The 144,179-nt window shown below is 36.8% G+C and overlaps 1 pseudogene; it reads right to left on the bottom strand.

Annotated features, from left to right (window-relative positions):
* Positions 1-67,287: 67,287 nt before the first annotated feature.
* LOC108989673 lies at positions 67,288-142,004 on the bottom strand (annotated as a pseudogene).
* Between the last annotated feature and the right edge of the window lie 2,175 nt (positions 142,005-144,179).

The raw sequence follows: 144,179 nt of genomic DNA, 5'->3' as shown, positions 1-144,179 counted from the left end.
ATAACATAAAAATAACACTTATCAAGGGAACTTGAGAAAAATCATGCATGGGAAGTGATGGGTCTACCAAGAGGAAAGACAACAGTGGGTTGCAAATGGGTGTTCGTAGTCAAGTATAATTCAGATGGATCTCGAGAGAGATATAAAACACGGTTGGTGGCCAAAGGTTTTACTCAAACCTATGGTACTGATTATCTCAAGACCTTTGCTTCAGTGGCAAAGTTGAATACTATGAGGTACTTCTTTCAATTGTAGCATATCTTGATTGGCCTTTTCAACAGTTAGACGTGAACAATGCGTTTCTAAATAGAAATTTGGAGGAGGAAGTTTATATGGACCCACCGCCTGGATTTGATGAACACTTTGGATCTGCAGTGTGTAAGCTGAAGAAGTCGTTATACGGGCTCAAGCAATCTCCAAGAGCCTGGTTTGAATTATTCACTCAATCCGTAAAAAATCAAGGATATGTCCAAGCTCAAAGTAGTATGTTCATGAAGCACTCCGATGATGGTAAGATTGCAATTTTGATGGTATATGTGGATGATATTATTCTTACTAGGGATAATGTTACTAAAATGGATCGATTGAAGAAAAGCCTAGCTTCAGAATTTGAAATTAAAGATTTAGGGTCTCTAAGATACTTCCTTGGAATGGAAGTTGCTTGTTCAGAAAGCGGTATTGCTGTCACACATAGAAAATATATTCTTGATCTCCTTAAAGAAACGAGAATGAGTGGATGTAGACCTGACGATACTCCAATCGATCCTAATTAGAAGCTAGGAGATACCAAGGATGGAAATCCTGTTTATACAACTTGGTACCAAAAGTTGGTAGGAAAACTTATTTATTTATCTCACACCCAACTAAATATTGCATTTGTAGTCAGCGTAGCAAGTCCGTTTATGCACTCACCCTATGAAGAACATCTTGAGGCAGTGTACTGTATCCTAAGATGTTTGAAAAGTAATCCAAGAAAGGGACTTTTCTTCAAGAAGAGTGAGCAGAAGACTTTTGAAGCATACATAGATGCGGATTGGGCATGTTCAGTTACAGATAGAAGATCGACATTAGGTTACTACACTTATGTTTGGGGAAATTTAGTCACTTGGAGAAGCAAGAAACAAAGTGTAGTAGCATGAAGTAGTGCAGAAACTGAGTATCGGGCTATGGCTCATGGAGTATGTGAGATATTGTGGTTAAAAAAGATTCTTGAAGAATTAAAAAGACCAATAGAGATGCCTATGAAGCTATATTGTGACAACAAAGCTGCGATTAGCATTGCTCATAACCCGGTGTAACACGATAGAACCAAACATGTTGAGATTGACAGACACTTCATAAAAGAGAAATTGGAGGCAAGTACTATTTGTATGCCGTTTGTTCCAACAACACAACAAATAGCAAACATTCTTACAAAAGGATTATTCAAATCAAGCTTTGAGTTTCTCATCAGCAAGTTGGGCATGATAGATATCTATGTACCAACTTGAGGGGGAGTGTCGAAGATTAGGATAATTAGTTTTGTTTCTTATAAATTCAAATTAAGATTTGAATAAGTTTGTTAGGGGAGTCTGTTAGTTGTTCCTAATTTTCTGCTTTTCCAATTTCTGTGTAATCTGGTAGATTAGGATAGGTTTTTGTGGGAACTACTTTGGATATAAATACTTCCTGTAACTCCTATTAATTATTAAGAAAGTACCAGTTTTTTTCTTCTCAAAAACTTTCATAATCTATAATTAAGTTAGAAATAAGTTAGACAATACAATAATAACATACAATACTAATTTATAATAAAATATAATTAGACACTAGAAATAAATCTAGTTATAAATAAGTTACACACTAGTATAAATTTAATAATATGTAATACTATAGCATAATAACTTGTAATACTATAATATAATAACATGTTTTTTTTTTTTTTTAAAGAAAGAGTGAGAAATCACCTGTATAATATAATAATATGTAATTGGACACAAAAAATAATATGTAATATTATAATATGATAACATATAATTAAACACTATAGTGTAAGTTTAGTATAAAAAAAAGTTAGATATTAATATAGAAGTAAATTAGCAGTGAATGATTTAGTTTTACCTTTTAATTTTTTTGGAAAATTTGAAAACCCACAAAAAATTCTTTTTAAAATGGGCTATATATGAAACTAAAAAAAAAATACCAAAAGAAAGCCCAAATCTGACTCCTCTCCGACTTCACTCTGATAAGTCGGAGTCGGAGTTGGATTGGAGTCTACACAAGTTGGAGTCAGAGTCGGATTTAGGGAAATCCAACTCTGACCAAGTCGGTGCTCACCCTTACATATAACTTGAATTTTAAACCGTGATAAGAATATATTTATAAGTTAAAGAATTTATAAGGGTTATGTGGAAGAATAGTCTCGGGGATCCTAACAAATCTCTTATATGGCACCCCACTGTGTGAACATGTAGCATGTCGTGTTGCTATAAAATAATGAAAATATATGGAAATAATTTTAAAAAGTAAATATCATTATAAGAAGCCTAAGATAATTTAGAAAGCAAAATTGTAGAAAACAAACCTAAATATCCAAGAAAATGAGCATAACAAAAATTTTGAATGCCGTTTTAGAAGTCGACATTTAAAATAACGAGAAAATAAAAAATATCAGAAGCAAACAACAATGTTTCTTCAATAACTAACCACAATTTGTAGAAAGATAGGAGAATTACTTTAACAATCCTAAATAAGGTGAAAGTGTTTACTTGGAGAGCTTGTAAAGAGGGGCCACCAACTAAACACATTCTGAAGAAGAGGAAGGTGTTGTCCGAGGATAAACTACCAGCTATGTAAAGGTGCGATGGAAGATACTGCTCATGCCTTGTATTATTTTCCTACGTTGCAAGACAGCTGGAGAAATATTTTCCTGCATTTCAATTAACTGACTCTCATAAAGAGTTTGTAGGGATTGCCAGCTAGGTAAGTGGAAAATGTAGCAGAGAGGAAATGGAGCTTTTCTTTCTAATTGCATGGAGTTGCTGGTATAGAAGACATAAGATGGTTTATGAGGATAAGAACTTGTTAGCTGATCAAGTATTTGGTCATGCCCTTGCTGTGCAGAAGAATTATAAAGAAGTCAAAGGTAAGCCACTGAAGATGAAGAAGATATTGTCGATGGGAGCCTCCACCTGTCTACAACAAATAAGGTCTTTTGGAACGAACATTTTCATTCCAAAAGACTGGCATTTTAAATTTTGGGACGAAAAAAAACTGTCCCAAGTTCGTCCCTATAAAACCGTCCCAAAAGGTATTTTGGGATGGAAATCACAAATTCGTCCCAAAAAATATTTTTTGGGATGAAATTAAGCTGGATCGTTTGATTGCGTTCGAACAGATTTTTTTTGGGATGAATTAAATTCGTCTCGGAAATACGTTCGAACGTCTAAAAATAATGTTTGAACAATGAGGAACGGTTCGAATGGGTATTTCATGACCGGTCGATCGATACCAGTTCGTTCGACCAAATACACATGAAGAAACGTTCGAACAAAAAAGTTGATGATCGAACGCAAATAGTGAATTGCCTGATCGAAAGCGTTCGAACGGCACAAAATTTTTTACCGTTCGAACTCTAAATTGCGATGTTCGAACGGTTGTGTCCTATTTATCTATGTTCGAACGTTTGATAAGAGTTCGAACGGTTATTATTTTCTTGGACAATACTAATTTAAAACTAAATAGATATTTATATTTCAAAAATGCATTACAAATTGTTCAAAATAAATAATACTAATCTAATAAGTCAAAACTAAATAAATAAAATACTAATAATACTAATAAAACTATCAGTACGTGATATATAATTGTTCAATATGCAAAAACACTTATAATGAAATTCAATTGTTTAAGAGCATTGGTAGTGGTTTATGCATCTTCATATGCAAAATTGTCATTTTTGAAGAATGATTTTGCATATGAAGAACTTGTCCCACATTGGATTATGCATCTTAAAATCAAATAATAATAAAGTATCCATTATTTTATAATTTTTTTTTATAATTTTTTTTCCTATAAATCTGGTTTGTGCATTTAGATGGTATGGTCTAATAAATTCAAGTCAAATTACACTACGTGAAGGCAAAAAAGCTCAATATACCATCCAGCTCAAATAAATCCAACTCCAAGTCCAATAAATTTCATACAAATTCAGAACCTGGACATAATGTAATTCCATACAAATTCAACTGTCTAAATAAATTACATACTTCAAGTCAACTGCCCCAAAATAAATTCCATACACATTCAACTTCCAACCAAAAGAAATTTCATACACATTTATCCTTAAACCTCATGTATCAAAATCAACTTAATAGAAAATCCACAAAGTTGATTTTAATACAATTTGAACTACTTCAAGTTGGACTTGGTAGCTCCATATGTCAACCAGCAGCTCCACAGTAGCATCTCCACAGCAGCCCAGCTCCTTCCCACAGCAGCTCCACAAAAGAATGATGCAATTTGGTGCAACCACAATACAAAAATTACCCAAAATATGTCACCACAATCAAAACAATTACAAAATATCATCGTCAAAACATACTACTATGTAAGAGATATGGCCTTATTCCTTTGTTCCTCAATGATCTCCATTTGAAGATTATGGAAATATTCTTGTTGCAAACCTTTCATGGAATCAATATCCAAGTTCATAATTTCCATATCAGTTTTTCTCTTTTTAAGAGCTACCAAGTCAGATCTCTCTCTTTTAGTCTTAATTTCCAACTCAAGTTTTCTCTTCTTAAGAAGTAGTAACTCAGATATTTCATTCTCATACTTCAATTGCGATTCTCTTCTCTCCATCATAGAAGTCCTCCTATCATCTTTCATTTGGTTTAAGGCCTCATTAATTACTATATTTTGTCTTTCGTTACACTTTCTTTCTTTTTCTCTTGCTTTTTCAACCTTCTTGCCCATAGGTCTCTCACAATCGACGGACACATTTTCCATGTCTTCCCCTAAAGGTATTGAGTTTGGAGTAATACCTGAACATGTCCCATTTTTTTTTCTTTTTATGAGGTCCATGTGTGTTTGCCATTTCGGTTGGTGCCTCAATAAATTCCAACAATGATCCATGTTAAAGTTAAGTTTTTGGTTCTCTTTGTACAAGATTTTTGCCTTATCAATCTACAAAATAGTGGAACAAGATACAACTAAAAACATTGCAAATACGTAATAATTATAACCACAAAACATAAGAAAAAACATTATACCTTGTCTTGCTCGGTTGCACCGCTTGGATGCATTCCTTCAACTTGGGCTAAGCTACCACAAAATTTATTGACGCATTTTTGAATGATTGACCACCGATTGGTCAAGGAGGGTATAGACCAGTCTTGACAATTAGGTTTTTTAAATGTGTGGTAGTAGTCATAAATTCTACTCCACATTTGTGTAGATGATTGATCAGTCCCCCGTATGGAGTCCATGCTAATGTTAAGCTAAGTTGAAACGAGGAGAATATCTTCCTTTATAGTAAATGACACACCCCGCTAGGATTTTTGTTTCCTTTTTTCCCGTTGAGGTTGTGTTGCTTGGACATCAACACTTGCACTGCCCATAGGGGGGTTGTTAATATGATCTTCACCACTTTCCAAAAGCGTGGTGAAGAAGGGATCCTCATCAATTAAACAGTTCATCCTTCAACAAAATATTGAAGGATAAAATATTACTAAAACTACCTCAATAGACGAAGTATGTATGCAACATGGAAAAAACAAAATACATGGAAAAAACTATATATGTATGCAGTGCACATGGGAAAAAAAAATCTGTCTAAAGGCATACATACCTGCTGACTTAATGGTTTGATAAATATACAATCCAAATCAAGAAAAAGGGCAGAGACATAAGCACTGTTTTAAGCAAAATCAATCTTTTAAGCTTTCACCACAAGTCTACAAGTGAATATGTATTTCAAACCCACAAGTCTACAAGCAAAACCACATGTCTACAACCAAAATAATGCATTTCAATTTTTGAGATTTTGAAAATAAACCCAGTATAATGCATTTCAATTTTTGAGATTTTGAAAATAAACCCAGTATAATGCATTTCTATTGAAAATGAGACAGATTACCAACCACATGTCTACAACCAAAATAATGCATTTCTATTGAAAATGAGACAGATTTTCATGAGCTAACTTAATCTTTGGGGAGATACAAGATAAAAAAGAGACCTAACTATTCACGAGCTTGAGATTACCAAACTAAGATTAAAAAAGAGACCTAAGATAAAAAAGACAGATTACCAAACTGTCATGTTGAATCTGTCAATAATTAGAGAATGGCACGAGTGCCGTGTTGAATCTGTCATGTTTGAACTCAACCTTGTATTAGACAGAGTAGTTTTCTTCATTTTGGCAATAAAATGGTAGAGAACATAAGCAAATCATACCAGTGTAGGGGAAATCACAGCATGTATAACACTTGCTGTAACGACCCGACCCTATATTTTTTTTTAGGGATAAAATTTGAATAATTTTATCAAGGCTCTATTAGTATTATTATTATTATGATTATTATTATTATTATTATTATTATTATTATTATTTTTACTATTATTATTTTTGTCCAACCCTTGAATCCTCTTGATAATACAACTCCTCTTGCCGGATTTTTTTCTTCTATTTTGAATTTCAAACAATCTACTCACATGCACATTCACATGCACGTCTATTCCTTTATTTTTTATCTAGCGTTTTCTTTAGGTTCTCAAACAATTATACATATACACGTTTCACTCACCAAAGAATGCAAGCCGCAATGCCCCATCGTGAGTCTTCCCATCGCGTATCAATTCAACGCATGCACGGCTTCATCCGTTTCCTCCGCATTCACGTTTCTCATCCTAGGGTTTTTCTCTTGGCTCTCATTTGGCTAGGTTTATAAATAGTTAAACTCTCCTCTGCATGAAGGGAATAGCCACTGCCGCCCACGTCTAGAGACACTCACGCACACAGAGCACTTGCCACAAACCTCCTCCCCTCAAACCGCAGCTCACGTCCGAGAAGACAAGCTCCACCACCTCCCTCAAGCTCGTCCAGCAGACCACCTCTCCCTCCACCGTAAATCCCACTGCCGTGTTGGTTCACTTTTCCTCCACACACACAACCACTGCACGCCACCGGGAAACCGCAGCACCACCTTGCCGAAGCCAAGCAAACCACGTCGCAGCCCCTCCCTTTGGCCACCTCGTTGCCCAGATAGCTGAACCACCGCACAGCCCGCCCTCGAAAAAGCCATAAACCCGCTGCCATCCTCCCCTGTTTTAGCCCTAAAAAACAGAGCACTGAGCTCTTCGACCGTAAGCCACAGCCCGGCCACCCTCAGCCATAGAACTCGCCGACGCCACCACTGACCACCATAGAATACATCGGATCACCCTCAGCCGCCAAGGCACGCCGTAGCAGCCACGGACGCACCACTGTTTTTGCACGTCCGAAACAGAGCATGCAGTCACCTTCTCCACAGTAGCCACCTCAAGAGGCGCCGAACCCCCTCTCCGACGACACAGAAACCGCCGACCAGCACAACCCAGTGGCACCCACTCCGTCCTGGTAAGCCACGACCGTCGTCGTCCCCCTCTTTCTCTCGGTTTGTTTGCGGCTTGTTTGAACTCCCGCTCTCCTCCTCTCAGCGTCAACTCCCACTCTCCTCCTCTCGGCGTCATACCACCACTGCCCAGGGAACCCAGTCGCGTCTCCGGTCCTTCCCCAGCCACCCAGAGCCGCCGCGCATCAGCTTCCTCTCTCGGTGAGCATCGCACCCCCAACCCGATTGCATGCATTTCCTTTCACGCGTAAACCGGATCATGCAACCCGTAAATCATTCTTTTTCTTTAGGTTAGTTATATTACAAAAATGCCCCTCTATTTTATTTTTCCAAAATGCCCATGTACAGTATGTTATTTTTTCCAAAAATATACTTGCTTATTTAAGACTAACGGGTAAGGTTATTTTAGTGTCGGGAAGTGTTTAGGTTTAGAAAATATAGACTATTTTAGTAGTTAGGTTTTTAAATAGAATCACTTGTTTAATTAGAAATTTATGCAAAATACGTGTTTATTTTTATAAGCGACCGATTTCGTGCCAAAAATAGTGGATTAGCATTGCAAGGTAAGTAGCATGATCATATCCTTACGCGTATGTACAGTGAGCTGTTTGTCTTTTTATAAAAGATATTATGCATGTATGCCCTTTATTGAAAATCCCTTTTTACGTATCCAAAACATGATAAAATTATGAAAAAGTCATGATTTTATGTGAAAGATTATTCATGAAATTATTTATGAAATGCATGATTTTATGTGAAGATTATTCATAAAATTATTTGTAAAATGCATGATTTTATGTGAAAGATTATTCATAAAATTATTTATGAAATGCATGATTTTATGTGAAGACTATTCATAAAATTATTTATAAAAAAATCATGATTTTATGCGATGAAACACGTATCACGATATTTATGAAAGAATGCGATTTCGTTTGAAATCTATGATTCGATATGACAAGTATGTATGTGATTTCTTTTGAAATCTATGAAATGACAAGTATGCAAGTATGATTTGATAAAATATGTAACGGCCTATGTTATGATATGAAAACGGTACCTATGTTATGGGCATATTGCATTGCCAGGTCGTGCATGCTGGTAGTGCACCCAGTATTGTCTTCCTTATGTATGGATTCCACAACCCGCGGCCACGGGCGGAATCGGAATCTTTTTAGATTCGCTAACCCTAACTCATGGGGGTCAACAGTGGGTAACGGCCTATGATAAGTGAAAGATAAGTTAATGTTCATGCTCATGATTTTTATGCATGTATTTATGAATATGCACGCTTTTCAAGACACCTTATGTTTATTATGTTTACTGTATGATGTGTTGCTTATTGAGTATTCGACTCATTTTAGTTTGTTTTCATGTTTTTAAACCCCCCAGGTGATGACATTTTTGAAGATGAGACTGCAGGACAGGACTTGACTCCGGGAGGCAAGGCTGAGGCCTAGACAGATTTTGCTATGATTATTTCTATGGTTTAAATAAATTATTTTGATAAGCACATAAGACTTCTGTATTTTTTTAATAAATGCTTCCGCAGACTTTATTTTGAATTTTCAGTATTTATTGAAGTTTGTTATTTTATGGAATTCTTTCGTATCTGGCGCGTTGTTAAAAAGGAAAAGCTTTTTATATTTAAGTTTAGTAGTAGCACACTGGCTCCTCGAAAATTCTAAAATGTCTTTTCGGGAACGGGGTGTTACACTTGCAAACATAAGCAAATCATACCAATCATACCAATCTCGGTTGAATATAAGGAAAAATCACACAAAAAACCCTAAAAAAAATTCTAATCAGGGGAAATCACACATTCCATGAGGGGAAATCACACAAAACAATTTGTGAAATCAAAACAAGTGGCTTGCACAAAATTACCTTTTCTAGGGTTTCCAAACAGCCGAATGAAATCGGGTATTGGGCGAGATAAGAGGTCGTCGTTGATGAAGGAATAGTCCTGTGGTGCACTTGAGCTGAGCTTTGGGCAATGGAGTAGCAGAGCAGAGAGAAGAGAGAGGAAGGGGGAAGACAGTGCAGCAGAAATGGGTTTGTCGAAGAGAAGAGAGCAAGAGAGCGCAAGAGAGAGACTATTCTTTGGTAAATCTGGCTTGTCTAAGAGAAGAGAGCAGAGAGAGCAAGAGAGAAGAAGGAATCATACCAATCGAAGAGGGGAATGGGTATGTTGAAGAGAAGAGAGCGAGAGAGCGAGAGAGAGGATGGAGGGTGACTTTTTGCGTGAGAGAGATGAGCCGTTCAGATAGAGAGAGAAAAAACATTATTTTTAATGTTTGAAGACTAAAACAGTGCTTCTTCAAATTTGAAGAAGCATTGTTTATAGTTATGGATAAAAATGAAGATGGATACACCAATGTGGACGATTTTATAGATATATTCTTCAAATTTAACAATGAAGATGAAGATAAAGAAGCCACTACCAGTGCTCTAAAGGCTTGAATTTTTGCATAAGCATCTGCATTTGAAGCTGTATCTGTCTTTATTGTTCTTGCATTTGGAGTTGCAGCTCTCTTTGATGATATTCTTGTTGTTTTATGCGCATCTCCATGTCTGCTTGTTTCATCAATTGAGCCTCTAATTCCTATTATTTTGCCATCAATTCTTCGATCCTAGAATTTGCATTCTCTAACGCAATGGCAGTAGTGCTTGATGTTGATGAAGAGCCTGAAGGCTTTACACAGCGACCCAAACCCCTCAAGTAGCCCGAATGTTGACCCAGAACTTGTGTAAAAATTTCAACATCACTTTTTTTTTTTTTAAAAGAAGAGTTAGGGTCACTTGTCCAATAGTGACCCCTCCTCAATTTTATTAATAACCCTCACTTGTGGCGGAGGAAAATCGTGGTTACAAAACAAGCATCTGGGGTACAAACTAAACCCAGCATGCAAAAAGAAACCAAACCAAATAAAATAAACAACGAAATCGACAAAACCACAAGCAAAAGACAAATGAGACTAAATAATATGAAGCGAAAGCATCCTAGAGTAGTCCATGCGAATAAGGCCACGCAAAACTCGGGGAGTCTTCATCAAGTGGGAGAAAACTGAATCACTACCAGAAGCCCCATGCTTGGCTAACCAATCTGCAACTTGATTTCCCTCTCAAAAAACATGGTGAATTGAACAAGTCATGGAACTCATAATATCAAGAACTTCTTCCCAGAAATCCTCCAAATACCTAACCCCACATCTTTTACTTCTCCACCAAGAAATAACAGTCATAGAATCAAGTTCAATTTTTACATAATTGAGGGATAAAGACCTACAAACCTGGAGTCCATGAAGGAGAGCTAAAAGCTCTGCCTGATTATTAGAACCTGTACCAGTGAACGTAAAAAAAGCATGAATTAACTTACCATGATCATTTCTAATAATCCCACCTACGCCAGAGGTTTCCGGATTACCCAAACTACTACCATTTGTATTCAATTTAACCCAACCTGCCGGAGGCCTTTGCCATTTAATAGCTTTGCAATGCCGAACGGGAGAGAAACTAGGCTAGACTTGCAAACTCTCAAGTACTTGCAAATCAAAACCAGAGATGTAAGAACTAGCATGCATATCACAACAAATAAGACTAATCCACCGACGAACATAATGAATGATGTTAGAGGCAGTTTCAAAGTGTCCCTCCATACGCACCAGACAACGCCTCTGCCAGAGTCGCCAAGTAATAACCACCGGAAGAAAACCCACAATAATGCCAATTTGAGATGATAATTTCCCATGGCAAAACCAAGTCTGCACTGTATCTTTCCAATTACGGCCGTTCAGAATGCCAAGATTAGCCCCAAAATGATGCCAAACACAATTTCACCTGCAAACAAAACATGATTTTGGTCTACATAATGACCATTAGCACAATAGTCACAACGAGAAGTAATAGGAATGCCAATGCGGCAAAGATGATGATCCACGCTCAGGGCCATATACCAAGCTTTCCACATATTGATGGACATCTTTAGGGGAAGAATTTTATGCCACATCCAAGAATGCCCTTCAAGAGTGCCACCTCTAATACGAACACAATCCCAAGCCGACTTGGTAGAAAATAGTCCATTATCATTTTTTGTCCATATCAACACGTCCAACCCTGGTTTAGATTTACAAATGTCATCTAAAATACCGTCCAGATTATCCGTGCCAACTAATTGGAGAATAAAATCCATGTCCCAATTATTAGATAATTTGCAGTCCTTAACTTTAAGGAGAGAATTACCCACAATAGGCATCTCATTAGCTAAAGGACCTCTCTCCCGCCATTTATCATACTAGAAGAAAATATTTCCTTCTTTTAGACACCATTTAATGTTATCCAAAACCAAAGGAAGAGTTTTAGCAATCATTTTATTGTTATCCCAAACCAAAGGCATCTCATCATCACTTGTTGATGAATTATGATCTGAAGCAGCTTCAGCACAGAGGACAACCATTTTATCCTACACACAACATATAAAATTAATATTGACACAATAACTTAAATATGGTTAATTAAAAGAAATTATAATACTTACATAATTCTCACGAGCATCGGGATGAATTCGCTCTCCATTACTATTAGTATGTGATGCAGCATATAATTTTTTAAATCAAAATTGGTGTTTGACTCTTTCTACAAGAGACATTGTTAAGATATAAAGTCTATATTAAAAAAAAAACTACATAGAATAAAAAAAATTAAAAAAAAATTACATTGCCAATTTTTGAGAGAATCGATGGAAAGATCTTGAGCCTGCATGATGATGAATCTTTAACTTTGATCTATTTGTTTTGTTTATAGAACTTCGCTCCTACATAGAAGTTGTAAAAGTTAGTAAGTGAAAAAATACAAATATGACACATAAGGAATTCATTTAATTTACCTTATATGATGGATCCTTAAACATGTCGCAAAGTTTTCCCCATTCTTCAGGTCGGACATCCTGAAAAGGATGCAGGCGTGCATCTTCCTTATTCTCGTACTTCTTGTAATGCTCGTGACATCTCGCCTTATACTTGTGGAATGCATATATTAAATAATATAAATAAAAATTTATTATTTAAATATTACGTACCAAACAACGCTTCTTTATAAGCTCTTTCACATTTTGTGGGACTTTATGCCATGAACTCGTAGCCAAAGGTGCATAAGCCGTGTAAGAGTACCCACATGTGAAGCAAGCCAAGCTGCTTGTTGTCCCTCGCCTCCGGTATGTTTATCAGGAATGTTAACCTTAATCTTACCTAGTTTACGATATTTCTCCAACATCACACCTCTAGTAGTGCCTCGTCCGTGATGAGATTGTACTGTTATCTCTATAAAATAATATTAGTTATTTACCTTGTATAAATTATCATATATCTTAATTAAAAAAATGAGTATTAGCTATTTACTTTGTTTCGTAGAGTTAGTCTCTAATGGTGAGTCAGACGGAGAGCTAGGAACAGGTGGAGATGAGATGCGAACTTCCTTCCTCTTTGGTGGCATAATTGCGAGATACAATGTGAACACAAAACCGATCAATCATTTATATCAATTTCATCTATAGATTCGCTCTCATAATCTGTAGATATTTCAGATGAGTCAACACTTTGATCAACTGTTGCATCAACTATTTTAGCCTCAATATCTTCCATATGTAATGGGATCATCTCATATTGGCTCAAATATACAAATAAAGTAAAGGCAGGTTGACTCTATTGGTATGCTTCTTGAGTAGAGGGATCATCTTCTTCTTCATCTTGTCCCTCTACCTCAGGGATAATGTCATAAATATTTCTAGGAGAAAACTTTTGTACTACTTGGCATTGATTTCCTAACTAAGGATCGTCTAAATAGAATACTTGAGATGCTTGGGAAGCCAAAATAAAAGAATCATCTTCATACCATTTTTTTGATGTATTAATACTCAGAAAATATTCATCTTGGCATTTTCCCCTTTGAGGATTGCTTAAATCCCACCAATCTCACTTAAATATATAAACCACAAGCTCCCCCACATATCTCATTCCAATTATATCTATGATAACTCCATAGAAATCAACATTGTCTCCATCATGACTCCCTTCGACAAGGACAACACTATTTTGTGTTTTCTTATAAAGTTCTCGATCAATTATGTGATATGTACTTCCTCGAGAAATACATGCAGAATATCGAGCAGCGCGTCTCGAGGGGCCACGCGCCAGTGCATATAGTTCGTCTGATATATCGTTGGGATTACTCGCATGCATTTGTACAACTTACATATTAAATAAAGTATAAACATTCAACCGTTAACAATCATCTCTATTTAAAATATGTTAGTGCAAACTCGCATCTATATTAATGTCATTATCCGTTGTTCAAACCATTTCGGGAACTCGTGTTCATGTCTCTGGTCTATATTATTTATTTCCAGTTCTTTAAGCACGCTAATATGATCACTGAAATTAAAAATTATCAACAATAAGTATATTCGTATAATTGTTTAATAAGTAAATTCAATGATTAATTAACAATTAATTTGAACTTACTTCAAGTGGCTCTCTATCTCTAGGCAATTATTTAGCACGTACCACTGAGCTTTCTCAAACTCTCTTTCATAGAAATCATAACCACGCTAAGCACCAAGTGGACGTACTTGTTGAGAAAATACAGAAAATCCATTCCATTGTCTTGCTTGGTCAACATCAAAGTTTCTTTTCGGCCGATCAAACCTTGTGTCAATGCCGTGGAAGTATTCAGAACAGAACGTATGCCACTCATCATCAATATATGTTTCTACAATTGATCCTTCTGGACGGGCCTTATTACCCACTGTGCGTTTTAACTTTCCGAGAAACTGTTCAATGGGATACATCCATCTATACTGGACTGGTCCTGTAAATCGAGCCTCACGTGGCAAATGAACGGCTAAGTGAACCATGATGTCGAATAATGACGGTGGATAAATACTTTCCAACTTACACAATATAACTGCAATTTCCCATTCCATACGATCCAAAGCTTCTATATTCAAGGTTCTAGCACATAAATCTTTAAAAAATGCACCCAGCTCAATTAACGCAACCCACACATCTCTGGTCAAGAACCCACGGATACCAACAGGCAAGATACGTTGTAAAAATACATGACAATCATGACTTTTTAGTCCAGTAATTTTCCAATCATTTGTTTGCACACACTTTGTTAAATTCGAGGCATACCCATCTGATAATTTAATTTTCTGCAACCACTCACAAAATGTAGTCTTTTCGTTCCTTGACAATGTATACCACCCAATTGGCATGTAAACAGACGAACCATTTTGTTGCAAGTGCATTTCAGGTCTAATTTCCAACCACTTTAGATCTTTCCGTGTGTTTATATTATCCTTCGTTTTACCTTCAATTGACATCAATGTTCCTAACACGGACTCACATATATTTTTTTCAATATGCATAACATCGAGACTATGCCTTAATTTTAATGTTGACCAGTAGGGGAGTTCAAAAAATATACTTTTTTTTGTCCAATTCAACTCATTTGCACTTCATTTTCTCTTCCGTTGTTTTTTAACAAAATCATTACTTCCGACATTCACAAACTGTGCAATAACATCTTCGCAAGACAATAATGGTGGAGGGTGCCCCCATTAAACAGTGCAATCAAACATCCTACCATTTCCATGCCATTTATGGTCACCAGGTAAAAATCGACAATGACCCATGAAATATAGTTTCCTCCCATACGTAAGCCATTCAAATTGGGTATGTTTGTTACAAGTCGGACATGCCAATTTCCCCATAGTGCTCCAACCTAACAAGTTTCTATAAGCTGAAAAATCATTTATTGTCCATAACACCGCAGCATGCATCTTGAATGACTTGCCTCTTGATGAATCAAATGTTAAGACCCAATTCTCCCACAAATCTTTCAATTCTGCTATTAGTGGCTGCAAGTGTATGTCTATATCATTTCCTGGTTATCTCAGACCTGGAATGAGCAAACTCATCATGAAATATAGATATTTCATACACTTCCACAGAGGTAGATTGTATGGCATAAGTACAACTGGCCAAGTACTATGACTAGTACTCATATTCAGAAATGGATTAAATCCATCTGTTGCTAACCCAAGTCGAACATTACGAGGTTCTTCAGCAAACCATGGGTGTTCTAAGTCAAATTCCTTCCAAACTTGAGAGTCTGCAGGATGTGACATAACATTATCATTCTTGATTCTAGATTATGAGTGCCATGTCATATCTACAGTCATTAAACGTGACATAAATAACTGTTGTAATCTAGGTATCAATGGAAAGTGACGTACAACCTTCCGTGACACATTCTGCTTCTCAGTTGTCCATCTTGATTCATGGCAAATGGGGCACTCGTTCAATTGCTCATTCTCTCGCCAAAATAACACAATCATTCTTACACAATCATTCTTACATGAAAGTGCCTCTTTAAACAGCTCGAACAACATATTGACAGCGAATGCACATAGATTTTATATGAAGCAGTCTAACTGTATATGACAACTTAATGTGCCTTCTACACTCTGGATATAACTCACGCTGTGAATCATTCCACAAGCGGGTAAAAGTGTCATGGAATGAATCATTTGAATTTGATGGATCTATTCCACTTTCATCCATAAACATTCCCGCACCAATGTCGCCCATCATTTGCTCCATATCCTCTTTGGGATCATCACCAACAACCTCAGGATGTACATGTTCATCGATGTCTTCTTCTTCATCTCGAAGTTCAAATGACGTTGGATACGGTTCTCCATGTAAGACCTAATCGGTATAACTTTGGTCAATACCTTTGACAAACAGATGCTCTCTCACCAATTCTGTCTTATGAGAACGTAAATTCTTGCAAAGTCGGCATTGGCATCTAATACGACCATCACTGCCAATTGTACATGATGCAAACTCCAAAAATTTCTTAACTCCTTCAGCGTATACATTGTAATCCTCACCCAATCGATCTCTAACTCGCATCCAGCTCTATCTTATGAGTTTAAGTATTATTAATTCTTACATATATATACTATATATAATCTACTATAATATTACATATTCATATATTAGTTTAATAAAGTTTTACAACCGTTCGAACAATGTAATATATTGTTCGAACATGTTTATTCTTTTGAACGGTATATAACACCGTTCCAACTGTCTCAACCCAGATTCCAAACACCAGCCAGTTCAAACGAGTACTCTCACACAAAACATCACAAACTCATATTTAGAAAACACTACAAACATACAACATATATACTTCGAATAGCAACCCTCTAACAAATATACAACATATATACTTCGAATAGTAACCCTCTATTAAACATATTTTGTGTTTAATCTAACAAACTACACAATATATATATATATATATATATATATAAACTACAAAATCAATAAAGAAAATGATAGATTTAGAAGTAAAATGATAAACAAAAGTCATACCTTTAAATAAAATATACTAAGCAATCCTCTTTGTAAGATGATAGAATGAAGGATTGTGTGAAGAAAATGTAAGATTGTGGAGAGAAAATGGAGAAGAGTGAAAGAGAGGAGAGAAAAATGAGGGACTGATGGCATGTGGGAAAATATAAGTTATGACTAGTTGTTCGAACGCAAATAAAGTGCGGTCGAAAGCGAAAAATTTCAGCGCGGCAATTTTCCCTCCCGCACAAATTTCTGGATTATTGTTTGATCGGCTAAAAATTGCGTTCGAATGGTAATCCAGGAGTCTTTATTTGGCGGGTATTTTCCCACCACTGCAATAATCCATTTGAACTATAAAAAATAACATTCGAACGGTTATTCAGAGTTATTAATTGGCGGTATGTTTTCCCACCATTACAATTATCCGTTCGAATGTTTTTTTCATAAGTTCAAACGTAAATAATGTGTTCGAACGGTTAACAGGTACCGTTCGAACACATCATCTTAATGTTTAAATATATTTTTTTTCATCATTAAATGAAAAGTACAATTAGGTCATATTTATTAGTTATATATACTATCACATATATACTAATATATACTATCATATATTTAGCAATCTATACTAAATATCATAGATATAGTATAGTATACTATAAAAATATAAGATGATAGCTGTTAGTAATATATACTATATCATATATGGTATCATATATATTATACTATTCTAAATTAGTATAAAGGAAAATATATTAGTAATATATACTATATGATATATAGTAATCTATACTATACATCATATACATCGTATCATATATATTATCCTATAGTATTAAAGTATAGAGGAAAATATAAGATCATATACATTAGTAATATATACTCACATATATAGCCTCAAAAATACTAAGATCACGTGGTAAAATATAGAGAAATATATAAAATGATATTATATTAGTAATCTATACTCTATATATATGCTGTATAGTATCATATATGCCTTATATAGTGAAGTATAATTGAATATATAGTATGATATATATTAGTTAAGTATAAACTCATAGCATATAGTACTATATGCTATCATATATATTACAATCTCATATATAACACTTTGATAGTAAAGTATTATGATATATTACTATTATACTATAATAAAATATATATAAGTTATTATGTTTTCATTTAAAGTATTATACTATCATAATATATATTATAATATATTATAATATTACATATATATTATAGTATATATAATCTACTATAATAGTATATATATTATATTAATTTATAGGATTTTAAATATAATATACATTTAATATAAATTTTTGCTAAACTTAAAATAAATACCATTCAAACAGTAGTTGTTCGAATGATCAAATATGACGTTCGAACGGTTATGCACATATAAGTTATCGCCGGCAGAACTTTCTCTCACGCCGTCGTCCCCACCGTTCGAAACCGAGAGAAAACATTTGAACGCCCTTCAATCGCCACCGTAATCAGCACCTACGTCAAACACACTTCCTCCCAAGTGAAGGTATGCATTTTAAAAGTTATTTTGCCGTTTATTTTATGATTTTATGGTTTTATTAATTTTTTCTAAAAAAATTATATTTTTTTTATCAATAGTCACCATAGAACACCATAAATCCATCGTAGGATGTTTAGAAATGAAGAGTAGTATGTGTTTTGTCGAAGAAACCACGAAATCGATGCATTTTTGGATGTTTTCATGGCCGCTGAGTTGACTCAGCCATGGCCGAGCTAGATCTTGTTTCTGTTAGAACGCATTCGAAAGATTTAACCCGTACGTTCGAACAGTTTTAAAACATTTGAACGGTTTTCAGTGTCCGTTTTACCATATATTGAATCGTTTGAACTCTTTATATTAAATTTGAACCATTTACTTTATATTAGCTTATTAAATTGTTTTCATCATTTCATTGAATTGTTCTATGAATTAATTTATTAAATTGCTATTAGTATATAATTTTGTAAATCTTTTTGTCGTAATTAGATTTTATCACTAATGTTGAATGTATATTTTATTTTTAAAATTTCAGGTTCATAATAATGTCTTATAGGGGCCGTAAACGTGGTAGGTCAGGGGAACCTTCAATCCAAGCAGTTCGAGAGCAGACTATTTTACTTAGCGATAGGTAAAACTGTCTGATTTTGTGGCTCTTATATGGGAGGGTCATTCTCTCCCATCAGTATTCAATGATCGTGGTTGGACACTAATCTTAGATTAGCGAGAAGAAGGAATGTAGCTCATTTCCTACACTGAAATTGTTACTGAGTTCTATCAAGAGCTCGGTGGTGCCAGCCCAAATGATGGAGGGGCATATAGGATCTGTGTCCGAGGAGCTCCTGTTATATTTTCAGTGGACATACTCGCTGCATATCTGAGTATTTCTAGGCTTCTTGATGCCTATCCGAACCTGTCGCCTAGAGAGTCCGATCCTTCAGGTGATGCAGAGTTGTCTCAGGACGAGGGACCAGTTTACACAGATGAGATCGATACACTTGCTGATCATGAGGTCAGAGACTTAGTTGTTGGTCCTAATACTCTAGTGTATGATGGGACGAAGAGTATTAGGCAGGTAGATTTATCTTATTTCTTCAAGATAACGAATTTGATCATCGCCAACAATATTTATCCTCGGCAGCACAAGACCGAGGTCGGCATGGATTGAGCGAGATTTATGATACGGGTTGCTCGTGGCATCTCGATCGACCTCGTGGGTTATATATTTGAAAGGATCCGATCATAGGCACGGTTCATTACGACAGATATACTGCCGTTTGTGATCCTTATCACTCAATTTTTGCTACATGCCGGGGTCGTGCCCGAACCTGCCGAGCGTTCCTGGGAGCCGATGGGACCAATCAACAGCACCACCCTGTCACGGAGCACAGGACACTCGATATATTGTTTTCGTGGAGTTGTTCTTGAAAGGGCTGAGATTCAGAGAGATGCACAGCCGGGAGATACTGGAGTATCGACTGCTGAGACATCTGCACAGGCCGAGGCATCACACACATCTACTCGTGAAGAGATGGCCGACATATTGCATGCTGAGATCGGCATACACACATCAGTAATGATTGATGCAATGCATACTACCATATTTGAGTTGCGCACAGAGATTATGGCTACCGTCTTTGGGTTACGTACAGAGGTTAATGAGTTACGTATAGAGATTAATGTCAATAATGCAACTCAGGTCATGCTTAGTACTCGACTGGCACATGTAGAGAGACAATTAGCTACAGTCGAGGATGTGTGTACAGACCTCGCATCACAGTAGTTTTTATTTTTTATTTATATTTTTTTTGTAATAATTATGGATAGTATATATGGTGTTTTGATAATTTGCTTTATTTGTAAATTAAATATTTTGTCTTTTCTGGAGTAATTATTGATTTATATTCTGTGTTGTATGGTTGATAATATTTATTTAACTAAAAATTTTATTTAACATAAAAGAAATCATTAAAATATTTTTAAATTAATTACATAAAATTAATTAATGAATTTGTATATATGATATACATATTTTTTATATTTTGAGTTTCGTACCGAAATTAATATTATACCTTCGAATGTATAAATGCGGTGCTTGAATATGTTCTAACTAAATATATTCCGTTCAAACGGTTTAGAAACCTTCCCTCCAGGTTTTTCCAACAAAAATTTTCCGTTCGAACACAATAAATTTTCATTCGAACGATTGTGAACTTTCCCCTCCATAATAAATTACTTCATCGTCAAGATTTTATTGTTCGAATGGGAAAAACTTTTTCAGAAGATTTAATTCGTCACAGAAAAACTATTCGAACGGTTATTTGACTGTTCAAACAATTTCATAAAGTCATCAATTTTTTGGGACGAAATTTAAATTTCATCCCAAAAAATGACTTTTAGGGACGTTCTCCCTAAATAATTTCGTCCCAAAAGCTCAAATTTGTTGTAGTGATATATATACGTACAAGGGTTATGAAACTAAATGTGGATGGTCCTATGTTTGCTGATCAACATAGTGCAGGTGTAGGGATTATTCTTCGAGATGATAAAGGGGCAGTGATTATGGTAGCAAGCAGGAAGGAGCATGAGGTGAATGATCTAATAGAGATTGAATTGCTAGCAATGCTAAGTGTTCACTTGGGAATTAAGGATCTTATTTTAGAAAGTGATTCATGGTTTGGGGAGTGAGATGATAATTTTTAGTTTTCGATTAAAGTTTAAAATATTTTATTGTTTTGGGATTTGAAAAAATTGAATTGAGATTTGAAAAAATTGTATTGTTAATTATATTTTGTGTGTGAGTTTGGTAAAATTGTAATGATGAGATGAGATGAGATAAGATGAGAATTTTGTGTCTCATCCCATGCCCCAAACATTAATGGTGCAAGAGCTTCAACGCACAAAAGATTCTATGTTTTGGCTGGGTAATATAATTAAAGATGCTCGAGAATTAATGTAGAGGTTTAGCAGCTACAAAGTTCAGCATGTTGGGAGATTGGGAAATGATGCCGCACATATGCTTACAAAATTTGCTTGGAATGTTACTAATATTATAAGTATATGGTGTGGGATCATTCCCTAATGTTATTTCTCAGGTCCTTTGTACTAATAAAATTTCGAAGGTTGATTTTCAATAAAGCTGAAGTTGGTTATAAAGAAAGAAAAGAAAAGAAGGAAAGGGTGTGGCTAACCCCTTGTAATATATTATAACCCAAGGGTGACCATCGCCAAGGTTGCGCAACCCATGGGAAACATGCATGGCCTAAGGCTATGCCACATTGGGCAGCCCAAACAATGTTTGGGTAAGTTGGCAATCACCCTTATTTGTTTTTCTTTTAATTATAACATGTTTTTAGTCACACAACACCCATGGTATAAATATATATTTTTGTTGGAAGAGGAAGGTACCCCAATTTTATTAAAAAACTATTACTTGTGGTGGAGAAACAAGACGACACCGGGGGGATACAAAAAAACAAAAAAAACCAAACTCAGGCATCCAAAAAATCTCACCTTCACTATAAAAGAAAGACACTGCATCAGACTAAAAGGATAAGAAAAGAATAACAAATAAGACGCAAGCAGACTAAAATAAATCAAAGCAACAAGAACAAACTTTATTTAAAACGCAAAGATGGCATACCCAACTTATCCATATGACATAAACCCATCATCACCCCGGCACTTCTTCACATCGATTCCAATTTATATTAAGACCAGCCGCACCACTCTTAGCCAGCCAATCAGCCACCTTATTTTCCTCTCTAAAAATATGCTGCACCAAAAACACCATAGTATCTAGGATAGAAATAACTTCCTCCCAAAAATACTCCAAGTACCACACCCCACATCGCCTACGCTTCCACCATTATACCACCACCATAGTGTCCAATTCAATCTCCACAAGATTAATCCCTAGCCTTTGACAAGCCTTAAGACCCTACAAAAGAGCTAGCAGTTCCGCTTTGTTATTTGATATTTCCATGAGCATCTCTAAGAATACCACCAACACCGGCAGAACCTGGATTGTCGAGACTGCTACCATCTGTATTTAGTTTACTCCAGCCGTGCGGTGGTTTTTTCCATGCCACAAATTTGTAGCGACGAGATGTAGGGACCACAGCACTGAGGTGCAGCAACTAAAGAACCTGCATATCAAAGTTAACTTTTGAAACCTTATGAATATCATTGCTCAATCTCCCCATCCAATGCCGAATAGAGAGCCAAAAATTCTCAAATGATTCAACACAACCCTCCATATACGGGCAGCACATCCTTCTACTCCAAAGTTTCCATGTAACTAATATAGGTAAAATCCTGTAACAACCCGATCCTAAGTTTAGGCCATAAATATTATTATTTTTATTATTTTTATCAGATTAGTAGAGTTTTGGATTTGAATTTAAATCTTGTTTCTTTCTATCCCTACGACTTTCACGGCAACAATTTGCATGGGAGTTGTACGTTCTCGAACTCATGCACTTTCACGTCTCTTTTTCTCTAGGGTTTTCCTTTTTGGTTCTCAACCAGCTAGGCCTATAAATATCGATAGCCACTGCCGCCCAAGCTGTTTCCTCTCCGTAAATTACCATGGAAACCAAACCCGTACGTCACTCAGTTGATGAGTAGTTTCTCCACTCTGCACGTCTCAGCCTTGCTTCACAGTAAAACTCCACCGCGGCAACTCCACTGTCCAGACCATGAACAACCGTGCACGCCACGGTGAAGAGACTTCGCACCACCGTCGCACGGAATGACAGAAAAGAATGACTCTGTTTTCCTCTCACGAAACAGAGCACCCAATATGTCGTGCCGCGAACCACCATCAACCACGGCGACTCCAAGCTGCCCAGAACACGCCGACGCCACCACCGGCCACCTTAGAAGACACTGGACCATCCCCAGCCGCGAAGACACGCCGCAGCAGCCACGGACGTGAAGGCCGAAGCCTCTGTTTTGCTTCAATGGTAGCCACCCAGAGGGACATCGAACCACCGACCAGGCACCATAGAAACTGCCGGCCGTCCTAGTCCCGTCGCACCTACTCCCTTCCGGGAAGCCTACTGCCGTCGCCACCCTCCTCTCTCTCTTGGCGGCGTTTCAGCATGACAGAGCACCCTCTCTCCGACTCACGTTCTCTCTCTCTCTCTCGGCGTCTCACCACCATGCTCAGAGGAGCCTCCAGTCCGCCACCGTGATCCCATTTGCCGCCCAAGGCCGCCGATCCGCACCACTTTCCTCGGTGAGTCCCCTACCATCGCACGGTTTTCCTTCAAACCGTGTTGCCGTGTGTTGCCTGAAGGGTAGTCACCCTTCATTTCATGATGGGCCGTGGGCCTTAAAGCCCATCTATCCGAAAGCCCTGGTTCCTAGTGGACTTCTTCACGCGGGCCTCGGGTTTTCCTATTTTATGAAAAGGGGCTAATTTTATAAACTAGTATATGGTTTTAATTGGGCTTGACTCTTGTGGGATTGATTATTTGCTGTTGGGTTATGCTTAAGAAAATGTTTTAAGGAATTTAAAACGTGTTTAAAGGTATATTATGGAGCTTATAGTTTATTTAATATTCTTTTATCTATTTAGTCAGATTTTAATAAAATTATTATGTTATACTTTAAAAATAAATTAAGGAATAAATTATGAGTGTTGAATAATATTATGATTGAGTCTACTTTTATTAAATCGAATGTTTCCACCAATTATTTTAGATTTATATATATATATATACATACAGTTAAATTATATTTGAAAGATTAGATATCATTTTTTAGCAGTAAGAGTTTTTAAATTATTTTGAACGATTTATTAAATGAGATTCTACTGTCTACTTTAATAGATGTTGTTATAATTATGCTATTAAAGTTGTAGGTTGAAAATAGAGAAATATGTTAAGAATATTTAAATGATATTAATATTTATTAGATTTCTTATAAGAGTTAATAATTATGTTAAGAAAGGAAACTTATTTTAAGAATTGAAGTTTTATGACTTATTTTAAAATAGCTAAAGTATTCTACTAAATTATAATATGTTATTAGTATTTTAAGTAATTTAAATTCTTTTATTGATTATGGTGTTACACAAAGATTTATTTGACTACCTATTAGATTGTGAATTTGATTTAGTAGGATATTAGTAAATATTGTTTCCAAACAGATTTAGTGGTAGTTTTATTGCGTATAGGTGTCGAGTTACGAAGTGATATTCAGGAAGAAGCACAGCGAGGTAAGTAAATTTGATCATAAATTAGGTCATCACAGTTAGCTTATATGTATGTATTATTCAATCCAGTTCTTTGATAGCCATTATTTATGAACCGCTCATGTCATATGCAAGCATGTCATCCAGCATAGCATACGATCATGTCATTCCGCATCACGTTTAAATTCAGAAATTATGATTTATGTATGTAATATGTCATGCATCTCATGTGTATAAGACACGTAAGCCATCTTAATTTCAAGTGTAAGATAAGTTTAGATTAGTTAATAAGATGGCCATTCAGATGCATGGTACCAATGCAGTTCAGTTTCAGGGTGGTGTGCAAGCCACGAACTCAGTCGTGGTCCACCATAGTATGCTAGAATACTATCAGCAGTTCCCCTTGTTGCAGCGGGATGTGGGGCTGGTGCACAACTGCACACAGGGTTAAGTGTGTTGGCCAATCAGATAAGTCAGATAAATCAGTCATACATAGCATAAGCATCAGCATGAATAATCATGAATTTTAAGCTCAGCATGAAAGTTCTTATGAAAATCTTATGTTTATTACGTTTTCGTTGTGATAGATTTCTTATTGAGTCATCGACTCATTTTAGTTTATTTTCATGTTTTTAACCACGCAGGTGAAGATGATGATTACGAGCAGGCAGGCCAGGAGTAGAAGGAGCATTTTAGTTTTTATTCAGACTTTCTAAAATAAAATGTGTCTTTTATGACATGAATTTATTCAATTTATTCCTTTAATGTTTTTGAGAAGACATTTTTATTAGACCTTTTATTTCATAATAAATTACTTCAGTTTATTTTTCAATTATGAAATTAGAGAATCGCTTGCTGGGTTTATTTTCATGAAAAATACGTGACACACCTAGCCTACGGGAAGGGGGTGTTACAAATCCCCACAAGTCTTCCCACTTGAAAGCAATTAGATGCTCGGCGAAACCATATAGTAACCGTCTCTTTCTAGTTATGACCAAGGGGCAAGCCAAATAATGCACCACAAAATTTCCATACCTTACCAGCAAAAAACCCTGTGAAGAGAATATGGTTTTGATCCTCATAACTACCCTTACCACAACAGTCACACCAAGAGACAATGGGGACCCAAATTTTGTGAAGACAATCATCAACACTCAAAGCCATATAAAGCTAAAACTCTACTTTGCAAAAAAAAAAAAAAAAAGTACTAAACTTAAAAAAAGAAAAATTATAAATTCCCCTAAAAAATGAGAAAAAAATAAAAAGACTACAACAAAACTTATGTTTTAGGACGAAATGTGTGTGGAACGAACAAAATTCCATCCTAAAAGATGGTTATTTGGGACGATGTGTTTCGTCCCAAAAGTAGCACAAACATAGTATATCGTTGAACTCATGCCGTTTGGATTGTGAGCTGAGATGAAAGTTGAAAGTTGAAAAAAATATTATTAGAATATTATTTTTTAATATTATTATTGTTTTAGAAATTGAAAAAATTAAATTGTTTATTATAATTTTTTTAGGAATTTGATAAAGTTGTACTGATGAGTTGAGATAAGATAAGATGAGATGAAACACTTTCACTATCTAAACAGAGCCTAACAAATTTGGCTGCCATTTTTTTTTCCCATTCAAATGAATATGTTACAAGCTCGAACTGTGGACTCACCTAATTTAATTTTTTAAATGTTGAAAAATAATTATGTATTGAGATAAACCATACATTAAAATAAATTCACAAGAAAAGCGAAATTATTTCTTTAAAATTATATTCAATTATAAAAAACATATTTAATATATCTAAAAATAACGAAAAACGGAAGACATGAATTATTTTTTGTTTTTATCATTTTGATTTTTTTTACTATTAAGGTTTACTTTTGTTTATTTTATTTGATTTATATTGGCTACATATGTTTGTTTAGTACAAAGTTTCAACAGTTGTATATATTTTTTTCATAAAAGGGTTCGTTATTTTGTTTACAATAAGGAAGTAGTTTCTGTCAAGAAATATCTTTAAAAAATGAAACTTAGAAGTGGATAGAATCTCATAGATTGTCACATTGTCTGTAGTAGTAGTAAAAAATATAAGCAACAACAACGGTATGTTAACTATTAACTAAAATAGTTGACATGTACGGTTGCAAATGAATAGAAAAACTCGTGAACAGTTCAAACTCAGTTCATTTAATAAATGAAATGTTTGTATATACTAATATTGGTTCGAATATTAAACAAGCAAAACTTGTATAAATCCGGCTTTACTCGATTTAGGCTTGTGAAGAAGGCTAGTGTAAACTCAACTTAGTTCGCTTGAACTCATTTTGAGGCTCGTAATACGTGTTACATATGTAAGTATTATATTTATTACATGTTAGCTTAACCTGACTTAATGCCTTAGTCTTATGTATTACTTTTTTAATTTATAACTATAAGTTAATTTATTTTACAAAAAGTTATATCATAAAAATCTTGTAATAAAAACTATTTGGTTGAAAACCTAATGTGGGGACTGCACCTTTCAAAGATGCACTTTTGGTGCAATGGAATGAAACGAGAGGTGATGACTTATGTATCATAATGTTTGACTTGTCAACAAGTTAAGGTAGAACATTAGAGACCCTCAGGTACACTTTAGCCAATTCCTTATACCAATTTGGACATGAGATGAGATAGAGATGGATTTTGTGTTAAGGTTCCCTAAGGCACCAGGAGGTCAAGATCCAGCATGGGTGATTGTTGATCGACAATCAAAATCAGCCCACTTTACTCCCATTCAGATGACATAATCCATTGATAGATTGGCTAAGTTGTATGTTAAAGAGATTGTCAGATTACATGGAGTACTTATGATATGAACCCGTGGGAATGAATTCCCTTGAACCCACAATCAATTTGAAAACTCCCCAAGAAAGCCAAAAATCAAGTCAAGGATGGAGAATCTAGACCCGATGAGAACTCGTTTCAAGAACCTAGATTATATTAAAATCTAGACCCGTTGAAGAACCCGTCTCAAAAATCAAGATTATAAAGGAGGAACGCCACAAATGTTGTGATTTACCTTTGATAAGTTCAAGAGTTCAATCAAGAACAAGAGGAGAAAACTCAACTCACAAATAAAATTCAATATTGTCTCGTTGATCTTCTTGGCCCATCTGGAAGTTGCAAATGATCTTTAAGATTAGCCCATCTTGGTTCCCATCATTCCCCCTTTACTCAAAAGGATTCGACCTCGAATCTCCATCTGGATCAAAGGGAAAGTGGTTAGTAACATTGAAAATAGTAGAAACAGGATACTTACCTGGAAGGTCCATTGGATATGCATTTTTATTAATTTGTTCAAAAATTTGGAATAGTCCATCCAAGCTACCCCTATCATCAACTGGTGAAGACTTTAAATCTAAAGGAGGAAATTGATTAAGTTTATAAACAATTTCAATTGGTGAAAATTTAGTAGTGGCATGAACACTCCAATTGTATGCAAACTCAATGAAACGCAAATGATACTCCCGCAATTGTTCATGCAACACGTCAATGTATGGCAAATAATACTCCCACAAATGTTCATGCAATACATCAATGAATGACAAATGATACTTCCACAAACGTTCGTGCAACAAGTCTTTGAATGGCAAATGATATTCCCACAAACATTTATGCAACACAACAAAAGTTTTCCTTACACCAAGGTTACCCAACAAACCACTATGTCCATCACACACAAGCAACTTACGTATAAAACTAGTAGGCACACAAAATCTATTCTTTCTAAACAAGTACCAATCTAGTTTATAAAACTTACCAAAATATGCTTTCTCACATGTTCCATACACACTAGCAAAGTCATCATCATTAGCATGCAATTCCTTATCATATTCAAGTCTCAACAATTTTGCATCTAAAATGAAGACAAGGACATACCTTCTTGCTAAAGCATCAACCACAAAATTTTTCATACCTTGTGTGTATTTGAATATATGAAGAAAAGTCACAACACAATCCTCCCGCTTAGCATGCATTCTACTCAACAACTTACATTGTCCCTTTAAGTGTGTCGATGACTCATGTTCTTCAAATAAAGGTCGGTTAGGAATTGTCGCACCTGACACAAGATCAATGTAGTGCTCTATCTCCCTAATAGGTGACAATCCACTAAACAAACCGCTAGGAATCACGACCTCATATCCCTGCAAGAAAGAAACAACAACACTAGCAAAAAGTCGTTAAATTCGTTAGCATAAAAGCTTACCTTAGCATAAAAACTCACTTTTGTCTTTTTATTTCTCTCTACAATCTCTCTTTCTTTTTCCTCTTGTGGCTCCACTCTTTTTTCTTGACTGTCAACAACCTCTCTATTTTCTTTTTCTCTCTCTCTTTCTTTTGATGTTTCGGCCTCATCCTCTTTTTTCCTCTCACTCTCTTTGTTCTTTTCACTCTCTGTTTTTCTTTCAGTCTCCTCTTTTTTTGAACTCTCGGCCTCACAATTATTTTTCAACTCATTCTCTCTTTTTTCTTGAAATTTCAGCCTCACCCAAATCTTTTCCCTTTGGTGGTTCGGTCTTCCCCTTTGCTACAACTTGATCATTTTTGTCCCACTTAGATTTCCAAGGACTACTAGAAACCGAAGTATACCTTGATGTACCCTTTCCTTTTAGCCGTCTCTCCACCTTCATAGCCATGTGTACCATGTCATCTACCTCCTCATAATGTTGCAACTCAACTACATTGGCTATCTCCCTATTCAACCCCCTCAAAAATCTTGTCATCGTGGCCTCCCGATCCTCCACTACATTAGCCCGAATCATAGCCACCTCCATCTCCTTATGGTAGTCCTCTACACTCCTAGACCCCTGTATAAGATTTTGTAGTTTTTGGTAGAGGTCTCTATAGTAGTGGCTAGGTACAAATCTCCGCCTCATGATAGCTTTCAACTCTCTCCATGTTTCTACAGGCCTCTCAAAATTCCTCCTCCTATTGGATACTAATTGATCCCACCAATAATCGCATAATCAGTGAACTCAATTACAGCCAACTTCACATTCTTCTCTTCAGAGTAATTATGACAATCAAACACCAACTCTATTCTTTTCTCCCACTCTAAATAAACTTCAGGGTCAGTTCTACCTTGGAATGATGGTATTTTCATTTTGATGCTTCCAAGGTTCTTATCTACTCTATCTCGACCCCCTGAGTTTTCCCTAAGGCCTCTTCCATGCCTAACTCCTCTATGTCCACCCAATCCAACTTCAAATGTTTAGCATTCCTCATCCTCACCAAACTCTCCATTCTTATACCCATTATCAATTCTAGGCTCACGTCGCCTCCTATCTCTCTCATCTTGCAGATTTCTAATCATTGCTTCTTGATTATCCATACTATCCCTCACTTCACCCAACACCAAGTTCAACTGCTCAAACTGTTGTTGCATGGCTTGCAACACAAAGGATGAGTTATCTGCCACACCTTTTGGTGATAAGTCACTTCTATGAGACATCATAATATGCTGCACAAAAAGAATGTTAGTGAAAAACCTCACACACTCCCTTACGTGTTTATACTCGAATAATGGCACTCTACTCGTGTTTTACTCTTAGTGGCTTTTTCCCAATAATAGTCTCACACTCTATTGCCTTTTACCTCAAGAGTTTTCCCACTCAAGTTCTTTAAGAACTAATTGAACACAATCAATAGAAAGCAACCTTGTTTTACCCCAACTAGTAATTAGATCCAGGAAACAAGAACAAGAGAAACATGGAAGGAATAAAAATGACACGAGAATCAAGGAAGTTATACGGAAGAAAGAGTATCAATAAGACAAGATACTAACTTTAGTGATGTATGCAGCAACCCCTTTGATGATAAGGTTCAATCAACAAATTTCATTCTTTCTCATTTTTGTAACTATGTAGCAACCTTTGAATATGCTACCTTTTATTTTCTTCTTCTTCTTCTCTCTCTTTTTTTTTTTTTCAATTTTTTTTTTCTTTTTTTTTCTTTTCCTTTCTTTTCTTTTCTTTTCTTTAATTAAATCACAAACAGCATTACTCAATTGTAAAAATCAAGCAATTGAATTCAAGCACAAAAGAATTGACAATGAAATAGAAGATAATTAATGAAACGACACTCCAAGCAGTGGAAAAACTTAGAGATGTAGAAATCCTAGAATTTTCAAACCCTAGGAGATGCAAATTTCAGCCAAACCCAAAACCCTAAGAATTTCGGCAGCCTACTTTTTGTTTCTATTTTTTTTTTGGCAACCCTAGAACAATGAAGCCCTAGAATTAAATTTAAGGATGCTAGAATTAAAAGATAGAATCAGACCTGATTGGAAACTTTGCTCTAAATACCAAATGATATGAACCCGTGGGAATGAATTCCCTTGAACCCACAATCAATTTGAAAACTCCCCAAGAAAGCCAAAAATGAAGTCAAGGATGGAGAATCTAGACCCGATGAGAACTCGTTTCAAGAACCTAGATTATATTAAAATCTAGACCCGTTGAGGAACCCGTCTCAAGAACCCAGATTATAAAGGAGGAACGCCACAAAGGTTGTGATTTACCTTTGATAAGTTCAAGAGTTCAATCAAGAACAAGAGGAGAAAACTTAACTCACAAATAAAATTCAATATTGTTTCGTTGATCTTCTTGGCCCATCTGGAAGTTGCAAATGATCTTTATGACTAGCCCATCTTGGTTCCCATCAACTTATCTAGGATAGTCTTTGACAAATACACTCAAATTACCTCAGCTTTCTAGAGAAATGTATAGAAGGAGTTGGGAACTCAACTAACTTATAGTACAACATTCCATCTTCAGACAGATGGTCAGTCTGAGAGGACAATTCAAGTCATGGAGGATATACTCAGAGCATGTGTTATGGAGTTTAAGGGCAGCTGGATACGATATTTGCCCCTTATTGAGTTTGCATATAATAATAGTTACTAATCAGGAAGCATCGTACAAAGTTCTCTATGGGCGTAAGTGTAGATCACCCCTTTATTGGGATGAAGTTGAAGAGCTCAAAATAAAACAAGAAATTATTAGGGGTGAAAAAAAATTGATGAACCGATAAACCGGACCGGACCAAACCGGTGGGCTTGGAGCGTTTAAGTATTGAAATTATTTCAGATATTCTATGAATAGTAGTGAAAAAAGTAATGAAAAAGTAATGATAGAATATTAAATAGTAGTGAATAGTAATGAAAAGTAGGTAAAAAATAATAATAAAATAATGAATAGTAATGGAGTATTCTCATACTACTCTATTATCCAAACTAGCCTCTGTTTCGTTATTTCCTTGTTTCTAGAATACTCCATGCTTGTCATTTTATTAAAAGAAAAGTTATTTGTAATCATGTATTGTGCAACCTCCGCGTAATCGCTTTGAAAAAAGTGAATAAAACATGTAACCCATATGAAAAAAATTCAATTTTTTTAATAGTGAACTCCATTTTTTTTTAAAACGATTATGCGACGTTTACCTATTTTATAGTTGTATATACAATAACTTTTTTATTAAACTCATCTTTTGGTCAAACTTGTGTAGAATTCTTTATAATTACAAGAATTTTCATTTAAAAGCTCTTTTTTTTTTTTTGATGGAAACAGACTTCATTTCATTCAATAAATTGAAGTTACAACTGTGACTTATCAATACAGGAAAATCCAGACTATAAACCAACTAACGCATATGCTATGGGGCATCCCCGCACACTTTATGGCGGACATTGTCTTAACTTCTCAATAACTCTCTTAAAAGATAAAGCGCTTTATAAAACAAAGCTGGAAACTCCCTTCCATCCTCCCAAGGAGGAGTATGGGACACTGCTGCTACAGATACTAAGTCCAATAGCCTATTTCATTTTTATTAATAACTAAACAACACAAAAACTACAAGACAGCACGAGCATCGGCTTCATGAGCCCAGACAGCACGAGCACCTATGTAACAGCCCGCTAGAAATTCACTAGTGAAATTTCTATTGACTTTAGGAATCTCGTGAAAACCCCATACGTTTTATGAATCGACTAACGCGCAGGTTTTAGTCTGTTAACATAGTCAGTGTTATCACTCACTGTGGTGCTAGAAATATGAGTTTAATTATTTGAGCTGGTTAGAAGTGTTAGAATGTGTTTTGGTCTACGCCATTAGACTCAGTTGATTATTTAGGATTTTATGGCGCAATAGCTCATTTTCATAATTTCGGATGAAACGCCTGTTCGAAATTGTGAAATTATTTTTAGGGACACATCGAGGTTGAATTTCGGTAAACGATTTTCACTATAGGTTAATATGAATATTTAGGATTTTTCAGTACTAAGTTTATTATGCATTATTCGGAGTGAATAGTAACCTCAATAAGTGCACCCAGTGCATTGTTTTCAAAATCACAGTGTGGAATGTCCAAATTAGGTTAGAGAAGTTTTATTTGGACACTTGGCAAGAACTTAGCCACACTTAGTGAATAGTACTAGACACTTGGCACCATGAGAAACCATTAAATGGATTTGTGAAGGAAGTCAAGGTGTGAGATCATGCCACCTAAGCAAAGCTTTGTTTCTTCTGATCAACCAAATTGTGCCAGACTAAAGAAGGTTTCAATTCTAGTGAAACCTTAAATGGTGGGAATCCAATTGAAACCCCAAAAGCTTGATTGAAACCGAAACCCTAAACAGTTTTCCCAAACCCTAAAGTTGGCCTCCAAACCCTTTCTAACCCGATTTCTAGCATTGTGTTTAATCACTTGATTAAATCACTTCCACATACTATTAATTAATCAAATCCTTGTTATGACATCATTATTCAACCTTTTAAATCTTGAAAATTTGATTGGGCCAATAAAAAATGGTTTTGGGCTTGATAGCATCTCAAACCCTAACCAAACCCCCTTTAAACCCCAAATTGAAGCCCACTTGGTTGGGGCCCACCAAGGCCCACGAAATTGGCCACCTTGGCATAGCTTCTTGGAGAAGTTTCCTCCCCCACATGGCAGACCATTCACTGCCATTGGCTGCACCCAATAGTGCCTTGATGTGAGGAGAAATCCATTCCATCAACCTCCATCTCTCACAGCTACTGCAGGCAGTCCATTCCTCCCACTATTCTCCACTTTACGTCATATAGGCAACTCCAATCAAGGGTCATTCAAGCCCACAACTTCCCCCTCCAGGAGTCTAAAGTCGTGCAAGGCATATTTTATTCCATTTTATCACTTCTTCACCCGGTTCTTAGAGAGAAAACCCAAAAGAGCTCTCTCGGACAAATTTCTGGGTCTTTTTACATGGCCATTTTTGACCATTTGTAAGTATTTTCGCACTGTTATTCCTTCACATAAGTTGTTCATCCTTGAGTGTAGTTTCCATGGATATGTTATTAGTCTAATTCCATGCTCATTTGTTCAGTCAAAATTATTTTTAACCATGGAAATGTCATTCTGGGCGTGAAACTAGAGAGTATGTTATGTTTTGGAAGTTTTGACCAAGCTAATGGACATATCTTGGTCCGAACATTTTATAGAGTGTTGTTAACATGTGTTTATGAATGTTCATTGAGGTTTTGTTGCATGAATAAAGCTTTTGATGATAGATTTCTTTAGATTTAGAAACTTGCAAACTAGAAGTCGAAAAACAGTTTTTGTTTTGTGAAAGTTTGAATATTTCGTGACTTAATCTTATTTCGAAGATATTTAGTATTATTTTTTAAATGTATGAATTTTCTATACAAGAGGATTTTGGCTAGGCATAAGATTTGATGTTTTGGGTTAGATCCATATTTTATTGAATTCCTAACATGTATATAAGAGGCATATGATCATCATATAAAAATATGAAAGCTTTTAGAACAAAATCAAACCACGAAATATTCCAACTTTCACAAAACAAAAACTGTTTTTCCACTTCCAGTTTTCTTGTTTCTAAATCTAAGGAAATCTATCACCAAATGCTTTATCCATGCTACAAAACCTCAATGAACATTCATAAGCACATGCTAACGACACTCCATAAACTTTTCGGATTAAGATAAGTCCATTAGCTTGATCAAAAATTTCAAAACATATCATACTCTCCAGTTTCACGCCCAAAATGACCTTTCTATGGTTAAAAATACTTTTTACCAATCAAATAAGCATGGACTGAGACTAATAAGATATCCACGGAAACTAGACTCAAAGATGAACAATTTTATGAAGGAGTCATCATGAGATAATACCTACAAAGGGTCAAAAATGGCTATGCAAAAAGACTCATAAATCTACCTGAGAGAGCTCTTTTGGGTTTCTCTCTAAGAACGGGGGAAAGAAGTGATAAAATGGAGAGAATTGTATCTTGCACGACTTTAGACTTCTGGAGTGGGAAGTTATGGGCTTGAATGACCCTTGATTGGAGGTGGCTATGTGACATAAAGTAGAGAATAGAGAGGAGCAAGGACTGCCTGCAGCAACTGTGAGAGATGAAGGTTGATGGAGTGGATTTCTTCTTCACATCAAGGCACTATTGGGTGCAGCTAATGGCAGTGGATGGTCTGCCATGTGGGGTAGTAAACTTCTTCAAGAAGCTTTGCCAAGGTGGCCAATTTCGTGGGCCTTGGTGGGCTCCAACCAAGTGGGTTTCAATTTTGGGTTTAAAGGGGGTTTGGTTATGGTTTAAGATGCTATCAAGCCCAAAACTAATTTTTCTCGGCCCAATCAAATTTCCAAGGTTTAAAAGGTTGGATAATGATGTCACAACAAGGATTTGATTAATTAATAGCGTGTGGAAGTGATTTAATCAAGTAATTAAACACAATGCTAGAAATCAGAATAAAAAGGGTTTGGAGGCCAATTTTAGGGCTTTGGGAAACCGTTTAGGATTTCGGTTTCAACCAAGCTTTTGGGGTTTAATTTGGATTCCAACCATTTAGGATTTCCCTTGGAATGAAACTTTCTTTGGTATGGCACAATTTAGTTGATCAGATGAAACAAAGTTTTGCTTAGGTGGCATGATCTCACACCTTGACTTCCTTCACAAATCCATTTAATGGTTTCTCCTGGTGCCAAGTGTCTAATACTATTCACTAAGTGTGGCTAAAATTTTGCCAAGTGTCCAAATAAAACTTCTCTAACCTAATTTGGACATTCCACACTGTGATTTTGAAAACATTGCATTGGGTGCGTTTATCGAGGTTACTATTCACTCCGAAGAAATGCATAATAAACTTAGTACTGAAAAATCATAAATATTCATATTAACATATAGTGAAAATCGTTTACCGAAATTCAACCTCGAAGTGCCCCTAAAAATAATTTCACAATTTCGAACAGGCGTTTCGTCCGAAATTATGAAAATGAGCTATTGCGCCATAAAATCATAAATAATCAATTGAGTCTAATGGCATAAACCAAAACACATTCTGACACTTCTAACTACCTCAAATCATTAAACTCATATTTCTAGCATCATAGTGAGTGATAACACTGACTATGTTAACCGACTAAAACATGCACGATTGGTCGATTTGTAAAACTTTATGGGGTTTTCACGAGATTCCTAAAGTCAATAGAAATTCCACCATTGAATTTCTGGCGGGCTGTTACATCCTCCCCTCCTAAAAAAAAGATTTCGTCCTCGAAATCGATGTAAATAAAAACATAAAACACGCTCAAAAGAAGAAGTTGCTTACCAACTTACTGTCCATCACCAGATGCCTCATCACGCTCATGGGGCAGGTAATGTTCTTCTTGATGTAACACTTCGGCTTCTGAACTGGGTAACAATTCGGCTTCTGAACTAAACTGGGTAACAATTCAGCTTCTGAACTAAACTCTCATGTAATACCACAATCACTAAAGACAGGGACTCACTTGAATCAATAGTGTACAAGTTACAAACTTCAATGACTTGACATTCTCCAAAATAGCAATAATGCAACAATACAATCAATTGCAATCAAATCAACCTTACAAAAGCTTAACAATACCTAGATCTTAGAAACAATACCAGTGACAGTGCCAGCTTCTTTGGTTCCTGGGGCGTCAGCGTCTGTGTCTCCCTGAGTGACAGCATACACTCTCATGGGCACGTGCTGCCTCGGCTTTGGTTTGTAGCCACTGTTGAGAGAAACTCCCCTTTCTTTCATTCCTCAAAGCAACACTGGGGCAGTCTTTGATCATATGACCCAGTGGCCACACTTGAAACAAGTTCCCAACTGATTCTGCACTTGCCTCCATGGTGTTTACTGCACTCTCCACAAGGTGGAAATGTAATCGGCATTGAGCTCCCAGTCTCAATACATTTTCCTTTATCTGATCTAGTAAACATCTTCTTCCTTTCCGAACTCCCTTCCACAACATATGATGAAGTACTCTTTCTTTCCAAAATGATCAGGGGAGTCGAACCCTTCTGCTCCATCTCTACTATTGCGGCCACGTTTACTAACTCTTGGTAATTCTCTATTCTTAGGCAAGCTACTTGGCTACCGATCCTTGGCTGAAGTCCAACTTGAAACTTTCGTGCCTGCATCATTTGAGTAGAAAACAAGTTTTGTGCAAACCTTCCAAACGCCATAAACTTAGTGGCGTACTGTTCTATGGTCAAACTGCCTTGAGTTAAAGTCGCGAACTCCTGCGCCTTCAACTGTTTGACAGAATCTGGGAAGAATCTGTTGTCAAACTCTTCCTTAAATTTCTCCCATGACAGTGCAACCAAACTTCCTAGTTCCCTGACTAGAAGCTGCCTTCATGTATCACACCATGTTCTAGCTTCTCGTTGGAATATGTATCCAGCATATAAAACCTTCTGGTCCTCAGTACATCCACAGATCTCGTAGGTCCTTTTGAGATCCATAATCCATTTCTCGGTCCTCAGTGACTCTTCATTACCAGAAAAGTTTGGATAACGAAGGATCAAAAACTTCTCATGCAGACAACCCTTGACTTTGAGTCTGGGTATGTGCGCTTGCTGCTGCTGCTGTTGTCTAAGCATGTTAGCCAGCAGACGTACAACTTCAGCTATTCCTTCATCCATCTGGGGATTTTGATTCTCCTGATTTGTGGCTCCCTCAGGGTTTCGAGGTATCCTACTGTGAGTCATGTGTCACTTCCACAAACACACGAGTACATGTATTACAACCACGTACTATCTCTCATATTTCAAAAATTTCAAGCCTAATGAAGAGTAAAGTTTTAAGCCTAATATTTGGTGCATTTCCTAAGGACATGTGGATTTATACCCAAAGACGTATTGCTCTGATACCACCCAGTGATGCTCCCAAATTCCGCTTGGGATCGGACGGACATCCGAAGTGTCGGGACATGCAACGCAAGGTTACTTGCCCCCGTTCATGACATATAAGATGCAATGTTCCTAACATGCATCTAGCATTATGCAATATGATAATTTTTTTTTGAGCAATACTATGCACCAAACTTATAATATCCCAAATAGTTAAAACATAAACCATGCATACTTAAAACACCCACGATTACAGCACGAGTCATAGAAGACTGTAATCGTAAAACAATGGAAACCTGGCTCCATAATTACAATGCCAAAATATACTATTGGGCTAGTGCGTTGAGTAACTCACGTAACTCGACAATCGATGCCGGAATACTATCCAAAGACCTAACTATGGAGGCTGCAAGTTTTGTGTTGCGCCTACGGTGTCTAATCAACCTCCTCCAGTCTACCAGTGTCTGCTCCCTGCTCTGATCCTGACACATCGTCTACCATTTGGGGGGAATGATAGTTGGGACCACCACGGTGAGATTTGATTACAAATCTTAGCAAGTTAACAGGAAACTTCTACACAGGTTAATGATGCATGCATGGCAGTAAAACATGAATGCCTAATCAAAGTCATAAGTAAGCATATCATAACTTGACTTATAGCATGGCATAAATGACATAAGTTGAACTGAAACTGAAACTTAGCTTGACGTGACATGGCATGTACGTGAACTTTAACATGGACAAGCAACATAGCATGAATGTGAACTTGAAACATAACATGGACTTGAAACATAGCATGAACGTGAACATATATAATTTGAACATGAACTTGAACATAACATGAACCTGAGCATGACATAACATAAACATGAACTTAAAATATAACATGAATGTGAACGTGAACATGACATAACATGAACATGAACATGAACTTGAACATAACATGATATAGACATGAACTTGAAACATATTCTTGTCTCATGGGATCACCATGATTGAGTAATCTTATCTCATGGGGTTACCAAGATTGACATGAACTTGAAACTTGACATGAACGTAAAATTGAACATAACATAACGTGAAACATGACTTGAACGTGAAAGACATGAACTTGGAATATTTTTCAATAGACTTAATCATAAAGTGACTATACGGGTGCTACATGGGTCCCCTTGAGCCTTGTGTCCCTGTCGATTACCACATCACAACACAGGTGTCTATACCAGCTGTGAGTGCGTTAATACGTACTCTACAGTTGTTGTGGCCCCACGTATTCTACGTGTCACAATTGCTGTATCTCACGTAATGTATGCTCCGTAGTTGTTGTGGCCCCATACTTCATGCTCCACAGTTGTTGTGGCCTCATGAATTGTTTGTGCCACACTTGCTGTGGACACACGTAACATAATGTGTGGCTCCATCGGCGTTAATGCCTAGCGCGTTCCGATGACTAGCTAGTTAGGCCCCATTCAGAACCTGTTGACTGTACTTCATCAATCCAGGGAATTTCACTCCTATTTAGACACTTCAGCGTGAACAAAGGAGTTCCACTAGGATATTACCTCATCCTAGCGCTTAGGGTCGTGATTGATATGAATAACTTAACTGGCATACATGACATTTCGTAACGTGGCGTGACATAAAAGACAGAAGTCCTGACGCAGCGTAACGTGACATGAACGTAAGATGACAAGCATGACATACTTTAAGACATAAATGTAACAGAAAATATTTCATAACATGGTGTACATGTAACAGACAATATTTTATGACATGGCATAACATGTAACCGACAATATTTCGTAACATGACATAAGATGTGACAATGAATATTATGTGACATGATATACATGTAACAGATGGCATACGCAATGTGACATACTTGCAACAGATAGTAACATGTGATAGAATATATTATGTAACAGATAAGATTTTCATGACAAAATAATTCGTGTAATAGATAAACATGTGATGACATGGTATGTCATGGCATATATAATAACATACGAACATAAACTGTAGTTCCCTTACACATCACACATACACAATAAATTGATTGTAAGTTAAGAGCTAACTTACCTCGATCGTCACGTTCTACGAGATTAAAGCGTGAAACACGAGGAACAGTAAGAGGGTATTCTAAAAGTTAGGATTTTAACTACAAACAATTAGAAATGTGAGAAGTGACAACTTAGAGTAAAATTACCATTTTATTCTCTACATGTGAGAAAATGACCATTTTACCCCTAACTTAAGGATTTCACATCCTAACTCCAAAAATTACAAAAAATTACATTCCTCATGTAAATTTTGTCCTAGACTCAAATATCAACTTAGAAAAATTTAAAACCATTAACAACTATGAAAAGCTCACAATGGCCAAAACATTCATAGGTCATTTCTCTTGATTTTGGTTGCAATTTTTTCCATCTTCAAAAGCCATGATTAAACCAAAATTTTGTAACAATGATCTTCCTATCCTAAGTTTAAAAATACATTTAAAATATCCATTAAGAAAAGCTAATCATCAATTCCAAACTTTTTGTAAAAAGACCCAAACTTTTTAACAAAAACTAAACCCTTAAATCACAAGTTTTGACCTTAATAAAAACATCTCTAAGAATTTCAAAAAAATAAAATCTTACTTCTAACATATTCATAACATCATCCTAAGATCAGCCATACTTTAAATCATCAAACAAAAGCCACCAAAAATCACAAAACAACACTTGGAGTTTTTTATTTTAAACTTAGTCCAAAACAGAAATTTTTCTCTCCACTAACTTTGATCAATCTCTTGATCCATGGCTTAAACACATGTGATCTTCAAACTAAAACATCTCAAGGTTTACAAATGTGTCCTAAAGAAGATCCAACCATCAAATTTAAAATCACATGGCGAAAACTCAATAAAACATGGATCTAACCCAAAATATCAAATCTTATATGCCTAGCCAAAATCCTCTTGCATAGAAAAATCATACCTTTAAAAATAATACTAAATATATTCAAAATAACTTTCTAACATGTATATAAGAGGCTTAGGATCATGATATAAAAATATCAAAACCTTTGGAATAAGATCAAACCACGAAATATTCCAACTTTCACAAAACAAAAACTGTTTTTCCACTTCTACTTTTCAAGTTTCTAAATCTAAGGAAATCTATCATCAAAAGCTTTATCCATGCTACAAAACCTCAGTGAAAATTCATAAACACATGCTAACAACACTCCATAAAATATTCGGACCAAGATAAGTCCATTAACTTGGTCAAAAATTCCAAATCATATCATACTCTCCAGTTTCACGCCCAAAATGACCATTCCATGGTTAAAAATACTTTTTACCAATCAAATGAGCATGGAATGAGACTCATAAGATATCCACGAAAACTAGACTCAACGGTAAACAACTGTTATGAAGGAGTGATCATGCAATAATACCTACAAAGGGTAAAAAATGGCCATGGAAAAAGACCTAGAAATCTGCCCGAGAGAGCTCTTTTGGGTTTCTCTCTAAGAACGGGGCAAATGAGTGATAAAATGGATAGAAGTGTGTCTTGCACGACTTTATACTTCTGGAGGGGGAAGTTATGGGCTTGAATGACCCTTGATTGGAGGTGGCCATGTGACATAAAGTGGAGAATAGAGAGGAGCAAGGACTGCCTGCAGCAGCTGTGGGAGATGGAGTGAATTTCTTCTTCACATCAAGGCACTATTGGGTGCAGCTAATGGCAGTGGATGGTTTGACATGTGGGGTGGGAAACTTCTTCAAGAAGCTTTGCCAAGGTGGCCAATTTCGTGGGCCTTGGTGGGCCCCAACCAAGTGGGCTTCAATTTGGGGTTTAAAGGGGGTTTGGTTAGGGTTTGAGATGCTATTAAGCCCAAAACTAATTTTTCTTGGTCCAATCAAATTTCCAAGATTTAAAAGGTTAGATAATGATTTCATAACAAGGATTTGATTAATTAATAGCATGTGAAAGTTATTTAATCAAGTGATTAAACACAATACTAGAAATCAGATTAAAAAGGGTTTGGAGGCCAACTTTAGGGTTTGTGGAAATCGTTTAGGATTTCGGTTTCAACTGAACTTTTGAGATTTCAATTGGATTCCAACCATTTAGGGTTTCGCTAGGATTGAAACTTTCTTTGGTCTGGCACAATTTGGTTGATCAGATGAAACAAAACTTTGCTTAGGTGGTATGATCTCATACCTTGACTTCCTTCGCAAATCCATTTAATGGTTTCTCATGGTGCCAAGTGTCTAATACTATTCACTAAGTGTGGCTAAGATTTTGCCAAGTGTCCAAATAAAACTTCTCTATCCTAATTTGGATATTCCATACTGTGATTTTGAAAACACTACACTGGGTGTGTTTATCGAGGCTACTATTCACTCCGAAGAAATACATAATAAACTTAGTACTAAAAAATCCTAAATATTCATATTAGCCTATAGTGAAAATCGTTTATCGAAATTCAACCCCAAAGTGCCCCTAAAAATAATTTCGCAAATTCAAACAGGCGTTTCGTCCGAAATTATGAAAATGGGCTATTGCGCCAAAAAATCCTAAATAATCAACTGAGTCTAATGGCGTAGACCAAACCACATTCTAACACTTCTAACTACCTCAAATAATTAAACTCATATTTCTAGCACCATAGTGAGAGATAACACTGACTATATCAACAGACTAAAACCTGTATGATTGGTCGATTTGTAAAAACTTGTGGAGTTTTCCCGAGATTCCTAAAGTCAATAGAAATTCCACCAGTGAATTTCTAGCGGGATGTTACAAGCACTGGCCACTTACACCAGCCCGTGGCTCAGCACGATCTTCGCCCGTGCACCTCCCGTGGCTTGTCACCAGCTCCATTTTTTTCCAACCACGAGGGAGACGTTGGAAATCAGATATTAGAAGGAGAAAACAGAGAGGAAAAAATTGTTTGGACTAGAGCAACCGGTTTCTTCTTTATTAGACCTAAAAACCGCTACGAACAATCTAAAAACAAGTTGAGAAAATGGAAGGAAAGGGGGTGAGGGAGGAGGAGCTAGCTCCACCCCCCTCAAGCTAGATTCAGAAAGAGAAAAAATACTATAGAAGAGAAGTTAGAAGTTAGAACTAACTTCTCTTAACGCTTAACGTGTAGCTTTTCCCTACAGTGAGTAAAAGTCTCTATCACTGTGTCAAGGTTACTTGTACGGCCTTTCCGTTATTACCCTTCAAAATTTATGTTGTTACTAAAATGACCCTAAATTTTTAGATGTGCTAAACTGTATGGGCCCTGTTTTAGTGGGCTTATTTCCAATTCCAGTTTGAATTTTGGTGGGCTAAAATTAATTATTTCAGATACTATTTTAAGTGGGTTTTAGTTTATTTCATAATAGCCCAAAAGTCTCATTTTCACAGAAACTATTTTTATACAGAAAAATAACTAGTAACTTAAATTAGATTATTAAATATTTTATAACTAATTTCGGTAGTGAAAAATAATAGTCCATGCTTCTGATTTATAACAGTCAACATAATGAACATGTCATGAGGAAAATGCTCCAAGAACTGCTGAGGCCTTCTTGAGAACTCTTCTTGAGTTTTCATCGTCTGAAAAGTTTTTGCTGGTGCACGGGTACGTGAGGCTGCATGGCAGCTGGAGAGGGTGGCACCGGTCGGCCTTCCTTTGCCGATCTGGTGAGTGCAGTCCCTCAACCTATTCCGGAGATGGTTCTTGCACCCAGGATTCCAAAGGTGTTGGATGGTGAGGTTTATTTTCAGTTTACCAAAGAAGAAATAGCAAGATCAGCGGAACCTTTCCGCTATTCTGTTGTTCTCAAGTTCTTGAAGAATCGTCCGTCGTTGGATGCGGTGAGGGCTTTCATTCACAATCGATGGGGACTTACAGCCACTCCAGTAGTTTCTGCTATGAGGAGACCGCGCAATGTTTTTGTTCGCATGACTAATGGTGTGGATTTCACCAAAGCATTATCACGGGAGGTTTGTGAAATTAATGGAATATTCTACCGTGCCTTCAGATGGTCTCCAGAGTTCAATGAGGATGCCGAGCCATCAAGGGTTCCGGTGTGGATTTCTTTGCCGGGGCTTCCTCCAAACTTTTATCAAGAATCCTTCTTGAAGATTTTGATGGCACCGATTGGAACGTTCATTAGACGTGATAATCCGACGAGGTGCGCTACTAGAACGGATGGAGCACGGCTTTGTGTGGAAGTGGATGCTGCAAAACCTCCTTTGTCGCATTTCTGGATTGGAGTGCCTGGAATTTCCTCTAGCCGAAAGCAAGAAATATTGTATGAAACGCTCCCGGCTTACTGTTCGTCATGCAAGATGCAGGGTCATGATGTTCGAACTTGTAATCCGGGTAAAGCTGGTAAGAAAGGGGGGAGAAAAGAGAGTACGAAAGGTTTGTTGGATGATCAAGAGGTAGCACCGAATGATGATAAGGTTGAAACTCCTTTGCTGGTTCTTGAGGATAAAGAAACAGAGGATGTGGTGGTGGAAAAGGAGACGGAAGCAGTAGGTGCAGTTCATGTGCAGTTGGATGCCGAGAAGGAAGAGTTGCCAGTGCAGGTGGCAGACCAATTGGTGCAGTTGGGTTCTGAGGATGAGGAAAAACTGGAGCAGATTGGAGAAGAAACTCATACGGTGATCAATAACGTGGTGCAGTTGAAGTCTTATGTTGGAACAGAGGATGCAACAGATCTAATGCTACACGTTGGGGTCGCAGATGGTGCAGGGATGGTCACGGATGCTGATTATGTGGTGTCTAATATGGATGTAAATCAGAGTTTCCGTGCGGACAATAATGGACTGATAATGGAGCAGATGCAACCAGTGGTGGATGCGGACATTGCTGAGGACGTTAATGAAGAAGTTGATGAAGAAATAATGTTGGAAGAGAATTTTTCTTCTGAACTAGAACCGGAACAGCATCCAGAGGTTTTTTCACAAACTAAAGACTATTTTACTGAATCTGAGTTGAATGATGGTAAGAAAAGGTATAATAAAAAAAAGTTTATTAAAATGCGTAGTTCTTCTCGGGTTCTTGCCCGAAATAAAATTGCTAAATGATTGATTCTATTTTGGTATGGAATCTTAGAGGGGTGGGAACATCTAGAACTAGGCTAAAGGCTTTGGTGGGAAGATATAAACCGAAAATTGTTGCTCTTTTAGAACCGTTTCAAAATTTAGAGGGTGCTCGCAAAGTGGCTAGAAGTCTAAATTTTGATATGGTTATTTCAAATGAGGTGGAAGGGGGGAAAATTTGGCTTTTGTGGGATAGTATGTATAAGGTGCAAGTTGATAAGTTGGGTATGCAATATATTTCTGTTGTTGTTGAGAATGGTGCGGAAAAAATTTTGATTCATGTGATTTATGCTAAATGTTCTTGGGTGGAGAGGCGTTATCTATGGCAAGAGTTAAATAGTAATCATGTGGTGTAGAGCCTTGCCTTTTTGTGGGGGATTTTAATATTATTAGGAATGATTCAGAAAGGAGGAGAGGAAGACCTCGGCCAATTGTGGCTATGGATGATTTTAATGATTGGATTCATCAAAGGGGTCTTATGGAAATGGCTTCGAAAGGGAGTTGTTTCTCTTGGTGTAATGGCCAGTCAGGTTTGGCCCGTTCGTGGGCTCGACTTGATCGTGCTCTTATGGATAATTCTTTTAGTAATTTGTTCCTGAATATTATTTGTTCTTACTTGCCTAGATCTACTTCAGACCATGCTCCCATGTTCATTGAATTTAAGAAAGATTCTTTTGCATATGGGCCATCTCCATTTCGGTTTCAACAGATGTGGGTGGATCATCCTGGTTTTCTGGATTGTGTTAGAAATGCTTGGAATATACGGATGGAATGTTCTCCGCTTTTGTGTTTAAGTAAGAAATTAAAAAATGCCAAGGTGGTGTTTCGGGAGTGGAATAAAAGAGTATTTGGTCACACAAGAGAGCGTATTGATGCCCTTGAAAAACAGGTTGAGGAGATTGAGTTTCAGCTTCAATCAAATTGGGAGGTTAGTTTGGAGAGAGAGCTATATGAAGCTGTCTCTAATCTAGCTAGATGGAGGTCTCGGGAAGAGATGAGATTAGCTCAAATGGCCAAGCTTAAATGGAAGTTGGAGGGAGATAGCAATTCAAAATTTTTTCATGCTTGTCTTATTAATAAAAGAAGGAAGAGAGTGCTGGAGATGAGATCGAATGGTATGAATTATGAGAATCCGTAGAGTATTCATCAAGGGGCGGTGGAATTTTTTCAAGATGCACTTCGTGAAGAGCCGCCCATAGAGCAAGCTAGACTAGAAGGCCTTATTGAGACGGTCATACTAGAGGAGGAGAATGAGTCTTTGATTAGGCCGCCTACTTTAGAGGAAGTGTTTGAGGCAGTATCATCTATCCCAAATCAAAGTACTCCGGGGCCTGATGGGTTTGGAGCGGGTTTTTATAAAAGTTGTTGGGAAGTGGTTAAGGTTGATGTTTGGAAGGCAGTAGTGGAATTCTTTATGACCAAGGATCTTCCAAGATTCTTCACGACCTCATATTTGGTTCTTATACCAAAGATGGAGTCTCCCACAGGTTTTGATAAGTTTCGTCCTATTAGTCTTTGTTCTGTTTTTTATAAAATTTGCTCTAAGATTATTGTTTCTCGTTTATCTGGTATTTTACCTCGCTTGATTTCTTTGGAGCAAGGAGCCTTTATTCCTGGACGGAGTATTTTTGAAAACATTAGTCTCACTCAAGAGTTGGTGCAGTCTATCAATAAAAAAATTCATGGGGGGAATATTTTGTTAAAAGTTGATATGGCGAAAGCTTATGATAGGGTGGATTGGGGATTCTTGATAATGGTTTTGCAAAGGTTTGGTTTCTCTTCTCAATTTTGTGAGTTGATATATTCTTGTATCTCTAACCCTTGGTATTCTGTCATGATGAATGGAACGGTTAAGGGTTTTTTCCCGGGTGGTCGTGGGCTTCGTCAAGGTGATCCTCTATCTCCTTATTTGTTTATCATTCAACAAGAGGTCCTTTCCCGTTTGATTCATAGAAGTGTGCAAGAAAATCAATTTGGTTTATTTTCTCAAGCCCGAGGTACTCCTATTATATCTCATTTGATGTATGCTGATGATGTTATGGTTTTTTCTAATGGTAGTCAAAGATCGGTGCAGGTTCTTCAAAAAATTTTGATTCAATATGAGAGGTGGTCTGGACAAAGTATTAATGTTCAGAAATCTGCCTTGTATTGTTCTAATAAAATTCCAAACTGGCGTAAGCAAAGGATTTTAAGGCAGACGGGTTTTATGGAAGGATCTTTTCCTTTCAAATATCTAGGTGTGCCAATAATTCAAGGGCGTTTGAAACAGGCTCATTTAGAGGATATGGTGAATAAAGTGAGGCAAAAGATTAGTGGCTGGAAAATGAGGCTTCTTTCTTCGGGAGGAAAACTTGTTCTTTTGAGGCATGTTTTATCTAGTATGAATATCCATCTACTTGCTGTTTTACAGGTACCTCAAGTTGTTATTGCCAAAATCCATAGATTGATGAGTTTTTTTTTTTGGGGAGAAGCTGATGGACGGAATAAAAGGAAATGGTGGGCTTGGAATAAGATGTGTAAGCCGGTGGAAGAAGGAGGAATAGGGTTAAGAAATCTTGAGGATGTTCAGAAAGCCTTGCATATGCGCTTCGCTTGGAATCTCCTTCAAGGTAATTCTTTATGGGCGAATTTTTTCAAAACCAAATATGTTGGTAACCGGCCATGGTATCTTATAGAAAATAATAAAGGATCTCGATTTTGGAGAATGGTGGCGAATTGTATTCCGTTGTTGTTAAATAATTCGAAATGGAAAATTAGAGAGGGTGATCTTTTTTTCTGGTATGATAAATGGAGGGATAATGGTCCATTGATTAATGATATGAATATTATGGGTTCTCCTTTTTTGAAAATTAAAGATTGTAGATTGTCGGATAGTTGGGATGTGGAGTTATTGGAGGAGTTAGTAGGGCATGATAGGGTGGAGGAGATAATATCGGATTTAGCTGGATTAAAGAATGGAAAGGATGTTCTAGTTTGGACTTCTACGGATACAGGTATTTTCTCTACAAAATCTGCTTGGAATTGTATTCGTATTAGAGGGAATTCTATGGTTTGGCATGCTTGGATTTGGCATAAGAATCTTCCTTTAAAAATGTCTATCCATTTTTGGAGGACTTGGTTTATGGCCTTGAGTGTGGATGACAGATTACGCCGTATTGGTATTCCTTTGGTTTCTAAATGTAATTGCTGTAGTCATGGTCATATTGAAGATATTAATCATGTGTTTTTTGAAGGCGAATTTCCATTCAGAGTGTGGTCTTTTTTTGGTAATCTTATTGGAATCCCTCTTGGTAGAACTTGGAGACAGAATGTTGAGATTTGGTTTAGGAGGGCTAGATCTTCCTCACAGGTGGGTTTTATTGTTGGCATTATTCCCATTATTATTACTTGGCAATTATGGAGAAGAAGGTGTCTTGCTCGAATGGAAGGTATTGTGGAATCGCATAATTCTGTTGTTCATTCTATTTGTGTGTGGTTAGGTTCCATTTCTCAGGCGGCTAAGCAAATTAATAATTTCTCTTCGCGAGATGCTATGATTTTGGATGCTTTGCGGATACTTCCGGTGGTTCCGAAAATTCCAAGTTGTAAAGTGGTGAGGTGGGATAAACCTCCGTTGGGGTGGTTTAAATTGAATACGGATGGTAGTAGTATGGGTAATCCGGGCTCTTGTGGGATTGGTGGGGTTATTAGGGATGCTTCTGGTGGAATGGTTCAGGCTTATGCTTCTTATGTTGGGTTTGGTTCTAATAATAAGGCGGAGCTTATGGCACTTCTTTATGGGTTGAGAAGATGTAAATCACTGAATATATCAAATGTGATAGTTGAAATGGATTCTATGATAGTTATTTCTTGGTGGAGTAAAGGGCGATGTGGAGTTTGGTATCTGGAGGATTTTTGGGAGGAAATTGTTGAATTAGCTTGCACGGTTCGTTGTCGGTTTTAGCATGTTTATCGTGAAGGTAATAGGGTGGCAGATTGGTTAGCAAAGGCAGGGGCCTTAGGATCTGAGTGGGTTTTGTCGAGTAGTTATAATTTGCCTCGGGTTCTTAGAGGTTTGATCCGTTTGGATTCTTTGGATTTTCCTTCCTTGAGATGTTAGTTTTTTGTATAAGTTGGTGTTATTTTGTAAGCCTTGGTTTGGGTTGTGGTGGTTTTTGTTTTTAATAATGGTCTTTTATTTTTGTTCTAGTTTGTTCTAGTTTGTTCTTGTTTTTGGATCTGTTTTCCATGATCCTTTCTTGTAACCATGGTATTCCTCCGCCATAAGTGAGGGCTTTATTAATAAAATTTGGGAGGGGTCACTATTGGACATGTGACTTCCTACTCTTCTAAAAAAAAAAAAAAAAAAAAAAAAGGCTAAAGTCTAATTCAAACATTTTAAATTGTTTAAGTTTATGATTTTCCACTAATTGTTCGATAGATTCTATTATAAATTTCTACTAAGTTATGATTTAGAAGAATGGATAAACTATTTGAGTTTAAAATAATATTAGTATTTATTTTACTATATATTAGAATAATTATTAAAAACTTTTATTCTCCTTAGTATATATTAATTATTAAATAAAAATTATGATACTTTTTTTTCTAGAATTTTAGTGACATATAGTACTTCTTTTAGGTGACGAGTTACGAAGAGAGTATTCAAAATCAGCATTTTGAGGTAAGTAGCTTGATCATAAATTAGGATAGCACATTAGTTAGTTAGATAGATTATTTTTGTTTTTTTTATAAACCTGATCTTATTGATCAAATCAAACACTTACATGAAACATGATGATACAAAGTAAAGGAATCAATTCAGCTCATTTCCTTAGTAACCAAAGGAAAAATACAGGTTGGACACATCTCAATATCATAAACGTCTTCAATGCAATCGAGTGCAGCCTTTGCAAGCATATGAGCTGCCATATTAGCCTCACAATATGCATGTGAAGCTGACCAAGTAGCAGCCGAATTTAAAATATTTTTGGCATCTGTAATGAGACATCCACCCATGCTCCAGTTGGAATCATCTTAGTTCAAAAGATCCACTACCTGGTTTGAATCCCCCTCCAGGCATAACTGTCTTAAACCCAGATCCTTGCAAAAAACAGTTGCCATAAGGAGTCCATAAGCTTCCGTATCAAAGGCATTGCCTCTTAAGGTTCTGTTAGCATGAAGAGCGCCTATCACAAGGCCTTGATGGTCTCTTATAATTACACCTATACCAATTTTCCCTTCCCTCAATTGCATAGCTGCATCCCAGTTAACTTTTAGAATCCCTACTGTAGGTTTTGTCCATCTATTAGCCCTTGCCAGAAGCTTTGTGTTAAGGCCAGTTTCCTATTGGAGGGACTCCTTATGAGATGAAATTACAGTCCTAACCTAATCTGTGATTACCTGTGGATGTTTAAAACCTTTCCCATGCAAACTGTCATTTCTTCTAGACCATATCACCCTCATTGTGACTGCAACCTCATCTAACTCCATTGGATCAAGAGTGCCAACCAGGCTTGCCCAAACATTGATAATCAAGTCACTTTGAAGAGATAGTTTCTGCACTTTCTTTGGACCTTGACACCACACGTCTCTTGCCCCAATACATCCCCATAAAGCATGGCCAGAAGTCTCAGGTTCTTGGTTGCATATTAGACAAATGCTGTCCTCTACTACCTTTCTCCTTTTAAGATTAGCCAGAGTGGGAAGGGCCTCACTGCATGCTTTCCATAGAAACATCTTGGTGGCAGGAGGTACTTTAAGTTTCCAAATTGTCTTCCACACTTGGCAGTCCCTTTTCCTGCTTGATGATTTCCCCCTAAACTGATGGGAATGGCTTTGATACCTTCTATTTCCTGAAGAGTAAACAATTCACAAAGGAGAGATTCCTGCCATTGCTTCAGGTGGGGTTCAATAACATCACTAACCTTGTCACACCAGCAATCTGCTTCTCGAGGAGTCAAGATCTTTTGGGCAGGTAGTGAGGGAATCCATCTGTCTTGCCAAATGTTAATCTTCTGGCCATTTCCAACCCTCCATATGAGACATTTCTTTAGCAATGTTAAGCCAGCATGAATGCCTCTCCATGCAAAGGAAGGCCTTGTCCCCAACTTTGCTTCAAGCAAATCTCCTTTGTTAAAGTACTTTTGCTTTAAAACTTGTGCCACTAGGGATGTTGGATTTTGAAGGATCCTACATGTAATAGCCCACAAGAAATTCATTGGTGGAATTTCTATTGACTTTAGGAATCTCGTGAAAATCCATAAGTTTTTACGAATCGACCAATCGCTTAGGTTTTAGTCTGTCATCATGATCAGTGTTATCACTCACTATGGTGCTAGATTTATGAGTTTAATTATTTAAGATAGTTAGAAGTGTCAGAATGAGTTATAGTCTCCGCCATTAGACTCAGTGCATTATTTAGGATTTTATGGCGCAATAGTCTATTTTCATAATTTCGGTCGAAATGTCTGTTGGAAATTGTGAAATTATGTTTTAGGGGCACTTCAGGGTTGAATTTCGGTGAACGATTTTCACTATAAGTTAATATGAATATTTAGAATTTTTTAGTACTAATTTTATTATGTTTTTTTAGAGTGAAAAGTAACCTCGATAAGCGCACCCATTGTAGTGTTTTCAAAATCATAGTGTGAAATGTCCAAATTAGGTTAGAGGAGTTTTATTTGGACACTTGGCAAGATCTTAGCCACACATAGTAAATGGTATTAGACACTTGGCACAAATAAGAACCATTAGATAGATTTGTGAGGGAATCAAGGTGTGAGATCATGCCACCTAAGCAAAGCTGTGTTTCATCTGTTCAACCAAATTGTGCCAGACCAAAGTGCGTTTCAACTCTAGCAAAACCCTAAATGGTTGGAATCCAATTGAAACCCCAAAAGCTTGGTTGAAACCAAAACCCTAAATGGTTTTCCCAAACCCTAAAGTTGGCCTCCAAACCCTTTTTAATCCGGTTTTTAGCATTGTGTTTAATCACTTGAATAAATCACTTGCACATGCTATTAATTAATCAAATCCTTGTTATGACATCATTATTCAACCTTTTAAACCTTGAGATTTTGATTGGACCAAGAAAAATTGATTTTTGGGCTTGATAGCATCTCAAACCCTAACCAAACCCCCTTTAAACCCCAAATTGAAGCCCACTTGGTGGGGCCCACCAAGGCCCACGAAATTGGCCACCTTGGCAAAGCTTCTTGGAGAAGTTTCCTCCCCCACATGGCAGACCATCCACTGCCATTGGCTGCACCCAATAGTGCCTTGATGTGAAGGAGAAATCCACTCCATCTTTCACAGCTGCTGCAGGCAGTCTCTGCCCCTCACTATTATCCACTTTTTGTCACATAGCCACCTCCAATCAAGGGTCATTCCAGCCCACAACTTCCCCCTCCAGGAGTCTATAGTCGTGCAAGGCACTTTTCATTCCATTTTATCACTTCCTTTCCCCCGTTCTTAGGGAGAAACTCAAAAGAGCTCTCTCGGGCAGATTTCTGGGACATTTTACGTGGTCATTTATGGCTCTTTGTAAGTATTTTTTCCCGATGATTCCTCACATAAGTTGTTCGTCTTTGAGTCTAGTTTCTGGGGATATATTATTAGTCTCATTCCATGCTCATTTTATCAGTCAAAAGTATTTTTAACCATGGAAAGGTCATTCTGGGCGTGAAACGGGAGAATTTGTTATGTTTTGGAAGTTTTGACCAAGCTAATGGACATATCTTGGTCCGAAAATTTTAAGGAGTGTTGTTAGCATGTGTTTATGAATGTTCATTGAGGTTTTGTTGCTTGAATAAAGCTTTTGATGATAGATTTTCTTAGAGTTAGAAACTTGAAAACTGGAAGTGAAAAAACAGTTTCTGTTTTGTGAAAGTTTGAATATTTCGTGCTTTAATCTTATTCCAAAGGCTTTGATATTTTTATATGATGATGCTAAGCCTCTTATATACATGTTAGGATGTTATTTCGAAGATATTTAGTATTAGTTTTAAAGATATGATTTTCTATGCAAGAGGATTTCGGTTAGGCCTAAACTTTGATGTTTTTGAGTTAGATCCATGTTTTATTAAATTTTAGCCATGTGATTTTAAGTTTGATGGTTGGATCTTCTTTAGGACACATTTTTAAACCATGTGATGTGTTAGTTTGAAGATCACATGTCTTTAAGCCATGTACCAAGAGAATGATCATAGTTAGTTGGGAAAAACAGTTTCTGTTTTGGACTAAGTTTAAAACCAAAAACTCCAAGTGTTGTTTTGTGATTTTTGGTGAGTTTTTTTTGATGATTTAAAGCATTTTTTTTTATCTTAGGATGATGTTATGAATATGTTAGAAGTAAGATTTGATTTTTTGAAATTTTTGGAGATGTTTTTATTAAGGTCAAAACTTGTGATTTAAGGTTTACTTTTTGTTAAAAAGTTTGGGTCTTTTTACAAAAAGTTTGGTGTTGATAATTAGCTTTTTCTTAATGGATATTTTTAAGGGTGTTTTTAAACTTAGGATAGGAAGATCTTTGTTACAAGATTTTGGTTTATTCATGAGTTTTGAAACTTGAAAGAATTACAACCAAAATCAAGACAAATGGCCTATGTAGGTTTCGGCCATAGTGAGTTTTTCATAGTTGTGATTGGTCTTAAATTCTTCTGAGTTGATATTTGAGTTTGGGACAAAATTTACATGAGGAATGTAAATTTTGGTAATTTTTAGAATTAGGATATCAAATCCTTAAGTTAGGGGTAAAATGGTCATTTGCCCACATGTAGAGGGTAAAATGGTAATTTTACTCTAAGTTGTCTCTTTTCACATTTCTAATTGTTAGTAATTAATTTCTAACTTTTAGAATAACCTTTTACAGTTCTTCGTGTTTCGCGCTTTATTATAGTAGAACGCGACGATCAAGGTAAGTTAGCTTTTAACTTACTATCAGTTTAATGTGTATGAGTGGGAACTAAATTATATGTATACATGTTATCATATGTGCCATGCCAAGTCATTACATATTTATCTGTTACACAGAATTTATTCTGTCATGAATTATTCATCTGTTACACAAGATATTCTGTCACATATTCCTATACATTGCAAGTATGTCATGTTAAGTTAAGTATGCCATTTGTTACATGTATTTCATGTCACGTAATATTCACTGTTACATGTTACACCATGTTGTCTATTATATGGTATGCCATGTTATGAAATGTTGCATGTTACATGTATGCCATGTTATGAAATGTACTCTGTTACCTTTATGTCTCAACTATGTTATGTCTGTCATCTTACGTTCACGTCACGTTATGCTACGTCAGGACTTCTGTATTTTCGTATTCATGTCATCCCGTCTCGAATACAGTTTGTGTATCTCGAGAACAATCTTGTTAAGTTATTCATGTCAATCACGACCCTAAGCGCTAAGATAGGGTAATATCCTAGTGAAACTCCTTTGTTCACGCTGGAGTGTCTAAATAGGTGTGAAATTCCCTGGGTTGACGAAGTACAGTCAACAGGTTGCGAATGGGACCTAATTAGCTGGTCACTGGAGCGCGCCAGACACTAACGCTGATGGTGCCACACATTATGTTACGTGTGTCCACAGCAAGTGTGGCACAAACAATTCATGGGGCCACAACAACTGTGGAGCATGAAGTATGGGGCCACAACAACTGTGGAGCATACACTACGTGAGACACATCAATTGTGACACATAGGATACGTGGGGCCACAACAACTGTGGAGTACGTATTAACGCACTCACAGCTGGTATAGACACCTGCGTTGTGATGCGGTAATCGGCAGGGACACACGGCTCAAGGGGACCTGTGTAGCACCCATATGGTCACTTATAATTAAGTCTACTGAGAAAGATTCCAAGTTCATGTATTTCACGTTCAAGTCATGTTTCACGTTATGTTATGTTCAAGTTTACGTTCATGTCAAGTTTCACGTTTATGTCACGTTAAGCTAAATTTCAGTTCCAATTCAAATTATGTCAGCTCATGCCATGTTATGTCAAGTCACGTCATGCTTATTATTCCATGCCATGTTATGTCAAGTCATGTTATGCTTATTATTTCATGCCATGTTATGTCAAGTTATGTTATGTTTACTATTGACTTTGATTGTGCATTCATGCATTTATTGTCATGCATGCATCATTAACCTGTGTGAAGTTTTTTGTTAACTTGCTGAGATTTGTAATCAAATCTCACTGTGGTAGTCCCAACTACCATTCCCCCCGAATGGTAGATTTTGTTACAGGATCTGAAGGAGAACCAGAAAACAACCAACTGGAAACGGTCGACTAAGCAACGGTGTGACTTAGATGTAGTTGTCATAGGTTACTAATTGTATTTTGTGGAGTTCAATCTCAAGCACTCTTTTGTTCACAACCATTTTGGACTAGTGTTGTGATCTCAGTTGTTTAGTATGTCTTTATGTATGAAGTATGTTGTAAGTATTTGGGATATCATAAGTTTGGTGCGTAGTATTGCTTTTATAAAAAAAATTATCCACTGCGAATATTGCATAATGCTAGATGCATGTTAGGAACCTTGTATTGCATGTCCCAACACTTCAGATGTCCGTCCGATCCCAAGCGGAATCTGGTGGCGTCACACTACATCCCTGCTTTGAGAGTAATGCAAGATTAAAGCATCTTAGATCTCTAAAACCAAGTCCTCCTAGTTCTTTGCTGCCACTTAGTTGCTTCCACTTAACCCATTGAATTTTGGAGGAATCTTCATTGAATCCCCACCAGAATTTCCCAAGAATCTGATTTAACTTCCTGGTAATGGATGTTGGTAACAGGAACATTCCCATTGCATAGGTGGGGATGGCTTGTAGGACTGCCTTGAGCAAAATCTTCTTTCCTGCTGCAGATAGAAACTTAGTCCTCCAATTAGTAACTTGAGTCCAGGTTTTGTCAATTAGGGAATGGAATGAGGCAATCTTTTTTCTACCCACCAAAGCAGGTAGTCCCAGGTATCTTTCAAAACTAGAAGTGGATTGGACACCTGCTAGCTGCAATATCTGTTGCTGAGTAGTCTGAGCAGTGTTCTTACTAAAGAAAATAGCATATTTATCCTTGTTTAGTACCTATCTTGATCCTTTCTTGTATAGTTTAAGGATATTAAGCACACACTTGATTTCGTCATGCTTTGCTTGGCAGAATAGGAGGCTGTCATTAGCAAAGAAAAGGTGATTCATAGTAATTGGGCCTCTACCAATAGGAACAGGAGTTAAGTTGCCACATGCCTAAGCTTGGTTTAGAAGAGAAGTGAGGGCTTATGCACATAAGATAAAAAGATAAGGGGACAAAGGGTCCCCTTGTCTTAGGCCCCTTGAAGGCACAAAAGGCTATTGAGGTTCTCCATTTACAAGAATTGAATAAGATACAGAACTTAGGCAAGCTTGAATGATATGGATCCAGTGAGCAGGAAAGTCCATCTTGATCATGATGGCTTCAATGAATTTCCACTCTACCCTATCGTATGCCTTGCCCATGTCCATTTTAAGAGCCATAAAACCTTTTTTGCCTTGCATTCTAGAGTTCATAGAGTGTAGAATCTCATAGGCTACCATGGTATTATCAGATATTAGCCTTTCAGGTACAAATGCACTCTGGTTGGGGGCAATGATCTGGGGCAGTATCTTTTTCAGTCTGTTTGCAATGGTTTTAGACACAATCTTGTATAATACATTACATAGACTGATGGGCCTGTAATCAGCTACTCTTTTGGGGGCTTTGGACTTTGGGAATGAGTGAAATGTATGTATCATTGACATCATTGAGTGAGCCCCCCATGATTGAGGAACTTAAGAGCATAACTGCACACTTGATCACCAACTACCTCCCAATGTTTTTGATAGAACTGAGCAGGAAAACCATCAGGACCTGGCGACCCTAAGGGGTTCATATGAAATACTGCTGCATTGATTTCTTCCTTAGTGAAAGGATTTAAAAGCCAGGCCTTCATGTCCATATCTAGTTTAGTGTCCAGTGCAATCCAACATTGCTCAGGGTGGGAAGTGGTAAATAAAGAGGAGAAATAACCTGTGAAGAACTCTCCAATTTCTGATTGTTTTGTAACACTTCTTCCTTGAGAGTCCTCTATGCATTTGACTGCATTAATTTTCCTTCTTTGGTTTGCCTGCATGTGAAAGTATTGAGTGTTCCTATCCCCATGCTTAAGCCAGTGTTGTTTCACTCTTTGCTTCCACTTAATATGATTTGCTGTTATGGAGGATACCACCTCCTCTTGAATATGTTTCATAGTTGCTAAGTGCTCACCTGTACCAGTATTCTGAAGGTGCCCAATACTTTGTTTCCCCTTTAAGATAACCATCTCTTTTTGTTGCTTTAGTGTCTGCCACCAGGTCAACAGATCCTTTTGGCAAAATTCAAGCTTAGTCCTTAGTAGTTTGGCCTTACTATCTGTTGTACAAGTTTTCTGCCATGCCTCACTCACCACCTACTTGCATTCTTCCTTCAGTTCCTAGGCCATTTCATATCTAAAACACCATCTTTTCCTCTTAATCCCATGATTGATGTTGTGTAAACTAATTGACAAGGGAGAATGATCAGACTTAATGGCAGGAAGGACATTGCATACACCATGGATAAAGATATCATTCCATTCCTTGTTTCCAAGAGCCCTATCAATTTTTTCTTTTGTAAAGTCCCTGCCATTTCTATTATTCGACCAAGTAAACTCCTGCCCATGTGATTGTATGTCATTGAGACCACAACATTCCACAGCTTGTCTAAACTCCTCAATCTGTTTATATGGTCTGCTAGCTCCACCTATCTTTTCACTTTGATGGAGGATCTCATTAAAGTCCCCAGCGCATAACCAAGCTATAGAACTAGTTGGTTTGAGCATCTTTAACAATTGCCAACTACCATTTCTTTTCCCTGTGTCAGGATGTCCATAGAAACCTGTGAATTGCCATGTTGGTCCACTCCTTTCCTCCTGGATCAAAGCACTAATATGCCATCTTGTATATAATTGATGACTTTAACACTCCATTCCTCTTTCCAAAGAAGAGAAATACCCCCACTGAACCCCACACAGTCCACTGAGAAACACCCGTCCATCTGCAAACATCTCCTCACTACCTCCATCCTATTCCTTCTACATTTAGTTTCCACTAGGAAAACTAAGTTGGGGTACTTTTCCTTAGTTAAGTTCCTAAGGACATTAACTGTCTGAGGGTTCCCAAGCCCTCGGCAGTTCCACACCAAGATGCTCATTGATGATGGCAGGGCTGGGAACCAGCCTCTGCCTCAGCCATGGTAATTCCTTTGTTATCATAACATCTCTTTGTCTTCTTTGCAAAAAATTCCTGCAGAGATGAACTCCTTTTACAATCTCTCGCATATCTGTTCCTCGCAGTACAATTTGAAGTGTCAACTAAGCTTGATTTACCTTTGCCTTCTATGTTTTCTGTGTTAGTAACACTCTTAAGAGCTTTCCTTTTCCATTTCTTCAAAGTACTCATACCATTAACATTAATCGATGCCATGGTAATATCTTTGCCATGTAAAATATCCAGAGACATCCTCTTATTTTGATCATATTCTTTTAAACCACGTACCTCAACAATAGGAGTTATCACATTGCCTTTAGTAATTTCCCGCACTCCCACTTCACAACCTAATTCCTTCGTAGGACCATGAGGGATGTAATTACTTGATATTAGGTTGGCTACAACAGCCATCCCCACTTGAGGACCATGGTTCTCTTGGAGGACAAAGGGTTCTAAAAACCTATCACCCTCCTGTACAGAGGTAGCCTGTGCATGGTCAGAGGGTTGAGTTACCTCCTTTTTTCTAAACATGTTCCCGAGGCATAGATCATTAGGAGTTCCTACTCCTTCTGTGCCCTCTGTTGATGGCTGGTATGGGCCTGCACGAAATCCTTCTTCCTTATTTTCTGCTGTCACCTTCTCCTTCTCCTTCGCCACCTTTTCTGGATAGACCTCTGGTACCTTGTGCAGTGAAACTTCTTGGACCAAATTGCCCTCTCCACCTTGCTGACATCTCTGTTGGTTGTTTCTGCCCTTAGAACCACCATATCTACGTGTATAAAAAATGTTTGTATTCCTGGGTTGTCCTCGAAGCCATGGACCAAACTGAGTAGGAAGCTGTGTCTCCTTGTTGAGTAGTACGTGATCTCAAGCACCCTTTTGCTTTGTTATTAAGAACACCACAATGAAAGCAAAAATTCTGCAGTCTCTCATATTTAAGAGAAATCCAGTGTTGTTTATCGTCAAGCTTTAACCATTTCCCTCGTAACAAAGGTTTATGTCCACAGCCACCCTTACTCTAAGGTTATCTAGTTGTATCCAGAAAGGTTCAAAACGAAACTGTAGTGCCTCTATGGATACCTTGTCATCCACCTCCATCATGGTGAGTAGGTGTCTATCAAAAAACCATGGACGTCCACTCAAGACCTTTTCTTTGTCTTCTATCTTCTGAAACTTGATTAGAAAGGCTTGTTCACCCAACTCCTTAAAAGTTATGCATCCTTCCAACCTCCATATCTGGGACATTGTAGTTCTAAAGCCATCGCTATTAACTCCCTTCTCGGTCAGAGCTTTCCCCACTATACAGTATCTGGCCCGTTTTTCCTCTCCGTTTGTATTTCCTTGTTTGAAATGGAAACAATCGCTCTCTTCTTTGGAAAGTTGTAACCTTTCCCATCGTGATGCCAAATCCTCAAACTCCATTACGTCTTACCACCCAAACCCTGTAACAGAACAAAGGGAAAGATAACACAAGCTCACAGAAGGTGAGACTTTAAACCTTTGATAGAACAAAGGCACTTGAACCTCACATTTTCTTCCAGAGAAAGAGAAGGCACTAGATAGATTATTATTGAAGCATGTTCTTTGATAGCCACTTTTTATGTACCACGTATGTCTCGTTATATGCAAGCATGTCATTCATATGCTTAGATTCAACATTTTACAGTTATATATGTACGTCATGCATCTCATGTCGCATAAGATACATAAAATTTCTTGAGTTCAAGTGCAAGATAAGTTCAGAACATTTTAATAAGATGGTCATTCAGGTTCATGGGTGGATTGCAAGCCACAGACTCAAGTGTGGTTGACCGTAGTATGCCAGAATATTACTAGCAGCTCCCCTTGCGGCCACAACATGTGGGGCCGGTGCACAACCTTGCGTATAGGGGTAAATGTGTTGATCAATCAGATCAGTCAGTTAATTTAGATCATTCAAGACAAATCATGCATAACATGAACATCAGTATGAAATGTCATGAATTTTATTCTCTCAACATGAAAATTGTAAATCCTTAAATTTATTATGTTTACATTGTGATGAGTTTCTTATTAAGTCTTCGACTCATTTTAATTTTATTTCATATTTTAAACCACCTAAGTGAGGAGAATGAGGACTTCGAGCAGGGGGGCCAAACTTAGAAAGAGCAGATCGATGAACCTTTGATTTTATTATAGTTATCATTTCCAGTTAGTTGTTTTGGGAACTTTGACATGATTATGTTTTAGACATGATTTATTTTTTTAAAAAGCTCATTTATGGAATTAACAATATTTTATTTGATTATGAAAGTCTCTTGCCTGGCTTTATTTACATATATACGTAACATTCCTAAACTAAAGGAATGGGGTGTTACATATACATTTCCAACAAACTCCAATACATAAGTCACAAAACATATACATGATGGTTACACGACTTTAGTCGAGGGTACCTTACCCAATCTCAGAGTGGTTGTCGGTAGGGTTTCGTGAGTGAAACAACGTTGTCTAGGAACTAATTCGATAACCTGTGACAAAGAAAATGTCAAACCAAGTTCATATGGTGGGGGGTATTACACAACAATGGGAACAAAAGAAATCAGACAAAGCGGGAGAGAAATTACCTTGGCAGTGGGGGGTTGTCACCAGTGGCCTTTGTCCATCGTAGTTCAACACACAGAGAGAGAGAGAGAGAGAGGTTATTTGTGACGCCCCCAAATTCCGCTTGGGATCGGACGGACATTTGAAGCGTCGAGACATGCAACACAAGGTTACCTGCCCCCGTTCAAGACATATAAGATGCAATATTCCTAACATGCATATAGCATTATGCAATATTCGCAGCGGATAAATTTTTTTTTTCTTCAGCAATACTATGCACCAAACTGAAATATCCCAAATACTTAAAACATTCTTCATACATAATGACATACTCAAAAACTGATATCACAACACTAGTCCGAAATGGTTGTGATCAAAAGAGTGATGGAGATTGAACTCCACAAATACAAGTAGTAATCTGAGGTAACTACTGTACTAACACCTACATCGCATCGTCGCTTAGGTGACCGTTTCCAGTTGGTCGATTTCCGATTCTCCTTCAGATCCTGTAAAAGATCTACCATTCGGGGGAATGGTAGTTGGGACTACCACAGTGAGATTTGATTACAAATCTCAGCAAGTTAACAAGAAACTTCCACACAGGTTAATGATGCATGCATGGCAGTAAAAGCATGAATGCATAATCAAATCATAAGTAATCATAGCATAACTTGACATACAACATAACATAACTGGCATAACTTAAACTGAAACTGAAGCTTAGCATGAACGTGACTTGAAACATAACATGATACATGAACACTTGGAACATAACATGACTTGAAACATAGCATGAACGTGAACATGCATAATTTGAACTTGAACTTGAGCATGACATAACATAAATGTGAACTTGGAACATAACGTAAACGTGAACATAACATAACATGAACTTGGAATATAACGTGAACGTGAACATAACATAACATGAACTTGAAACATATTCTTGTCTCATGGGATTACCATGATTGCGTGAACGTAAACTTGAACGTAACATAACGTGAAACATGACTTAAACTTGGAATCTTATTCAATAGTCTTAATCATTAACATGACCATATGGGTGCTACACAGGTCCCCTTGAGCCGTGTGTCCCTGCCGATTACCGCATCACATAACAGGTTTCTATACCAGCTGTGAGTGCGTTAATACGTACTCCACAGTTGTTGTGGCCCCACGTATTCTACGTGTCACAATTGCTGTGTCTCACGTAGTGTATGCTCCACAGTTGTTGTGGCCCCATGACTTATCTGTTTGTGCCACACTTGCTGTGGACACACGTAACATAATGTGTGGCACCATCGGCGTTAGTGCCTGGCGCGCTCCGGTGACCAGCTAATTAGGCCCCATTCGCAACCTGTTGACTGTACTTCGTCAACCCAGGGAATTTCACACCTATTTAGACACTCCAGCGTGAACAAAGGAGTTCCACTAGGATATTACCCCATCCTAGCGCTTAGGGTCGTGATTGACATGAATGACTTAACTGGCAGACATGACATTTCGTAACGTGACGTAACATGAACGTTACATAAAAGACATAAATCTTGACGTAACATAACGTGACATGAACGTAGGACAACAGACATGACATACTTCGAGACATAAATGTAACAGAGAACATTTCATAACATGTCATACATGTAACATACAACATTTCGTAACATGGCATACCATATAACAGACAACATTTCTTAACATGGCGTAACATGTGACAATGAATATTACATGACAAGAAATACATGTAACAGATGGCATACTTAACTTAACATGACATACTTGCAGTGTATAGCATGTATAGCAATACGTGACAGAATATCTTGTGTAACAGATGAATAATTCATGACAGAATAAATTCTGTGTAATAGATAAATATGAAATGACTTGGCATGGCACATATGATAATATGCATACATACAATTTAGTTCCCTTACTTATCACACATACACATTAAATTGATAGTAAGTTAAAAGCTAACTTACCTCGATCTTCGCGCTTCGAGGCAAAACTCAAGTGCGATCACGGGAAACTGAAAGTAGTGATTTCTAAAAATTAGAACTTAATCACTGACAATTAGGAATATGGAAAAAATATCAACTTAGAGTAAAATGACCATTTTACCCTCTACATGTGGGAAAATGATCATTTTACCCCTAACATAAGGATTTTGCATCCTAACTCCATAAATCACCAAAATTTACATACCTTATGTAAATTTTGTCCTAAGCTCAAAAATCAATTCAGAAAAATTTAAAACTAAACACAACCATCAAAACTCTATATGGCTGAAGCTTACAAGGCTATTTTCTTTGCTTTTTGTTGTAATTCTTTCAAATCTCGAAACTCATGATTAAACCAAAATTTTTCTTCTACCACACTCATAACATATTCTTAAGAACAATCATGTTTTGAATCATGAACAAAATTCATCAAAATCACTAAAACCATACTTGAAACTTTTTGGTTTCTCTTCAAAGTTCAAAACAGAATTTTGTTTCTAACTTGTTTTGATCAACCTCTTGATCCATGACTTATAAAGAAGTGATCTTCAAACCAAAACATCACATGGTTCAAAAAGGTGTCCTAAAACAGATCCAAGCTTCAAACTCAAGATCACATGGGTAAACATCAACCAAAACATAAATTTAGCCAAGAACATCATCACTTTGGCCTAACCGAATATCTCCTTCCATAAAATTTCATATGTTCAAAACTAACATCAAATATCTTCAAAATAACATTCTAACATGTATATAAGATGCTTAGGATCTTCCAATAAAAATATCAAAGCCATTGGAATAAGATTAAACCATAAAAGATTTAAACTTTCTCAAAACAGAAACTGTTTTTCCTCTTCCAGTTTCTAAGTTTCTGGACCTAAGAAAATATTTCACCAAAACTTTTAATCATGCAACAAATCCTCAACCAATAATCATATACACATGTTAACAGTACTCCATAAAAATTTCGGACCAAGATCTATTCATTAGCTTGGTCAAAAACTCCAAAATATAACACACTCTCCAGTTTATCGCCCAGAATGACCTTTCCGGGTTCTAAACAACTTTTGACCAATCAAATGATCTCCAAATGGAACGAATAAGTTATCCACGTAAACTAGACTCCAAAAGAAAGAACTTTCATGAAGGAATCTTGGCGAGAAAACACTTACAAAATCTTCTAAATAGGCGTTCAAAAGAGGTATGAAAAACTGTCCGAGAGTGTCTTTTGTGTTCTATGAAGGAAAAGTGTAAAGGAGAGCTGCTTTTCGTGGGAAGTGGACTGAAGAGCTTCTTACACAAGCTATGTAAAGTGATAGGACTGAATGAATGGTTGAGTGTTGGCCTTTTCTTCTCATAAAAATCAGACCAAGATCTTTTCTCAAGGTGGAGTGTGAGAGTGAAAGAGTGAGGTGGCCCTTTTGCTTTGTCTTTCTAGAACCTTCTAGGACCTTCTTGTACAGATCTGGCCAGCCAAGTGGGGGTACAAAACTTAGCCATGAAGCAATCCTATGGTGACCAAATTCGTGGGCCTTAAAGGGCCTAAACCGAATGGGCCTAAAATTTGGGGTTTAAAGAGGGTTTGGGTTGCTATCAAGCCCAAATCCAATATCACTTGGTCCAATCAATTTTTCAAGGTTAACAAGGTTGGATAATGATGTTCTAATACAAATTTGAAGGATTAATAGCATGTGGAAGTGATTTAATCAAGTGATTAAACACAATACTAGAAATCGGATTAGAAAGGGTTTAGAGGCCAACTTTAGGGTTTTGGGGAAACCGTTTAGGGTTTCGATTTCAACAAAGCTTTTGGGCTTTCAATTGGATTCCCACCATTTAGGGTTTCACTAGGATTGAAAACCTCTTTGATCTGGCACAATTTGGTTCAGCAGATGAAACAAGGTTTTGCTTAAGTGGCATAATCTTATTCACTAAGTGTGGCTAAGATCTTGCCAAGTGTCCAAATAAAACTTCTCTAATCCAATTTGGACATTCCACACTGTGATTTCGAAACACTGCAATTGGTGCGCTTACCGAGGTTACTATTCACTTCGAAAAAGTGAATCATAAACTTAACACTAAAAATTCCTAAATATTCATATTAACCTACAGTGAAAATATTATACCGAAATTCAACCTCGAAGTGCCCCTAAAAATAATTTCACAATTCTCAACAGACGTTTCGTCCGGAATTATGAAAATAGGCTATTGTGCCATAAAATCCTAAATAATCCACCGAGTCTAATGGCGTAGACCATAATGCATTCTGACACTTCTAACCACCTCAAATAAATAAAACTCATATTTCTAGCAGTATAGTGAGTGATAACACTGACTATGTTGACAGACTAAAACCTATGCAATAGGTCGATTCGTAAAAACTTATGGGGTTTTCACGAGAGTCCTAAAGTCAAAAGAAATTCCGCCAATGAATTTCTAGCGGGCTGTTACATTATTTAGGGTGAGATACGTACATTGTGGGTGTTAAATGGGGCATGTAGCGGAAATGGGAAGAGAAAGGGACGAGAGGAGGAGAAAAATAAGAGGAAAAAGAAAAGAAACAACTAACCCAAAAACGACGCCGTTTTCCTTAGTGTGGCTTCTCCTTGGGCCTAGGCTGAGGCTTGTGTTTGGGTGTTATAGAAAAGGGACCTCAAGAGTTTATACATGATTGTATGTTTCCTATTTCAGTATTCATAGAAATTTAGTGTTTTTTTAAATTTAAACAATATTTGACTTATATTGAATACCTAAGCATAACAAAATATATTATTTTTTGATAATATCTTTGTAAAACATCTCCTAAAATTCATTTTTGGTTTTGTAAGATAAAAACTAGGATAAGCAAAAATTCCAATTGAAACATTAAGTTCAACTAAAAAATTTTAACTAAGAAATTATTATTATTTATTTTTGAGAATGCTTTACTTCAGCAATTAGAACATCTATTCTATATTTTTAGATTCTTTAAAATTTAAAAATCTCGGGTTTTGTAATATTTTTTGAATCTGGTGGATTTTATCAATGTATTCATGTGTACAAATGATCAGTTACAAAGCAAATAAGAAAATATCTCATGGAAAAAAAAAATGTTGTAATTGAAGTAGATCCGATAAGAAATTGTGTATACAGTTATAGAGTAGTGAAAATATAAGGATGCCCCCAAGATGAAGTTGGGTAACCCAACACGAATCCAAATGATTTGAACTGGGACGACACATTTAATAATTCTTTCTAATTTGGGCTAATTAATTGACGTGAAACAAATCGAAAGGACCAGACATAAATGGCCACCCCTAGTCAACCCTAGGCTGGGTTTGGATACGCAAAACATCTCATCTTATCTCATCATTATAATTTTTTCAAATTATCATATAAAAATATAATAAACAATTCAACTTTTTCAAATCTCAAAATAAAAATAATACTAAAAAATTATATTTAACAATATTTTATTCAACTTTAAACAAAACATTTCATTTCGTCTCATCTGAACTCTCTATCCAAATCCACTAAGTCTTACAAGTAGAATTCTCATTTTAACTATATGTTCTCGGAGCTTTGTAGACATTGAGAATTAGGGGTGAAAGAAAAAACTGGAAAACCGGTTGAATCAGATCGGATCGAATCAATGAGTTTGGTCTGGTGCGGTATCGGTTCTTAAAAATGAAAATCGGTCCTAAACTGGTGCGATACCGATTTTCATATTTTGAAAACCGATTTAAATTGAACCGGACCGGTATATATATTTTTTTATTTTTTTATAATATATATACTTTTATTATTATTATATATATTATATGTTACATATCTAATTAACATAATATGAAATTCTAATCTTATTATTCAAGTCTATTAATCGTATAACATAAAATTAAAATTAGACACTAATTATACTATTTTAATCTTATTACTCAAGTATATTAATCTCATTAATAAGTTAGACACTACTTATATTATACTACTATAATTGAACATTAAAGAATTAGTAATTGTTAATAATAAATATTAAATTCTCACAATTAAGTTTAGTATTAAAACTATTATAATATTAAACATATATAGTGTCACATGTGTAAATGGTAAACCAAAAAACCGAACTGGATCGGACTGAAACCAGAAAAATCAAAAGTTTCGATTTTGGTGATAAATCGGTCCGCATCGGTTCTTAAATTTCCAAAATCAGTATATACCGGTTCGGTTTCAAAATTTCTTCAAAATTGGACTGAACTAGACCCGTTACACCCCTATTGACAATCATCACCTGCATGCAATATAATAAGCATATAAAAAACATACGTAGGAAGAATAAAAACAAATTAAGATGGCATTAGACTCAATTGTTCTTGCTCAGGAACATCTTCCCTGTCAGACCACAGGTGAGAGCCTCATTAGGTATGTCATTCACATGATGAACACCTTCAGCAAACACAACACCCATACCCATATGCAAATGAGGCTCGATGTGGCAGTGGAAGGCCCACACTCGTGGATTATCTGCCACAAACCTTAAGGCTGTCCATCCGTAAGGGAATATTACTGCAGTATTCCTCAAGGGTGGGTTCTTCAAGTTGAGTTTCTTCTCATCCTTGACTGAGAATTTCCCTTCTCCATAGTCCAACACCCAGAAATCATGACCATGCAAATGCCAGGGGTGTATTTCGCTAACATTTGCGCTCAATGCATTGGCATTTTGAAGTATCACATCGACTGTGGTATTGAAACTTAGTAAGTAAACCCCACTGCCACTAGTTGAAACCCACCTCAACCCATCTCAATTCATCTCATCTCATCATTACAACTTTCTCAAGTTTTCACACAAAATATAATAAACAATTCAACTTTTTCAAATCCCAAAACAACTTTCCCAAATTCACACACAAAATATGATAAATAATTCAACTTTTATTTTACTATTCACAAACCATCTCAACTCATCTCTGAATCCAAACCCCTCTAGGGTTTGTAGGTGGACTCATGACGTCGTACTTTTCATCAAAGTTCTCCGGCAGGCTATTTCTATCGAAAGCATTTTTCAGGCCATATTTTATGGAGCCTAGATAAGGAGTGGGTGGTAATGCTAAGGAGACATTATTTATAGCCCACTTGGTATACCCATTGATCTAATACCCTGTATTTTTTTGTGTATTTTATTTTTAGTGAATGATTATTTAAATTAATTTAAATATCATTTTTCTTGTTTTAAAATTTATCGGATTTCTCGTTGGATTTATTTTATAATTCTTAAGTTGTGAAATTTATTTTGATGTGCTTTCGTGATATTAATTATTGTTTGCATTTAAATTTGCTTTTTGCCTTAATGAATAATTTGATTGTTGGACTTTAATTATTTTATTTTATTTTATTAATATTGAGTTGCAGTGTTTTTTAATTGTTTTTATTTATTTTTATTGTGTTTTTTTTCTTCTTTTTTTGTTGGACCCTTCTATTTTCGGACTGGGCTTGTTTGAGTGTATTTTATTTTTCTTTTGAGCCCAACCCGTGAGCTTTCAACCAAGCCCATGAAGCCAGGAACCACTTGACGTTCCATGTTTGGTGACATGCACGTACGTGATCTTCGCATCTAGGGTTTTCAGCAGCCGCCCACTAATATACATTTTCATCTTATACCTTTGGAAAATTGCCCTATATCGCTGCAACCAGCTGCAAGAACCACCCAGCCCCTCCTAGTTCGATGCCAACCTCCATCTCCACGTAAAACCGACGCCCATCCTTCCACCGTAAACAGCCATCACCTATGTGACGCCCCCAAATTCCGCTTGGGATCGGACGGACATTTGAAGCGTCGAGACATGCAACACAAGGTTACCTGCCCCCGTTCATGACATATAAGATGCAATATTCCTAACGTGCATCTAGCATTATGCAATATTCGCAGCGGATAATTTTTCTTTTTAGCAATACTATGCACCAAACTGAAATATCCCAAATACTTAAAACATTCTTCATACATAATGACATACTCAAAAACTGATATCACAACACTAGTCCGAAATGGTTGTGATCAAAAGAGTGATGGAGATTGAACTCCACAAATACAAGTAGTAATCTGAGGTAACTACTGTACGAACACCTACATCGCATCGTCGCTTAGGTGACCGTTTCCAGTTGGTCGATTCCCGATTCTCCTTCAGATCCTGTAAAAGATCTACCATTCGGGGGAATGGTAGTTGGGACTACCACAGTGAGATTTGATTACAAATCTCAGCAAGTTAACAGGAAACTTCCACACAGGTTAATGATGCATGCATGGCAGTAAAAGCATGAATGCATAATCAAATCATAAGTAATCATAGCATAACTTGACATACAACATAACATAACTGGCATAACTTAAACTGAAACTGAAGCTTAGCATGAACGTGACTTGAAACATAACATGAATGTGAGCTTGGAACATAACATGGACTTGAAACATAGCATGAACGTGAACATGCATAATTTGAACTTGAACTTGAGCATGACATAACATAAATGTGAACTTGGAACATAACGTAAACGTGAACATAACATAACATGAACTTGGAACATAACGTGAACGTGAATATAACATAACATGAACTTGAAACATATTCTTGTCTCATGGGATTACCATGATTGCGTGAACGTAAACTTGAACGTAACATAACGTGAAACATGACTTGAACTTGGAATCTTATTCAATAGTCTTAATCATTAACATGACCATATGGGTGCTACACAGGTCCCCTTGAGCCGTGTGTCCCTGCCGATTACCGCATCACATCACAGGTTTCTATACCAGCTGTGAGTGCGTTAATACGTACTCCACAGTTGTTGTGGCCCCACGTATTCTACGTGTCACAATTGCTGTGTCTCACGTAGTGTATGCTCCACAGTTGTTGTGGCCCCATACTTCATGCTCCACAGTTGTTGTGGCCCCATGACTTATCTGTTTGTGCCACACTTGCTGTGGACACACGTAACATAATGTGTGGCACCATCGGCGTTAGTGCCTGGCGCGCTCCGGTGACCAACTAATTAGGCCCCATTCGCAACCTGTTGACTGTACTTCGTCAACCCAGGGAATTTCACACCTATTTAGACACTCCAGCGTGAACAAAGGAGTTCCACTAGGATATTACCCCATCCTAGCGCTTAGGGTCGTGATTGACATGAATGACTTAACTGGCAGACATGACATTTCGTAACGTGACGTAACATGAACGTGACATAAAAGACAGAAATCTTGACGTAACATAACGTGACATGAACGTAGGACAACAGACATGACATACTTCGAGACATAAATGTAACAGAGAACATTTCATAACATGTCATACATGTAACATACAACATTTCGTAACATGGCATACCATATAACAGACAACATTTCTTAACATGGCGTAACATGTGACAATGAATATTACATGACAAGAAATACATGTAACAGATGGCATACTTAACTTAACATGACATACTTGCAGTGTATAGCATGTATAGCAATACGTGACAGAATATCTTGTGTAACAGATGAATAATTCATGACAGAATAAATTCTGTGTAATAGATAAATATGAAATGACTTGGCATGGCACATATGATAATATGCATACATACAATTTAGTTCCCTTACTTATCACACATACACATTAAATTGATAGTAAGTTAAAAGCTAACTTACCTCGATCTTCGCGCTTCGAGGCAAAACTCAAGTGCGATCACGGGAAACTGAAAGTAGTGATTTCTAAAAATTAGAACTTAATCACTGACAATTAGGAATATGGAAAAAATATCAACTTAGAGTAAAATTACCATTTTACCCTCTACATGTGGGAAAATGACCATTTTACCCCTAACATAAGGATTTTGCATCCTAACTCCATAAATCACCAAAATTTACATACCTTATGTAAATTTTGTCCTAAGCTCAAAAATCAATTCAGAAAAATTTAAAACTAAACACAACCATCAAAACTCTATATGGCCGAAGCTTACAAGGCTATTTTCTTTGCTTTTTGTTGTAATTCTTTCAAATCTCGAAACTCATGATTAAACCAAAATTTTTCTTCTACCACACTCATAACATATTCTTAAGAACAATCATGTTTTGAATCATGAACAAAAGTCATCAAAATCACTAAAACCATACTTGAAACTTTTTGGTTTCTCTTCAAAGTTCAAAACAGAATTTTGTTTCTAACTTGTTTTGATCAACCTCTTGATCCATGACTTATAAAGAAGTGATCTTCAAACCAAAACATCACATGATTCAAAAATGTGTCATAAAACAGATCCAAGCTTCAAACTCAAGATCACATGGGTAAACATCAACCAAAACATAAATTTAGCCAAGAACATCATCACTTTGGCCTAACCGAATATCTCCTTGCATAAAATTTCATATGTTCGAAACTAACTTCAAATATCTTCAAAATAACATTCTAACATGTATATAAGATGCTTAGGATCTTCCAATAAAAATATCAAAGCCATTGGAATAAGATTAAACCATAAAAGATTTAAACTTTCTCAAAACAGAAACTGTTTTTCCTCTTCCAGTTTCTAAGTTTCTAGACCTAAGAAAATATTTCACCAAAACTTTTAATCATGCAACAAATCCTCAACCAATAATCATATACACATGTTAACAGTACTCCATAAAAATTTCGGACCAAGATCTATTCATTAGCTTGGTCAAAAACTCCAAAATATAACACACTCTCCAGTTTATTGCCCAGAATAACCTTTCTGGGGTCTAAATAACTTTTTACCAATCAAATGATCTCCAAATGGAACAAATAAGATATCCACGTAAGCTAGACTCCAAAAGAAACAACTTTCATGAAGGAAACATTGCGAGGAAACACTTACAAAAGCTTCGAAACAGGCATTCAAAAGAGGTACGAAAAACTGTCCGAGAGTGTCTTTTGTGTTCTATGAAGGAAAAGTGTAAAGGAGAGCTGCTTTTCGTGGGAAGTGGACTGAAGAGCTTCTTACACAAGCTATGTAAAGTGATAGGACTGAATGAATGGTTGAGTGTTGGCCTTTTCTTCTCATAAAAATCAGACCAAGATCTTTTCTCAAGGTGGAGTGTGAGAGTGAAAGAGTGAGGTGGCCCTTTTGCTTTGTCTTTCTAGAACCTTCTAGGACCTTCTTGTACAGATCTGGCCAGCCAAGTGGGGGTACAAAACTTAGCCATGAAGCAATCCTATGGTGACCAAATTCGTGGGCCTTAAGGGCCTAAACCGAATGGGCCTAAAATTTGGGGTTTAAAGAGGGTTTGGGTTGCTATCAAGCCCAAATCCAATATCACTTGGTCCAATCAATTTTTCAAGGTTAACAAGGTTGGATAATGATGTTCTAACACAAATTTGAAGGATTAATAGCATGTGGAAGTGATTTAATCAAGTGATTAAACACAATGCTAGAAATCGGATTAGAAAGGGTTTAGAGGCCAACTTTAGGGTTTTGGGGAAACCGTTTAGGGTTTCGATTTCAACAAAACTTTTGGGCTTTCAATTGGATTCCCACCATTTAGGGTTTCACTAGGATTGAAAACCTCTTTGGTCTGGCACAATTTGGTTGAGCAGATGAAACAAGGTTTTGCTTAAGTGGCATGATCTCACACCTTGATTCCTTCAAATCCAACAAACATTCCTCATGGTGCCAAGTGTCTAATATTATTCACTAAGTGTGGCTAAGATCTTGCCAAGTGTCCAAATAAAACTTCTCTAATCCAATTTGGACATTCCACACTGTGATTTCGAAACACTGCAATTGGTGCGCTTACCGAGGTTACTATTCACTTCGAAAAAGTGAATCATAAACTTAGTACTAAAAATTCCTAAATATTCATATTAACCTACAGTGAAAATCTTTTACCGAAATTCAATCTCGAAGTGCCCCTAAAAATAATTTCACAATTCTCAACAGACGTTTCGTCCGGAATTATGAAAATAGGCTATTGTGCCATAAAATCCTAAATAATCCACCGAGTCTAATGGCGTAGACCATAATGCATTCTGACACTTCTAACCACCTCAAATAAATAAAACTCATATTTCTAGCAGCATAGTGAGTGATAACACTGACTATGTTGACAGACTAAAACTTATGCAATAGGTCGATTCGTAAAAACTTATGGGGTTTTCACGAGAGTCCTAAAGTCAAAAGAAATTCCGCCAATGAATTTCTAGCGGGCTGTTACAACCTAGGCTCAAAACCTCATCGTGCGCCACCACCTCCTTCATGGCCTCAGCTGCTGCCACCAGCGTCCACCCAATCAACAACAAACCGAGCACACCTCCTCCTTTCCACAACTCAGCCGTGGAGGGTGCACCCTTGCAGAAACCGTAAGTCATGTCTTCGTGTGATAGCCCCACCGCCCAGCCCGTTGGCAAACTGTGAACCCCATGTAGCCCCGCCGATGCCTCTGCTTTACGACCCCCTTAGCGCCATCCTTGCACCACCACCGTCGCACCCCTTCTCAGCCACCATGATACAACTCCCACTGCCCAGCCACCCTGCCTCCTCCACGGTCAAACAAACACCGAAGAAACCTCTGTTTTAGTCCCTAAAAACAGAGCAAATTTTGTTTCTACTTGCAGTTGTTCGACGCCAACTAGCCTAGCAACGCCGCCGCCAACCTCTTCCACGTCATCGCCACCACACAGAGAGTATCGTTGGGCGTTGCACTCCATCCAAGTTCATCGCTCTCCTCTCGTTAAGCTACCCCCTGAACTCAACTCTCCTCTCTGTTTGCTCTCCCTCATCTCTCTCTCTCTCTCTCTCTCTCTCGCTCTCTCTCTCTCTCTCTCTTAGTGTTATTTCAAGTCACCAACCACCCAGTACCTCCCCAATCCACTGTCACGAGCTTCCCTCTGGTGAGCAAGGATCCGCCACATGTCTCCCTTCCCTGATGGTAAGCTTTCAAACTAGGATAGTTTTCACCCATAAAGCCTTACGTAGGAAGAAGAATAATTTTGAGATTTTATTACAGTTTTGCCCCTTAGTATGATGTTTTCTGATATGTGGTTTCGTGGTTTTAGTTTAATGGGTTTATGTTTTATTGGGCTTGGTTTTTATTATACATAAAGAAAAAAAAATGATTATATTGTTAATTTGAACTATTTAGTTTTCAATTGAACTCATTTGTTTAAGTTGGCCTTATTTTATGGGATTTTTAAGTAGCCACAGTATTCTATTAATCTATAATACGTTATGGGTACTTTAGTATTTTAACATGTTATTAAGTAAAGATTTATTTTAAGAGTAAATAATATTGGAGTAATGTTGTTTTTACACTTTAGATATGATTTAGTCTATTTAAAAAATAGTTATGGTTTATTTTAAAATATTTTGGGATAATAATATTATCCATTATTAAACTTTATAGTTGGTTTTCAATAATAAATAGGTCTGACTTTTAAATTTTTTTGTCATAGTTATTAAATCAACAGTGATGATTTTAGAAAGTGATGTTTTGAAATTTTAGGTTTTGAGGAATTTAATAGGTTATTTTAGAAGCGTAGGATTGAATATCGAAATATGAGATTAATTGAAAATTTACGAGAATTATGTGATTATTTTATAGGTGACGATTAATTATTATTCGACATTTTGAGGAAAATTTTGAAAAAACTAAGAAGTCCAGGTAAGCAGGGTTCCTATGCTAGACTTTGTATTAAATAAAATGAACTGAGATCCTTTTTGGAAAATGTGCATGTTTTGCTATGAAAAGAAATCTGAAAACAACCTCAGATATTTGTTCTACATTATTCATGAGATTCTGTTTAAGAAAAAAGTATTTTCTGTCATGACTGGTGTAGACATGAACTTATTTTTGACATTCTGTTTCTGAACTTTGAAAAAGAGGGCGAATATGAAATTTTGTGTATAAGTTATGTTTTTGTGATCTGATTATGTTCAGTACTCTGTGTTGATAAGATGTGGCACCTGAAAAACCTTTGGCATGACTTTCTGATTTTGTTCTGACTTTGATTCTGATTCTGATATGGTGATTCTGATTCTGTTTTGCTCTGATATGTGGCCTTGTCACGGGATATAATAGTGACCTCTGACCCTGTCACGGGATACAATAGTGACTTTTGGCCCTGTCACGGGATACAATAGTGACCTCTGGCCCTGTCATGAGATATAATAGTGACCTCTGGCCCTGTCACGGGATACAATAGTGACATCTGGCCCTGTCACGGGATATAATAGTGACCTCTGGCCCTGTAGCGGGACATAATAGTGACCTTTGGCCCTATCACGGGATACAATAGTGACCTCTGGCCCGCCACGGGATATAATAGTGCTTTTCTATTTTGAGTGCAATTGGTTTGGTAACATGGTGATTTATGTTCTGCTTGGCTTTCCGCAGGATGCACAACCCTACCACAGGGGTTAAACATGGTCTCTGTTCTAATACGATGCTCTGATATGATATGATAAGACGAATATGTTCAGTCATGTTGTGCCAAATGAGTCTTTGAATATGAAAAGTTGGTTTCTGAATATGAAATGTTTGAAAAGTCGCTCTGATTTTCTGATAATATGTATTTTTTAGATTTGCATATTGATACTGAAATGTTTTGTTTTTGCATTCTGAACTCTGTGAAAATGCTCATGTTTATATACTAGTATATGTCCTCTGCTTATCGAGTTGTTGATAACTCACCCCTTATCTCCATATATTTTTCAGATGATTTTGAATAGTCCAGCTAAGGATCAGGATTATGGAGCATCGGTAAGATGATTATTTAAGCATAGTGGATTACTCATAGAAGATTTCTGAAAAGTGACGGATTTTATTAAGAAATTTTGTAGTTTTCTGATGACGTTATATTTTGGAGTCTATAAATATTATGATGAAATGTGAGTTTTAAGTTATAGGGAGTAACTCTTCGATCCCTGCGGGAACGTGGCATTACAATTGATCTTATTTTGAGTGTTGAGCAGAATGATCCGACGTTCATAACTTTTAGGAGGTTTTGAAGACCCCATCAGAGCAAAAATCTTTTCAGAGAAGGCCTTGCTATGGCTATAATCATTCAATCGAGAAGTCACCAGTGGTGGAGAAGTTGGGAGCTTTGATGCAAAAGTTGGCTTGTAATTCAGAATGGCAAGGCCAGGAGGAGTCTCGGGAAGCCTTCCTCTTACACCTACAGAGAGCCAGTAATTCTTGGAAGGGTCTTGGTCTATGGTTATCAGGACTGAGTAGCTTTCGCCAGAGTATATGTCCAAGTCGTCCACCGAAAACAGTTGCAGATAGTTCCCGTCAGCTTCCACCACCACCATTTTGTGATTCTAAAAGAAAACAAACATGTAGTAATGATCACAGATTATTCGAAGTGGATAAATTTACAAGTTGACTCAAAAAAGATTGCAAGGCTGGCTAAGAAAGTATAGCAATTGTCTTGACGGGTGACTAATATATATATATGATGATGTTATAATATAATCAAAAGAAAAATTATACTCAGCAGTCCTATACCACATACTTATTGAGTAGATCAAGAACTCTAAATTTAAATTTCCATCTTTGCATGAATTTATTCTCTTAGATATATAAGTGGTAATGTAATATAGTATCGGGGCATATGTCCCAATTTAAAACCTAATTTCACACTCTACCATACTTAATTAATTAAGGGTACATTTGGATTCCAAACTCATCTCAACTATTCCAAGACAAAATATAATAAATAATTCAACTTTTTCAAATCCCAAAATAATAATAATATTAAAAATAATATTCTAACAATATTTTATTCAATTTTTAACTTTCATCTCAACTCAATTCAACTCAGTTTAAAAGAGTCTGATTTACATGTTTTTGGGATAAATTATGATGACAATATGCATCTATAAAGTATATTAGTCTCGAGTTAGAAACCCCGAATACTCCATACTTTATCTCGTTTTGAGCCCACTTATTGAAAGAGATAGTATGATCATCTACATATTTTTTAGACAAGCCATGATTTAATGATGAATATTGAAGTCACACATAAATTAAGGCATTGTTTGGGTAATGAGGTATTCTCAAAATTTATCATAATTTCATTCACAAACATCACTCAAACAAAAAATATTCTTTGGTTGAAGATTTCAATTTCAAATTTTCAATTTTTTCATCTAATCATTATCTAATTTTCAAACACAAAATTCAATATAATTTTCTTAAACTTTCAAATAAAACACAAAAACAATATAACTTTTTCAATTTTCAAAATGAAAATTATATTAAAAAAATTATATTCAAACAATTTTTTAACTTTATAATATTTTTATTTAGGTTTTTTTCTCTTATTTTCCAAAATCTAATAAATTATCTTAACTCAAGCTATTTCACTACTATTTATAAATCATTTCACTACTATTCACAAAATTCTGAGATATTCTAAGGGCTAGTTTGGACACTAAGGTATTCTCAGATATCATGAAATATTTAAAATATCACTCAAACAAAAAACACTTTTCAATTTCAAATTTTAACTTTTCATCTAATGATTACAACTTTTCAAACTTTCAAACAAAATACAAAAAGTAATACAACATTTTCAAATATCATAACAAAACTAATATTAAAAAATAATATTCAAATAATTTTTTAAGTTCATAATATTTTTATTCAACTATTTCTCTCTCATTTTTCAAAATCCAATAAAACCTGATTATAACTCAAATTATTTCACTACCATTCACAAACTATTTCATTACTATTTACAAATATTCTAAATATCCAGACAAACCCTAACTCTATCCCATATGTTTGTGGGCAAGGAAAGATCCGAGCTTAACAATTTAACCTAAACTAATGGTATGGTGGATGTATGATCTTCATAGGAATGGATCGATCTAGTGATGGACAAGTCGTAGAGCAGGTATGCATACACCAAAATGGTCCAGATGTATCACACAAACCATGTTCAACAGATAAAGTGCATTTCAGAGTCAAACAGATAGGATTTATGTAATAGCCCACTAGAAATTCACTAGTGGAATCTCTATTGACTTTAGAAATCTCGTGAAAACCCTATAAGTTTTTACGAATCGACCAATCGGGCAGGTTTTAGTCTGTTAACATAATCAGTGTTATCACTCACTATGGTGCTAGAATATGAGTTTAATTATTTGTGGTAGTTAAAAGTGTCAGAATGTGTTATGATCTAAACCATTTGACTAAATTGATTATTTAGGATTTTAAGGAGTATTGCTAATTTTGACAATTTCGGACGAAACACCTATTCAAAATTGTGAAATTATTTTTAGGGGCACTTCAGGGTTGAATTTCGGTAAACAATTTTCACTATAGGTTAACATGAATATTTAGGCTTTTTCAGTACTAAGTTTATTATGCATTACTTTGGAGTGAATAATAACCTCGATAAGCACACCCAGTGTAGTGTTTTTAAAATCATAGTGTGAAATGTCTAAATTAGGTTAGAGAAGTTTTATTTGGACACTTGGTAAGATCTTAGCCACACATAGTGACTAGTATTAGACACTTGACACCATGAGAAACCATTAGATGGATTTGTGAAGGAAGTCAAGGTGTGAGATCATGCCACTTAAGCAAATCTCTGTTTCATCCGATCAACTAATTTGTGCCAGACCAAAGAAGATTTCAATCCTAGCAAAACCCGAGATGGTTGGGATCCAATTGAAGCCCCAAAAGCTTGGTTGAAACTGAAACCCTAAACGGTTTCCCAAACCCTAAACTTGTCCTTCAAACCCTTTCTAACCCGATTTCTAGCATTGTGTTTAATCACTTGATTAAATTCCTTCCACATGCTATTAATTAATCAAATCCTTGTTATGACATCATTATCCAACCTTTGAAACCATGGAAAATTTGATTGGGCCAAGAAAAATTGGTTTTGGGCTTGATAGCATCTCAAACCCTAACCAAACCCTCATTAAACCCCAAATTAAAGCCCACTTGGTTGGGGCCCACCAAGGCCCACGAAATTGGCCACCTTGGCAAAGCTTCTTGGAGAAGTTTCCTCCCCCACATAGCAGACCATCTACTGCCATTGGCTACACCCAATAGTGCCTTGATGTGAAGAAGAAATCCACTCCATCAACTTCCATCTCTCACAGTTGCTGCAGGCAGTCCTTGCCCCTCATTATTCTCCACTTTATGTCACATAGCCAACTCCAATCAAGGGTCTTTCAAACCCATGACTTCCCCCTCTAGGAGTCCAAAGTCGTGCAAGACACACTTCTCTTCATTTTATCACTTATTTCTGTCGTTCATAGAGAGAAACCCAAAAGAGCTCTCTCGGGCAGATTTCGGGGTCTTTTTGCATGGCCATTCTCCACCCATTATATGTATTTTCTCACGATGACTCCTTCATAACATTTGTTCTTCTTTGAGTCTAGTTTCCATGAATATATTATTAGTCTCATTCCATGCTCATTTGGTCCATCAAAAGTATTTTTGAAATGTTTGACCAAGCTAATGGACATATTTTGGTCCGAATATTTTATGGAGTGTTGTTAGCATGTGTTTATGAATGTTTATTGAGGTTTTTTTGCATGAATAAAGCATTTGGTGATAGATTTCCTTAGATTTAGAAACTTGAAAACTGAAAGTGGAAAAACAGTTTTTGTTTTGTGAAAATTTAAATATTTCGTGGTTTAATCTTATTCCAAAGGCTTTGCTATTTTTATATGATGATCCTAAGCCTCTTATATACATGTTAGGATTTTATTTCAAAGATATTTAGTATTTATTTTAAAGATATGATTTTCTATGTAAGAGGATTTCGGTTTGCCTAAGATTTGATGTTTTTGGGTTGGATCCATGTTTTGTTGAATTGTAGCCATGTGATTTTAAGTTTGATGGTTGGATCTTCTTTAGGACACATTTTTTAAACCATGAGATGTTTTAGTTTGAAGATCAAATCTCTTTAAGCCATGGACCAAGAGATTGATCAAAGTTAGTTGAGAGAAAAGTTTCTGTTTTTGGACTAAGTATAAAACCAAACACTCCAAGTATTGTTTTGTGATTTTGGTGACTTTTGTTTGATGATTTAAATCAAGGTTGATCTTAGGATGATGTTATGAACATGTTAGAAGTAAGATTTGATTTTTTGGAATTCTTGGAGATGTTTTTATTAAGGTCAAAACTTGTGATTTAAGGGTTTACTTTATGTTAAAAAGTTTGGGTCTTTTTACAAAAAGTTTGGTGTTGATGATTAGCTTTTCTTAATGGATATTTTTTAAGTGTATTTTTAAACTTAGGATAGGAAGATCCTTGTTACAAAATTTTGGTTTAATCATGGGTTTTGAAGATGGAAGAAATTGCAACCAAAATCAAGAGAAATTACCTATGACTGTTTCGGCCATTTTGAGTTTTCCATAGTTGTGAATGGTTTTATTCTGAGTTAATATTTGAGCCTAGGACAAACTTTACATGAGGAATGTAAATTTTTGTCATTTTTTGAGTTAGGATGTGAAATAATTAAGTTAGGGGTAAAATAGTCATTTTTCCACATGTAGAGGGTAAAATGGTCATTTTACTCTAAGTTGTCCCTTTTTACTTTTCTAATTGTTCGTAATTAAATGTCTAACTTTTAGAATACCTCTTATAGTTCCTCGTGTTTCGCGCTTTACTCTCGTAGAACGTGACGATCGAGATAAGTTAGCTCTTAACTTACTATCAGTTTACTATGTATGTGTGATGGATAAGGGAACTACAATTTAAGTTCGTATGATGTTATATATGTCATGTCATGTCATGCCATGCCATCACATGTTTATCTATTACACAAATTATTCTGTTATGAAATATTTATCTGTTACACAATATATTCTGTCTCATGTTACTTTTTATTGCAAGTATGTCACATTACGTATGCTTTATGTTACATTAATGTCATGTCATGTAATATTCACTGTCACATGTTATGCAATATTACGAAATGTTGTCTGTTACATGTTATGTCATATCACGAAATATTATCTGTTACATGTATGCCATGTTATGAAATGTTGTTTATTACATTTTATGTCATGTCTGTCGTCTTACGTTCATGTCACGTTACGCTACGTCAGGACTTTTGCCGTTTATGTCACGTTCATGGCACGTCATGTTACGAATTGTCATGTATTCTAGTTAAGTTATTTATGTCAATTACGATCCTAAGCGCTAGGATGGGGTAATATCCTAGTAGAACTCCTTTGTTCACGATGGAGTGTCTAAATAGGTGTGAAATTCGCTCGGTTGATGAAATACAGTCAATAGGTTGCGAATGGGGCGTAACTAGCTGGTTACCGGAGCGCGCCAGGCACTAACTCCGATGGAGCCACACCGTATGTTACGTGTGTCCACAGCAAGTGTGGCACAAACAATTCATGGGGCCATAACAACTGTGGAGCATACATTACGTGAGACACAACAATTGTGACACGTAGAATACGTGAGGTCACAACAATTGTGGAGTGCGTATTAACGCACTCACAGCTGGTATAGACACCTGTGTTGTGATGCGGTAATCGGCAGGGACACACGGCTCAAGGGGACCCGTGTAGCACCCGTATGATCACTTTTTTAATTAAGTCTACTGAGCAAGATTCCAAGTTCATGTATTTCACGTTCAAGTCATGTTTCATGTTATGTTATGTTCAAGTTGACGTTCATGTCAAGTTTCAAGTTTATGTCACGTCAAGCTAAGTTTCAGTTTCAGTTCAAGTTATGTAAACTCATGCCATGTTATGTCAAGTCACGTTATGCTTATTATTTCATGCCATGTTATGTCAAGTCATGTTATGCTTATTATTTCATGCCATGTTATGTCAAGTTATGTTATGTTTACTATTGATTTTGATTGTGCATTCATGCCTTTATTGTCATGCATGCATCATTAACTTGTGTGATGGTTTTTTGTTAACTTGCTGAGATTTGTAATCAAATCTCACTGTGGTAGTCCCAACTACCATCCCCTCGAATGGTAGATCTTGTTACAGGATTTGAAGGAGAACCGAGAATCGACCAACTAGAAACGATCGACTAAGTAAAGGTGCGACTTAGATGTAGTTGCCTTAGGTTACTACTTGTATTTTGTGGAGTTCAATCTCCAGCACTCTTTTGTTCACAACCATCTTGGACTAGTGTTGTGATCTCAGTTGTTTAGTATGTCTTTATGTATGAAGTATGTTTAAGTATTTGAGATATTATAAGTTTGATGCATAGTATTGCTAAAAAAAAAAAAAAAAATTATCCGCTGCGAATATTGCATAATGCTAGATGCATGTTAGGAACATTGCAACTTATATATCATAAACGGGGGTAGGTAACCTTGTGTAACATGTCTCGACGCTTCAGATGTTCGTTCGATCCCAAGCAAAATCTGTGGGCGTCATAGGGTGGTATCAGAGTAATACATCTATGGGTTTAAATCCACATGTCCTTAGGAAATGTACCAAATATTAGGCTTAAAATTTTAGTCTTCATTAGGCTTGAATTTTTTTAAGTATGAGAGATAGTACGTGGTTGTAATACATTTACTAGTGTGTTTCAGGAAGTGATACATGACTCGCGGTAGGATACCTCAGAACCCTGAGAGAGCCAAAAATCAGGAGAATCAGAATCCCCCGATGGATGGAGGATTAGTTGAAGTTGTATGTCTGTTGATTGGCTTGCTTAGACAACAACAACAACAACAAGTGCATGTACCCCAACCCGAAGTCAGGGTTGTACGTATGAGAAGTTTTTGATCCATCGTTACCCCAATTTTTCTGATAATGAAGGGCTACTAAGAGCCGAGAAATGGATTATGGATCTCGAAAGGACCTACGAGATCTATGGATGTACTGAGGACCAGAAGGTCTATACGCTTGATACCTATTCCAAGGAGAAGTTGGAATATGGTGGGATACGCAAAGGTAGCTTCTAGTTAGGGAAGTAGGAAGTTTGGCTGCACTATCTTGGAAGAGATTTAAGGAAGAGTTTGACAATAGATTCTTCCCAGATTCTGTCAAACAGCTGAAGGCGCAGGAGTTCACGACTTTAACTCAAGGCAGTTTGACCATAGAGCTGTACGTCGCTAAGTTTATGGCGTTAGGAAGGTTTGCACCACACTTGATTTCTACTCAGAAGATGCAAGCGCAAAAGTTTCAAGCTAGACTTCAGCCAAGGATCCGTAACCAAGTAGCTTGCCTAAGAATAGAGAATTACCAAGAGTTAATAAACGTGGCCTCGATAGCAAAGATAGAGCAGAAGGGTTCGACTGCCCTGATCATTTTGGAAAGAAAGAGGACTTCATCATATGTTGCTGAAGAAAGTTCATAAATGAAGAAGATGTTTACTGGATCAGATAAAGGAAAATGCATTGAGACTGGGAGCTTGATGCCAATTACATTTCCACCTTGTGGAGAGTGTGGTAAACACCATGGAGGCAAGTGCAGAATTGTGTTGGGAATTTGTTTCAGGTGTGGCCAACTGGGTTATATGATCAAAGATTGCCCCAGTGTTGCTTTGAGGAATGAAAGAAAGGGGGTTTCTCTCAACAGCGGCTACAAACCAAAGCCGAAGCAGCACGTGCCCATGAGAGTATATGTTGTCACTCAGGGAGATGCAGATGCTAACGCCTAGGAACTGAATAAGTTGGTCACCGGAGCGCGCCAGACACTAACGCTAATGGAGCCACACATTATGTTACATGTGTCCAAAGCAAGTGTGGTACAAACAATTCATGGGACCACAACAACTGTGGGGCATAAAGTAGGGGGCCGCAAAAGCTGTCGAGCATACACTACGTGAGACAGAGCAATTGTGACACGTAGAATACGTGGGGCCACAACAACTGTGGAGTATGTATTAACGCACACACAATTGGTATAGACACCTGTATTGTGATGTGGTAATCGGTAGGGACACACGGTTCAAGGGGACCTGTATAGCACCCGTATTGTCACTTTATTAATTAAGTCCATTGAATAAGATTCCAAGTTCATGTATTTCACATTCAAGTCATGTTTCACGTCAAGTTATGTTCAAGTTTACGTTCATGTCAAGTTTCAAGTTCATGTCAATCATGGTAACCCCATGAGATAAGAATATGCAATCATGGAAACCCCATGAGATAAGATTACTCAATCATGGTGACTCCATGAGAGAGGAATATATTTCAAGTTCATGTTATGTTCAAGTTCACGTTCATGTTATTTATGTTTACGTCCATGCTATGTTTCAAGTCCATATTATATTTCAAGTTCACGTTCATGTTATGTTCAAGTTTATGTTCATGTTATGTCATGTTCACGTTCACGTTATGTTTCAAATTCACGTTTATGTTATGTTATGCTCAAGTTCATGTTATGTTCAAGTCCATGTTCAAATTATGTATGTTCATGTTCATGCTATGTTTCAGGTCCATGTTATGTTTCAAGTTCATGTTCATGCTATGTTGATTTTCTATGTTATGTTTTAAGTTCAAGTATATGTTATGTCACGTTAAGCTAAGTTTCAGTTTCAGTTCAAGTTATGTCATTTATGCCATACTGTATGTCAAGTTATGTTATACTTATTTATGATTTTGATTATGTATTCATGCTTTTACTGCCATGCATGCATCCTTAACCTGTGTGGATGTTTCCTATTAACTTGCTGAGATTTGTAATTCCCCCTGAATGGTAGGCGATGTGTCAGGATTAAAGCAGGGAGTAGACATTGGCAGACTGGAGGAGGTTGACTAGACGCCATAGACACGGAGCTTGCAGCCTCCATAGTTAGGTCTTTGGATAGTATTCTGGCATCGTTAGTCGAGTTACGTGAGTTACTCCACGAACTAGCCCAATAGTATATTTTGACAATGTAATTATGGAGCCAGATCTCCATTGTTTTGAGATTACAGTCTTCTGAGGCCCGTGCTATAATAGTGAATGTTTTAAGTATGCATGGTTTATGTTTTAATTATTTTGGATATTATAAGTTTGGTGCATAGTATTGCTAAAAAAAAAAAAAATTATCCGCTACGAATATTGCATAATGCTAAATGCATGTTAGGAACATTGCATCTTATATGTCATGAGCGAGGGCAGGTAACCTTATATTGTATGTCCCGACGCTTCGGATGTTCGTCCGATCCCAAACGAAATCTGGGAACGTCACAACTAAGATGCATGCAAATTTTCACACGTGCCAAAGATAAAACGCCAAATATTCGCCACACCTACCCACTATCAACCTAAGAGCATTAGCATTACATTCATCATTTTTATCTTTAAAATTTGATGAAAAGTATATGTTTTTCATAAATCTAAAATCTTCCTATCCATAACCCTACATTGGATTAATCAATGGATTCATCAAAATAATTTTTAATAATAATATTATTATTTTTATTTTCATATTTTACAATTACACTAACTATATGTTAATTAATAATTTAATTTAATACTTAAATTATTATTTTCCAACTTAAATATATTGTGACTCAAAATTGGGAAACAATAATTTAAGTAAATAAAATAATGGTTATAGGGTGTGAATAATGAGTTTTTAAATTTGAAGATGAATTGGAATGCACTGTAACTCAAAGTTTCAGATTTTAGTGTTTGGTGAATCCAATATTGTGATTTTAAACATAAATTCATTAAATTTTGAAGATTGAATTCATTTGATGAGTTCAATGCCAATGCTCTAAGAAATTTACGAAGTTTTATGCTTTCCAAAAAAGGAAAAGTAAGAAAATTAAGGAAAAAAAAAAAAAACACAACAACAATAGGAATCATGCTTAAAGAACTTTTCGTTAAGCAAATCCTAGATTTCTTTCCCCCCCTTTTATTTTTCAAACTTTTTTGTCCTTTCTTTCTTTTCGGGATGCTGCATCACTCAGTTGTCAATTTAGATAATTTATTTATGCGGCCCTCAAACCTACCATTTTGTAAAGGACAACACTACTCTTTAATGAAAATGCTACGTTTAAAGTTATTATTTGAATATTTTAATTTTAATTTATTTATTTAACGATTAAAAAAATAAATATTGGTAAAATCATATATATTTTTAATTTTTTTAATAATTAAAAATATTAAAAAAATAAATTTACACTACCAATACCCCTTAACGATAAATACTAGGTGACCCACTGCACTAATGTGACGCCCTCAAATTCCGCTTGAGATCGGACGAACATTTGAAGTGTCGAGACATGCAACACAAGGTTACCTGCCCCCCGTTCATGACATATAAGATGCAATATTCCTAACATGCATCTAGCATTATGCAATATTCGCAGCGGATAATTTTTTTCTTTAGCAATACTATGCACCAAACTAAAAAATCCCAAATACATAAAACATACTCTATACTTAACGACATACTAAACAACTAAGATCAGAATAATAGTCCATAAGGTTGTGATCAAAAGAGTGCTGGAGATTGAACTCCACCAATACAAGTAGTAATCTGAGGTAACTATTGTAATACCATCTATGTCGCACCGTCGCTTAGTCGGCCGTTTCCAGTTGGTCGATTCCCAGTTCTGCTTCAGATCCTATAACAAAATCTACCATTCGGGAGAAATGGTAGTTGGGACTACCATAGTGAGATTTGGTTACAAATCTCAGCAAGTTAACGGAAAACTTCCACACAGGTTAATGATGCATGCATGGCAGTAAAAGCATGAATGCATAATCAAATCATAAGTAATCATAGCATAACTTGACATACAACATAACATAACTGGCATAACTTAAACTGAAACTGAACCTTAGCATGAACGTGACTTGAAACATAGCATGAACGTGAACTTGAAATATAACATGGACTTAAAACATAACATGAACGTGAACATGCATAATTTGATAGGAACCAAGGTGGGCCTACTCTTAAAGATCCTTTGCAAGTTCCAGATGGGCCAATTACAAGATCAAGGGCCAAGAAGATCAAGGAAGCAATGCAAGGATTGGTGCAATCCACCTGGGATGAAGCCAGCAAGAGCCCAACACTGAAGATGGGTCTGAAAGAAGAAGAACCAGTTTTGATCCACTTTATTCAAGCTGTGGAAGACATGACTTAAAGATACGGCCTATTGTTATTGGAGGCTTCCAATTTGGTTAAATGATTTATTTTATTAGTTTAGAATAAGTGGGCTTGAAGATGCTTGGCTCACATGTCTTATTTCTTTTGAACTATGTTTTTGGGAAGGCCTTGTATTTTGGCCAAGGGCTTATTTGGAAAATTACATTTTAGGAACTAGGGTTTCATCAATTTACTGTTGGGGTTACTGTAGCCGCGCGTACTGTAGCCGGTACTGTTCATCAAGGGTAATTTTGGGTAAAAGGGGCATTATTTTGGCTAGGGTTTTGATTAGGTTTGGCTTTAAAAACTCTTTGTAGCCTCATTTGAGAGTTAGACAATATTGAATTTTATTTGTGAGTTGAGTTTTCTCCTCTTGTTCTTGATTGAACTCTTGAACTTATCAAAGGTAAATCACAACCTTTGTGGCGTTCCTCCTTTGTAATCTGGGTTCTTGAGACGGGTTCTTCAACGGGTCTAGATTTTAATATAATCTAGGTTCTTGAAACGAGTTCTCATCGGGTCTAGATTCTCCATCCTTGACTTGATTTTGGCTTTCTTGGGGAGTTTTCAAATTGATTGTGGGTTCAAGGGAATTCATTCCCACGGGTTCATATCATAATTTGCACATGAACTTGAGCATGACATAACATAAATGTGAACTTGGAACATAACGTAAATATGAACATAATATAACATGAACTTGAAACATATTCTTGTCTCATGGGATTACCATGATTGCGTGAATGTAAACTTGAACGTAACATAACGTGAACTTGAAACATGACTTGAACGTGAAATACATGAACTTGAAATCTTATTCAATAGACTTAATCATTAAGGTGACCATATGGGTGCTACACTAGTCCCCTTGAGCCGTGTGTCCCTGTCGATTACCGCATCACATCACAGGTTTCTATACCAGCTGTGAGTGTGTTAATACGTACTCCATAGTTGTTGTGGCCCCACGTATTCTACGTGTCACAATTGCTATATCTCACGTAGTGTATGCTCCACAGTTGTTGTGGCCCCATACTTCATGCTCCACAGTTGTTGTGGCCCCATGACTTATTTGTTTGTGCCACATTTGCTGTGGACACATGTAACGTAATGTGTGGTACCATCGGCATTAGTGCCTGGCGCGCTCCGGTGACAAGCTAATTAGGTCCCATTCGCAACCTGTTGACTGTACTTTCTCAACTTAGGAAATTTCACACCTATTTAGACACTCCAGTGTGAACAAAGGAGTTCCACTAGGATATTACCTCATCCTAGTGCTTAGGGTCGTGATTGACATGAATGACTTAACTGGCAGACATGACATTTCGTAACGTGACGTAACATGAACATGACATAAACGTGACATAAAAGACATAAATCTTGACGTAGCGTAATGTGACATGAACGTAAGACGACATACATGACATACTTTGAAACATGAATGTAATAGGAAACATTTCATAATATGGCATACATGTAACAGGCAACATTTCGTAATATAGCATACCATGTAATAGACAAAATTTCTTAACATGGCGTAACATGTGACAGTGAATATTACGTGACATGAAATACATGTAACATATGGCATACTTAACTTAACATGACATACTTGCAATGTATAGCAATACGTGACAGAATATCTTGTGTAACAGATAAATAATTCATGACAGAATAAATTCTGTGTAACAGATAAATATGTAATGACTTGGCATGACACATATGATAACATGCATACATACAATTTAGTTCCCTTACTTATCACACATACACATTAAGCTGATAGTAAGTTAAAAGCTAACTTACCTCGATCGTCGCGTTCTACTAGAATAAAGCGAGGAACTGTAAAAGGTTATTCTAAAAGTTAGAAATTAATTACTAACAATTAGAAATGTGAAAAGAGACAACTTAGAGTAAAATTACCATTTTACCCTCTACATGTGGGTAAATGACCATTTTACCCCCTAACTTAAGGATTTGATATCCTAATTCCAAAAAATTATCAAAATTTACATTCCCCATGTAAATTTTGTCCCAAACTCAAATCTCAACTCAGAAAAATTTAAAACCAATCACAACTATGAAAAACTCACTATGGCCAAAACCTACATAGGCCATTTGTCTTATTTTGGTTGCAATTCTTTCAAGTTCCAAAACTCATGAATAAATTAAAATCTTGTAACAAAGATCTTCCTATCCTAAGTTTAAAAACACCCTTAAAACTATCCATTAAGAAAAAGCTAATTATCAATACCAAACTTTTTGTAAAAAGACCCAAACTTTTTAATAAAAAGTAAACCTTAAATCACAAGTTGTGACCTTAACAAAAACATCTCCAAGAATTCTAAAAAATCAAATCTTACTTCTAACATATTCATAACATCATCCTAAGATCAAACATGCTTTAAAACATCAAACAAAACTCACCAAAAAACACAAAAAAATACTTGGAGTTTTTGGTTTTAAACTTAGTCCAAAACAGAAACTGATTTTCCCAACTAACTATGATCAATCTCTTGATCCATGGCTTAAAGAAATGTGATCTTCAAACTAACACATCACATGGTTTAAAAATGTGTCCTAAAGAAGATCCAACCATCAAACTTAAAAACACATGGCTAAAATTTAAGAAAACATGGATCTAACTCAAAAAATCAAAGTTTAGGCCTAACCGAAATCCTCTTGCATAGAAAATCATATCTTTAAAAATAATACTAAATATCTTCGAAATAACATCCTAACATGTATATAAGAGGCTTAGGATCATCATATAAAAATATCAAAGCCTTTGGAATAAGATTAAACCACGAAATATTCAAACTTTCACCAAACAGAAACTGTTTTTCCACTTCCAGTTTTCAAGTTTCTAACTATAAGCAAATCTATCATCAAAAGCTTTATTCATGCAACAAAACCTCAATGAACATTCATAAACACATGTTAACAACACTCCATAAAATTTTCGGACCAAGATGAGTCCATTAGCTTGGTCAAAACTTCCAAAACATAACATACTCTCCAGTTTCACGCCCAGAATGACCTTTCCTTGGTTAAAAATACTTTTGACCGACCAAATGAGAATGAAATGAGACTAATAATATATCCATGGAAGGAAACTAGACTCAAAGACGAACAATTTATGTGAAGGAATCATTGTGCGAAAATACTTACAAAGGGTCATAAATGGCCACGCAAAAAGTCTCAGAAATCTACCCGAGAGAGCTCTTTTGGGTTTTTCTTTAAGAACGGGAGAAAGAAGTGATAAAATGGAGAGAAGTATGTCTTGCACGACTTTAGACTTTTGGAGGGAGAAGTTATGGGCTTGAATGACCCTTGATTGGAGGTGGATATGTGACATAAAGTGGAGAATAGAGAGGGGCAGAGACTGCTTGCAGCAGCTGTGAAAGATGGAGGTTGATGGAGTGGATTTCTCCTTCACATCAAGGCACTATTGGGTGCAGCCAATGGCAGTGGATGGTTTGCCATGTGGGGGAGGAAACTTCTCCAAGAAGCTTTGCCAAGGTGGCCAATTTCGTGGGCCTTGGTGGGCTCCACCAAGTGGGCTTCAATTTGGGGTTTAAGGGGGTTTGGTTAGGGTTTGAGATGCTATTAAGCCCAAAATCAATTTTTCTTGACCCAATCAAATTCCTAAAGTTTAAAAGGTTGAATAATGATGTCATAACAAGGATTTGACTAATTAATAGCATGTGGAAGTGATTTAATCAAGTGATTAAATACAATGCGAGAAATCGGATTAAAAAGGGTTTGGAGGCCAACTTTAGGGTTTGGGAAAACCATTTAGGGTTTTGGTTTCAACCAAGCTTTTGAGGTTTCAATTGAATTCCAATCATTTAGTGTTTTGCTAGGGTTGAAACCCTCTTTGGTCTGGCCAATTTGGTTGAACAGATAAAACACAACTTTGCTTAGGTGGCATGATCTCACACATTGATTCCTTCACAAATCTATCTAATGGTTCTTCTTTGTGTCAAGTGTCTAATACCATTTACTAAGTGTGGCTAAAATCTTGCCAAGTGTCTAAATAAAACTTCTCTAACCTAATTTGGACATTCCACACTGTGATTTTGAAAACACTGCAATAGGTGCGCTTTTTGAGGTTACTATTCACTCTAAAAAAATACATAATAAACTTAGTACTAAAAAATTCTAAATATTCATATTAACTTATAGTGAAAATCGTTTAACTAAATTCAATCCCGAAGTGTCCCTAAAAATAATTTCACAATTTTCAACAGACGTTTCGTCCGGAATTATGAAAATAAGTTATTGCGCCATAAAATCCTAAATAATCCTCTGAGTCTAATGGCGTAGACCATAACGCATTCTGACACTTCTAACTACCTCAAAAAATTAAACTCATATTACTAGCACCATAGTGAGTGATAACACTGACTATGTTGACAGACTAAAACCTATTCGATTGGTCGATTCGTAAAAATTTATGGGGTTTTCACGAGATTCCTAAAGTCAATAGAAATTCCACCAATGAATTTCTAGCAGGTTGTTACAACTAAGATGATAAATTTCATAGGAAAATATTATTTCCACATAAGTATCAAAATCTTCTACCAAATTTTATTTTATTTTACTTTAAATTTATTTTTTTATTTAATTATTAAGAAGTGTTTTTAAATGAATTTGTGATTTTTTTTTATATGTTTTTATAATGTTTAAAGTGTTTAAAAAAATATTGAAAAAAAAAAAAGAAAAAAAAACTTTTCGGAATTATTATTCTCACTACTATTCTTTATTTTATTATTATTTTTTACCTATTTTTATACTATTTATTACTTTTCATCTATTTTTTATTATTATTTAATATTTTATTATTATTATTTACAAATATTCTCAACACTTCTTAATATTTCTTACTACTCAAACGTACTCTTGACGTTCCAATTTCATGAGTCTATGAGTCCAGTGGAGCAGGCTATAAAACGAAGTCAAAACAGTGGGTCCCCTAGTAGCACTGGCATGCACCAGCTAAAGTGCGCTATTTTGTATTACGGCACGTGCATTCTGCTATCATTTTTTTTAAAAATAATTAATCATTTTCAAATCATTTAAATTTCATTATACAACCTCTGGTTTGAAAAAAAAAAAAAAAAAAACTAGTGTTTATGATAAATTCTTGTACTCGTTCACTATGAATTCTTCTGAGAACCTGTACGTGAGCCATTTTTCAGTGAGGCTTTGTTTGGAAGTTGAGTTTATCTCAACTCATCTTAACTTATTATTATAATTTTTTTAAATTTTAAAATAAAATATAATAAATAATTTAACTTTTTCAAATCTCAAAATAATAATAATAATAAACAATAATATTCTAATAATATTTTATCATCTCAACTCAACTCAACTCAATTCATTTCAACATCTAAACCCACCCTGAGATGAATGGAAGTCATGTATCATGACACTCATCAGCTGCCTATTGAAAAAAGGCTATGCTTAAAAAGAAGAAAAAAACCAAAGAAAAAAATCTCAATCCAAACTTACTGGCATGCACATGTGAAATATATATATATATATAGTATTTGATTTATAAATAATTTAATTTTTATAAATCTAATTGTATGGTATCGGCATTAATATCAAAGAAATTGTGCGTCCACTCTAAATTACAAATTAAAAATACAGAAAAAAAAAAAAGTAATGCAAGCGTGTGAATAGATCGAATACTTACCCCAATGGCCAAGTTGAGAGAAGCAAGTGCAGTAGTACTTGCAACCCTGAGCCTGTAGGTCTTATTTGGACGCACGCGTAGGGTGTGGGGTGCGCATTGTTGGTTTCCTCTGAATTTGCACTGAGACTGCGTGGAGGAGGAGGAGGATTCCGGCCTTCTAAAATGGGCGGCCATGAAACAGTTGTACTGTCCTCTTCCTTTGATCAGCAATGTCTGCATGCATGGGGAAGCATATACCCAATCTTTGTCTAGATCTGATAAAAACAAATATAAATATTATAAGATAAGAGGGATCTCTTTCTCTCTCTTTCTTTTTGTTCTTTTCTTTTTCTATTTATTTCCTTTTCTTTAATTTTGTTTGGGGCGAGATCAGAGCTTAATTGTATATAAAGTAGTAGACAATTATATTACAGCTCGTTCGTCTATTTTGGTGGGGTTTGAAGCTATAATGAACTACTTCCATTCATTTTCCATTTGGATGCCCTAAGATTACTTTCATTGGACTAACTAAATTTAAAGGACAGTTTTGATGAATATAAGAAAAATTTAACTTTTGACTATTCCATTCACATAAATCTCTACATTGGAATAGCTATTTTTTCATTATATAATAATAAAATAATATAAGATAAATTTTGTTTTGGTTATTCACATTAAATCTCCACATTAGATTATACATTTATTCATTATATGGTAATGAATAACTAATAATTTCACAAATATTTAATTTTTTTAATTATTAATTTATTTAATTTTATCATATTTTACTATTCTACCTATTATATATTAATTAGTATTCATGTTCTTATTAAATTAATATATCACTAAGTCAAATTAATATATTAATTGTGATAAAATATGTGATAGAAAGAAAGGGAGAAAGAAATAATTAATAAAATATGTATTTGATGTATGTACAGTAACCTTCAAATTTGAAAAAACTTTTGAAAGTCACTGTAGCTAAATTCCAAATATTTAGAATTTGACTAATCCAATGTGAGTATATTTTATTCTTTAATAGCTAAATACTCATTGGATTAGCTAAAGCTAATCCAATGAGAGTCCTTTTAAACTCATGATTGACATATAGTACCTATATATATCACTACAACAAATTGTGTTTCCCAAATTGGATTTGGAGACGAAAAATTTCGTCTCAAATTTGTCTCGGAAAGACCGTCTCAAAAATTTTTTAAAGACGAAAATCAAATTTGTATCAAAAAATCATTTTTAGAGACGAAATTGGGCTGATCCAGTCGAAACCGTTCGAACGGATAATATTTTTTGAGATGACCCGATTTCGTCTCAATATATTGTTCGAATGAAATATTTATCCGTCCGAACGAAGCCGTCCATTCGAACAATATGAAATATTCATTCGAACTAATGTCCATATTTGATTTTGTTCGAACGAATTGGGTGTTCGAACAGTTTTTATGCGTTCGAACTAATAAATTTTTCAAACGACTTGTGTTCGAACAAAACTTATGTCTGTTCGAACAGAAATTTTAATTTCGAAAATTATATTCGTTCGAACGGGTTTTTGCACATAAATGTTGTTCGAATAAATAATTTATTATTCGAATGTCTGTATATATCGTTTGTCGTTCGAATGGGTTATTTTTGTTCGAATGAGTCTGTTTTGGTTCGAATGTGTTAATGATAATTTATCGTTCGAACTGTATTAATCATACAGATCACAATTGAATTAAAAATACCATACTAATATTACACATTGTAATTCAAACATCAATTGTTCAAAGTAGTGCAAACTTCATAATATAAATGCAATTAAAGAAAATATAAATTTGAAGACTATGGTGGTGTCATAGAGTTTTGGGACATCATTGACTGGAATTGTTCAAACATTTTTTGGTTATTCAACTGCATCCTCTCTTTTAATCTTGCCTCCAAATCTGCTGCTTGATCTAATTGAGTCAGCAGCTCTTTTTTCTCGGACCTCAATCGTTCTATCTCAAGTGCTGCTTCATCCAATTCTTTAGTCTTGTCGTCATTCGATTTGGCTCGAGAATAGGCTGATGATGATGATGAGGATGGTTTTACGCAATGTCCTAAACCCCTCAAATATCCAGAACGTGATCCAAGAACTTGAGAAAGGATCTGAGCATCTTTGACAGATGATGCATCAGATGGATCCGCAACAATTTCCTTAAGAGATATCATCTTGTCCTACAAAAACAAAAACATTAAAGTTGGTATAAGTAACAAAAATATTATGTGACAATGAAATTAAAAAAACTTAAGCTTACATAATTTGCCTCTGCTTCAGGACTGGCCCAAACACCATTACAATTTTTATATATTTTAGCATACAATTGGGTCAAATCATAGTCAGCAGGACTTTCTTCTTTCTGTAAAAGGAAAATCTATATTAGAATTTAAAACAGAAAATGTGTATTATATGTTAATATATAACGGGTACTAAAATAACTTATCATTTTGTTAGACAAACGATGAAAAGATAGAGAACCTACATGATGGTTTATCTTTAAATTTGATCTATTTGCTTTGTTCACAGTACTCCGTTGCTAAAAGAAAAAAATATTAGTCTATATGTTTAATACATATGTAATATATTATTAAAAAAAGATAGCAGCGATATTACCTGATAAGCAGGATCTTCAAACATATCACAAACTTTCTCCCATTCGTTTGGTGGAATATTTTGGAATGGATTTTGGCGCGCCTCTATTGTAGTACTGAACTTCTTATAATGTGCATGGCATCGACCTTTGTACCTCCGAAATGCATTCGACATCAATTCCTCAACCGTTAATCGATCCTCTCTTTGGCCAAAATTAAACTCAAACTCATCCTTTTGAAAATTATAAACAATTACTATAAATACAAAGTAACTTGAAAGTAACATGTTGTATACTTAGTTGATTGAGATGTAGGTTATTACCAAACAACGGTCTTTTATGTGGTCTTTCATATCTTGGAGAACTTTAGACCAAAATGATATAGCAATCAGTGCATACGTGCGAGTAAGTGTACCAACATAAGAAGCAAGCCACGCTGCCGAATCTCCGGAGCCACTGGTGTGATCATTAGGAATATCAACCTTGATTTTACCAATTTTCCTTACTTTCTCTATGCAGACAGCCCTCGTAGTGCCTCTACCTCGATGCTTGCTTACAACAACTATATATACAACAATTAAAGCATAACTTTTTAATTAAATTAATTTATTTTATAGATATATTACTTAAATTGAGCATAAAATATGATATCTAATTTGATAAAATACCTTGTTCTAGGCTTGGTGATGTTGGTTCACTATTGATGACAGGTGAACCACACGGGGAGTCAATAATGGATGGGGATGGCACACGTGTTGCTTTGCGTTTGGGAGGCATATCTATTTGAAATTGTATCAAGTTATTATTCAAACAAATGTTAAAAATATTTATGTTAATATTACTTACAGAAATTAATGTTTGAAATTCATTCACTATCCGTTTTGCTGGACCAGTCGCCCTCATCCTCACTAGACACTTTAGTTGATTAATCTTCTTCCGATATTTCACCCTCAATTACTTCGGGTTGAACATCTTCTCTACGCAATGGAACCATATCATATTGGCTTAAATCAACAAATAGATTGATGCCTACTTCACTTTCTTGATATGCTTCTTCATTTCCTGGACTATCAACTTCTTCATGTGGTTCGTCTGCCTCTAGAATGTAATCATATATATTTCTTGGTGCAAACTTCTCCACTACCCGCCATGGGTTTCCGTACTTCGGATTATCTAAATAAAAAACTTGATTCGCTTGGCAAGCGAGAACAAAAGGATCGTCCTCATACCATGTGCGAGATGTATTGACACTCACAAAATAATCATCGTTACGCACTCCCAACCTAGGATTTGAGATATCCCACCAATCACATTTAAACAACCAGACCATATATCCCCCACATACTTTAACCCTATGATATTTTCCACGATTCCGTAGAAGTCAATGTTATCATCCCCATGGCTTCCTTCGATTACGACCTCACAATTTTGAGTTTTCCTATATCTTTCTCTATCAGTTGTGTGAAATCTATATCAACACACCAAACATCCTGAGTAATGGATGGCTCGCCTGGACGGATCTCATGCTAGAGCATACAGTTCTGGTGAGATTTCTGATGAATTTTCACCATATTTCAATGCAACTTATATCAATAAATATTATTATATACAAAAAAAAGTAGAGTTTAGTGGTATGAAATTCGCATTATAAAATGGGGATTAACAGTAATACCGTATGTTCAAACCACGACGCAAATTCCTCTTCGTGCGTCTTTTCTACGTCAGTTACACCATTCGAGCGAAGTAGTTGTATATGTTCGCTATGCATATTCATGTGAATGTTTAATTTGTATAAAGTTATACTATATTATTATACATAAACTTAAAGATAATAGTAATTTAGAGAATCATCACTAACCTTAAGTACTGATCAATCTCTGCGCAGTTATTCAAGACATACCATCGAGCTCTTTCAAATTCTCCCGAACATAGATCGTAGCCCCCTTGTGCGCGTATGGGATGCACGGTCTGGGAAAATAAAGAAAATGTCGATGAGACTCCCATCTCTCGCCCACCTTCATAATTTCGGTCCAGTCTTGTAAATCTAGTATTAATCCCACGAAAATACATTGAACAAAAGGTATGCCACTCATTATCAATATATGACTCTGCAAACGAACCTTTTAGACAAGTTTTATTCCCCACAGATCGCTTAAGTTTTCCCAAAAACCGTTCAATAGGATACATCCATCTATATTGAACTGGGCCAGCGACTAAAGCCTCAAGAGGTAGGTGCACAGCCAAATGAACGATTACATCAAAGAATGAAGGAGGGTACAAACTCTCTAATTTGCACAATATTACTGCAATGTCAGCTTCCATTTTTAACAATGCATCAACTTTTAACGTTCTACTACAAATGTCTTTGAAAAATCTCCCTAATTCTGTGAGAGCTGTACGAACATCTCGAGTAAGCTTTCCACGCACACCAACCGGCAACAGACGCTGCAGAAATACATGACAGTCGTGACTTTTAAGACCAGTTATCTTCCAATCATGTGTTCGAACACATCTTCTCACGTTTGAAGCATAGCCATTGGGTAATTTGATTTTCATAAACTAATCACAAAATTTCTTTCTTTCATCATTTGAAAGTGTATACCATCCGATGGGCATATAAGCTGACGACCCATTATCTTGCAAATGCAACTCTGGTCTGATCCCATCTCCTTTAAGTCTTTACGAGAGTTAGCTGTATCTTTTATCTTCCCTTTTATTGACATTAGAGTGCCCAATATATTCTCACATATATTTTTCTCGATGTACATAACATCTAAATTGTGGCGCAGTGTTAAGGTAGACCAGTATAACAATTCAAAAAAAATACTTTTTTTTGTCCAATTCAACTCCATTGCTTGTCATTTTCTCTTTCGAACACTTGAATCTTTTCCAAATCTGTTTTTTGAAACATCCCCCAATTGAGCGATAATATCATTCGCAGTCAACTCTGGCGGTGATGCCCTGCGCTCAACCCTTCCATCAAATATCGCTCTATTTGAACGCCATCTATGATCTTGTGGTAAATAATGACGATGTCCCATAAAACATAATTTCCTACCATGACTCAACCACTGAGACTGTGTATCTTTATTGCAAACAGGACAAGCCATTTTACCTTTTGTGCTCCACCCAGATAGATTTCCATATGCAGGAAAATCATTTATTGTCCACATTACTGTAACATGCATCTTGAACTCAGTCGATGAGGCTGCATCATATGTACTGACACCCTGATCCCACAACTCTTTCAACTCTGCAATCAGTGGTTACAGATATACATCTAATTCATTCCCTGGTGACCTTGGCCCTGGTATCAGTAGAGTTATCATAAAATATAGATCCTTCATACACTTCCAAGGTGGCAAGTTATAGGGCATTAATATGACAGGCCAAGTACTATGAGAAGTGCTCATATTGCCAAATGGATTAAAACCATCCGTTGCTAAACCAAGACGTACATTGCGAGGTTCTTTAGCAAACCATAGATACTCGACGTCAAATTTCTTTCATTGTAAGGAATCTGCAGGATGCGAGAGAAAGTTTTTATTTTGGACTCTTTCTATTTGGTGCCAAGACATATCTTTGGCAGTCAACCGGGACGTAAACAATATTTGAAGTCGAGGAATCAGTGGAAATGTCTTAACCCTTTATGGGGTATATTACATTTATCTGATGTCCATCTCGGCTCATGACACACTAGGCATGAGTCTAATTCTGCATATTGCTGCCAGTAGAGAATACAATCATTTTTACAAGCGTGGATGATATTATAATAAAATCCTAGCCCTCGCTTCAATTGCTTCGCTTCATAAAAATGTCATACCCTGCTCCTTCATTCTTACGCACGCTTCTTCTTTATGATGTATGTTTCGTCTTTATGACGTAAGCAAATCCCGAAGGCAGAGATTATGTGATCATCTGCCATTCTCACTAGCGACTACGAGCCATGTTATGCATGTCGAACCATGATGGCATGTCTCGAAAGATATCGTGTGACTTCTAGGGCACGCCCAGTGTTTTAAATATGCTAGAAATATTTATAAGAAGTATTTCTAGTATTATTGAATTAAGATTTGATCTTAAATACGACAATCATAATATTCTTGAAGAGCTCCAAAAATATTATAATCGTCGGAAATCACTTTAATATTATTATTAAAATGATTTCAATTATTTAAGATATTATGATATTTAAATTATGTTGAAAGCTTTTATTAATCAAATGGTTTTATTCTCTTTAATATGTTAAGTAAGACTTCATCATTTTATTAATAATGAAGAATATTATTTTATAAACTAAAGTTAGTTTAAACTAATATTCTACCTTAATTCCTCTAAGCACTTTTAATTAAGTTAATATTTTACGCATTTTCAAATCAGTGTTTTAATTCCTCGTCATTAAGATCGTTGTGTAGATCCCCAGACGAAGGGACTGGGTTAAATACCCCCCTCTCTTTCTCGCTCATTTTCCCGTGCGCCGTCCTCTGGGGCCACCACTCCTACGGCAGCTTCCTATGGCACCGGCCACCACCCTCCAGCAAAACCAGCACCTCCCATGCAGCCACCTTCCTCCTTCGTCGCACGCACACACGAAACCCATTTATGGGTTTCGCACAGCTTCAAGGCCACCGACGGCTCTAGCGCTGCCGTGTGCCAGTTCCAGCTCCACCAAGCGCCTCCCCTGGCCACCATGGCTCCTCCCCGAGCTCCTCCAAGTTAGCCAAGCTCGCCAGCTCTCTATCTCTCCCGCAGCTTCTCCCTCCTTCCCAAGCTTGATTCACCGCCGTGAGCCACCGTGGCACCACCTCAGTGCCACCACGAGCTCCACTGCAACCTCCTGAGCTCCTCCATGGCCAGCCATGACCAGCCAAGCGTCCCTCTCCCATTTGCATGCTTTGAGGCACACGAGTTTCACGTGGAAACCCACGGCTCTGCCGTGCTCGGCCACCCTAGCCGCCATGAAGACCACCAGCAACCTCCCTTGACCTCCCTTAGCCCAACCCTAGGTCCAAACCATCACTTTGAGTGGTGGGTAGTCACTGCACGTGATGGACAACCACTGCGCGTGGTTGACCGCCACTGTACACGACTAGATCCGTCGTGTTATGCCCCTTGCCACATTCACAAGGTCACCACGAGCCCTTCCAAGACCACACCTAGCTATCCAAATGCCTAAACAGTCACCGTACGCGGTTTAGCCACCACGTACGACCCTTCCGACGTCTTCGACTGTGACGGTCAATGAGCAATGCACGGGTTATCCCGTCGATGGTATAACTCTCTATCCCTCGTATTTATGTTAGATATTGATTAGTTGACTAGGTTGTGGACTGTGCTGTTGGTATTGTGGAGTTTTGGTATTGTGATGTGGTGTTGTGTAATGAAGTGTTGGGCATTCTGTGTAGTGAAGTGTTGGGCATGTCTGTGTTGTATGGAGGTGCATTGTGCCGTGTAGTGCGCTGTGATGTGTTGGGTGTAGATGGGAAGTGTTGTGGAGTGTGCCATGTAGTGTGATTGGGGAATATGTGCTGTATTGGTGACATGACAGGTGGAATGGGAACAGTACACGCTGTGTGTACTCTGTATGTGGCGTAGTGTGAGACAAGGAGAGTATATGTAAAATATACCCTCTTGGCATATTGTGGAACGGGAAGAGTAGACGCTGAGTGTACTCTGTGTGGCTTAATGTGTATGAAGGAAGTACATTAGGAATGTATTCCATATGGTGGAGTGATGCACCATATGGCGGATATGCCATAATGGTGATGTGGCATTGTACGTGTAAAGGGAGTACACATGGAGTGTACTCCATGTGATAGAATGATGTACCATATGGCGAGTATGCCATAATGGTGTTGTGGCGTAATGCATGAGAATGGAGTACACATGGAATGTATTCCATGTTGTGGAGTAATGCACCATATGGCGGGTATGCCATAATGGTGATGTGGCGTATGTGAAGGGAGTACACGTGGAGTGTACTCCATGTGGTGGAGTGATACACCATATGGCGGGTATGCCATAATGATGGTGTGCCGTAGTGTGTATGAAGGGAGTACATGTGGAATGTACTCCGTATGGCGGATTGATGTACCATATGGCTGTATGCCATAATGGTGATGTGGTGTATGTGGAATGGGATGAGTACACGATGAGTGTACTCTGTGTGGTGAAGTGGTGTACTATATGGCGGGTACGCCATAGTGATGATGTAACGGCCCGATCTTGTATTTAGAAATAAAATTAGAGATAAAATTTTTTATGAGTTAAAACAAATTATCAGATGATTTTTTTTATAAACCTAGAGTTAAATCTCCATTATTATTATTATTTTCCCTCCAAACCCATGAATCCTCTTTATAATACAACTCCTCTCTACCGAATTTTTTTTTTCTTCTTTGAATTTGAAACACGCACCAAACCTAATCCACCCACATGCACATGCACATGCACGTCTCTTCCTTTATTTTTTTTATCTATGGTTTTCTTCTAGGTTCTCAAACATATATTCATACGCACGTTACACTCACCAAAGAATCTGCAAGCCGCAAGTTCTCCATCTTGAATCCTCCTCTCACGCATCAAACTTATGCATGCACGGCTCCATCCTTTTCCTCCGCTTGCACGACACTGTGTTTATTTATACACTCACGCACACAGAGCACCTTTCACAAACCTCCTCCCCACAGTTCGTCCACACACTGGCTAGTTGTACCGAGAACCACAGAGTAGCCCAGCTTCGAACCCACACGGCAACGACTCCACGCTACCTACCTAGAACATGCCGACACCACCACCGGCCACCATAGACTACATCGGACCACCCTCAGCCGCCAAGACACGCCGTAGCAGCCACGGACGCACCTCTGTTTTTGCACGTCCGAAACAGAGCATGCAGTCACCTCTTCCACGGTAACCACCGTAAGAGACACCGAACCACCTCTCCCACGGCACAGAAAGTACTGACCAGCCGAACCCCGTCGAGCCCACTCCCTTCCGGTAAGCCCACGACCGTCGCTAGCCTCCACTCTCTCTCGGTTGTTTTCGGTTTAGCAGAATTCTCTCTCTCTAAAATCTCTCTCTGTTCTCTCTCACTCATCCTCTCTCTCGGCGTCACACTAACCAGACCAAAGGAACCCAGTTGTGCCGCTTTGGTTCCCAGCCGCCATGCCGTGCAGCTCCTCCCTCGGTGAGCTCCTCCATCGCAGACCCATCTCTCTCTCTCTCTCTCAAACTTTGTTGTTTTTTTCTTGTTTTCGGATGTGCCGTGATTTTGGGTTCTAGAAAGAACCTTAGTTCCTGTTGGGCCGTGGGCCTTAGGCCCGTAGGAGGGTGGGATGGGCTCATTCTTTTGTTTGGGCTCATGTGGTAATATCTTTATGGGCTAGAATTTGCAACTATTTCATATTATAATAATGTTTAAATGGACTTGTATTTTTAAATTGGATTTGACTTAGCTGTGGGCTGGGCTTGAGGTTAATTAGATTTGTATCATGGTGATAGAGTTGTATTTTAAGTGGGACATATAAACTCTAGATATGTAGAATTGATGTCAATATTATGGAGTCAATGTGATTTTAGAGTTTGAAAGACCAAAGTTAATGAAAAATATAGATTAAGTTGGAATTTCTAGTTTAATTAAGAGGTATGTCTTTAAGTAGAAATTTACGTAAGCTACGTGTCTATCTTATAGGAAATCAGTCGCACCCGGAAATATTGAATTAGCGCTACGAGGTAAGTAGCATGATCATATCCTTACGCATATGTACAGTGAGCTGTTTGTCTTTTTATAAAAGATATTATGCATGTATGCCCTTTATTGGAAACCCCTTTTTACGTACCCAAAACATGATAAAATTATGAAAAAGTCATGATTTTATGTGAAAGATTATTCATGAAATTATTTATTAAATGCATGATTTTATGTGAACGATTATTTGTGGAAGATTATTCATGAAATTATTTATGAAATGCATGATTTTATGTTAAAGGTTATTCATAAAATTATTTATAAAATGCATGATTTTATGTGAAAGATTATTCATAAAATTATTTAGGAAATGCATGATTTTATGAGAGAGTTATTTCGTAAAATATTTATGAAAAATCATGATTTTATGCGATGAAACATGTATCACGACGTTTATGAAAGAATGCGATTTCGTTTGAAATCTATGATATGATATGACAAGTATGTATGTGATTTCTTTTGAAATCTATGATATGATATGTATGTGATTTCTTTTGAAATCTATGAAATGACAAGTATGCAAGTATGCTTTGATAAAATATGTAACGGCCTATGTTATAATATGAAAACGGTACCTATGTTATGGGCATATTGCATTGCCAGGTCGTGCATGCTGGTAGTGCACCCAGTATTGTCTTCCTTATGTATGGATTCTACAACCTGCGGCCACGGGCGGAATCGGAATCTATTTAGATTCGCTAACCCTAACTCACGGGGGTCAACAGTGGGTAACGGCCTATGACAAGTGAAAGATAAGTTAATGTTCATGTTCATGTTATTTATGAATGTATTTATGAATATGCACGTTTTTTTAAGAAACCTTATGTTTATTATGTTTACTGTATGATGTGTTGCTTATTGAGTATTTGACTCATTTTAGTTTGTTTTTATGTTTTTTTTTTTAAAACCACCCCAGGTGATAACATTTATGAAGACAAGACTGCAGGACAGAATTTGATCCAGGGAGGCGAGGCAGAGGCCTAGACAGATTATGCTATGATTATTTTTATAGTTTTAAGTTTTAAATAAATTATTTTGATAAGCACATGAGACTTCCGCATTTTTAATAAGTACTTCCGCAGACTTTATTTTGGATTTTTAGTATTTATTGAAGTTTGTTATTTTTATGGAAATCTTTCGCATCTGGCGCGTTGTTTAAGAAAAAAAGTTTTAAGTTCAAGTTTAGTAGTAGCACACTGGCTCATCGAAAATTCTAAAATGTCTTTTCGAGAACGGGGTGTTACAGATGATGTGGCGTAGCATGTGAGAAGAGAGTACGCATGGGATGTACTCCATAAGGTGTAACGATATGCCGTGTGGCGTGTCGCAAAAATAAGGATGATTGTGCAGTTGATGGGTGTAAAGCGTGATGAGTAGTGTCGGGAACTGTGGAACAGTGTCCCGAAGTAGTTGTGATGTGGCCTGTAGTCTAAGGTGACAAGTGTCACCGTGTTGGACTTACGGCTGGGAATAAGGATGAATTAGCGGAATAAGTGGAAGAGTACGCAGCAGAAGCATGACTGGGCAACATCACCTCGTGACGTGGTTACTGACAGTCATGCTTACCATGTGGTGAAGTGATAGGGTATGAATGGCGTAAGGGGAACGTGACGAGATGTCACAATGTGATGGGAGTACGTGAGGAACCGTACTCCTGATGAGTTTGGAGTTGACGTAGCAGAATGTTGGGTAACGCGACAAGGTCACAATGTAGCTCTGGAGCAACCTCGGGCTATGTGACGTGATATAAGGAGTCTTGTTGTGTTAAGTGTTGGGATGAACTGTCAAAAGGGACGGGTAGCGTGAAAAATCATGCTAGCCGGGTTAAGAGAAGATTGGTATCGGAGTATGGCTCTTGTCCCTACGAACAGGTGATCAACATGTTACATGTGTAACATGTTGATCTTAGGTGATGAAGGAGTAAGGTACATGTGTAATCTGGTTAAACACATGTCTCGGACGGATTCACCATATGTAATGGGTAATCTGTCCTTAGTACAGTTACACGGTACTTAAGCCTTAGAGTTGGCTTAGAGCCGTGTGGCTTGTATGGATGGGAATGAGGATTAGTATGGGCTAAGGTGCATGAAGGTAGTGACAGGCATATTATCTAGGATTGGGATGCGTGATTCCATCAGTCAGAATCATGCGTCGGAATGTTGTTGTAAGAAGAGTAAGATGAATGTCTTAGTGTCTTAATCCTAAGATGAATCATGGGTTCAATTTAGTGGATGAGTACTCAAGGCAAGACTTTGAGTTGGAAGATGTGGTGACCGTAAGTGGTCCCGAAGGATTTAACATAGTAAAGGGCACGTAAGTGCATGGGATAGAAGGAGAGTGTTTTAAGTATAGCGTAGTTCTATTTATAGTTCAAGTTGCTTTTGCATTAGATAGAGAATGACGCTAAGGTATGTGTATGTATGCAGGATGCCATCTGACAAGCACATGAATGGACTGCATGATAAGCAAATAGCATGGAGTCCAGGTAAGTGTTACGTTCATACTCTTCTAGAGTTTTCCAAGATACAAGAAACGCTTTTCCTTTAAGATGCTCACGATAAGAAACGAAAGACACTTTAAGAAAGAAAATGCTAAGTGTTCAAATGTATAAGTATGTACGGCCCCTCCTTGGCAGCCCCTGTTTATGTATCCAAAGTATTAATTGTACGCATGTGAATGGATGACTATATGCTGTATCTATTGTATGTATTTTCTGAGAAAATCCATAAACTGATGAAAATGCATGAAAGGCATGACAACGGATGCTTTTATGGATCCTACGAACCGACGCTTTCATGTGCGCCACGAGGTGATGCTCGTGGATGCCATGAGAGACGACGTTCAAGGTGACGCTTATGGAATGCCATGAAAGCTGACATTTAAGCTCATGTATGTTCTTAAATGACGTTTTCATGAATAGACTGTTAAAGAAAGGATAGAACTGAAATGAACTGAAAAAGGAAAAGACCATTTTTGGGCTTACGCCCCAAACGATGTTTATTCATGAAAATAAATGTTTTCTCATGAAAGGACTGTTAAATGAAAGAATGAATTGAATGAAAGCTCCAGCTCTCTAGAGCTGACATGAACGAATGAATGAAAAGTAAGAAAGAAAGAAATGAAAGGATGAATGTATGAAGATACGTAACGGCCACATGAATGAATGAAAAGGGTACCAATGAATAGGCATATTGCAATGCCGGGTAAGTAGTACTGGAAGTGCACCAAGTGTTGCCCCCTATGAAAGGGATTCCCAACCCGTGGCCACGGGAGGAATCCTGGTCCAAAGGAAGACTGCTAACCCCCAAACACACGGGGAGTAACAGTGTGTACTGGTGTGACGCCCCCAGATTCCGCTTGGGATCGAACGGACATTTGAAGCGTCGAGACATGCAACACAAGGTTACCAACCCCCATTCATGACATATAAGATGCAATATTTCTAACATGCATCTAGCATTATGCAATATTCGTAGGGGATAATTTTTTTCTTTAGGAATACTATGCACCAAACTAAAATATCACAAATACTTAAAACATACTCCATAGTTAACGACAAACTAAACAACTAAGATCACAATAATAGTCCATAAGGTTGTGATCAAAAGAGTGCTGGAGATTGAACTCCACAAATACAAGTAGTAATCTGAGGTAACTATTGTACTACCATCTATGTCGCACAGTTGCTTAGTCGACCGTTTCCAGTTGGTCGATTCCCGGTTCTCCTTCAGATCCTATAACAAAATCTACCATTCGGGGGGAATGGTAGTTAGGACTACCACAGTGAGATTTGATTACAAATCTCAGCAAGTTAACAGAAAACTTCCACACAGGTTAATGATGCATGCATGGCAGTAAAAGCATGAATGCATAATCAAATCATAAGTAATCATAGCATAACTTGACATACAACATAACATAACTGGCATAACTTAAACTGAAACTGAAGCTTAGCATGAACGTGAGACTTGAAACATAACATGGACTTGAAACATAGCATGGACTTGAACTTGAAATATAACATGGACTTGAAACATAACATGAACGTGAACATGCATAATTTGAACGTGAACTTGAGCATGACTTAACATAAATGTGAACTTGGAACATAACGTAGACGTGAACATAACATAACATGAACTTGAAACATATTCTTGTCTCATGGGATTACCATGATTGGGTGAACGTAAACTTGAACATAACATAACGTGAACTTGAAACATGACTTGAACGTGAAATACATGAACTTAAAATCTTATTCAATAGACTTAATCATTAAAGTGACCATATGGGTGCTACATAGGTCCCCTTGAGCCGTGTGTCCCTACCGATTACAGCATCACATCACAGGTTTCTATACCATCTGTGAGTGCGTTAATACGTACTCCACAGTTGTTGTGGCCCCAAGTATTCTACGTGTTGCAATTGCTATGTCTCATGTAGTGTATGCTCCACAGTTGTTGTGGGCCATGACTTATTTGTTTGTAATACATTTGCTGTGGACACACGTAACATAATGTGTGGCACCATTGGCGTTAGTGCCTGGCGCGCTCCGGTGACCAGCTAATTAGGCCCACCATTCGCAACCTGTTGACTGTACTTCGTCAACCCAGAGAATTTCACACCTATTTGGACACTCCAGCGTGAACAAAGGAGTTCCACTAGGATTTTACCCCATCCTAGCGCTTACGATCGTGATTGACATGAATAACTTAACTGGCATACATGACATTTCGTAGCGTGACGTAACATGAACGTGACATAAAAGAGAAAAGTCCTGACGTAGCATAACGTAACATGAACGTAAGATGACAGACATGACATACTTCAAGACATAAATGTAACAGAGTACATTTCATAACATGGCATACATGTAATATGCAATATTTCGTAACATGACATACTATATAACATACAACATTTCTTAACATGGTGTAAGATGTGACAGTGAATATTACGTGACATGAAATACATGTAACAGATGGCATACTTAACTTATCATGACATTCTTGCAATGTATAGGAATACGTGACAGAATATCTTGTGTAATAGATGAATAATTCATGACAGAATAAATTCTGTATAACAGATAAATATGTAATGACTTGGCATGACACATATGATAACATGCATACATACAATTTAGTTCCCTTACTTATCACTCATACACATTAAACTGATAGTAAGTTAAAAGCTAACTTACCTTGATCGTCGCGTTCTATGAGAATAAGCGCAAAACACGAGGAACTGTAAGAGGATATTAGTTAGAACTTTAATTACTAACAATTAGAAATGTGAAAAGAGACAACTTAGATTAAAATTATCATTTTACCCTCTGTGTGTGGAAAAATGACTATTTTACCCCTAACTTAAGGATTTCACATCCTAGCTCCAAAAATTACCAAAATTTGCATTCCTCATGTAAATTTTGTCCTAGATTCACATAACAACTCAGAACAATTTAAAACCAATCACAATTATGGAAAACTCACAATGGCCGAAACATTCATAGATCATTTCTCTTGATTTTGGTTGTAATTTCTTCCATCTTCAAACCACATGATTAAACCAAAATTTTGTAACAAAGATCTTCCTATCCTAAGTTTAAAAAATACACTTAAAATATCCATTAAGAAAAGCTAATCATCAACACTAAACTTTTTGTAAAAAGACCCAAACTTTTTAACAAAAAGTAAACCCTTAAATTACAAGTTTTGACCTTAATAAAAACATCTCCAAGAATTCCAAAAAATCAAATCTTACTTCTAACATATTCATAACATCATCCTAAGATCAACCATGCTTTAAATCATCAAACAAAAGCCACCAAAAATCACAAAACAACACTGGGAATTTTTTGTTTTAAACTTAGTCAAAAACAGAAACTTTTCTCTCCACTAACTTTGATCAATCTCTTGATCCATGGCTTAAACACATGTAATCTTCAAACTAAAACATCTCAAGATTTAAATATGTGTCCTAAAGAAGATCCAACCATCAAACTTAAAATCACATGGCCAAAACTCAATAAAACATGGATCTAACCCAAAAACATCAAATCTTAGGCCTAACCGAAATCCTCTTGCATATAAAAATCATACCTTTAAAACTAATACTAAATATCTTCAAAATAACATCCTAACATGTGTATAAGAGGCTTAGGATCATCATATAAAAATATCAAAGCCTTTGGAATAAGATCAAACCCCGAAATATTCCAACTCTCACAAAACAAAAACTGTTTTTCAACTTCCAGTTTTCAAGTTTCTAACTCTAAGGAAATATATCATCAAAAGCTTTATCCATGCTACAAAACCTCAATTAAAATTCATAAACATATGCTAACAACACTCCATAAAATTTTCGGACCAAGATAAGTCCATTAGCTTGGTCAAAAATTCCAAAACATATCATACTCTCCAGTTTCACGCCCAGAATGACCTTTGCATGGTTAAAAATACTTTTGACCAATCAAATGAGCATGGAATGAGACTAATAAGATATACATGGAAACTAAACTCAAATATGAACAACTTATGTGAAGGAATCATCGTGCTAAAATACTTATAAAGGGTCGTAAATGGCCACGCAAAACGACCCAGAAATCTGCCCGAGAGAGCTCTTTTGGGTTACTCTCTAAGAACGGGGGAAATAAGTGATCAAATGGAGAGAAGTGTGTCTTGCATGACTTTAGACTTCTAGAGGGGGAAGTTTTGGGCTGGAATGACCCTTGATTGGAGGTGGTTACGTGACATAAAGTGGAGAATAGTGAGGGGCAAAGACTGCCTGTAGCAGCTGTGAAAGATGGAGGTTGATGGAGTGGATTTCTCCTTCACATCAAGGCACTATTGGGTGCAGCCAATGGTAGTGGATGGTCTGCCATGTGGGGGAGAAAACTTCTCCAAGAAGCTTTGCCAAGGTGGCTAATTTCATGGGCCTTGGTGGGCCCCACCAAGTGGGCTTCAATTTGGGGTATAAAGGGGGTTTGGTTAGGGTTTGAGATGCTATCAAGTCCAAAACTAATTTTTCTTGGCCCAATCAAATTTCCAAGGTTTAAAAGGTTGGATAATGATGTCATAACAAGGATTTGATTAATTAATAGTATGTGGAAGTGATTTAATCAAGTGATTAAACACAATGTTAGAAATCGGGTTAAAAAGGATTTGGAGACCAACTTTAGGGTTTGGGGAAACCGTTTAGGATTTTGGTTTCAACCAAGCTTTTGGGGTTTCAATTGGATTCCAACCATTTTGGGTTTTGCTAGGGTTGAAATCCTAGTTGGTTTGGCACAATTTGGTTGATCAGATGAAACAAAGTTTTACTTAGGTGACATGATGTCACACCTTGACTTCCTTCACAAATCCATCTAATGGTTCCTCTTTGTACCAAGTCTCTAATATTATTCACTATGTGTGGCTAAGATCTTGCCAAGTGTCCAAATAAAACTCCTCCAACTTAGTTTGGACATTTCACACTGTGATTTTGAAAACACTGCACTGGGTGCGCTCATCGAGGTTACTATTCACTCAAAAACATTCATAATGAACTTAGTATTGAAAAATTCTAAATATTCATATTAACCTATAGTGAAAATCGTTTAACGAAATTCAACCCCGAAGTGCCCCTAAAAATAATTTTACAATTTTCAACAGACGTTTTGTCCAGAATTATGAAAATAGACTATTGCGCTATAAAATTCTAAATAATCCACTGAGTCTAATGGCGTAGACCATAACACATTCTGACACTTCTAACTACATCAAATAATTAAACTCATATTTCTAGCACCATAGTGAGTGATAACACTGACTATGTTGACAGACTAAAACCTGTGCGATTGGTCGATTCGTAAAAACTTATGGGGTTTTCACGAGATTCCTAAAGTCAATAGAAATTCCACCAATGAATTTCTAGCGGGTTGTTACAACTGGCCTATGAAAGTGATAAGAATGAATGGATGTATGCATGCATGTATGAATGCACGAATGCACGAATCTTTAAGAAATGAAGGCACTGACGGGGGACACGTTTTAAAGAAAGGAAAGCCTTTTGAAAGGAAAAATCCCTTCCAGTGAAGTTTTCAAAGAATGCATGTAAACACGTATGCACAAACTCTTGAAGAAATGAAGGCATTGATGGGAGAAACGTTTTACGAAAAGGAAGCCCATGTTTAAAAAGAGAAAGAAAAATCCCGTCCAATGAAGCTTTCAAACAAATGCACGTAATAGTATGTACGAGTGATGAATGCATGAATGAAAACCTATATTGTTATATTTTAACTGTATGAAGTAATACTTACGAGTCTTCGACTCATTTTAGTTTTTATGCATGTCACTGCCCCCACAGGAAACGCATGATCAGGATGGACACGGCCCATGGGGAAGAGCACGGAAGTCTAGGCAACGTACAAGTGGCGTTTTTATTTCAAGAATTATGTTTTCCGCTGTAAACTTCTTTTATCCCAAAGCACATTTTAATTTATAAACGTGGAGTCTTGCACCCTGGGTATGCAACTGAAAAGTTTTAAATAGGACAGTAATTCCCATCGTCCTTTTACCAAAAAAATATTTTGTAAAAAGTCCCACCACAAGGATGGACGTAACAAAAAATTACAGGGTACTACGTTATCCTGCGGAAGAGCATCTTTAAATAATTCTAGCAACATGTCGATGGCCTTGGCAAAAATACGACAAATAGACTTAATATGAAGCAACCTGACTGTAAAAGACAACTTGCTATGACGAGTGCACCCCTCGTACAACTCTCTTTGTGCATCCCCCCACAGTCTTGCAAAATAATCATTACTCTCAAATGATTGTGCAGATGTTCCTTCTCCATCCCTCATCCAAAAGATTCCTGCCCCCAGATCGCCTAACATCTCAGTCATATCCTCTCCATTATTATCACTATCATCACGATCATTCACATTAATGTCGTCTATGGCAATGTCGTTACTGCCCTCCATTTGATTGGTCTGATTGCTAAATCTAACTCCTTTGGGAAATGGTTCGCCATGTAAGACCCAATGTGAGTATTTATGATTGATTTCATTTACAAATAAATGATCCTCCACTACCACCAAGTTATAAGAACTAAGATTTTTGCACTTCTTGCACAGATATCTTATAAATCCTCGACTGTCAACACTTATGCGAGCAAACTCTATAAAAAACTTCACCTTGTGCATACTCCTTATAGTTTCGCCCAAGTCTATCTCCTAGTAGCATCTAACTTTTATCCATTGTATTTCCGTTACTTCTCGGATGTCTATCAAAAAACACAAAATTCATGGGATAAACACTATCAACAATTGCCAACTTTTATAAGGTGGTTGATCCTATCTCATTCGAGATACTATTATCTATATCGCATATATACTCAGTCCTAAACTCTAATGTTAGTACAAATTTCGGCAGCATTTCCCTACTATTCTCCAAGTATACTAGTCATGATAAGTCGTCAACCCTATTAATGGGTCGAAAAACATACATACCACATACCCAAAGAATGTAAGGAATCGCTGAACCAAAATTGTAATTGACTAACACAAGAGTTTAAACTGAATATATCTGCCGTATAGATGATAGAATCCCAAACTGTCCACTTTGGACAATTCAAGAGTTGTACCCAAGCTTCTTTAGGAGAATATTTGGCCACAACTCTTGAACGGGTCTAAGGTTTAAGTACATATAAAAATAACCCTAAAATTCAAAACTATCTAACTCCTAATACAATTATATGATAAACCACGAAAGTCAGCAAGGGCCCGTAGGCCAAATCCTAAATACTTGGGATAACAATGCATGCGGCATACGGAAGGTGGGACGTCCAGGTGGGACGTAGTGGATGAAGTGATGGGCATGTGAAGGAGGAACGTGAAGAAGAAGCTTGACTGGGTCGCATGCAGTACTGGGTCACATGCAGTTGCCAACTGCGAATTTTACGTAGTTTTATTTCCGTTGTTTTTATTTCCATTGTAATGCTCTGTTTTACGTGTGCGTGTTCTATTTTATGTCGTTCTGTTTTACGTGCAAGTCAGGTTTCAAGTAACTAGCTACCAGTTTCCCCTCAAGTCCGGATTTCTTGTAAGTGGCTTACTTATTTAAGTAGCCCAAATTATCAATGAAATGGAAGAAATTATTTGCATTCTAATTGTGGTACATTCTCACCCGAAGAGAACAATTTATCTTACCAAATATATTATCTGTGTTGGGACCTATCATTGGCCTCAAAGCCAGGTTCATTTTAAATGGGAACCAATAAAGAGCGTATCGAGCAATTGGAAGTCGGGCTAGGGGGAGTGCAAGATGGGTTACATAGGATGGAGCTCGGCTTGGCCGATAGGCTTCGTCAGGTGGAGGAAACTCTCAATCGCCTTTCCGATGTCTTGCTTGTCAACCAGGAAATTCCTAACCACCATCGAGAAGGCAACGATGGGGGACGGATGGTGGTATCTTCCAAAACAGCAAAACTTGAATTTCCTCGATTTTCAGGGGATAATCCGACGGAGTGGTTCAATCGTGTGAATCAATTCTTTGAGTTCCAAAATACTCCTAAGCCCAAAGAGTTTCTTTGGCTTCTTATCACTTGGAAGGAGAGGCCAACCAATGGTGGCAATGGATCTGCAGGACACTCCGAGAAGATGGTCGCGCTCTCTCATGGGCAAACTTTGAAGACGAACTCTGGGCTCGCTTTGGGCCGTCATAATGTGAAGATTTTGATGAAGCCCTTTCAAGGATAAGGCAGGTTGGTTCCTTGCGTGATTATCAGCGGGAATTCGAGCGCTTGGGCAATCGAGTTCACAGATGGACGCAAAGAGCTCTTGTTGTGACGCCCCCAAATTCAGCTTGGGATCGGACGAACATTTGAAGTGTCGAGACATGCAACACAAGGTTACCTGCCCCCGTTCATGACATATAAGATGCAATATTCCTAACATGCATCTAGCATTATGCATTATTCGCAGCGGGTAATTTTTTTCTTTAGCAATACTATGCACCAAATCGAAATATCCCCAATACTTAAAACATACTTCATACATAATGACATACTCAAAAACTGATATCACAACACTAGTCCAAAATGGTTGTGATCAAAAGAGTGATGGAGATTGAACTCCACAAATACAAGTAGTAATCTGAGGTAACTACTGTACTAACACCGACATCGCATCGTCGCTTAGTTGACCGTTTTCAGTTGGTCGATTCCCGATTCTCCTTTAGATCCTGTAACAAAATCTACCATTCGGTGGGAATGGTAGTTGGGACTACCACAATGAGATTTGATTACAAATCTCAGCAAGTTAACAGGAAACTTCAACACAAGTTAATGATGCATGCATGGCAGTAAAAGCATGAATGCATAATCAAATCATAAGTAATCATAGCATAACTTAAACTGAAACTGAAGCTTAGCATGAACGTGACTTGAAACATAACATGGACTTGAAACATAGCAGGAACGTGAACTTGGAATATAACATGGACTTGAAACATAACATGAACGTGAACATGCATAATTTGAACATGAACTTGAGCATGACATAACATAAATGTGAACTTGGAACATAACGTAAACGTGAACATAACATAACATGAACTTGGAACATATTCTTGTCTCATGGGATTACCATGATTGCGTGAACGTAAACTTGAACATAACATAACGTGAAACATGACTTGAACTTGGAATCTTATTCAATAGACTTAATCATTAAGTGACCATATGGGTGCTACACAGGTCCCCTTGAGCCGTGTATCCCTGCCGATTACCGCATCACATCACAGGTTTCTATACCAGCTGTGAGTGCGTTAATACGTACTCCACAGTTGTTGTGGCCCCATACTTCATGCTCCACAGTTGTTGTGGCCCCATGACTTATTTGTTTGTGCCACACTTGTTGTGGACACACGTAACATAATGTGTGGCACCATCGGCGTTAGTGTCTGGCGCGCTCCGGTGACCAGCTAATTAGGCCCCATTCGCAACCTGTTGACTGTACTTCGTCAACCCAGGGAATTTCACACCTATTTAGACACTCCAGCGTGAACAAAGGAGTTCCACTAGGATATTACCCCATCCTAGCGCTTAGGGTCGTGATTGACATGAATAACTTAACTGTCATACATGACATTTCGTAACGTGACTTAACATGAACATGACATAAACGTGACATAAAAGACATAAATCTTGACGTATCGTAACATGACATGAACGTAAGACGACATACATGACATACTTCGAGACATAAATGTAACAGAGAACATTTCATAACATGTCATACATGTAACATGCAACATTTCGTAACATGGCATACCATATAACAGACAACATTTCTTAATATGGCGTAACATGTGATAGTGAATATTACGTGACATGAAATACATGTAATAGACGGCATACTTAACTTAATATACTTGCAATGTATAGCAATACGTGACAGAATATCTTGTATAACAGATGAATAATTCATGACAGTATAAATTCTATGTAACAGATAAATATGTAATGACTTGGCATGGCACATATGATAACATGCTTACATAAACTTTAGTTCCCTTACTTTTCACGCATACACATTAAACTGATAGTAAGTTAAAAGCTAACTTACCTCGATTTTCGCGTTTCGAGACAAAACTCAATGCGATCACGAGAAACTGAAAGTAGTGATTTTTAAAAATTAGAACTTAATCACTAACAATTAGGGATATGGATAAATATTAACTTAGAGTAAAGTTATCATTTTTACCCTCTACATGTGGGAAAATGACCATTTTACCCCTAATTTAAGGATTTTGCATCCTAACTCCAAATATCACCAAAATTTACATACCTTATGTAAATTTTGTCCTAAGCTCAAATATCAATTGAGAAAAATTTAAAACTAAACACACCCATCAAAACTCTATATGGCCGAAACTTACAAGGCTATTTCCTTTGCTTTTTGTTGTAATTCTTTCAAATTTCAAAACTCATGATTAAACCAAAATTTTTCTTCTACTATACTCATAACATATTCCTAAGAATAATCATATTTTTAATCATGAACAAAAGTCATCAAAAACACTAAAACCATGGTTGAACTCTTTGGTTTTTCTTCTAAGTTCAAAACAGAATTTTGTTTCCAACTTGTTTTGATCAACCTCTTGATCCATGACTTATAAAAAGTGATCTTCAAATCAAAACATCACATGGTCCAAAAAGGTGTCCTAAAACAGATCCAAGCTTCAAACTCAAGATCACATGGGTAAACATCAACGAAAACATAAATTTAGCCAAGAACATCATCACTTTGGCCTAACCGAATATCTCCTTGCATAAAATTTCATATCTTCGAAACTAACATCAAATATCTTCAAAATAACATTCTAACGTGTATATAAGATGCTTAGGATCTTCCAATAAAAATATCAAAGCCATTGGAATAAGATTAAACCATAGAAGATTTAAACTTTCTCAAAACAGAAACTGTTTTTCCTCTTCCAGTTTCTAAGTTTCTAGACCTAAGAAAATATTTCACCAAAACTTTTAATCATGCAACAAATCCTCAACCAATAATCATATACACATGTTAACAGTACTCCATAAAAAGTTCGGTCCAAGATCTATTCATTAGCTTGGTCAAAAGCTCCAAAATATAACACACTCTCCAGTTTATCGCCCAGAATGACCTTTCTGGGGTCTAAACAACTTTTTACCAGTCAAATGATCTCCAAATGGAACTAATAAGGTATCCACGTAAACTAGACTCCAAAATAAAGAACTTTCATGAAGGAAAATTTGCGATAAAATACTTATAAAAGCTTCGAAACAGGCATTCAAAAGAGGTACGAAAAACTGTCCGAGAGTGTCTTTTGTGTTCTATGAAGGAAAAGTGTAAAGGAGAGCTGCTTTTCGTGGGAAGTGGACTGGAGAGCTTCTTACACAAGCTATGTAAAGTGATAGGACTGAAGGAATGGTTGAGTGTTGGCCTTTTCTTCTCATAAAAGTCAGACCAAGATCTTTTCTCAAGGTGGAGTGTGAGAGTGAAAGAGTGAGGTGGACCTTTAGCTTTGTCTTTCAAGAACCTTCTAGGCCCTTCTTGTAAAGATCTGGCCAGCCAAGTGGGGGTACAAAACTTAGCCATGAAGCAATCCTATGGTGACCAAATTCGTGGGCCTTAATGGGCCTAAACCGAATGGACCTAAATTTTGGGGTTTAAAGAGGGTTTGGGTTGCTATCAAGCCCAAATCCAATATCACTTGGTCCAATCAATTTTTCAAGGTTAACAAGGTTGGATAATGATGTTCTAACACAAATTTGAAGGATTAATAGCATGTGAAAGTGATTTAATTAAGTGATTAAACATAATGCTAGAAATCGGATTAGAAAATGTTTAGAGGCCAACTTTAGGGTTTTGGGGAAACCGTTTAGGGTTTCGATTTCAACAAAGCTTTTGGGCTTTCAATTGGATTCCCACCATTTAGGGTTTCACTAGGATTGAAAACCTCTTTGGTCTGGCACAATTTGGTTGAGTAGATGGGTTTTGCTTAAGTGGCATGATCTCACACCTTGATTCCTTCAAATCCAACAAACATTCCTCATGGTGCCAGGTGTCTAATATTATTCACTAAGTGTGGCTAAGATCTTGCCAAGTGTCCAAATAAAACTTCTCTAATCTAATTTGGACATTCCACACTATGATTTTGAAATACTGCAATTGGTGCGCTTATCGAGGTTACTATTTACTCCGAAAAGTGAATCATAAACTTAACACTAGAAATTCTTAAATATTCATATTAACCTACAGTGAAAATATTATACCGAAATTCAACCTCGAAGTGCCCCTAAAAATAATTTCACAATTTCCAACAGAAGTTTCGTCCGGAATTATGAAAATAGGATATTGCGCCATAAAATTCTAAATAATCCACTGAGTCTAATGGCGTGGACCATATTGCATTCTGACACTTCTAACCACCTCAAATAAATAAAACTCATATTTCTAGCACCATAGTGAGTGATAACACTGACTATATTGAAAGACTAAAACCTATGCGATTGGTCGATTCATAAAAACTTATTAGGCTTTTACGAGATTCCTAAAATCAATAGAAATTCCACCAATGAATTTCTAGTGGGCTGTTACACTTGTAGGTACTTTTATGGGGGGCTTAAAGATGGACATCTCGGATGGTATACAGATGTTTAAGCCTCAAACACTCAAAGAAGCCATTAGTTTAGCAAGAATGAAGGATGATCAACTGGCTAGACAAAGGAGGTTTGTAAGACCTGCACCAACAACACGAGCTCTGTAACACCCCGTATTTTAGTGTATTTTTATTTAAGGATTATTTTTATGTTATTCAAAAAATTATTCTCTTGTTTTAAAATTACTGGATTTTAATTGGGTTATTTTTAGGATTTTTAATTTGGTGAAAATTATTTTTTGTGCTTTTTAATATTTATTTATTGTTGTGCATTTAAACTGCTTTTCATATTTATTTAATTATTGTGAGATTTAATTATTTCAAATTGACTTTACCATTACGTTTAAATTATTTTATTTAATTTGTGGTTTTAAAATCGTTTCCGTTGGATCATTTTCGTGACCCAAGTTAGGAGGAATGGACCTCATTTCTTTTCCCCTCTTTTTCTTTTCCTCCTTTTCTTTTCCCTTTCTTTTCTTTCTTCCCCTTTTCTTTTTCTCCCTCTGCTTTCCCCTTCTCCCGCGTGCGAAGCCCAGCCCCCTCCCTCTCTCTTCCGTCCATTTCTTTCTCTTCCACCCAGCGCCGCCGTCCGTCGGCGGTGGTCGACACTGCCCGGTCCCTTGCATTCCTCAGCTGCCGGCCGTCCTACCCCACCAATATCACCGCCGTTCGTGCCGCCTTTAGCCCCCACGAAGCCCACAAAGCCGCGGCGCCACTTTCGCTCCAGCGCCGCCGTCGCTCCACCTCCGGCCACCATCTTCCTACCACTTCATCCCCGACCTCTTGGCAACCCTTTGGACCCAACCCCAGCTCCGATCCGTCACCGGTGAAGCCACACTAAGTACATTTCCGATTTCGACTTTTTGGCCTTAAAACCGCCCCTTGCGCCGCCACCCACGGCAAACCACCACCACCATTGGCTTCACCGACCTCTCTAGGCCCTACCCTACCATTTTGGGGTCTTCGTTTGTCTCCGTTGAAAAGTGGGTATTTGTGACCCACGGCCACAGTGTATTTTACACTGTGGTGTTGCTCAGACGTCGCCTTTTTCAGCTTTGTGATCCTCCGGAAATTATCTTATAGCGCTGTAAGTATTTCTCCAAAGTATTCTCATGAATTTTATGTATTTTTGCACTAACGCATTTCACTGTATTTTTTTGGCATGCCGGACTGAGTCCGAGGAGTACGGGGGTCGGATGGATTTATGATTGGAGTTGTTTGGGTTGGTTTGATTGGATTGGTTATTGGTTATTGAGGAATGTGGATTTGTGTTGGTACATGTGCATATCATTATTTCATGCATGATCATGTTTGTAAAGGAAAACTGGGTTTTCGTGTATTGCATTCATGTTCATGTGTTTATGAAAACTGGGTTTTCATGTGAGAATGGAATTTGGGTGCGTGCGTATCACGACCCCAAGCCGAGATGGGGCATTATCTCGGTGGAGCTCCTCTGGTTACTCGGGAGCGGAATAAACTGAGTAACGTCCCCTGGATTGTCGCTGGGCGACAATGGGATCGGACGAGAGATTCGTGCCGACTCCGTGGTCCTTCTGCTGGCGGGGACTAGAGGATGTCTGGCCATGTACGCGCTGGGCGCGGAACTGGGCATCGCTCGTTGCGTAGTGGGTGCCGGCCATGTACGCGCTGGGCGCGGAACTGGGCATCGCTACGAAGCCAGGACGTGCGGATGGTCCCTAGGGGAGGCCATGGTGCATAGGGTATTGACGGATTAAATGGACTATTTTCTGGGAAAATAGTGTGAGTTGGATTTTGTGTAAATCATTTTCTAGGAAAATGTTTTACGGATTATTTTGGGCCAAATGGGATTTTGGCGTGTGTTGATAAATTAATCATTTTCGGGGAAAATGATATTTTGAGGAAAATGCATATTTCTTCATATGCATGCATGTTGGTGGCATAATGCATTTTATATTCCTGAGTATATTTTTGGGTTATACTTACCTGCGGTACCATTCTGTGGTAACGCAGATTTTGATGCAGATGAGGAGGAGGGTGAGCCTGAGGAGACGGCTCCGCCCGAGGAGTGATCTGGGATCACTAGCTTGTTATTTATTTTACCCTTTGTATTTTTGGGACATGTGTTAACTTTATTTTGGATGACTGTATAACTGCTTTTAAAACTTTATTGATGTTTATTTGTATTTAAATTCTGGTACTTAGTTGACTAATCCGCTGCGTTGTTATTGTACACCGTTGCATGTACACACACTTGGCACTTACGTTGGGATGTGTGACCGTGTTGTCATCATCCCGGTGTCTCGATTCCCGTGTTTTCCTTACATGGGGATCGGGGGCGCCACAGGTGGTATCAGAGCAGTTCGGCTCTGGGTAAAACCACATGTCCCATAGGTGCAGTACCAGAAAGTTTTAAAAGTTGTGATTTTAAAATTATCTAATTTAAAGTTTGTGGTTTTTATTGGTTTTATTTAGTTATTGTATATTACTTGTTTGTTTATTTATTTTATTGATTTATTTATGTTATGTTATTTTATTGTTTTAATCATTTTATTGTGAGCTACTTCATTGATTTTATGCATTTTGTCGTATGCTATTTTATGTATGAAATTTTATTTGTTATGATTTGATTTTGTTTTGTTCGGAATTGAAAGGCGGGTTAAGGATTACGCTATGACAGGAAGGTAGTATGACTGAGAAGGCCATTCTTAGGCTTGAATATTTGATGTAGTAGGCTTGAACTCTTGGTGATTGGTTTGTTTTAATATCGAGGCTCGAACTTCATGGTCAGGGTGAACTTTTTGGAGTAGGAATTCGAATTGCTGCTAAGGAGGGGAATAATTTTAAATTGCTTAGGATAATTAAGGTCTTAGGTTCCGTAGAATTTATGTAATGAGTTTTTGGGGTAGGAGGTTGTAAGTTCAAATTTCAAGGTTAGATTTATGATAAGTTCATCTGAGGTTTGAGGCTTCATAATTTTTAGGAAATAAGTTATGAGATTTAAGGTAGTAGGTTCAACAAGCAATTAAAGGATTACTTAGATTAGAAGTTTTCGATCTTGCCGACCTTGATAAGCAATTTGATAACATTTGGGGTTTTAGAATTTACAAGTTTTATAGGGTGAATGTTTTAGATTGAGGTCATCGATTTTAAGGATTTCGGAAAATGATTTTTATTTTGTTTAAGGTTTTAGAATTACAAAGTTGAAGGACTGAATTAAAATAGGATTGATGAGAGTTAAGTTACTAAGGTGAGAATTTTTTTCAAGAAAGAATTTCTTTGGAGACTGAAGGTGATTATCTAGTTCGTGTATTTTCTGAGGATTGAGGATGTTGATCTAATTCGAAAGATTATTGCTTTTAGCTCGATGTTTCAGTGATAGGTTGAGGATTTAATCCATATCAATTTTAAGAATGATAGATGGTGTGGATGTAGGAAATGATTCTTGTTCATTTCAAGGATATAGGTCTAGTGATGGAAATGGTAATGATGATCATCTGCACGTTTGGAGGATTATTGGTTTTGGCTAAGGGTGCGTGACATTGATGTATAGTAGTGGTGAGTGGTTATGGATTTCAGAGAGTATAAGTCCTAGTCTCATTTTGGTTTGGAGGAAGAGACTTTGGTAGGTGTTGAAGAGGAGTCGACACAATAGTGGTAATTTAAGAGACCTTGGCTTGGAGTTTTTGGTGAGTTGATCGAAGTGTGCAGTTGAAGTGGGTTACTCAATGAAGCATGGTTGGGAATAGTTATTGTGATTATCTTCAGGAATTAATTGTGACTTGAGTTCACCTAGGAATTTAAATTTTTGAGGTTATACTTTCTTTTGGAAATTGAGCATCCACTTGGTTGAATTAAGGACATTGTTATTTAACTGGAAGAGAGATTGTTGGGACATCATGTATGGTGTATGATAAGATCTTCGAAGTTGAACCTTAGGTATCAACAGTGGATAAGATGATCAAGTATGCGGTTAATAAAGGATTAGGATCCTTGGGTGCTTTGCAATGACTTTTGGTGGATTGAAGATTGAGCAGTATGGTTTGCCTTGAGGTTTAATAGTGATGTACTATTGAAGGAACTAGTTATGTTAATGCTAGCTTGTAGGAGTAGAGATAAGTGAGGGAGTTACCAAGAAGGTCTTGATAATGTTTTGGTGTAATCTATGGTGGTTCGTAGTGAGTTTAGTCACCGCTAGATTAGATGTTGTTAAGAATGTAAGTGATGAGCTTTTGGGTTTAGATTGTCAGGTAGAAGTTTATAGGCGCTCTTATTGGTTGGTTGGGTGGATGTATTTTATGGAATTGATTTTGATTAAGGCTGCGAGAGTTAATTGAGGAATTTGAGTTATAATTCGTGGTTTTTGGAAAGGGAGTATTTTTCTACCAAGATGTGATAAGAGTTTTTGGTCAATAGGAATGGAGCCACCTTGTACTCGATGGTGTTAGTTTCATGAGGACATAAGTTTTATGCATGTTGTGAATATCAGAGTGCGCAGCAGGAGCGTGGTATTTTTGGTTGTAGTCAGGAGTTCAGATTGTGCTGATTTTGGGGAATTAGTGGTGACTTGAATTTTGACAAGATACTTGTAATTGGAGATTAATAATTTAGTTGTGCAATTTGTTATTGATGGTTAGCTTTGGAAGTGGCTATTAGGTTATCAAAAGTAGAATTCAATGGAGGCTTAGAAGTTGTAGCATAGGTGTTGATTTGGAGTTGGCGGCAATAGTTTTTGCTCTTAAGATTTGGCGGCATTATCTGTATGGTGAAGCCTGTGAAGTTTTTACTGACCACAAGAGCTTGAAGCATCTGTTTACTCAGAAGAATCTCAATATGAGACAGAGGGTGGTTAGAGCTGATTAGCGACTATCAATGTGAGATTAAGTATCATCCAGGAAAGGCAAATCTAGTCGCTGATGCTTTGAGTAGAAAGTCTCAACAAGTGGATGAAGCAGAGTCATCAGATTTGGACTCTCTCCTTTATGGAATGAGGAGACTTCTTATCAAGAGTTCTCAGCAAGAGGAATTATTATCTTCAGTTTTGGATGTCCGAGTAGTGGATTTTGAAGAATTGAAGACTCTTCAAAGAAGAGATTCTGAATTGTTAGCTATCAGGAAAAGAGTCAGGAAGTCTAGAGGACCCTTGAATTACAGCTTGGATAAGGATGGTATTCTTCGGTTTCGGGATCGTAGAGTGATTCCCCGAGATTCTGAATTTAAAGAGCGGATTTTGGCAGAAGCCCATGCGGCTCCTTGTTCAGTTCATCCAGGAAGCACGAATATGTATCGAAATTTAAAGAGGAATTTCTGGTGGGAAGGAATGAAGTTGGACATCGCTTTGTTTATTGAGAAATGTGACACGTGCCGTCGAGTGAAGGCTGAGCATCAAAGACCTGCTGGTAGACTTCAACCTCTCTCTATTCCTGAGTGGAAGTGGGATGATATTTCAATGGATTTTGTTGTGGGTTTATCGAGAACTCCTAGTGGGAAGAACTCAATTTGGGTGATTGTTGATCGGTTGACCAAGAGTGCCCATTTCTTGCCTGTTAATAATACTGACTCTTTGGGTAAGTTGACGCGGTTATATGTCAAGGAGATAGTGCGTTTGCATGGAGTACCCAAGAGTATCGTGTCAGATCGGGACCCGCGGTTTACGTCCCATTTTTGGAAGAGCTTGCAGGCGGCTTTAGGCACTAAGTTGAAGTTTACTAGTGCATATCACCCTCAAACTGACGGTCAATTAGAGCGTACTATTCAGACTCTAGAGGATATGTTGCGGTCTTGTGTCACAGAATTTCAAGGAAGTTGGGAGAATCATCTACCGCTTATTGAATTCTCTTACAATAACAGTTTTCATTCTTCCATCCAGATGGCCCCGTATGAAGCTTTGTATGGAAGGAAGTGTAGATCACCCTTGTGTTGGGATGAAGTCGGCGAGAGTAAAGTAATTGGGCCTGAGATAATTCAAGAAATGAATGATCAAGTTCAGTTTATAAGGACTAAAATGGCAGAAGCGCAGATACAAGAAGAAGAGACTTATCCTTTGAAGAAGGTGATTGGGTTTATCTTAAAGTCTCTCCTATGAAAGGCGTTAAGCGCTTTGGTAAGAAAGGGAAGCTCAGTCCAAGGTATGTTGGCCCTTTTCAGATCGTAGAGAAAGTTGGGCTTGTTACTTATAGAGTTGCCTTGCCGGATTATTTTGGGGATGGTCATGATGTGTTTCATGTGTCTTCGTTGAAGAAGAGTTTTGGACAGCAAGAGCCACGTTTTGTTGACCCTGAACGCATTCAACTTCAGCCTAACCTTACTTATGATGTTGTCCCGATGCAGATCGTGGATCGGAAAGAGCAAAGATTAAGGTCCAAGACAATACCTATGGTGAAAGTGTCATGGGGTGATCCGTTGGCTCAAGATTACTCTTGGGAAAGAGAAGCCGACATGAGGGAGCATTATCCTTACTTGTTTGTTTGATTTTGACGGTATGTTCTTAGTCTGCTCTTAGTTGAATCTTATTCCTGTCTTAGTCTTAATGTTGACCTTGCCAATTTCGAGGACGAAATTCTTTTTAAGGGGGGGAGGATGTAACACCCCGTATTTTAGTGTATTTTTATTTAAGGATTATTTTTATGTTATTCAAAAAATTATTCTCTTGTTTTAAAATTACTGGATTTTAATTGGGTTATTTTTAGGATTTTTAATTTGGTGAAAATTATTTTTTGTGCTTTTTAATATTTATTTATTGTTGTGCATTTAAACTGCTTTTCATATTTATTTAATTATTGTGAGATTTAATTATTTCAAATTGACTTTACCATTACGTTTAAATTATTTTATTTAATTTGTGGTTTTAAAATCGTTTCCGTTGGATCATTTTCGTGACCCAAGTTATGAGGATTGACCTCATTTCTTTTCCCCTATTTTTCTTTTCCTCCTTTTCTTTTCTTTCTTTTCTTTTTCTTCTCCCAGTATTTTCCTTTCCCGCGCGCCGCGAAGCCCAGCCCCCTCCCTCTCTCTTCCGTCTGTTTCTTTCTCTTCCACCCAGCGCCGCCGTGCGCCTCCCGTGACCAACACCGCCCCTTCCGTTCCCCTCCCCATCGGCCGGCGACCTTCCCCGTGAATCTCAGCTCCTACCTCGCCGCCGTTAGCCTCCACGCGCAACACCCTGCCGCGGCCTTCACTTCCTTCGCGCGCCGCCGTCGCGCCACCTGGCCACCATCTTCCTACCACTTCATCCCCGACCTCTTGGCAACCCTTTGGACCCAACCCCAGCTCCGATCCGTCACCGGTGAAGCCACACTAAGTACATTTTCGATTTCGACTTTTTGGCCTTAAAACCGCCCCTTGCGCCGCCACCCACGGCAAACCACCACCACCATTGGCTTCACCGACCTCTCTAGGCCCTACCCTACCATTTTGGGGTCTTCGTTTGTCTCCGTTGAAAAGTGGGTATTTGTGACCCACGGCCACAGTGTATTTTACACTGTGGTGTTGCTCAGACGTCGCCTTTTTCAGCTTCGTGATCCTCCGGAAATTATCTTATAGCGCTGTAAGTATTTCTCCAAAGTATTCTCATGAATTTTATGTATTTTTGCACTAACGCATTTCACTGTATTTTTTTGGCATGCCGGACTGAGTCCGAGGAGTACGGGGGTCGGATGGATTTGTGATTGGAGTTGTTTGGGTTGGTTTGATTGGATTGGTTATTGGTTATTGAGGAATGTGGATTTGTGTTGGTACATGTGCATATCATTATTTCATGCATGATCATGTTTGTAAAGGAAAACTGGGTTTTCGTGTATTGCATTCATGTTCATGTGTTTATGAAAACTGGGTTTTCATGTGAGAATGGAATTTGGGTGCGTGCGTATCACGACCCCAAGCCGAGATGGGGCATTATCTCGGTGGAGCTCCTCTGGTTACTCGGGAGCGGAATAAACTGAGTAACGTCCCCTGGATTGTCGCTGGGCGACAATGGGATCGGACGAGAGATTCGTGCCGACTCCGTGGTCCTTCTGCTGGCGGGGACTAGAGGATGTCTGGCCATGTACGCGCTGGGCGCGGAACTGGGCATCGCTCGTTGCGTAGTGGGTGCTCGGCCATGTACGCGCTGGGCGCGGAACTGGGCATCGCTACGAAGCCAGGACATGCGGATGGTCCCTAGGGGAGGCCATGGTGCATAGGGTATTGACGGATTAAATGGACTATTTTCTGGGAAAATAGTGTGAGTTGGATTTTGTGTAAATCATTTTCTGGGAAAATGTTTTACGGATTATTTTGGGCCAAATGGGATTTTGGCGTGTGTTGATAAATTAATCATTTTCGGGAAAATGATATTTTGAGGAAAATGCATATTTCTTCATATGCATGCATGTTGGTGGCATAATGCATTTTATATTCCTGAGTATATTTTTGGGTTATACTTACCTGCGGTACCATTCTGTGGTAACGCAGATTTTGATGCAGATGAGGAGGAGGAGGGTGAGCCTGAGGAGACGGCTCCACCCGAGGAGTGATCTGGGATCACTAGCTTGTTATTTATTTTATCCTTTGTATTTTTGGGACATGTGTTAACTTTATTTTGGATGACTGTATAACTGCTTTTAAAACTTTACTGATGTTTATTTGTATTTAAATTCTGGTACTTAGTTGACTAATCCGCTGCGTTGTTATTGTACACCGTTGCATGTACACACACTTGGCACTTACGTTGGGATGTGTGACCGTGTTGTCATCATCCCGGTGTCTCGATTCCCGTGTTTTCCTTACATGGGGATCGGGGGCGCCACAAGCTCCCTTAGCTCTTCCCCCTACTAATCGGGCAGCACCACCTACCGTTCCCGTGCGACGACTTACGTGGGACAAAATGCAGCAGAGACGAGCTCAAAATTTATGCTTCAATTGTAATGACCGTTTCACTGCAGGACACAAATGCCAAGGCCCATGGATACTCATGCTGGAGAATTGCGAGGAAAATAGCAATCTGTTGGGCGATGATGGGAACGTAGAACAGCCAACGAAAGAGACACACGAAGAACCTCCTGAACCCGAAATCACGCTGCATGCGTTAGCAGGGTGGACCGCACCCAAAACCATGCGGGTAGCTGCTAAGATCGGTTCTCATAACATCGTCGTATTAATCGACAGTGGGTCAACTCACAACTTCATCAGTGAGCGATTGGCCAACGGGTTGTGACTACCAACCGAGACTTTCAACGTGCGAATTTAACTATTAACAATTGCTATGTTAATATATATTATTTTAAGTTTCTAATTTAATTTTAGTGCATAATATTTTGTAATTATATTATATTAATCTATATTTTTATATCTTATAATTTTATAATTTTTGTTATATTAGGATTCTGTTTGAACTCCCACAAGATCCCGTTTGAACTAATGTTATAGTGTTCGAACGAGAGAAACCCAGATTCCAGACATGAAACAGAGAAAACATTTGCCACAAAACAAAATTTTCACAATCACAATCTCATAAGATGTATATTGCTAGAATGCCCATTTTAAATGGAATTGCACAAAAACAAATATACAGTATGCATCTTAACATAATTAATTAAAAACTATAAATTATCAAAAATCTAAAAATTATAAATATTACCTTGAATTTAAGCAATCCAAACAAAAGTATCAATCCACAATATCTACATAAGCATAAAACACATTATGAGAAAACCTAAATCATGTGTAATAAACTAACATTAATGAAACTCGAAATACGAAAAAACATAGAAAAAAAAAACATACATTTTGTTCAAACCTCTCTTCTTTCTCTCAAGAATCCCTTCTCTCACTAAGTTTGTGAGTATCTCTCTCTCCACAACACTCTCACACACACAAAATCACAAAGTTGTGCTCTGCCTCCTATTAAACATTCATCAACTGTGAAAATGAACTGCAAGTTCAAGTATATGAATTTGTAAAGTCCTGTTTGAACTGAAAATTTACCCGTTCGAACACAAAAATTTCGAATAGGCGGCAAATCTGCCGCGATTTATTTCACGTTCGAACGTGTCATTTTGTTGTTCGAACTAACAAATCAGAATATTCCTTGGCATATTCTTCAAATGTAGACCAGCTCAAAGGGTATTTTCGTAACACTATTCGACCAAAGCGTTCGAATGACGAATTTTGACGTTCGAATAAACTAACGTTCAGAGTATTTGGTGCGAAGTTTCCCTCCAAATACATTCCACGAGATAACACCATTCGAACGGGATGTTATTGGGTTTGAACCAATCACAAAATATTTTAATATTATATACTATATAATAACTATATATTTTACCAACTATTTTATATTATAAATGATAATATATAATGTACTACAAGTCTAATAGTTAATATAATACTTATACTATATACTAACTATTAATATATAGTACTTATTAATATATATATACTTTTGGTCTTCTAATTTTGCACTATATATATTATATAACTTACTATCTTGTGATATAAAATATAATAACTATAGTTATAGTAACTTATAATAGTAACTAGTAACTAGTTACTATAGTTACGATAACTTGTATAGTTATCATAACTTATAATACTTGCACTGAAGTAACTATAGTAACTATTTTAACTATAGTAGTTATGATAACTTGTATAGTTATCAAAAATTATAATACTTACACTGTAGTAGCTATATAACTAATAACTACTATATATATTAATTATTTTCGCTTGTATAGTTATTATAACTTATAATACTTACACTGTAGTAGCTATATAACTTTTTTTTTTTTTTGAATGAAACATACTTATTTCATTAATAAACTGAAGTTACAAATGTGACTTATCAATACAAGAAGTTCCAATACATAGGAAATCCAGTCTATAAGCCAACTACACAACAGCTCTGGGGCTTCCTGTAACAGCCCGCTAGAAATTCATTGGTAGAATTTCTATTGACTTTAGGAATCTCGTGAAAACCCCATAAGTTTTTACGAATCGACCAATCGCATAGGTTTTAGTCTGTCAACATAGTTAGTATTATCACTCACTATGGTGCTAGTAATATGAGTTTAATTATTTGAGTTAGTTAGAAGTGTCAGAATGCGTTATGGTCTACGCCATTAGACTCAGAGGATTATTTAGAATTTTATGGCGCAATAATTTATTTTCATAATTCCGGACGAAACGTCTGTTGAAAATTGTGAAATTATTTTTAGGGCACTTCAGGGTTGAATTTCGTTAAACGATTTTCACTATAAGTTAATATGAATATTTAGAAATTTTTAGTACTAAGTTTATTATGTATTTTTTTGGAGTGAATAGTAACCTCGATAAGCGCACCCATTGCAGTGTTTTCAAAATCACAGTGTGGAATGTCCAAATTAGGTTAGAGAAGTTTTATTTGGACACTTGGCAAGATTTTAGCCACACTTAGTGAATGGTATTAGACACTTGACACAAAGAAGAACCATTAGATAGATTTGTGAAGGAATCAAGGTGTGAGATCATGCCACCTAAGCAAAGTTGTGTTTCATCTGTTCAACCAAATTGTGCCAGACCAAAGAGGGTTTCAACCCTAGCAAAACCCTAAATGATTGGAATCCAATTGAAACCCCAAAAGCTTGGTTGAAACCAAAACCCTAAATGGTTTTCCCAAACCCTAAAGTTGGCCTCCAAACCCTTTTTAATCCGATTTCTAGCATTGTGTTTAATCACTTGATTAAATCAATTCCACATGCTATTAATTAATCAAATCCTTGTTATGACATCATTATTCAACCTTTTAAACCTTGGGAATTTGATTGGGCCAAGAAAAATTGATTTTGGGCTTGATTGCATCTCAAACCCTAACCAAACCCCCTTTAAACCCCAAATTGAAGCCCACTTGGTGGGGCCCACCAAGGCCCACGAAATTGGCCACCTTGGCAAAGCTTCTTGGAGAAGTTTCCTCCCCCACATGGCAGACCATCCACTGCCATTGGCTGCACCCAATAGTGCCTTGATGTGAAGGAGAAATCCACTCCATCAACCTCCATCTTTCACAGCTGCTGCAAGCAGTCTCTGCCCCTCTCTATTCTCCACTTTATGTCACATATCCACCTCCAATCAAGGGTCATTCAAGCCCATAACTTCTCCCTCCAGAAGTCTAAAGTCGTGCAAGACATACATCTCTCCATTTTATCACTTCTTTCTCCCGTTCTTAGAGAGAAACCCAAAAGAGCTCTCTCGGGCAGATTTCTGGGACTTTTTGCGTGGCCATTTACGACCCTTCGTAAGTATTTTCGCACGATGATTCCTTCACATAAGTTGTTCGTCTTTGAGTCTAGTTTCCGTGGATATATTATTAGTCACATTCCATTCTCATTTGGTCGGTCAAAAGTATTTTTAACCATGGAAAGGTCATTCTGGGCGTGAAACTGGAGAGTATGTTATGTTTTGGAAGTTTTGACCAGGCTAATGGACTTATCTTGGTCCGAAAATTTTATGGAGTGTTTTTAACATGTGTTTATGAATGTTCATTGAGGTTTTGTTGCATGAATAAAGCTTTTGATGATAGATTTGCTTAGAGTTAGAAACTTGAAAACTGGTAGTGGAAAAACAGTTTTTGTTTGGTGAAAGTTTGAATATTTCGTGGTTTAATCTTATTCCAAAGGCTTTGATATTTTTATACGATGATCCTAAGCCTCTTATATACATGTTAGGATGTTATTTCGAAGATATTTAGTATTATTTTTAAAGATATGATTTTCTATGCAAGAGGATTTCGGTTAGGCCTAAACTTTGATGTTTTTGAGTTAGATCCATGTTTTATTAAATTTTAGCCATGTGATTTTAAGTTTGATGGTTGGATCTTCTTTAGGACACATTTTTTAAACCATGTGATGTGTTAGTTTGAAGATCACATGTCTTTAAGCCATGGATCAAGAGATTGATCATAGTTAGTTGGGAAAATCAGTTTCTGTTTTGGACTAAGTTTAAAACCAAAAACTCCAAGTGTTGTTTTGTGTTTTTTGGTGAGTTTTGTTTGATGTTTTAAAGCATGTTTAATCTTAGGATGATGTTATGAATATGTTAGAAGTAAGATTTGATTTTTTTGGAATTCTTGGAGATGTTTTTATTAAGGTCAAAACTTGTGATTTAAGGTTTACTTTTTGTTAAAAAGTTTGGGTCTTTTTACAAAAAGTTTGGTATTGATAATTAGCTTTTTCTTAATGGATAGTTTTAAGGGTGTTTTTAAACTTAGGATAGGAAGATCTTTGTTACAAGATTTTGGTTTATTCATGAGTTTTGGAACTTGAAAGAATTGCAACCAAAATAAGACAAATGACCTATGTAGGTTTCGGCCATAGTGAGTTTTTCATAGTTGTGATTGGTTTTAAATTTTTCTGAGTTGAGATTTGAGTTTGGGACAAAATTTACATGAGGAATGTAAATTTTGGTAATTTTTTGGAATTAGGATATCAAATCCTTAAGTTAGGGGGTAAAATGGTCATTTGCCCACATGTAGAGGGTAAAATGGTAAATTTACTCTAAGTTGTCTCTTTTTACATTTCTAATTGTTAGTAATTAATTTCTAACTTTTAGAATAACCTTTTACAGTTCCTCGTGTTTCGCACTTTATTCTAGTAGAACGCGACGATCGAGGTAAGTTAGCTTTTAACTTACTATCAGTTTAATTTGTATGAGTGATAAGTAAGGGAACTAAATTCTATGTATGCATGTTATCATATGTGCCATGCCAAGTCATTACATATTTATCTGTTACACAGAATTTATTCTGTCATGAATTATTCATCTGTTACAAAAGATATTCTGTCACGTATTCTTATACATTGCAAGCATGTCATGTTAAGTTAAGTATGCCATCTGTTACATGTATTTCATGTCATGTAAGATTCACTGTCACATGTTACACCATGTTATGAAATGTTGTCTGTTATATGGTATGCCATGTTACGAAATGTTGCATGTTACATGTATGCCATGTTATGAAATGTATTCTGTTACATTTATGTCTTGAAGTATGTCATGTCTGTCATCTTATGTTCATGTCATGTTATGCTACGTCAGGACTTTTGTCTTTTATGTCACGATCATGTTACGTCACGTTACGAAATGTTATGTATGCCAGTTAAGTTATTCATGTCAATCACGACCCTAAGCGCTAGGATGGGGTAATATCCTAGTGGAACTCTTTTGTTCACGCTGGAGTGTCAAATAGGTGTGAAATTCCCTGGGTTGACAAAGTACAGTTAACAGGTTGCGAATGGGGCCTAATTAGCTGGTCACCGGAGCGCGCCAGGCACTGACGTCGATGGTGCCACACATTACGTTACGTGTGTCCACAGCAAGTGTGGCACAAACAAATAAGTCATGGGGCCACAACAACTGTAGAGCATGAAGTATGGGGCCACAACAACTGTGGAGCATACACTACGTGAGACACAACAATTGTGACACGTAGAATACGTGGGGCCACAACAACTGTGGAGTACGTATTAACGCTCTCACAGCTGGTATAGAAACCTGTGATGTGATGCGGTAATCGGCAGGGACACACGGCTCAAGGGGACCTGTGTAGTACCCATATGGTCACTTTAATGATTAAGTCTATTGAATAAGATTTCAAGTTCAAGTCATGTTTCAAGTTCACGTTATGTTACGTTCAAGTTTACGTTCACGCAATCATGGTAATCCCATGAGACAAGAATATGTTTCAAGTTCATGTTATGTTATGTTCACATTTACGTTATGTTCCAAGTTCACATTTATGTTATGTCATGCTCAAGTTCATGTTCAAATTATGCATGTTCACGTTCATGTTATGTTTTAAGTCCATGCGTAGAGAACGCCTTCATTACGTTCACTGCCACCGCTTGCAACCCCTACCCACACAAACAGCAACCCATAGCACTCGGCTTAGCAATGCCGTCACCTTCCCGATCCCTCTTGTGTGCAGAAACCCTCCACAACCTAAGCCCAAATAGACGTAACACTCAGCCGTGGAGGGAGCTCCTTGCAGAAACCAACGCCGTGTGCACTAGCCACTTCAGTTTTTCTTTTTTTTCTTTTCTCTCGATTTACCACTGCCACCGCACCACACCTTCAAGTAACCACAACCCAGCCGCTGCCACCAACGTCCTTCCCGTAGCAGCAACCCACGGATTACAATCAACGCTACCGTCGCGCCCCGCCCTAAGCCATCCTTCAACCCATTGTTGAAACCTCTGTTTTTGTCCCCGAAAACAGACCAAATTTCTTTTCTGTTTGCTACTGTTCGACGCAAACCAGCTGAGCGCCGCCGCTGCCAACCTCTTCCACGACATCGCCACTGAACAGCGAGTATCGTTGGGCGCTGCACTCCATCCAAGTTCGTCACTCTCCTCTCGGTAAGCTACCCTCGAACTCAACTCTCCTCTCCGTCCCTCTCTCTGTCTCTCTCTCTCACTCATCTTTCTTCCTCTCTCTCTCTCAATCTCAGTGCTCTGCCGCCGCGTGGACCACCTTCGACCTCCGCCCAGCACTGCCATTGCGTCTCTCGTTCTCTTCTCAGTGAGTATCTCACGCCTCGCCTCGCCGACTGCTGCACCGTAAACTCAATCAACGTTTTTCTCAAGAATTTACGTAAACTTAGTTTTACATACTATTTTGGATATGAAATTACAATATTACCCTTATTATTGGGTGGTTTCAATTTGGAATTATGTTTATATTAAATCTGTTTTTACATAGTTTTTGTGGGAAGTATAAGAAATTGTACATAAAATAAATAGGATTTTTTTTAAATTGTACTGTTGATAGCATATTATTTTTACAATAAGTGTGAAATTTGATTTTGAACATTTTAATTATAATCACAGAAAATCACATAAGTATTTTAACTTGTTATTAAGTAAAGTTTTATTTATAGGGTAAACAATATTGGTGTAATGTTATTTTTACACTTTAGATATGATTTAGTCTATTTGAAAAATATAGTTATGGTTAGTTTTAAAATATTTTGGGATAATTATATTATCCAGTATTAAACTTTATAGTTGGTTTTCAATAATAAATAGGTCTGACTTTTATATGTTTTAGTCATAGTTATTAAATCAATAGTGATGATTTTAGAAGGTAATGATTTGAAATTTTTGGTTTTGAGGATTTTAATAGGTTATTTTAGAAGCGTAGGATTGAATATAGAAATAAGAGATTAATTGGAAATTTACGAGAATTATGTGATTATTTTATAGATGACGATTAATTATTGCTCGACATTTTTGGGGAATTTCGAAAAAGCTAAAAGGTTCAGGTAAGCGGGGTTCCTATGCTAGACTTTGCATTAAAATAAAATGAGCTGAGGTTATTTTTGGAAAATATACATATTTGATTTTGAAAATAAATTTGAACTACCTCAATTATTTGTTTTGCATTACTCATGAGATTCTGTTTAAGAAGAAGGTATTTTCTATCATGACTGGTGTATACATGAGCTTATTTTTTTACATTATGTATCTGAACTTTGAAAACAAAGAGCGAATATGAAATTTGTGCATAAATTATGTTGTGATATGATTTTGTTCTGTTCTGAAGATTTTGTTCAGTACCCTGTTTGGATAAGACATGATTTCTGAAAACCTTTGGCATGACTCTCTGATTCTGAATTTGATTATGTTTCTGCTCTGTTCAGTTATGGCCCTGCCACGGGTTACAATAGTGGCATACGGCCCAACCATGGGTTACAATAGTGGCATACGGCCCAACCACGGGTTACAATAGTGGCATACGGCCCAACCACGGGTTACAATAGTGGATATGGCCCAACCACGGATAATAATAGTGGATACGGCCAAGCCATGAGTTATAATAGTGGATACGACCCAACCACGAGTAATAATAGTGGATACAGCTCTGCCACGGGTTATAGTAGTGGTCTCTGTTTTGAGTGCACACCTTGGTGACAGAGTGATTTATATTCTGCTTGGCTATCCGTAGATGCAAAATCCTACCACGGGGGTTATACATGGCCTCTGTTCTGATATGTTGTTCTGATGATCATGATGATCATTTATGCTATGCCAAAGAATACTTTTGAATGAAATTATTTCTAAATCTTCGTTCTGATATTTTGATAACATGTTTTGCTTCCGCACTTTGAAAATGAAAATATTTTGTTCTGCATTCTGATTTCTGTAAATGCTTTTGTTTACACAATAGTATATGTCCTCTGCTTACTGAGTTGTTGATAACTCACCCCTTATCTTCATATATTTTTCAGATAATTTTGATGGTTCAGTTGAAGAACAAGAGTAGAAAGTTTAGCAAGGTGTGATGATCATAGTGGAATAAGTGCCTGAGGATACAAATGCTTATTTGAGAGTCGTAGTTAGTAAACTGATTTATTTTTCGGGTATTTGATTTGATGAGTTGAGGATGTTTTCAAGTTTTTGGAGAATTTCTAATTTATGTTATTGGGGATTTCTTTATTGTCGCCATGGAGGAACTTAGATTTTTGGTTTGATTAAGTGGATTAATATTTGATGGGATTTTCTGGATTTTATAGTTGTGTTATTTAAGTTAATTTTAAGTATTAAGAGCTAACTCTCAGGACCTCCGGGAACGGGGCGTTACAGGTAGTCTACCATTTGCACTGCTGATATCTAACCTCCTACACTGATCGAGGGTTACTGTGTCGGCCACTGAGCGGAGGTCCCTTAACAAGATCACATTCAACAAGAGCAAGGGGCATTTGCGGAAGACTGCACCAGAACATCCTAGTGATCCTTCCACAGATCCAAATTCTTGTAGTGCTACTGCTGTTGAGAGACAGCCTCCTGAGGCTACTTTGGATCAGGTACGAGCTCAGTTTGTGGAGTTCGTTGAGCCCATCATGGAGAAACTTAGGGATCTAGAAGGATCTATTAAAATGTTGCAAGAGGAGGTTGATATACTAAGGAATCAATAATTATGATTGTTTTAATTATTATTTTACTTTTTTATGTTGTATTGAACATTATATATTTGACATGTAATTAATGTATGGTTTTTATTTCTCATGTTTACTACTTTGTTTATTTTTTCCATTTTACTTGCCGTTCATGATAATATAAAAAATGATACTATCTTTAAAGTTATATTTATATAAATTTAACATAAAAGAAATCATTATAAAGTTTTGAAGTTAATTACATAAAAGTAATTTATAAATTTATAAATTTTTTAACTCACCACAAATCAAAATATATAATATATACAAATTTTTATATTTTGAAAATGATAACAAATTAATGGAAAATATATTTATTACTTTAGTGGAAAAATATATGCACAAATCCATACTAATAAAAAAATTAATTGAATCTCTATCCATTCGAACAAAGAAATTTAAGTTCGAATGATTGTTAACTTACCCCGGGAAAGATAAATTAATTTCCCGCCAATATTATTATTTGAACAGATTATATACTGTTCGAACGGACATTAATTTCATGTTCGAATCTATTTTGTTTCGTTCGAACGGTTTTCCTTTTGTGAGACGATTTTGTTCGTCACAAAATATCTTGTTGAAATGGATATTTTTCCGTTCGAATGAATTTAGTAGCTCAGGCATTTTTAGAGACGAAAGGTAAATTTCGTCTCCAAAAATGACTTTAAGGGACGAATTTCGTCCCTAAAAGTCAAATTTCTTGTAGTGTATATATAATTAAAAGAAAATGTAAAAATTGCAACATCTCCTCTGAAAAATATGCCATATATATATAAAAACAAAGCAACAAGAAAAAAAAGCAAGAAATTACATGATATAGTACCTGAGGTTCACCAATCCAACGAAAAGGATTGGTGGAGAGGCCAACCTCTTGGTGATGAACACTTCGGTGCCACCGGTCGCTAAGTAATAGCTTGAACTCCCCATCATAATGAAATGGCTCTTTCTCTTCTTCTCCCACCTCCACTATCAGAGACACATACAACCCTGCTGATCTTTGCATGCCAAAGTGCCCGTTGTAAAAGTATGTTCCTGCCTGAAATTAAATTAACCAACACATGCATATATTTCAAAATTAAGGTTTAAGTACAAGAGAGAGAATTACCCTGTCAACTTTGAACCTATAATGAAAGGTCTCTTCAGGGTTAATGATAACACACTGCGAAATGGAAGCAATTCCATCTGTCCAAGGTGTTCCAAACTGTAAAATAAGAAAGTAAAACGAGAATAGATCAATAAATTAAGAATTAATTCATATTTTAGATTCTTTCCTACATCTCATCTCATTTTATCTAATAATTACAACTTTGTCAAATTTTCACATAAAATAAAATAAATAATTCAACTTTTTCAAATTCCAAAACAAAAATAATACTAAAAAAATAAATTCTAACAATATTTTATTCAACTTTTATCTCAACTCATCTCATTTCATCTTATTTGTGAAAGCAAACAAGTCCTTAATTTTTCTGGATAGAACTAGAACCTTTAATTTGTCTGGATCTGGGGCCAAATGGGAATATTGAACGTATCATCTATATGTTTCTGTTTTTTTTTTTTTAATAGGCAAATACTTCATTTCATTAAGGTATAAAACCTTAAGACAGGGTACAATAGTGTTGATCAATGAAAATTACATTCTCAATGAAAGGAGGAACACTATTCCACCAAATATTCATGTCTTCAATGGACCATGCATGCCTAGCAAGTCGATTGGCAGCCTCGTTAGTTGATCTATTGCTGTGTTGGAGCTTGCATTGAGGAAATCTTTGCATCAGATTTTTAATATCAGCAACCACTAATCTAATTGCAGCATTGGATTCTGCAACCTTATTAACTTCCTTCACCAAGAACAAGTAATCACTTTCTGTAATACCCCGTATTTTAGCGTATTTATTTATTTTATGTGGAAGATTTTTTAATTAATTTAAATATTATTGTTCTTGTTTTAAAAATTTATCGAATTTTTCTCGTTGGATTTATTTTATAATTTTTTAAGTTGTGAAATTTATTTTGATGTGCTTTGGTGATATTAATTAATATTTGTTTTTAAATTTGCTTCTTTTTGCTTTAATGAATAATTTTATTGTTGGACTTTAATTGTTATTGTTTTATTTATTTTTCTTCTTTTCTTTTTTTTTTCTCCCACACACGACACTACACGGTGCACGTCTATCTCTTTTCTTTCTCTAGGGTTTTTCTTAGCACCCATATAATTTTACACTTTCATCCAGACCTTCGAAACTGCCTTGTATCCTCGCTGCATCCAGCCTCCAGAGATCACCATCGTGCAGCCCCTCCTAGTTCGACGCCACCGTTAGCGTCCTTCACCAAGGCTCAACGCCTCTTTGTGCCCCATCGCGTCCGTCTCGGCCTCAGCCGCAGCAGCATGCCATTACCGTGAGAGCGTCCCGCTCATACAAGGAGGTCAGCAACCGCGGGCAACCATTGCACCACGTGAGACGCTGAGCAAGCGGATTGCACGGCAAGAGACTCGCCCGCGCACGGCCAAAAGCCATCCTGCATCTTCACGGTTTTACCCAACCGTCTGCTGGAAAACACAGCCTCCCAAGGAAGTCAAGTTGCCGCTTGCTCCTCCTCAACGCTGCCATACCCCGCCACTGAGACCCCCCCACCAATGTAGCCTTCGATAGCCATCCCGCAAGCCTTTGTTTTTCACTCCCGAAACAGAGGATGTTTCTCCTCCTACCGTGAGCCATTGCAACCTTTAACCACTGTGAGCTCCTTCACGTTGCGGCTCCAGAAACCGCCGGCGAAGTTTTCCGTCATCCCAGGTCCGCCTCTTACCACCCCGCCGCATGGTAATCTCCCTTTCTGTTTTCTGTCTCTCACGTTGGTTTACTCTCCCGTAAGCTCTCTCTCTCCGTTATCTCTCTCACCGTGCATCTCTCTCTCTCTCTCTTTCTCGTTCAGTGCATAGACACCGAGTGCACCACCTCCCGTCGTACATCGCCCCGTCGCACTTCACCATCTCGGTGAGTCCCTGCCGCCGCTGCATGGTTTTTTTTTTATTCTGTTGTATGTTTATTGTTTGTTTTACGTTTAGGGTGTTTATATATATATTTATATATATATATGTGTGTGTGTGTATTTTTATAAGTAAAGTTTTAACTTGGGCACTTACTAGTTTTAACCTAATATATTAGGAAACTTCACGGTTTGAGTTTTCGGCTGAGACGTATTTTTGCATTGAGTTTATATTTAAATAGGATTTTGTTTTAAGTTTCAACAAATATTATATTGTATTTTAATAATATTGTTTGTTAAAAGAAGTAAATCTATTTTTTTTCATAAGAGGTGAGTTTTTCATGAATTATTTTAGGAAAAGTTTAGTAACTAGTGTATTCTTTTTATTTATAAAATATTGTTGGTATTTTAGATATTTTGAATATTAATTTTTTTATTGAGTTCTATATTTATCATAATACTTTTTCGATAATTTTTTCTTCTTCGGTACGAATTCGATTAAGTAAATATTGATGGTCTTAGAAAATGATGATATTTTAAGGTTATGAGGATTTTAAGTTTTGAGGAATTTGATAGGCTATTTTAGAAGCGTAGGATTGAATATCGAAATGTTTGAGTAATTGAAAATTTATGGAAGTTACGTGATTATTTTATAGGTGACGATTAATATTTGTTCGGCATTTTTGAGGATAATTCTGAAAAGCTAAGAAGTCCAGGTAAGCGGGGTTCCTATGCTAGACTTTGCATAAAATAAAATGAACTGAGATCTTTTTTGGAAAATGTGCATGTTTGTTTATGAAAAGAAATCTGAAAACAATCTCAGATATTTGTTCTGCATTACTCATGAGATTCTGTTTAAGAAGAAAGTATTTTCTGTCATGACTGGTGTAGACATGAGTTTATTTTTGACATTCTGTTATTGAACTGAGACAAATAAGTGAATATGAAAATTTGATAAATTTCCCATGTGACGTGAAGATGTTCTGAATCTGTTTTGGAAAATGTGAAATGATCTGAATATCAGTACTCTGTTTTGATATTATGTGGCATCTGAAAAACCTTTGGCATGACTTTCTGATTCTGTTCTAACTCTGATTCTGACTCTGATATAGTGATTCTGATTCTGTTTTGCTCTGATATGTGGCCCTGTCACGGGATATAATAGTGACCTTTGGCCCTGTCACGGGATATAATAGTGACCTCTGGCCTTGTCACGGGAGATAATAGTGACCTCTGGCCCGCCACGAGATATAATAGTGGTTTTCTGTTCTGAGTGCAATCGTTTTGGTAATAAGGTGATTTATGTTCTGCTTGGCTTTTCGCAGGATGCACACCACGGGGGTTAAACATGGTCTCTGTTCTGATATGATGCTCTGATATGATATGATAAGACGAAGATGTTTAGTCATATTGTGCCAAAGGAGTCTTTGAATATGAAAAGTTGGTTTCTGAATATGAAATATTTGAGAAGTCGCTCTGATTTTCTGATAAGATGTATTTTTTGAGATTTGCATAATGATACTGAAATGTTTTGTTTCTGCATTCTGAACTTTGTGAAAATGCTCATGTTTACACACTAGTATATGTCCTCTGCTTACTGAGTTGTTGATAACTCACCCCTTATCTCCATTTATTTTTCAGATGATTTTTGAATAGACCAGTTAAGGATCAGGATTATGGAGTATTGGTGAGATGATTATTTAAGCATAGTGGATTACTTATAGAAGATTTCTGAGAAGTGGCGGATTTTATTAAGGGACTTTGTAGTATTCTGATGACGTTATATTTTGGAGTCTATAAATTTATTGATGAATTGTGAGTTTTAAGTTATAGGGAGTAACTCTCCGATCCCTACGGGACCGGGGTGTTACACTTTCAATAATCAATTTACGTATACCAATATTCAAGCAAAATTGTAAGCCTTTTAGTAAAGCCATTGATTCTACTTGCTCTAGTTCCAATTGCACGGATTCTGCTCTACTTATTGCCATAATAACATCTCCCACATGATCCCTTAAGATAGCACCCAATCCAACTTTATTCAACTTAAAAAAGAGGGCCCCATCTATATTGAGTTTGAGGAAATCCTGAGAAGGTGGTGACCACCTATACAACAGATTCTTTGTAGTAGGAAGTCCCTTTTGATGCACAACATTTTCTGACTTCAATTTCTTCAAGAAAGCAAATCTAATAACTTGTTGCGGTGGTAAAGAAACCTGGTCATGGACCATCTTGTTCCTTTTGAACCAAAAGCCCCAAGCCATTAAGAAGAAATCTGTCAACTCATCAACTGAACCTTTAAAGAAAATCTCCATTGCAATTGATATGAAGGAACTAAAATGGAAATCATGTTGTAAGATAGCAAATTTTCTAACCCAGATCTCATGAACAAGGGGGCATAACAACAAAGCATGGTTTAAGTCCTCCATCTGGTATTGATAGAAACAACATTGTCCACTGATATCTAGCTTTCTGTTAATAAGATTGGCCTTAGTGGGTAAACTTTCCTTGCATGCTCTCCAAGCAAAAGCTTTGACCTTGTGAGGAATTTTTAATCTCCAAAGAGCATTCCAAAATTTTTTCATCATAGCACCATTTGAAGGCTCACCAGAATCACCAAGCAAGTTTTAAAGAATATGTAGGCACATTTAACAGAGAAATTTCCTGACTTTTCAAGCTCCCACATCCACTTATCCATGTCACTTGAGGCACTAGGATGCAATCTTAAAACAGCGTCTGCAATCTTTGGATTGAATAGAGCTCTTACTTTTGATAGATTCCACCAGTTAGTACTAGGATCAATTAAAGTAGACACCTGATCCTCCAATTGACAGACTTGCTCCTCCCATCCGGTTACTACTTCCAGCACACAGTTCATGTCTCAGATTTTGAATCCCAGGAATCCAAGCATCTCTTAAGATGTGAATTGATCTTCCATTTCCCACATTCCATCTACCACATTTCACAAGCAATTTTTTTGCCTCCCTTCTTCCTCTCCAAGCATAGGAGAGATTACCAACAATGGAAGCTTCCAACAGGTTTCCATAAGAAAAGTATCAGTAGCATACATTTTATAGAATAAGCTCTCTTTATTCTACAGTAATCTCCAAGCTTGTTTTGCCAACATAGCCATATTGAAAGTCTCAAGATCCTTAAAACCCATCCCTCCAGATTTTGATTGACACATTTTCTTCTAGCATATCCAATGCACTTTCTTTTCCTCATTTTTTTGTCCCCTCCAATATCTGGCCATTATACTCTCAATTTCAGAACAAAGCTTGGATGGGAGCTTGAAACAACTCATGGCATAAGATGGAATTGCCAAAGCAATAGCCTTGAGAAGTGTATTACCTGAGTCCTACTACGTAGGTCCTTACGTCATTTTATTAATTTTTTAAGTTAAATATTTTGAGATAAAGACTTTTATTATTTTTAATTATTTTATTTTAAGATGAGTATACTTTATTTTAAAAAATGATTTATTAAAATAAATCAAGGGTATGATTTTTAAGACTTTGAAATATTTTCCCTTAAGCCCTTTAATTTTATTCATTTAAGAAATAACCCAATTATTCTCTACCATTAGATTGATAGATAAAAAGTATCCTTGAGGTGGATAGATCTCCACCATCCACTGATCCCTTGTGATGGTAGGAGGAAACAAAGACCAAAAAGTCCTTGCCTCCTCCAAACTTACGGTGAAAGCAACACAAAATGGTAAGAATTAAAACCAATTTCCCCCTTAGTTCCTTTAACCCGTTGGCTACACTTAGGAAAGGAAAGAAAAAGTTTTCATCTTCTTCTATAAGCTAAAGCCGATCCTCTCTTCTTCTCCTCTCTTCTCATCTTCAAGAAACCAAACTCCCCTCATCTCATTCAAGCCTTGTGACTCCATGGCAAGGGAAAAAGAAAAAAATATTTTCCTTCATCCTCGTCAAGTCGTGCGAGAACTCCCTCCATACCCATTTTCGGTTTTTGATTCAACACTTGGAACCAAAGCTTGATTTCATCTTCCAAAGGGTGAAATCTTGAAGGTAATAGACTTTTGGTTTATGTCCTAATTTACATGTGGGTTTCGAGTTTCACCATTTTTCTTACCTATGATGTTTCGGTTTTAGGGTTTAAAATAGTGCTATCATTTTGCCCTTCATCCACACGGCTATACCTCTATTTGGTCTTCCACTTGTGTTTTGAAAGGGGCTAAGAGTTTAAGGTAAAAATCCTAATTTGACTCATTTGTTTTTAATGTGATTTGGAAGCCAATTAAGTTGTTTTAGCTTGTGTTTTGGTGTAGTTAAATTCGTATATTGCAAATAAATATGTATGCCATGTTTTTGGCCCAAACCGAATGGTATTATAGTTGTTTTGCTATGTATTTTCCTATATTTCGAAAATGCTATGTTGTTATTAAACTTGGTTTAATCATAGGTGATGATTATAGTGATTTTAAATTATATATATTGGTATCATGTGCCTTGTGTTGAGGTTTGGTTGATAATCTATTTTTAGGATGCTAGAGGTTTGGTTTAAAGGTTTTGCTTGGTTCTTTAATTTTATATCTTGTTTTTTAAAGGTATTAAGCGGGTAAAGCACAAGCTTGAATGTTTAAAGATTTTAAAGTTTCTTAATGGGTAACTTTGCTATACTTTATGCTATGTTTAATTTTAATTGGATATGCTAGTTAAACTAGAAAATATTGCCTATGTGAATAGGTTATAGCTTAGTTAGCTTAGATATAAGAGATTAATTGTGCATATTGTATTAGGATATGTAAAGCTGTCCAAGTATTTCCGAAGTCCATGTCATGTCATGTCTTGATGTAAAAATAGCCCATTTATGTTGTCCCTCATTTGGTTAAATTCTACCTAACCCAAGAGTTCAAAATATTGGTAAGCTAACCTTTTTACAATGAGGGACCACAAGTTGATTTAAAGGGCATGTTTCATAAGCTTGTTTAGCCTACTTGAGATGCCTAAATCTATTTTAAAACCCATTGTTGAGAATTTCCAGATTTTATCTCCTAATGTCCATAATCCAAAGTGAGCTTGTACCA

This window comes from Juglans regia, chromosome 14, assembly GCF_001411555.2.
Source record: "Juglans regia cultivar Chandler chromosome 14, Walnut 2.0, whole genome shotgun sequence".
In the NCBI taxonomy this organism is placed as follows: Eukaryota; Viridiplantae; Streptophyta; class Magnoliopsida; order Fagales; family Juglandaceae; genus Juglans; species Juglans regia.
The sequence above is the reverse complement of the archived record's forward strand: the minus strand, read 5'-3'. Positions and strand labels throughout refer to the sequence as shown.